At 40.3% G+C, this 142,597-nt stretch overlaps 2 protein-coding genes and 1 long non-coding RNA gene across 3 annotated transcripts; 1 reads left to right on the top strand and 2 right to left on the bottom strand.

The window, feature by feature from the left end:
* Window positions 1-3,261: 3,261 nt before the first annotated feature.
* Window positions 3,262-5,001, bottom strand: LOC143114359 (uncharacterized). Its single transcript, XR_012984904.1, has 6 exons — window positions 4,501-5,001; window positions 4,139-4,181; window positions 3,921-3,966; window positions 3,726-3,764; window positions 3,508-3,553; window positions 3,262-3,347 (listed from the first exon to the last, which is right to left on the bottom strand). It is a non-coding gene; the product is annotated as an uncharacterized LOC143114359 (long non-coding RNA).
* A 24,463-nt stretch (window positions 5,002-29,464) lies between these two features.
* Window positions 29,465-69,087, top strand: ubxn6 (UBX domain protein 6). Its single transcript, XM_076277787.1, has 11 exons — window positions 29,465-29,660; window positions 38,840-38,997; window positions 39,106-39,155; window positions 39,259-39,387; window positions 45,158-45,255; window positions 49,523-49,598; window positions 49,735-49,819; window positions 53,293-53,512; window positions 53,649-53,779; window positions 58,598-58,746; window positions 66,713-69,087. Exons 1-11 carry the CDS (start codon window positions 29,578-29,580, stop codon window positions 66,836-66,838), a joined length of 1,305 nt encoding a protein of 434 aa, XP_076133902.1. The 5' UTR covers window positions 29,465-29,577; the 3' UTR covers window positions 66,839-69,087.
* chaf1a (chromatin assembly factor 1, subunit A (p150)) lies at window positions 68,300-132,534 on the bottom strand. The gene is made up of 16 exons (XM_076277786.1): window positions 132,049-132,534; window positions 127,935-127,982; window positions 113,712-114,313; window positions 113,408-113,458; window positions 111,963-112,207; window positions 111,448-111,508; window positions 107,984-108,052; window positions 107,682-107,899; window positions 105,165-105,324; window positions 95,770-95,850; window positions 95,489-95,584; window positions 92,797-93,046; window positions 72,836-72,977; window positions 72,421-72,730; window positions 69,808-69,889; window positions 68,300-68,421 (listed from the first exon to the last, which is right to left on the bottom strand). Exons 1-16 carry the CDS (start codon window positions 132,119-132,121, stop codon window positions 68,321-68,323), a joined length of 2,589 nt encoding a protein of 862 aa, XP_076133901.1. The 5' UTR covers window positions 132,122-132,534; the 3' UTR covers window positions 68,300-68,320.
* Window positions 132,535-142,597: the final 10,063 nt, after the last annotated feature.

Raw genomic sequence — 142,597 nt, 5'->3', positions numbered from 1 at the left:
ACACATACTGTAGACGTGTATTTTTAAAAAAATAAAAATTGGGATTTTTTTTTATTTTTTTTGATGCGTCTTTGCCTTTTGTTCACACGAAAACTGGAGATTTCCGTTTCAGTGTTTGCATGTGGACAGGGGAAATGGAGTTTTTGGATTGTGACATTTCCCCTTTTCTTTAAAATGTCAGATCTTCAATTGTCCAATATCACCATCTGTTTGATTGACATGTTTTTGACAGCCTTGAACGCTGTTTTTGCGCATCAGTGTGGATGGAATTATTTTGCAAAACGGAGGAAAATCAGTCATCGCCAGAGCAGATCTACTGGAGGGGCATTGGGTCATCGGCAGGGGGGCACTCGCGTTTGAGAAATATTTCAACTCCGTGGTAACATCATAGTCCAACACAGCAGAATGTTGATCATAAACATTAGCCTACTTCTTTAAATTGTAGGAATTACTTTATTCGTTAGTCATTTTGGAAAGTAGTGTTACTCGTTACTTTACTTTTGAGTTGGTCTCATAAGGGACCGTTCGTTATTTATAAACGGGATCACCGGAGGGATTTTGAGTGCCTCGATTAAAAGTTGCATGACCCTCCCCTGCCTGCTATATAATTTTCAACGACCCTCCAGCAGCATTTTCAAAAATGATATGACCCTCCCTGGCCAATTGTGATGTCTACCGCCCACGCTATACGCGCTATGCTATGAAAACACATTAATATATGCTACCGCCCTAAAACCAACCTTTCTGATCTTACACATCACACTTCACCAAGATGGTGGCCATTTCAGTAGATTTACGGCACTAACATTGTTGTGGAAATACAATAAGCATGGAAACTAAATGCACACTTTCTGCAACTGCATTAGCCTACTTGAAAAGTTACTCCTCTAGTAAGTATTCACATGAAATAAAACAATAAAGCATTGAGACCATTCAACAAAGCACACTGGGTAATAACAAATTCAACACATGAACGTGTTGCTATGGACTCGTCTCTAGGCTTCCTCAGTCATTGTAAAGCTGCCGAAGCTGAACATTATCCAAAACTCAATTTCTCAGACGAGCGTCAATTTGGGAGCTTGCTACACTCCTTCCTTCTCAAATGACTTGAAAAGGCCGTTTGCACAATTTCACAAATAATCACAGGGACCGAAAAATACCTAACATGCCAACTTTTTCCGGGTTTATCATTTTAACGTTTCCCCGCTGTCTTGCCGTTTTAATATTTTCCCGTAGAATATCCATATTACTGTAATACCAGAGAATGTCTAATAAGGAGAGAACCTTCACTCTCGGAACTCTTCCGGTGTGGTACTGCATCTAGGGGCGCTCACGGGCGAGTCCAGAATGAATGGAGGTCTATGGAGCTGTACCCCTCAAAATCCACTTTTCTCGGGATATAATTTTTTTTCAAGTAATTTGAATATTGTATTCGAAAGGGGAGGCAAAGACAATACACTTGGTTGAGTATTATATTTTTTAAAGTCACTTAATTGTTCTAAAAAGCCTTTCAAACGTGCCAATGACATCATTCATTAGCATGATCGATCATAGCATAGCATAGCATCAATGCTAGCGTGTTATGGGCAACAACGACCCAACCTGTAAGAAAACGAAAGGACATGACTCCCGGATTATTTCACTTTTGATTGAAAATCCATATCCATTTTGCGAAAAATAAAATAAAATCTGAGGGTTTCAGTTGTTAAATAGGTGAAAACAACAAATGTAGCCATGTAGCTCCATAGGACCCCATGTATTTTGGACTCGCCCGCGATCGCCATCTAGGTGAACTGCAGCCAAATTCGGTTTGTATGGGATTAATAGAGTGGGGAGGCTCTCCTTAGAAGGGCTCTGGTAAACTATCATAACATTAGTCCTGCATTCTGGCTGTCTCTGTGTTGTCCTGTTGTTACCCCTTGCCCTTCCAGTGTATTCAAATCATCGTTTTGCTTGCTTGAATGCGAACTCAGAGTGATGTTAACCATAGGCCTATTTAAGTTAACGACTTGGTTGTCGTGAGAACACGATTCATTAGCGCTTGCAGTGTTCGGCCGTAGGCTATGCCTACGTGCGCACCTGCCAGGCTACTCAGCTAGACAAAGAATTCACCCTGTATATTTACTCCAAGTTGGCCTACCATAACTTACCAACTACACTGTAGACCATAAACTGGCTATTTATATGACCAAATGTATTTGTTCAACTTTATGAAGCAGAATTACGCACTACTTGGAACACATTTTTGTTGGCAGGAGAGAGAATGACAGCGATTAACAAATTGCACTTGTTGCTGGTTACCAATAAATACTATATAGGCCTATTTTTTTGCAAACAACAAAAACAGAAAGGATGGAGACAGCAAAGCTAGAGATGGGCAGGAACAAGGCCAATTGGTAGAAATGCTTGTCAAAACGTTAGGAGCTGGATGTGTGGATGAATGAAGCACAAGTATTTATGCTAAGCATGCACACTGTTTAAAGTTAGGCTACTCGGTAAACTACAAGTAAACCAAAGTTAAATTTAGCTTTTTTAGGGATGGATAAAGTTGACCAAATGGATATAGGCTGCGTGAATAAAGTAGGCTACTTTGTTGCTCCAACCCTTCCAACGTTAATGGGGACGAATGTTGACATTTTCCGTATTTTGCGTGAGAAACCCGGGAAATCTCCCTAGGCCTATTTTCATTGTTCAATGCTGACAGAGCTATGGAACAAAAGAGAACGTTATTTGGCGACAGAAATCAACAATCAAACAAGCCACTTTGATTTTTTGCTGTTTTCATTAATACAAAAGATCCCAGATAGCACATTAATTTTGGCCCAAATTTGGCCCAAAACTGGCTTGGCATTTTGGCAGAGTTTTGGAGGGATGTACGGCCCATATATGGCCCAAATTAGGCAAGCCAGAATCAAAACAAAAGGAGGCCAAAACTCACCCAAAACCAATTGTGCCATTCCAAAATATGGCCATAACCATCCCAAAGAGAGCCCAAAATCCCCAAAATCCAGCCAAAAAGTAGCCAAAACTGACCCAAATTGAGGCCATAAGTATGCCAAATGATTGCATCTACATTGAAACTCCACTTGAAAATCTTTAAATTTATTTAATTTTGCATTTTGCAATATGTCTACATTAGTTTTATACATTAATTGCTATGTCCTAGTGCACAAGGCTCATACTGTTAAATTAGCCTATATGTCAAAAGATATTTTTACAACAAAAAAAAACCCACAAAGATTAAATGCATTTCATTGGGATTTGTATTTATTAAGTCATATCAGCATACTTATTACTGTAAACGGGTCGACTGTTGGCAGAGCAAACAGAATTTCTTCTCACAGCATCTGAAATTGACAACATACACACAAAGACAAAAGAAACACAATTACTAAATCTACTCTTTAAATAGCCTTGGAAATTGTTTAGTGAAGTTTAATTCAGATGCAGTCATTGAGTGTAGGGTAAAAATGAGGTTGTATTAGGCCTACAGTGATTGAAACTTACCCATTACTTATGCCTTAAGGTGCAGCTCCACTGAATGCCTTATGCACTGAAAACAGAAGAGAAGAAAGGGAAATAAGTGGATGTGTCCATTGATATAAGTCTGTCTGTGTTTTAAAAAAGTTGGCCACCTGCAGAGCATATAGGTTAACATGTTAACTAGCTACTTAGCTAGCTATATTAGGGCAAAATTAGGCTTTATTGCCATGATAAAAACTTACCCATTTATACTGCTTGCTGCAGATTTTCTCTCACAGCATCTGAAATTGACAACATAAACACAAAGACAAAAGAAACACAATTACTAAATCTACTCTTTAAATAGCCTTGGGAATTGTTTGTGAAGTTTAATTCAGATGTGGTCATTGAGTGTAGGGTAAAAATGAGGCTCTAGGCCTACAGTGATTGAAACTTACCCATTACTATTGCCTTAAGGTGCAGCTCCACTGAATGCCTTATGCACTGAAAACAGAAGAGAAAAAAGGGAAATAAGTGGATGTGTTCATTGATATAAGTCTGTCTGTGTTTTAAAAAAGTTTACCACCTGCAGAGCATTTAGGTTAACATGTTAACTAGCTACTAAGCTAGCTATATTAGGGCAAAATGAGGCTTTATTGTCATGATAAAAACTTACCCATTTATACTGCTTGCTGCAGCTCCACTGAATGTCTTATGCACTGAAAACAGAACAGAAAAAAGGGAAATAATTGGATGTGCAATATTGGATGTGTTCAGTGATTTAAGTTTGCCTGTGTTTCACAAGTTTGCCTTTAGATTAACAAGCTAACGTTAAATAGCTACTTAGCCAGTAGGCTACGTTACAAATACTGTAATAAAAAGACGTGTTGTCGATAAATAACGTTTGCATAGTGGGCTGTTACAAAGCTATTCACCAAAACGAAGCTAGTAGTCATATATGTTATAGAGCTATGTAAAACCACGACTATATTTGTATACAATTCAGACGTTTATTTAAAGACAGGAAAATGTTCTTACCGTCTGTGATAGTGCTGGAGTTAGTGAAGTACTAGACGTCTCTTCTAGAGAAAATTCCCGGTCTTTGATCAGTCTTCTGGCAAACCACAAGGACGCCAAAACGCACCTGCATACGTCAGTAAACCGTCCCGCTATTTGCCCATTCATCTGGTTAACCCATAGACAGTAAAAGAAATGGACGAACAGACTCCGTCGTTTTCAATGGGAGGGCACTGAGTCAAATAGAACGATTTTTCAGTTGGTCCCCCCAGTACTGCGCAGACTCACACTTAACTTCGTGACGTTAGCCATCAAACTGAATCTTGTAACTCATATGATAGATACACAGAAATTCTTCTCACACTTCCTTCGCCTTCAAAATGTATGTATTATTAATATCATCCTCACCAAGTCGTGTTAATGTTGAAGCTACCACACATGATCATCTTCAAAAACAGTCATGCTAAAACAAAACAAAAAAGTTATAGCCTTGAAGCTAATCTTCTTTCCACTTTTCCGACCTACGGTCAATCCATCTAAAACCTCTGAAATGATTAGTGCCGTTTAAAAAAAAAATAGGTTTACTTTTTTATTATTATTAGGTTGCCTCTGTGTAATGCTTTACCTTACATACGGTCGTGTATGCTAGGTTTTGTTTATGAGTTACCGTCATAGACAGTAAGGTGGACTGAGCTTCTTATCCAAACAATACGGTTATCTCCCTACGGCGCGAAAGAGAGATTACGTCAAAGCTAGCTTCCCTCCAACCGAACAAGCTAACCATTCTTCTTACGGGTAACCAACGTTACGGACGAGGTAGTGGAGTCTGTTTTGCCTTTGTAGTGTTTATGTAGATTACACAGAAGCTACAATATCGGCACAGGATATATGTTATATGAAGTTATGGTATTTCAAAAAAATCATAGAATGAATGTACTTCTATGGGAGTTAGCAGAGAGGTGGTCCCTCCAGCCTACGTCGATTCTTCTACTTCCGGGAATTCGCCTGCCCCCTTGGGTTAACCAGACATATGCCATAACTAGTTATCTACCGCTGGCGCCTTTTTATCTATTATGGTAAACCACAATCTTGCCACAGTTCAGCCGAAAGCATTTACTTTGCCGCTTCTATGCCAAAACAAACCCAAAAATACCAAACATATGCCAGACTTCAGCCAAAACGTGTGCTATCTGGGATGGGTGACCCTCCCTCCTAGACAAAAAAAAGTTAGGTGACCCTCCCCTCATCAAAGAATAAAAAGACATGACCCTCCCCTATTTTCCTCCGGTGGCCCGTTTATAAATAACGAACGGTCCCTAACCAGGGTGCAACATTCAAAGAGTTAGGTTAGTATGGCAAGCGATTTTATCATTTACCCGCTAAGTTTGACTATCTGGAATTAACATTGTCAGGGCTGCCAACTTTTCAAAAAACCTTGGAGTGAGATTTGGTGGGGCCAACCAAAATTTTGCTGCATACATTTTTGTTTGGCTCATTCAGCATTATACCGTACAGTAAAAAAAACGTACATCAGTGGTTCTCAGGTGTAGGGACCAGGCATGGACGGATTATGTGCTATCGGGCCCCTGGGCCCAGATGTATTAAGGGCTCCCCACTAATTGTCGCATATGTGGAAGGGGGGTTTGGGGGTACTCCCCCAGAAATTTTTGAATTTGTTTAATGTGATTTCCTGTATTCTGGTGCATTTTGGGGATGGGCAATACTAAATTCAATCAGATTCATAGCCTACATCCTGATGTGTTGATATTGAGGCAATGATTCCATGCAAAGGCTTGGGCTTCAGGGCCCCCTGACACCTTGGGCCCCTGGGTCTGGGCCCGGAAGGCCCATGCAGTAATCCATCCCTGGGACCAGGGTCCCACATGAACATTGGTATCAAAGGGATCTAGCCTACTTGAGGCATTGTGAAAGTGGATGGGACATTTCAGCGGGGGGTATGGGGGTCCTCCCCCAGAATTTTTTTTTTGGACTAGATGCAATTTCCTCAATTCTGGTACATTTTAACAGGTTATTTACATACTTCTATATAACAAAATAAAGCCAGCCTACGAAATTAATAAAAAGTAAATCATGCATAATTTAAAAATAACTCAATAGGCTACTTGGCTACGCAATAAGGTTTCCATTACAGCACCGCGGACGTTCAATGAACGCATGAAAGCGGATGGTTTGTTTAAAATCCCGACACTCTTTCAACTACATGGAACGCAACAGTGATCATCAAATACCTTCCCAGATTTCAGTGCCCATCAGTCCCAACATTTAACAATATAATCAAACAGTCCAAAAGTAAATTAAATATCAAACTAAACCGAAAATGTCATGCTTTTGAAGGCCTACCAGTATGCCGCTCCAAGAAATGCATGTCTCAAAATAAAACTTGCATAAGAAATAAAGGGCTGTCTCGAATACAATCCTGCCCCTAAAGGCCTGTACTTTGTCTTAAGACCCCGGCCATAATTTGAGGATTTACAGTATCTAAGTAGACAAACTGGCTTCAGATATCCAACAGAGTGAATAGAGATTGTGCAGTCTTAGCTGTGGTTAGTAACGTGATGCTGTTAATGGGGAGTTTTACATAGCCTAGCGTAAACCTATAGGTTATTATTTATTTGGCGTACCTATAAGGCTTTTTACCTTATCAAAAGTGATCTCTTCAACACTGCGGGGGATTTGGCACTTGTCACTGTGTGTGTGTGTGTGACAGAAGCAGAATGGGAGAATGCGTGTAACAAAAAAAAAAAAAGTTTATGAGCGATTTACGCGCAAATGGGAGAATCCAATGAAAATGACAATGAAGCACTAAACAGATGCTGAAAACAGCACTGGTATTTCGCACGGCAAAAGTGTGTGTGTGTGTGTGGGGGGGGGGGTCCAAACTAACAATTTTAAAAAGCTATTTTGCACTTCAGAATTATAACCATGCACACACAGGTGGAATAGTTATGGTGATATTGCAATAAGTTCACAACATATGCTACATTTCACAGTTCAGAAATGTTCAAAAATGTGTGTACATTTCAGCACTCCATGAAATTATGCAGAAGTGGTCACCTGTGTTATTCAGCTAGTTTATTTAAGATAATATATTGGTCATTGTAATGGCCATAGCCTACATGCTATTCCTTTTTCAGGATGTACCCATATCTGCATGATGTGAATGTTTGCATATGGCTTATGTCAGGCTTTATATCAATATTTGTGTCTCGTTATTTTCTTCATATTTTTGCATTAATGTCACAAGGAAGCATGCCAATATATATTCATTTATCTGTAATGGGATTGGCTGGAACCTGACAATATAAGAACCATGATAGTGGGATAATCTATGGCTGAGCAATTTACAAAAATGTATGTAGGCCTACTGACAAATAGTTTACATTAGAATACATTATAATTTCGCCCCAATGAGGCTATGTAGAAATGTGTTGCAATTTCAAAACCGAATTACTCAGGGACCACTTATTGCACAGAGGCATGCTTTATATCCTCGTATTCGGTAGGTTTGCTGTTTATTGTGAAATAGGGTTTTCCAGGGTTAGTGAAATATTAAACCGAGAGTAATGGGTAAATGCAAATATGATTAGCCTAAATTGCACGTCGGTTCAATGTTAATTCTCTCGCGAACCATTTATCACAGCAACTTGTCGCCAATATCATTGGAAAGCTTAGATTCCGCACGTTCACGTGATGTGTGATATCATGTATAGGTTTAGTTTAGTTGAACCTCATCTGCCAGGTATTTGACCTACCAGGTTGACACTTCAGCGTGAAAAATACTCAATAATACTCAAAGCATACCTGAAGCCGGGGAAATGCGGGGGGGATGCGCCTGGGATGGCTTCTGAAGTAGCATCGCAAATGAGAGAAAATTTAGAAAATTCCACAGACAGGGGGTGCTCTTGAACCCTCTCACCGTCTCTGAAAGCATAACCGTGGCTCAACAGGTAGCCTAGATCTATAGATAGGCTAAACTCATTTTTCAGGCATCTGACCGACCGGGTTGACACTTCAGCTAGCGTGAGAAATCGGGGGTGTGGCGTGTGAGCGTGTGAAACTAATCAAATGCGTGTGTCTCACGGCCAGTGCGTGAGAGTTGGCACCTATGAATCATTGTAGATATCAACAACGTCTTTCTGACTAGTCGCAATTACATTTTGGATAGTTGGAATTGTCATTCAAGATATCTGTAACGTAATTGTGACTAGTCGAAACGTCAGATAGAGATATCTGTAATTTAGTTTTGACTAGGCAAAACTGAATTACAGATATCTGTCATCACCACGTCATTGAAAACAACATTCAACTCGTCACACATCTTAAATGGCAATTGCAGATATCTTTAATTCAGTTTTGACTAGGCAGAATGAAAGGTGAAGATATCTCAAACGTCATTATGACTAGTGCAAATTATTGTGCAAGACGTTGCTCTTTAGTTCCGTAGCAGAGCCCGTCTAGATTTCTAGAGCCCATCTACTTAGACATTCTGTCAGCTAATTTCCCCTCCTCAACATAAACGAAGAAAAAGTGGGCTTATTTCCTTATTTCTATGAATGGAAGAAGAATAAGCATGCTGTAATGTCGTAGCCTACATAAATTAGTAGGCTAGGCTACTAAATGCGCCAGCACCATCTACAGGAAATTCCATTCATAATGGTGTTGCCTGTAATCGAAAAAATCAAAGCAACATTGAATCATCAATTCTTGCTGCCAGCTCCTGTCTTGTATAGGCTGCAGCATTAAAAAGACGATAAAAAACTCCTTCGCCCTCTGGCTGCTCTGACATGGTCCTAATTAGTGCTAATTACAAAGTTAACAGTTAACAGGTGCTATGTGATTTGATGATTTGAACAACAACACTCTCTTCTCGCGCCTAAAGTATGCGGGCCTAATTTGCATAGCAATACAGATATCTCTAACGTCATTTCGCCTAGTCAAAACTCTAATTCAAGATATCTATAATTACATTTTGACTAGGCAGAATGAAAGTTATAGATATCTCCAATTTCAGATATCTCTAATCAAAACTTATTCAAGATATCTATAACTTGATAATAGATATCTACAATCAAATTATGACTATCCCTAACTCCAGTTTGAGATATCTACAACGTCATTTTGACTAGTCAAAATTCCATTTACAGATAGCCTATCTACAATGTCATTTCGCCTAGTCAAAACTTAATTCAAGATATCTGAAAAGGAACATGTGTAGTGAATGTGACCGGCATAATTCACCTTTGTTATTAAGTGTGGTTCTACACACCGTTCATATTAAACACAGCACTTTGTTCTGTCTGTAGTTACTTCATGTAAGTATAACTGTTCAGGGATCGCGGTCCCTTTAAATGTTATGAATGTGTGATGACGTGTAGCCCCATGCCTGTTTTGTTGCTGGACAGCGCCATTTTTGATTTCAGTGTTTTTTCCTATCTAAATAAACGACACACGCATTCGTGTGCTCAACGTGAGAAATTGTCTCTTGCGATTTACTGCAATTTCCACACTGGTGACCCCGACGTTAGTCTGCTGGACGTATCCAGAGACACTACACGACCATGACCGCAAACGCTGTTACCCTCAAACTCCCCGAATTCTGGGAATCGTCGGCGTCGGCATGGTTTGCCCAGACTGAAGCGCAGTTCGCGTTGCGTGAGATCACCGCGGATACAACAAAGTACTACTACGTTGTGTCGGCTCTCGGAAATTCAACAGCATCCAGAGTGGTGAGTCTTCTTAAAAACCCTCCGGAAACTGAGAAGTATATAGCACTCAAAGCCCACCTGTTGAAAACTTTTGAACTGTCAGACGCTGAGAGAGCCAGCAGGCTTTTCTCCCTTCAAGGACTGGGTGACAGCAAACCATCTGAGCTCATGGACCGTATGCTGGATCTCTTGGGTGAGCACAGACGCGATTTTCTTTTTATCCAACTTTTTCTGCGTCAGCTGCCTTCCCAAGTCAGGGCTGCACTAGCCAACACCACAATCACTGACTGTCGGAGGCTGGCTGAAGAGGCTGACAAATTCTTTTTCCCGCACACATCGCTCCTGTGACGCTGGACGACTCCACACTCATCGCTGCAACCACTTCTCGTCGGCAGCAGTCTTCTGGCCCCCAACAGTCTTCAGGCTTGTGTTTTTATCATGCCAAGTTTGGACCCAAGGCTAACAAATGTCGTTCGCCATGCAGTTTCGGCGGGTCGGGAAATGCCAGGGCCGGCGCTCAGTAGTGGCCATGAGCGTCGGCCGCGTAGGCAGGCTGCTTTTCATCCGTGACAGCATCTCCGGACGACGTTTCCTGTGTGACACGGGAGCACAGAGGAGCGTCCTGCCTGCATCCCGTTTGGACATGGTGACTGACAGCCACGGCCCCCCTATGGAAGCTGCCAATGGTAGCCCCATCCGCACGTATGGAACGAGGTACGTTGAATTGTGTTTCGGAGGACAGTGGTTTGGCTGGGACTTTGTTACAGCAAAGGTTGCCGTTCCCCTCCTCGGAGCCGATTTTCTGTGTGCACAGGGACTGTTGGTAGATGTAAAGAACCGCCGTTTGATTGACGCCGTCACATTTTGTTCTTATACGTGCACGCTCAGCGGGACTGACTCCATACGACTGTCTAGCATGCTCTCAGCCTCAGATGACTTCCACCGTCTACTTGCCGAGTTCCCAGCGCTCACTCAGCCCACTTTCTCTGCATCCGCCGTGAAGCATGGTGTGGAGCACCATCTCGCCACTACTGGTCCACCCGTCTACGCCCGCGCTCGGCGCCTCGACCCGACCAAGCTTGCCGTTGCAAAGGCTGAATTTGCAAACATGGAACGCCTGGGTATAGTCCGTCGATCGATCCGACAGCCCGTGGGCATCACCCCTCCACATCGTCCCCAAACCGGGCGGCGGCTGGCGCCCGTGTGGCGACTACCGGCGGCTTAATGAGGCAACGACACCTGACCGATACCCAGTCCCGAACATACAGGATTTTTCAGCTCACCTGGCAGGTAAGGTGATTTTTTCCAAGGTGGACCTCGTCCGGGGATATCATCAGGTGCCGGTGCACCCACTGGACATTCCCAAAACAGCCGTGATCACGCCATTTGGTCTTTTTGAGTTCCTGCGCATGCCATTCGGCCTTAAAAACGCCGCCCAATCTTTTCAACGCCTCATGGACTCTGTTCTACAGGAGCTACCTTTTCTTTTTGTGTACTTGGATGACATCCTCGTAGCGAGCACGTCCAAGTCTCAGCACCTCCGAACCCTTTTTGAGCGACTTAGCCAACACGGGCTAATTGTCAACCCCGCCAAGTGCCAGTTTGGTCTCTCCACCATTGATTTCCTGGGACACAGAGTCACTAAGGACGGTGCAGTCCCTCTCCCATCAAAGGTGGAGGCAGTAACACAGTTCCCACGCCCGCTCACTGTCAAATCCCTGCAGGAGTTCCTCGGCATGGTGAATTTTTACCACTGCTTCATCCCTCGAGCTGCTCAGCTTATGCGGCCCTTGCACGAGGCCTTGAAAGGTAAGCCCAAGCACCTTGTGGACTGGTCAGAGAGCAGGGACAAGGCTTTTGCTGCCACTAAGGTAGCCCTGGCGAATGCCACCATGCTGGCGCATCCTTCTTCAACAGCCTCCATCGCCGTCACCTCGGACGCCTCGGACTACGCTGTCGGTGCTGTCTACGAGCAGTGGGTAGGCGGGGCCTGGCAGCCGCTGGCTTTCTTTAGCCGTCAGCTGCGTCCCAGCGAGCGTAAGTACAGTACTTTCGACCGGGAGCTGCTGGGTCTCTACCTCGCCATCAGACATTTTCGTTCCCTGCTGGAAGGTCGACACTTCACTGCTTTTGTGGACCACAAGCCACTGACTTTTGCCATGGCCAAGGTGGCTGAGCCGTGGTCCGCCCGCCAGCAACGTCATCTGTCCTACATTTCAGAGTTCACTACGGACTTGCAACATGTTGCTGGTAAGAACAACGTGGCGGACTGCCTGTCACGGGCTGTGGCGGGGGCAGTCCATCTTGGCTTTGATTACCACCGCATGTCAGCAGATCAGACCACAGACCCGGACGTGCAACTCCTGAGGACCTCAACTACAGGGCTGCAGATCGAGGACGTGGTTTTTGGAGATGCTGGCACCACGCTCCTGTGTGACGTCTCCACAGGCAGTCCTCGGCCAATAGTTCCCACAGGATGGAGACAACAAGTTTTTGATGCCATCCATGGTCTCTCCCACCCAGGTTCGAAAGCGTCACAGAGACTGGTTGCAGCAAAGTTTGTCTGGCACGGCCTCAAGAAGGACGTTAGGGACTGGACTAACACCTGCGTTGAGTGCCAACGGGCCAAAGTACACCGTCACACTAAAGCCCCGCTAGAGTTGTTCCCGGTTCCAGAGAGACGTTTTGACCATGTGAATGTAGATCTGGTCGGCCCTCTGCCATCTTCTCACGGTTTCACATACCTGTTAACCATGGTTGACAGGACCACCCGCTGGCCTGAGGCTGTGCCACTGACGTCGGTGGCAACTGTTGAGATGACACGGGCCTTTATCGGAACCTGGGTTGCTCTGACCGAGGCGCGCAGTTCACGTCTGAGCTGTGGAATGCTGTCGCACAGAGCCTCGGGGTGAAACTCCACCGCACGACTGCGTATCACCCGCAGGCTAACGGACTCTGTGAACGTTTTCATAGGTCAATGAAGGCTGCCCTGCGTGCCAGCCTCAAAGACAGCAACTGGGTCGACAAACTCCCGTGGGTGATGCTGGGCATCAGGACCGCGCCAAAGGAGGACTTACAGTCCTCATCCGCCGAACTTGTTTATGGACAGCCGCTGCGGGTCCCAGGGGATTTTGTCCCTAGCACCACGGTTCCTTGGTCTGCTACTCTCCAGCGGTCAACTCTATTGGACAATGCGAGGTTGTTCGCACCTGTCCCTACTTCCCGTCACGGCCTCCCTCAGTCGCACATTCCCACTGGGCTTCAGACGGCTGACTATGTTTTCATTCGCCACGATGCCCACAGAGGACCGCTACGCCCGCCCTACGAGGGCCCATTCCGTGTTTTGGAGGCAGGAGACAAACATTGTGTGGTGGACATGGGCGGCAAACCGGAGCGACTCTCCATTGACCGCCTCAAACCGGCTCACTTGGATGTGGCCAGGCCCGTTGACCTGGCTCAGCCCCCACGACGCGGACGGCCTCCAGCTCTGCCCCCACCCCCTACTCCCCTCTCTCCCAAGCCTCCCACACGCCATGCCCCACACCCGTGTCATGACGGGACACCTGCCGCAGTTGGGTCTCATCGACCTCCGGTACAGCACAGCCGTTGTGGACGGTTAATACGCCCACCTCCCCGTTGACTGTTGATTTTACTTCTGATATGGTGAATTCTGGGGGGACGTGTGTAGTGAATGTGACCGGCATAATTCACCTTTGTTATTAAGTGTGGTTCTACACACCGTTCATATTAAACACAGCACTTTGTTCTGTCTGTAGTTACTTCATGTAAGTATAACTGTTCAGGGATCGCGGTCCCTTTAAATGTTATGAATGTGTGATGACGTGTAGCCCCATGCCTGTTTTGTTGCTGGACAGCGCCATTTTTGATTTCAGTGTTTTTTCCTATCTAAATAAACGACACACGCATTCGTGTGCTCAACGTGAGAAATTGTCTCTTGCGATTTACTGCAATTTCCACACATGTAGATATCTTGAATTGAAGTGAATTAAAGATATCTTCAACTGGAGTTATGACTAGTCAGAATCAAATTGTAGATATCTCTAACTGGAATTACAGATATCTACAATTCAATTGCAGATATCCGTAATTCACATAGTGGATATCTGCAACTGAATTGTAGATATCCGTAATGATAAACCCCATAGAAATGAATGGCAAATGTGGCGTCATTTGTCCTAGGAAGAATGTCTTTGTGGATATCTGAAATGACAATTATGGATAGGAAGAATTCAATTGCGGATATCTAAAATGTTCGTTTTGACTAGGCAAAACTGAATTACAGATATCTGTAATACATATCCAGTCTAGCGGGAAAATGTTAAAATCGCTTGCCATAGGTTAGGCTAGCCTACGTTAGTCTCAGTTTCAAGTTCGGCATTGGTCAGCTAAAAGTAGCAGGCCTACTTTCACGTCTATAGTAGGCCTATATATAAATTTTGCCACCTTTGCTAAATGTAACTTTTGTTTAATTTTATTTTACCGTCATATGTGTGTGTGTGCTTTAACATCAGTAAAGCTTTGGGCTTCATTCAGAATTTTGTTCTTCCAAGAACTGACTAGGAAATGACTCCTACATTTGCTGCCTGCATCCTTTCTGTTTTTATTGTTTAGAAAACGTTTTTATGACTAAGGCATTGAAGTCTTGAGTTAATGCATTAGGTAAACGTTGTTTGCTGGTAACCCGCCACAAATAGGCTAGCCTAGATTCTATAATTGTGTGCGTGCATTCTCATTCTCTCTCCAAAATGTGCCTGTTCTGTAGGCCTAGGCTGGCCAAGTGAGTAGTTTTGCTGCATAGTTGAACAAATACATTTGTTTAGCCTACAGAAAAATAGAAATAACCTACTGTCAAGCAGTCAATTGGTTACAGTGCAGTCAAGAGTTGGAAGTAGGCCTATGGTAATACGTATTAATTTACGCACCAGAACGTGGGCCATATAGTTGCCTAAGTCTCTATTGCTTGTATTAAAAACGTCCACTAGATAGGCTAGTTTAAATCGCCAACAACATTGTTTTTTGCAGTAGCCTACCCTAGGCTACAGATTATTTCTTAAAAGTTTTTTCTCCTAGCCTGGGTGTTCCCATGCTACCTTGCGCGCGATTTGATTCACGCTGCTAAGGCAGCCTGGAAACTACCGCCCTAATTTTTGCCTCAGATAGGGGACCAATCTCAGAACAGGGGGGAAAGCAAGACGATGATGAGCTATGCACAGACACATTTAATAGACATCCGTGGCACCCAATAAACAGATCTGGGCATTTTTTTCAAATACGAGAAAATGAACGTTTGGTTCCCAGACCACGTCTCATTGAGAAGTGGTGGCGCTAGCCAGGCTATATTTCTCCACTACGGACTCATTTATCAATCGGGTACTTTCTCTTCGTCCTCCGCAAATTAAGCTACAGGTAGTTTGAGACGTTTGAATAAATTAGCGTTTGCGATTGATAACACAATTGACAACGTTGTGATTAACTTTGCAAAGTTAACTTGAATGCATCAATTTTTAACAAAGTTGTGTAGGCTACACTGCGCCAGTTGTAGTCTGCATGAACAATCCTTGCACAAGCCACTGTTTTGATTTGTGTAGGGGAGGTGCAGGCTGAAGCCAACCTTTTTGAGGGAGAGCGGTGCAGGGAGAGAATGTGTGCTAGGCCTACCCTGCACTGTAAAAATTGGATAGTTCCTTGAAGAACCTCAATGTTACTCCAAGAACCCAGGGGCTCTTCTGAGAGCTCAAACGTGCCTTGATGCTCTTAGAGGTCTCTGCAAGAACCTTAACAATTTTTCAGTATGAAAGGAGGTTCCTCAAAGAACCAAATTTAATCAAGGTTCCTGGAGGATCTCCAGCTGAGAAAGAATAATTTTCTTGAATTTATCTTTTACAGGCCTATATTGCTGTGTAGCCTAGGCCTAACTGATTCAAAACATAACCTAATCAGATAATATGATGGCTAGGCCTGTGATAGGCTATGACAACAAAATAACAGTTTTGAATAGTAATCGCCTATAGTTTGACTAGTGTTTCATTGCGCAAAAGATCTGAAGCATTCAGCTACTTGTGTGGTGTTTTGTTAATTGTGTGTAATTAACTATTTTGAAAAACTAGACGAGCATAGGCTAGGCCTACTGCCTATGCCAAAATAGCAGCAGAACACGGTCGGATAACTCGATGGGCGCACAGGTGTTGCTCGAGGCGATGACGCGCGTGTGGAATCTTCTTTAAAAATGGCAACAGAATTTGACAGTTGAGTCAACGTTACTACAGGAGGTGAGTGCAACATTTTGACAGCCCTATCTCAAGCTTTTTTAATGTTGACGTTTGTCAGAAACTATACCTTAAATGATACATATTCTACATATTAAATGGAAACGAGACGTTTTAACCAGCATACAACTAAAGGTAAGGTCAACGTGTCATCGTTCGTGAACGTTAACCTTAGAGCTAACTTTTTGTTTAACATAACGCAGGGCTGCCAACTTTTCAAAAAACCTTGGAGTGAGATTTGGTGGGGCCAACCAAAATGTTGCTGCGTAAATTTTTGTTTGGCTCATTCAGCATTATACCGTACAGTAAAAAAAACGTACATCAGTGGTTCTCAGGTGTAGGGACCAGGCATGGACGGATTATGAGCTTTCGGGCCCCTGGGCCCAGATGTATTAAGGGCTCCCCACTAATTGTCGCATATGTGGAAGGGGGGTTTGGGGGTACTCCCCCAGATTTTTTTTAATTTGTTTAATGTGATTTCCTATATTCTGGTGCATTTTGGGGATGGGCAATACTAAATTCAATCAGATTCATAGCCTACATCCTTATTCCATGCAAAGGCTTGGGCTTCAGGCCCCCCTGACACCTTGGGCCCCTGGGTCTGGGCCCGGAAGGCCCGTGCAGTAATCCATCCCTGGGACCAGGGTCCCAGAGTTATATGAACATTGGTATCAAAGGGATCTAGCCTACTACTAGGACCATGGGCGTCGGAGGCATTGTGAAAGTGGGTTGGATATTTCAGCGGGGGGTATGGGGGTCCTCCTCCAGAATTTTTTTTTTGGACTAGATGCAATTTCCTGAATTCTGGTACATTTTAACAGGTTATTTAGATACTTCTATATAACAAAATAAAGCCAGCCTACGAAATTAATAAAAAGTAAATCATGCATAATTTAAAAATAACTCAATAGGCTACTTGGCTACGCAATAAGGTTTCCATTACAGCACCGCGGACGTTCAATGAACGCATGAAAGCGGATGGTTTGTTTGAAATCCCGACACTCTTTCAACTACATGGAACGTAATAGTGATCATCAAATACCTCCCCAGATTTCAGTGCCCATCAGTCCCAACATTTAACAATATAATCAAACAGTCCAAAAGTAAATTAAATATCAAACTAAACCGAAAATGTCATGCTTTTGAAGGCCTACCAGTATGCCGCTCCAAGAAACGCATGTCTCAAAATAAAACTCGCATAAGAAATAAAGGGCTGTCTCGAATACAATCCTGCCCCTAAAGGCCTGTACTTTGTCTTAAGACCCCAGCCATAATTTGAGGATTTACTGTATCTAAGTAGACAAACTGGCTTCAGATATCCAACAGAGTGAATAGAGATTGTGCAGTCTTAGCTGTGGTTAGTGACGTGATGCTGTTAATGGGGAGTTTTACATAGCCTAGTGTAAACCTATAGGTTATTATTTATTTGGCGTACCTATAAGGCTTTTTACCTTATCAAAAGTGAGGGGGACGACTGATCTCTTCAACACTGCGGGGGATTTGGCGTTTGTCACTGTGTGTGTGACCGAAGTGGAATGGGAGAATGCGTGTAACAAAAAAAAAAAAAAAAGTTTATGAGCAAATGGGAGAATCCAATGAAAATGACAATGAAGCACTAAACAGATGCTGAAAACAGCACTGGTATTTTGCACGGCAAAAGTGTGTGTGTGTGTGTGTGTGTGTGTGGGGGGGGGGGGGGGTGGGTGGGTGTTTTGTAAGAATTTAAGAAATGTTTGTATATTTTAACTTTTAAATGCATCAATCAGGTGCACTTTCAAAATAAATTCAGAGGTCAGACTTGCTTATTTTTATGGAAATATTTGTGCTGTAGCCTAAGCTATTTTGCACTTCAGAATTATAACCATGCACACACAGGTGGAATAGTTATAGTGATATTGTAATAAGTTCACAACCACAAAAACATATGCTACATTTCACAGTTCAGAAATGTTCAAAAATGTGTGTACATTTCAGAAGTGGTCACCTGTGTTATTCAGCTAGTTTATTTAAGATAATATATTGGTCATTGTAATGGCCATAGCCTATAGCCTACATGCTATTCCTTTTTCAGGATGTACCCATATCTGCATGATGTGAATGTTTGCATATGGCTTATGTCAGGCTTTATATCAATATTTGTGTCTCGTTATTTGATTTTCTTCATATTTTTGTATTAATGTCACTAGGAAGCATGCCAATATAAATATATTAATTTATCTGTAATGGGATTGGCTGGAACCTGACAATATAAGAACCATGATAGTGGGATAATCTATGGCTGAGCAATTTACAAAAATGTATGTAGGCCTACTGACAAATAGTTTACATTAGAATACATTATAATTTCGCCCCAATGAGGCTATGTAGAAATGTGTTGCAATTTCAAAACCGGATTACTCAGGAACCACTTATTGCACAGAGGCATGCTTTATATCCTCGTATTCGGTAGGTTTGCTGTTTATTGTGAAATAGGGTTTTCCACGTGTTGTGTGAAGGGTTAGTGAAATATTAAACCGAGAGTAATGGGTAAATGCAAATATGATTAGCCTAAATTGCACGTCGGTTCAATGTTAATTCTCTCGCGAACCATTTATCACAGCAACTTGGCGCTAATATCATTGGAAAGCTTAGATTCCGCACGTTCACATGATGTGTGATATCATATGTATAGGTTTAGTTTAGTTGAACCTCATCTGCCAGGTATTTGACCTACCAGGTTGACACAGAGTGAAAAATACTCAATAATACTCAAAGCATACCTGAAGCCGGGGAAATGCGGGGGGGATGCGCCTGGGATGGCTTCTGAAGTAGCATCGCAAATGAGAGAACATTTTGAAAATTCCACAGACAGGGGGTGCTCTTGATAGCCTGACGTAGTCATACTCGGGACTAAGTTCGGAATGGCACCCAGGCTATGCTCTTGAACCCTCTCACCGTCTCTGAAAGCATAACCGTGGCTCAACAGGTAGATCTATAGATAGGCTAAACTCATTTTTCAGGCATCTGACCGACCGGGTTGACACTTCAGCGTGAGAAATCGGGGGTGTGGCGTGTGAGCGTGTGAAACTAATCAAATGCGTGTGTCTCACGGCCAATGCGTGAGAGTTGGCACCTATGCATTAATGTTAACGTTAGCGGTCTTCCACTGATATTCATGGCATTAGCTAGCTTTGTGGTTAGCTAGTCTATGATGAGCCATAATTTAGCAATGGATAACGTCATACTGCAAATTGTAAAACATATGCTTTCAAAATAACAGGCCAGGGAGAAATGATACGTCTCACTGCTATAACTGTCACGCTATTAAAGAAATACATCTTCAGTCACATTGTCAAAAGCTAAAAGGACAGACAGTCAACTACACTGTAACAACGTAACGTAATTACTAGCTAATTCCGCTTCACTCTCGGCTTATTTAACAGCAGCAAAACTGGACATTGTTTTCACGAATTTTGTCATGCTTATTTGAGTTAAGAGAACTGATGGGGATGTTCTTTTAATTGTTATTCAAGCAATGTATGTCTCGTGACCAAATCACCATGAACACACTTCACTGATGATCTCACTCGCGGATAACTGGTTCTCTCTGCCCGACTCTGGCTGGATCAGCAGGTTGCAGGATGTGTGGCGCGTTATACACGAGTGTTGCCAGCAGGGACGGTGTAGAGTGCCCTCTGGTGGACAAACTATACAACGCCAACACTCATGACATGGTTGAAGGGTGTTTCATCCGTTTTTATTTTATTTTTAAAATATTCATTTATCGGCCATTATAAATGCCGATACCGATAGTTTGGAAAATGCCTAATATCGGCCCGCCGATAAATCGGTCGGGCTCTAGAACATGTATTAAAAATCCTCTGTTGAATTAAAGTAACTGTACGTTAAATATCCAAACTTTTTCTTGTAACCGTCTTTATGTGGCTCTTCTGAGATAAAAAAAAAAAAAATTGGTAAAAGTGGCTCTCCAGGCAAAAAAGGTTGCCGACCCCTGCAAATAGGGAGGGAAAATAATCTCATCGCCATCTAGTGGTTGCGTTCCTAGAGTTTAGCGGAGTGGATGGGATTTTTTTTTTAGAAAAAATATATCTCGGTGCACATTGGGATATTAATTTAATGCCTTCCATATGTTAGGCACTGGGGTCACCTCTATTGCTTCAAGTGGCCATACCTTATTTTTAGGATCAGTTGAATTGTTTTGAGTTTTTGTCGTAACATGGTGATAATGAACTACAGTTGCATGTGACGTCACAGGTTTTGGCGCTTAATCTCTAACTGATCAATACGGCAATTTGCTTAACTGGCTTAACATATTTTTGTAATAACGGAACGTGATGTAAACCGCGTGGTGATAACCTTTATGTCTGGATAACTGGTGTTGTGCTTCTACTTACATGAAGAGCTGGCAGTAAGTGTTAAGTGTCAATGCTAACCAGGCTAAAAAAATAAACCATGCTACCGTGAGTAACGTCGAAGGGTAAAGTCACGTGACTTCTTTTGTAGTTTGTTTATGAAACAAAATGAGCAATTTCGATTTTTTAAAATAAGGGTCTAACATTTTCATTATTACTGTATAGACACTGAAAAATATTTTTGGTGGATAACATCGCTGATTTGGCTTCACAATATTTTTTTAAAAATAGGTCTATGGGACTTAACATTGGAGCTGCTCTTTGATAGGAACGTAACCACTTGGGGCGCTGGTTTTCACTTTCCCTCCCTATCACGTCTTTGAACTGACGTCATGAGGGCGTGTTTTAGCTCGTGCAGCTCGTAGAAGGCAACTGCAAGATCTGTCTGCAGGCTAATGGTGCATTCAGAGCACCTCGGAATGACATGGACCGCCCCCATGGCTACTTTGTTTTTCCGACAGCAAGTCTTCATGTGCTTTGCCATCGGAATGTGTGACAAACACGGATGCCACAACAAAGGTTGAAACATACACTCACTAATCCTAAACAAACAACTGTATTTGCTTAAAATATAGTGTAATATGCTCGTGAAAGAAAGATATGCAGCTTTCAAGTGACAAAAACGGCAAATTCCCAAGTTCACATTAAAACTGTTGGACATGAAAGGCCACATGGACTACAAACGAACTACAACGTGACGACAAAAGTGATGACGAGCCCCTAACTGGGCAACTCTGTTAGCAAAATCTAGCCCCAGTTTCCGACCTCTGACTCACACATTAAGTGACGTGAATGACACGGAATGATTATGTTTTCATTCGGAGAAAGGTTTTTCCGAAGCCCATGAACGCTAGGTAACGGTACCGATCCATTGTCATGTCGCATTCCACTTTAGTCCTATGGGTGACGTCAAGCGACTTAAACGTGCCCGCAAAGCATTCCGGGAAGGCAGCGCTGCATTTGAAAATATGTCGCGCGTCAAAAAGCTGGGCAAAGCCCATCTTTATGCAAATGAATCCGTTGAACGCGAGGCGACTCTCCAATGAAAGGACGAGGTTGTAGGTCCTTTGTTCTACCACAACGGTGCCTGTGAAACTTTGGTTCCGCTTACAAGACAAATAATGTTTTAACGATCTCTTCCACGACCACCTAGTAGTCCATAAAACAAACGAAACTAGGATTTGGATGAATATATTGACTGTTGGTGTTTCTGGTGAGGATTTGAGATTGCATTGAGTAGTTTAAATAAAACAAGATTTCCAAATGGCTTGCATAGTTTGTTTAGGCTATTAATGTGTTGTATACTGTTAAGTACATGCCTAAAATTATGGTTCATTTGTGGAAAAACACTTATACGTTAAAACGAACTGAGTATGAGCTGGTAACTGACATTTTAAACAAAACGCGCACACACGACTGAACGTGGGGAGGCAGCGCGACATCTATGCGACACGACAAAATGAAGTGTCGTGCAAGTGGATCGGTACCGTCTACATACTCGACGCACCCGACCGGTAGCGCGACAACGTGACGTCAAAATGACGTAGATCTTGCTGGCCGCCAGGATTTAACCCCAGGTAGCGCGAGGTAGCGCACCACTCCCACACTCCATTTCAGAAGGTGGTGGTAATGCAACCAGACGTTGTTTGCCAACCGCCATAAAAACAAGAAGAAGAAGAAGAAGCGCACCACTCATTTTTTTTCAGACGAGCGCGACAAAGCGGAAACAGGAAGATGGACTGGTTCGAGGGCAAGCGAGAGTTGCATTGTTTTGTTACAGTCGTGAATTTTTAATAGTTTGCTGGATAAGTTAACAAAGTTACCAGCGAGAGTTGCAACACATGGAATTAAGAGAAAAGAATAGAAACGATTTATTTTCAAACAAAGGATATCTATTAAGGCCTGAACAAAATCTCTTTCCACTTCAGGAAATAACACAAACTCAGCCAGCTGCTAACTAGCTAGCCAGCTAACTAAACTGTTTAAATTATTAACATTTCCCTCGGGATGACTAAAGTATCTATCTATATATCCATCTATCTATCTACCTGTGCACACACCTTGGAACTAGATGATAATGATGATGGTAGTTGTGAATAGTAGCAACCAAAGTCTGAAGTACCATCACAGAGGCTAGCAACTAGCAGAGCCCGTCTACGGAGAGCCTCCCCACTCTCTATTAATCCCATACAACCTGAATTTGGCTGCAGTTCATCAGAGTTCACCTAGATGGCGATCGTGGGCGAGTCCAAAATACATGGGGTCCTATGGAGCTACATGGCTACATTTATTGTTTTTGCCTATTTAACAACTGAAACCCTCAGATTTTATTTTATTTTTCGCAAAATGGATATGGATTATCAATCAAAAGTGAAATAATCCGGGAGTCATGTTCTTTCGTTTTCTTACTGGTTGGGTCATTGTTGCCCATAACACGCTAGCATTGATGCTATGCTATGCTATGATCATGCTAATGAATGACGTCATTGACACGTTTGAAAGGCTTTTTAGAACAATTAAGTGTCTTTAAAAAATATAATACTCAACCAAGTGTATTGTCTTTGCCTCCCCTTTCGAATACAATATTCAAATTACTTGAAAAAAAATTATATCCCGAGAAAAGTGGATTTTGAGGGGTACAGCTCCATAGACCTCCATTCATTCTGGACTCGCCCACGAGCGCCCCTAGATGCAGTACCACACCGGAAGAGTTCCGAGAGTGAAGGTTCTCCCCTTATTAGACATTCTCTGCTACTAGTGTTTCTTACTGCAGCTTCTTCTGCTGTGTAACGTAGTTAGCGTTAATATTTTCACAACAGCGACACCTCTGTTCAGGATAATATTGCAACTAGTGAGTATAAATGGTTACGGCGCTTCTGTGACGTCACATTGTCGCGCTACAGGTCGGGTGCGTCGAGTATGTGGGACGTTTAAATCTCCCGCGATATTTTAAGGTCATGTGACATGGTGTCACGGTGGTAAGTCCCTCCCCGGCTGACAGAAGTCTGACAGAATTTCTAACCAGCAAGCATTGCGTCCATCCCAGTATGCATTGTGTTCAACCCAGCATGCATCACATCAAGTCAGATCTGCACAGATCTGCCTCAAGTCGAACACGCCTAATGTCTACCAGCCTCAGACGAGTCCAGGAAGTGACGTCAATTCCGGAAATAAGTACATAATTTACTTTACTCTTTATTATCGTTTGTGTCTCATGACGTCACTGTAGCTTTACGCTGCCATCTTTACGACCGATTCGGGCAGCTCAGCCGCCCAGTGGTCACACAACAGGTGACCATCTGACAGCTAACAGCTGATAACCCACCACAAACTGTTCCCATAAAGTCACAATCGCCTCGTTTCCCTTCCCTTCATGCTCTTTCAATGAGTACCGGTATAAACCATGGACTGTATTGAGTGTGTAAGGCCCGTCTTTTGCCCAAACCTTATGCATTTCTAAAGAATACCTTTTTGCATTCAATTTACATGTGTGGATGCCTGTGTTTGATCTGTATTGTCTTAGCTGGCCATGGCCAAAGATCCCCAACACCCGCTCATGCTTAAAGTGACCATTTGCTCCTTGTTCTGGCCCCTCTACTGAGAGATAACTCAGTCCTGGGCCTACTTGATGTCTTGTGGTGAGATAGGCCAACCTCATTATCATACAGTATTGCTCTATAAATAATACATTCATGTTTGGTCTTGAATTAATACTTGTAATGTGGGCAACAGTCTGATTATGGTTTTGGTACAATTGAATGTTTCTGTGCATAGTTGTAGATTAAGAATTAAACTGTAGCATAAAGTTATGATATCCACCTGGGCCACACCCATCCACCTCAGACAACAAAGGCTCTGATGAGTCAGGGGTGGCCCAAGTGAATGATAAAAGTGGAGGCTCTTGTCCTCCTGGGGCTCTTCTGTCTTCTTTCCCATCTTGGGGCTTCTTTTCCCATCTTCTCTTCTTTTCCACCTTGGACCTCTTCTCTGGGTCTCTCTCTTTTCCCCATCTCTCTCTCTTCCTCTCTGTCTCCCTTTGTCTTTCTCTCTCTCTCGCTCTCTCTTTCTCTTTCCCCTTTTCTCTATCTCTGGGTTTGTATTGTTTTATCTGGTGTATCAGTTATCTCTAACTTGTCAAGTTTACCTCTGTGAATTGGTTAAGTTTCCTTTGTTACCATTTGCTACTTTGTTACAGTAGACTATGTGAGTTTACTTGTACATTCAACTGAAGTGATATGGGTTACATTTACCTTTAAGACTTAATGCCTATTAAATTGTTCATTTGCCTACCAATCGGATAACTTCAATTCTTGTAGTGTGCCATGCCATTCTCCTCCATAGCTGAGAGACTAGTTACTTGGTAATTGATTGGTGATACAAATTATTAATCAAATGGAGTCAGATTAACGAGTATGTAATAACATCATTGCCATTTAACTCTTCACTATTTGTCCACACAAGCTCCTTTAAGTGATGATATAGCTCAACATCTATGTTTTCCGAGGATATATATATATATCATTTTATGAGCGTTCTTACAAGTGTCCCAGTGACACCACTTCCGTTTGCCTCCATGGGACCTATCTTTCAAAAAATGTTGAACGCCAGTCTATGGTGAAAAATAAATTATTTTCTGGTCCCGGTTGACTTGTGCCTTGAATTACCCATATGCTTAACACTTTTTGGATGGTTTAGACTTTCGAACCAATTACAGGAAGTTGATAGAAGAAAACAAATAATGGATAAACAGCCTAAAATGAGCCGTGGACACATACAGGGAGAGGAGATCATAGCCTATTAGAATTTGGTCTGCCATTTTGGTCTAAAAGTCAATTAGAAAAAACAATGCATTAAAATACCGACATCTACAACATATTTAGAAACAACAAATTAGAAAAGCTAGAGCAAACTTTTTCCTCAATATTATCAGTGAGGCAAAGGGAAACTCTAAAAAGCTCTGGAGGAGCATTGATAAGATACTTGGAAAGGAAAAATCTGTAAATAGACAGTTACAACTAATGATAGATGGCCATATCCAGGATGACGGGCAGATTGTTGGGAAATGTTTTAATGAATATTTCATAAATTCAGTACGAGAGCTGAGTTTAAGCTTTCGAAAAACTCAACTCCCACAACTATCAACCTGTGATGTCTCCGCTTTCAAGTTTTCCCCAATAAACTCAGAGTAAGTGGAAAAGGTCATTTCACTTTTAACAAATAGCAAAGCTAAAGACATATTATGTTGGGATACAGCTTTTTTAAAACAATGCAAAACATCAATTATGATACCTCTAGCCATGATCATAAATAAATCTTGAGAATATTTTTCCCAGCGTTCTTAAACCTGCTATTATCACCCTGGTGCACAAATCTGGGGATACTCAAGTGGTCTCAAACTACCGACCCATCAGTATTCTCCCAGCTGTGTCTAAGGTTATTTACCCACCTTTAGAATTATTTACCCACCATTTACACACCTTTAGAATCTTAACTTAACTGTCTGTAACTGCCTTAAAGGAATTATCCGGAGTAAAATGCACTTTAGATCGATTTACGGATGATTGGGGGTACATACGTTGAGTTGACATCAAAATCATGTCATTCGGATGTGTTTTGAGAAAGTTCGATTGTACCGTTTTCAGTCACACAACTCGTAGCCTGGAAGTGAGCAGGGCATTTCAGTTTCGCCGCTACAAAATGCTATTTTTATACCTCTTCTACAGTTCCAAACAACATAACACTTACGTGGTAGTGAGTAGAGGGTCCCTAAAGCCAAACCGAAGTATCCCGAGGTCCTTATGTGGTCGAATAGAGAGTCCAGAATGAATTTCATCAAGCCAGTACCTTTCCGGAAATGTTGCCATCTTTGCTGTAGGAGTCTTATTACTGAGTGTGTTGTAACACGCTCTGGAAATTCACAATTTCGTCGCCGTTTAAAAAAAAAAAAAAAACATAGTCCATTCCATACAACCATTTTTTTTTTTTTAAACGGCGACGAAATTGTGAATTTCCAGAGCATGTTACAACACACCCAGCAATAAGACTCCTACAGCAAAGATGGCAACATTTCCGGAAAGGTACTGGCTTGATGAAATTCATTCTGGACTCTCTATTCGACCACATAAAGACCTCGGGATACTTCGGTTTGGCTTTAGGGACCATCTACTCACTACCACGTAAGTGTTATGTTGTTTGGAACTGTAGAAGAGGTATAAAAATAGCGTTTTGTAGTGGCGAAATTGAAATGCCCTGCTCACTTCCAGGCTACGAGTTGTGTGACTGAAAACGGTACAATCGAACTTTCTCAAAACACATCCGAATGACATGATTTTGATGTCAACTCAACGTATGTACCCCCAATCCGTAAATCGATCTAAAGTGCATTTTACTCCGGATAATTCCTTTAAAATCCATGACAAAAAGACACGCCATTATCATCACTGTCATATACTGGCCAAATATAGTTTATTGAGTTTTAGAAATCTAATGAAACACTCAAATGTGTCTTTACTACATAAAATAATATACAGTGCTACTGCTCCCCCTTTGAAAAAGTTTGTAACACTCTGCTCTGAAAATTCTGAGTGAACTACACAACGTGTCACAGGGGGGGAGTGTAGCATCCCTCATCGTAAAACCCAATTTGGGAGTTCCTCTTTCTCATGTGTGGCCATGAGACAGTGGAATGCCCTCCCCACAGAATACATATTATGTACAAATTCTCATACCTTTTCATGCTTGACTAAGAGGTGGATGTTAAGTAGACAAGTTTGCACACATTTCCAAGATGTTGTGTGTGTGTGTGTGTGTGTGTGTGGGGGGGGGGGGGGGGGGGGTGTTGTGTGTGTGTGTCTGTGTGTGTGTGGAGCTGGATAGTACTAAACAGGCTTTAGTTGTATGTGTATGCTGGGGAGGGGGGTAAGAGAGTGTAAGTGGGCTGCTGGCGTCCATGTTTCTATTCTAAGACTGCTTGTTTGTAAAATACTATGGCCATCACATCATCTTTAGTCCTATGGAATTTATTTATGTTACTGTTATTTTATTTTATGTTTTTATACTTGCCCAGGGACTACAGGTGCAAATTAGCAATTGCTGCTACAACCTGGCCTAAGACATTTTCCTGGATCCCAGGATAAATGTTATTTTGTGCATTGTCCCTGATTCAAATAAATAGATTTCCATTCCATTCCATTTTTGAAAGGATGCGAGAGGGAATACAAAAGGACAGCAGAGCAATGCTATCTTGGTTCTGAAGCTGAAAAAAAATCTGCGGCAGCAGTATATTAATGTACGCAAAGTCATAAAAAAAACCTGTGCTTTTAGGTAGGAAAACCTGCCAAATTGACAACTTGTCAATGTCAGACGCACGCCTGTAAACAAACCAATCAAAGGGAGACGTAGCACATGTAGGTGGTAACGACAGGACGCAGGGATGTCATGTAAAGTTCTTTAGCGTGCTAGAAAAATTGCAATGTGAAACCATTAACTAACCGGATCAAATGTATTTAATGTAACTAAACACAAACGTTGGTTCGGACCATGGTCCGGACTTTCAGGTGTGAAAATGCCCATAGCCTGTCTACTAAAAATGTCCCTTTAGGCTTTCCATGTGGAAGCACATCATTATCTGGCCCCTGTACTTTGAAACTCGTTCTAGCGCCTATGCACCACTGTCATTCTCCCGTCTCAATAAATTAAATTATACATGCTTGGTTCATTTGTTAGAATCAACTACAAAGCAGTAACTATTAAGTAAAACCATGTAGAGAAAAGTAAATTGGAAGACATGACACCTCACACACCATCTGTAATCATGGAAGCAGATTTCCTTACAACATTCTAGTTTTTATGTTTTGAAAGCATAACTACTTTTAAACTGAAAGTCTGCTGCCTGACCTTCGAAGGAGAAGTTAAGAGATTTTGGAAAATACACATGCATTTTACCCATGCGTTATATTAGAAAATCTGAATGGTAAACATACCGTAAAGTTAGCCAGAAACTGGTTATCTTATCTCAATAAAGACTTCAACTGGTTATCTTATCTCAATAAAGACTTCAGCTTCAACTTCAACAAAAGTGCATAATGAGGGGTTATATGGAGTTTGGCTATAAAACCTGCCATGAAACTAGACCTCTGACCTCTGGCATTGGACTGAACATGTCTGTGTAAATATGACATAGGCCAAGCCTACGATTCTACTTATTCGATGCATATGTAACAGGCCTATAAAGTTAACGTTAAGTAATTCAATTATTTTATTTCATCATAGCAAAGAGCTCTAGGTCCAACACATATGATGAAATAGACTGTTAAAACTGTCAAAAAAGAGTTGAGGCAGAAATGTGGATGAAACGACCCATGTAAGCCTCCACTGGCATATGCTCCTGCTGCAGTGCAGATGGTCTCCTCATTGGCAATGTAGGGCTACAGCTACAAACAGGCCAAGTCTATTGTAGCCTATGACAAAAAAAGATACGGAAAAAAATCTCAATCCTCTTGGTGGCGGTAATGCGCTACTTCAAGTGGCAAATTCCTAACAGCCAACAGAGGAAGAAGAAGAAGTAGTCGTAGAAGAAGAAAAAGATTATAGTGGGCTAGACCTTGGTCCTTCTTATCCTATCTGACATTCCTGAGATTAAACTAGACGCTGAACTTACAACTGACATTCACCATGAAAAAGTTTTTTGATGATATCAAGAGAGATGTTAAATTTAAATCAGCGGGACCTGGAAAGAAACTCACCGAAGACGCCAGGTAACGTCAGTGGGAAGTGCATTCATAACATTGACCAGTTGGATATTTATTTTCGTTACGCAAAATGGCACTGAAAATGCTGATAACGTCACTATTTTACGGTTCAATAATGTCTCCTCAGAGGTGTGAAGTAGCGTAGAGCCAATGAATCTGCATGTTGCAATTAATTGAGTAAAGTCTACCACCTTAACGTTGAAATAATTAGAAGATGTTAGCTTGCTATGTCGGCTACTCCTCATCACTGTTTACGTTGCTCTTTCGCTGAACGATTATGATTTAACAGGCCATGGTTAACCAACGTTTCCCGTACAACTGCGGAGGTTAGCTTTTCAGTACACCAAATGATTTTCGAGCGATTTCACAGTCGGCGACTACATTTCCAAAGTCGGAATGAAATAATGGGAGTTTGACTGGAGTCGTCGCGACCGGTGTTGTGTGCCTTCTGGTTTTTCCCACCTACTGGTTTCCTTGCGCGTGCTCGCGTTGCTCACCACAGCTGCAGGAGTTGTCAAACATTCGCAGACAAGTTGTTTTCGGCGGATTTGAAGTCGCATTTCATATCTATCCCATTATCATTACACTACAATCACTCGTACAAAATACATGTAAAATAAAGGCTATCATTTTGCACTTTATAGCATTAAAATGGATTCGAACCTGCAATAAATACGCACACCTATGAACCAAACCGACCTATTCAGCGCATTATCTCTTTGAGCCACTCCAATTCGCTGAAAACCGTCATCAATCACCTATTAATTAACCACACAAGCAACATTTTGTCTTGCATTAGGTGACACAAATGGTATTGCCTTGATCTCCTTGTCTGAGCGACTATCAGGCCTATGGTTTTGAAAAGTCAAATGTTCCCTGACAAAGACATTTGTAAGAATGTTTATTGACTTGAAAAATACGCTAATTTTTGCAAACTCCCTTCATTCAACCCTTGAAGACATCGCGGTCTGGTGCGCTAAAATGTAGATCGTTTCTTCTGTCGTACCATTTAATTTCTAAGAATTTAGGTCTACTAGACTACTACTACTACTACTAGACCTACAATAACGTCATCACCAATTTATTTTTATTTGATCAACCACAAAGAGTAGCATACTGTGCACAGTGCACTGACGGCCGTAGCAGCCTAAGGTAACCAGTTGTTTTAGATGAAGGGCAACCACTTGTTTCAGATAGCCTGGACAACATGTTACCTGGGTGTTGCCTACGTTCTTAATTAATGGTAGCCTGCAATAGTTAATTGTATCGCGTAACATCCAGGCATAGGTGCCAACTCTCACGCACTGGCCGTGAGACACACGCATTTGATTAGTTTCACACGCTCACACGCCACACCCCCGATTTCTCACGCTAGCTGAAGTGTCAACCCCGATGCCTGAAAAATGAGTTTAGCCTATCTATAGATCTAGGCTACCTGTTGAGCCACGGTTATGCTTTCAGAGACGGTGAGAGGGTTCAAGAGCACCCCCTGTCTGTGGAATTTTCTAAATTTTCTCTCATTTGCGATGCTACTTCAGAAGCCATCCCAGGCGCATCCCCCCCGCATTTCCCCGGCTTCAGGTATGCTTTGAGTATTATTGAGTATTTTTCACGCTGAAGTGTCAACCTGGTAGGTCAAATACCTGGCAGATGAGGTTCAACTAAACTAAACCTATACATGATATCACACATCACGTGAACGTGCGGAATCTAAGCTTTCCAATGATATTGGCGACAAGTTGCTGTGATAAATGGTTCGCGAGAGAATTAACATTGAACCGACGTGCAATTTAGGCTAATCATATTTGCATTTACCCATTACTCTCGGTTTAATATTTCACTAACCCTGGAAAACCCTATTTCACAATAAACAGCAAACCTACCGAATACGAGGATATAAAGCATGCCTCTGTGCAATAAGTGGTCCCTGAGTAATTCGGTTTTGAAATTGCAACACATTTCTACATAGCCTCATTGGGGCGAAATTATAATGTATTCTAATGTAAACTATTTGTCAGTAGGCCTACATACATTTTTGTAAATTGCTCAGCCATAGATTATCCCACTATCATGGTTCTTATATTGTCAGGTTCCAGCCAATCCCATTACAGATAAATGAATATATATTGGCATGCTTCCTTGTGACATTAATGCAAAAATATGAAGAAAATAACGAGACACAAATATTGATATAAAGCCTGACATAAGCCATATGCAAACATTCACATCATGCAGATATGGGTACATCCTGAAAAAGGAATAGCATGTAGGCTATGGCCATTACAATGACCAATATATTATCTTAAATAAACTAGCTGAATAACACAGGTGACCACTTCTGCATAATTTCATGGAGTGCTGAAATGTACACACATTTTTGAACATTTCTGAACTGTGAAATGTAGCATATGTTGTGAACTTATTGCAATATCACCATAACTATTCCACCTGTGTGTGCATGGTTATAATTCTGAAGTGCAAAATAGCTTTTTAAAATTGTTAGTTTGGACCCCCCCCCCCACACACACACACACACTTTTGCCGTGCGAAATACCAGTGCTGTTTTCAGCATCTGTTTAGTGCTTCATTGTCATTTTCATTGGATTCTCCCATTTGCGCGTAAATCGCTCATAAACTTTTTTTTTTTTTTTGTTACACGCATTCTCCCATTCTGCTTCTGTCACACACACACAGTGACAAGTGCCAAATCCCCCGCAGTGTTGAAGAGATCACTTTTGATAAGGTAAAAAGCCTTATAGGTACGCCAAATAAATAATAACCTATAGGTTTACGCTAGGCTATGTAAAACTCCCCATTAACAGCATCACGTTACTAACCACAGCTAAGACTGCACAATCTCTATTCACTCTGTTGGATATCTGAAGCCAGTTTGTCTACTTAGATACTGTAAATCCTCAAATTATGGCCGGGGTCTTAAGACAAAGTACAGGCCTTTAGGGGCAGGATTGTATTCGAGACAGCCCTTTATTTCTTATGCGAGTTTTATTTTGAGACATGCATTTCTTGGAGCGGCATACTGGTAGGCCTTCAAAAGCATGACATTTTCGGTTTAGTTTGATATTTAATTTACTTTTGGACTGTTTGATTATATTGTTAAATGTTGGGACTGATGGGCACTGAAATCTGGGAAGGTATTTGATGATCACTGTTGCGTTCCATGTAGTTGAAAGAGTGTCGGGATTTTAAACAAACCATCCGCTTTCATGCGTTCATTGAACGTCCGCGGTGCTGTAATGGAAACCTTATTGCGTAGCCAAGTAGCCTATTGAGTTATTTTTAAATTATGCATGATTTACTTTTTATTAATTTCGTAGGCTGGCTTTATTTTGTTATATAGAAGTATGTAAATAACCTGTTAAAATGTACCAGAATTGAGGAAATTGCATCTAGTCCAAAAAAAAAATTCTGGGGGAGGACCCCCATACCCCCCGCTGAAATGTCCCATCCACTTTCACAATGCCTCAAGTAGGCTAGATCCCTTTGATACCAATGTTCATGTGGGACCCTGGTCCCAGGGATGGATTACTGCATGGGCCTTCCGGGCCCAGACCCAGGGGCCCAAGGTGTCAGGGGGCCCTGAAGCCCAAGCCTTTGCATGATATCATTGCCTCAATATCAACACATCAGGATGTAGGCTATGAATCTGATTGAATTTAGTATTGCCCATCCCCAAAATGCACCAGAATACAGGAAATCACATTAAACAAATTCAAAAATGTCTGGGGGAGTACCCCCAAACCCCCCTTCCACATATGCGACAATTAGTGGGGAGCCCTTAATACATCTGGGCCCAGGGGCCCGATAGCACATAATCCGTCCATGCCTGGTCCCTACACCTGAGAACCACTGATGTACGTTTTTTTTACTGTACGGTATAATGCTGAATGAGCCAAACAAAAATGTATGCAGCAAAATTTTGGTTGGCCCCACCAAATCTCACTCCAAGGTTTTTTGAAAAGTTGGCAGCCCTGTCCAGGTATTAGTTGGCTCAAGGAGTAGGGAATCAGGCTGGAGAGAGTCGTGCATGTATTGCTTTTGCGGTATCGAATCCAGTTTAATGCTAGTTTTCAAAACATATATTTTTTTACGTCTTTTGTCCGAGTGGCTGTAATGTAGCCGAGCGCTCATGGCGTATATGAAAAGTGACTTCAAACCACCTAAAAACAACTTGTTTGTGAATGTCTGACAACTGCTGCAGCGCATGCACGCGCAAGGAAACCAGTAGGTGGAGAAACCAGAAGGCACACAACACCGGCACGCTCCCGTCAGCCTTCTAGATTGTTTAGTGTTGCCAATCTTAGCGGTCAGTCCGAGTCGGTCTTTTTCTAGTCTCGACGTAAGACCAATATTAAACATGTTTGATATTAGGCTCATTCGACATGATGCAGATCTGACTTGATGTGATCATAGACTAAAAGTGATGCATGCAGGGTTAAACGCAATGCATACTGCTTAGAAATATACTGTACAACTTCATCCAGTTGTTACCATTGGTGTCACCATGAAATATCGCGGGAGCCTGCACTATCATTAAGTTCATTGCAGTTGTCTTCCAGCGGACTACGCGAGCTAATAGCAAAGATTCTAGAGCGGACCTCAATATCAAGTCCTGCAACTCTAGCCATTATAATGCGAGAGATTCCCGCATACACTTTACTACCTGTCTGATGACGTTAATCTAATGTGTAAATAAGCGGGATAATGTATAGGCCTAGAACGCCGGTCATTATCGAGAAATAGGTCCCTTCAGGTCGGGACTAGACCCCTCCGCTAGTGATGGGCGGAAATGAAGCTTTGGTGAAGCACTGAACCACTGAACAGTTGATTCGAAAATGGGTTAATTACTCGAAGCTTCAGTAACAGCTACCTCTCCTGGTGAAAAGCCAAGACTGCATCTAAATTATCCCGGCTAGATAGTGGACAGGAAGCTTTACTAGTGAAATAAATCTAGTGCAAGCACCTAACCACCCCACCCCCACACATACATAGTGCACATGAATAAGAATGGAATATCATTCTTTTTACAAATAAACATTGATCAGGAGCGATCAGAATAAAGTTTTTCCACGTCTCTCTTACATTGTAATACAAATAAATCAATACGAACAAACTATGCTTGTCACAGTAGAGGCTATGAACCAAACGCAATGTTGTGCATTAGCCTAAAGTGTTTATGCTTTGAGCGCGCTATAATTCAGACTAGAAACGAGGCCCTGCCCGTTGCAGTAGCAGCACGATTGGTTCGCGAGGCAGTGGCACTGCGAACCACTCAGGTGATTCATTCAGAGAATGAAGCAGTTTCTTCGGAGCTTCGGACGTGATATGTCACGTGATTTTTCCGTACCAAATCAACCTTCGGAGCAGTGGTTCAAATGGAATTGTAGTTAATGGTTTGAAGCACGTATCGAAGTTTCAGTGTCAGACTGCCATCACTACCCTCCGCTGCGCGTCGGGGTCCGGTTCGCCCTGTCGGGACCTATTTCCCGATAATGACCGGCGTTCTATATGTTATCCCTTACATATGGGGTCATTCTACGTCAATTCAACCAGGGCCCACGTCTCAAAAAATTCTGAAAAAATTACCAGGTGTACCTATGTTACCCAGGAGACACACATTACTTTTATGTATGATCAATACTTTCCAAGATACAGCCAGTTTTACAGGGGGAGGGGGGTGTCGATTTTGTTCGGCCTCTTTTTTTTGTCAAAGTTCACAAGCCCACAGCGCAAAAACTAAACCATGTAGGAGGCTCAAATTTTGCATGCTGGTACATAAATAGGAATAGTATGTAGCAAAATCGTCACGTTTGGTCTGGATAATCCTACATGGTCATAGCTGTCCCTCAAAGTTGATACAAATTTTATTGGAGTATTTGGCTGGGCTTTGTTTAGGCCTTCAGAAGACATATTTTTACTCAACATAGGCTCTTGATTTATTTTCCTTACTGAGATAAGTAGAAACACTCTCACAAAAAACAGTGAACAGAAAATAAATTCCTTCAGGGTCTGAACAGCAGACACCTTGTGGGAATATGCAAAGAGTTTTTTTTATATTTTTTTCTTTATTCTCCATGATCCTTTCTTTTTAAAAACACCAATTTGACTTGTCTTATGCAAATCTTTCTTTTTCACTTTCCACCCTGAACATTGGCAAAATGCACCATTGAGATCAATATGTTTTGTATAGAGCTACCACAGGTTACTCTATACAACCACAGGTGGCACTGTGGTAACTCTGCATAAGACAAGTCAAATTGGTGTTTTTAAAAAGAAGGGATCATGGAGAATAAAGAAAAACATATTAAAAAAATCTTTGTATATTCCCACAAGCTGTTTGGGTGCTCTGAAAATGATAACCAAAATTATTTTTCAGACTTGTGAGGTCTGCTGTTCAGACCCTGAAGGGATTTATTTTCTGTTCATTGTTTTTTGTGACAGTGTTTCTACTTATCTCAGTAAGGAAAATAAATCAAGAGCCTATATCGAGTGCAAATATGTCTTCTGAAGGCCTAAACAGTAACCTGACTCTCGCCAGATGAATTTCGTTCCGCCTAGCTCCACTCATCCATCTGGGAGCAATCCATTGGAGTGTTGCTTCAGAAGGCTGGGCCTAATCAAAAAATGCTTGCATATGATTGAATAAGCCACTTGTCCGTCATCTATTGACGTGCTACTTCAACCACTCACATCAAAGCCAACCCGTGACGCTGATAACAGTCTCACAGTCGCTTCTACGCTATGTCACATCTATGAAACTCCCGCCCTGCGTCCTGATTGGCTTTACCATAAAATCTGCTGCAGAAATCACTCTCAATGGAAAAGGTCCCAGATGGATGTGAGTGAAGCTAGGCAGAGCTAAGCGAAACGAAAATGCAAAATTTGAGCCTCCTACATGGTTTAGTTCTTGCGCTGTGGGCTTGTGAACTTTGACAAAAAAAAGAGGCCGAACAAAATCGACACCCCTCTCCCCCTGTAAAACTGGCTGTATCTTGGAAAGTATTGATCTTCCATAAGAGTAATTTTACAATGTGTCTACCGGATAACATAGTTACATCTGGTAATTTTTTCAGAATTTTTTGAGACCAAAGTGCGTGGGCCCTGGTTGAATTGACGTGGAATGACCCTATGAAGTATTCAAATTGCTAAATATTATGGTACTAGTAATTATGCAGATTATGAAATACTATACATTATTAACTATATTCACTTTATATGATTTTCAAAATATATGAAATAGAAACATATGACACAAGGCATCATTTTCCGTGTGTGTTTGTGTGTAGAGAGAATCAAGCAGAATCTAGGATGGCCACTGGTGTGAATGATCACACTACAGTATATTCAATATTACTGATGACGATGACATCACTGATGACGATGACATCACTGATGACGCCCCCCTCCCCCTCAAATTGTGTAAATCCCCCGTACATGAAGAACCTAAGGGGGGAATATATAATAAAGGCTAGATGTCTCGTCCGCGCGGCTGGCCAATGGAGGTCGACGTCCACACTTCGCGGCCATCTTGCCACAGTCAGCTCGCTAACTCATAACATTGTGTTTCAATGGTGCATACTTTATAAATAACCATAACTTGCTAAATTTTCTACCGATTTTCAAACGGTTTGGTTTATTATAAATGTCATAGATGTAGTTATGACACTGCATACTTATGAAAAATTATAACTTAAAAATGTTCATGCATCCAGATTATAGCTACGTTAATAACGTTTGTAAGATACCAAACCGTAAATCTGTCAAGATTTCAGCGAGATAGGAGTATTTGTGTTTGTGCAGATCACTCACCTTACATCTGGTACCACAGAGCCCACCAGATAGCTTGCCTGTGACAAGATGGCCGGCGGTGATGCCGTTAGAGACTCCGCCATCTATAAAGACATCTAGCCTTCATTATGGGAATTCCCCCCATTTTGAAAAATACATTTTAAGCCCTGCTCTCTCTTCTAATTTTCTTGTTGAAAAAATACAAAATGTATTTAGAATACTTTTTTGCCAGCAAAGGTGTATCAAAAAAATGTCAATAAAAATATCGGTATCGGCCAAAGTGAAATTTTAAATATCGGTATCGGCCCAGAATTTCAATATCGGTGCATCACTAAAGCAGACTTTTCCTCACTTCTTTCTTGCTTTATTATTGACCAAAACTTCACTCTGGCCTCCTTGACCGGCTGTGACGGATCTTCAGCTAAATGTAGCTTGTTATCACAAAAGAATTGGTGATTTTTGCAGCCTTCCAAAGGGCATCCCTGTAGGACCTCATACAGAACCGAATGATGAAGGCACTTTGTTTAGTGTTGTTCTGTGGTGGCTTCCCGAGGCAATATGCAATGTCAACAGCCTCAACAGGGTAAACCTTTGCCTTCAGGAGGATGATCTGGCGCAGCTTTACAACTTTCTCAACTTAACAACTTTGTTCTGGCTTTCGTGAATGCTGTAGAGCTTCAAATTCCACCTTCTTGAGTAAGACTCCAGATCAGGAACACATTTTAGGAGTTTAGCCACTTTAAAGGAACCATATGTAAGACTGTGGCCAAAACTGGTACTGCAATCACTTTCAAATTACTGTAGAGCGGTGTATCCCCTCCCCCTCCACCTGACTCGAGGTTGCCAACCCGAATGCTGAAACACTACTGACTTCGTGATTAGTAGATAGGTGGAGGGTGGTGCATCAGGGCAAAACACAACATGACATGACAAAACACAACATTAACATCAGTTGAGGGCTGCAACTTCACTTTTTAAATGACAATATCCTTACCGGACTACTGTTGTCAGTAATAAGTATTTGAAATGAACATGATTTCTTAATGTCTAGTGACATATCAGGGCCATTTTATGATTAATTGAAATACATTTCTTACATACGGTTCCTTTAAGTTTTTCCTCTTTAAGACGAGTATCATCATCTTCCATTTTAGTCATGACCGCTACTGTTGATGTATGTTGTGATCATCCTTATCCAGTCCCATCCTTGTCGTCTTTTGTTCTGTTTTTGTATTGTGATATGCTTTTTCCCTTTTATGTCCTGCAGAACAGGAACCTGCTGTAAACCACTTAGGCATGTTTAACTGTAACTCTAATATTATGTTTAATTCCTTCCTGTATAATAAATGAAATCAAATTAAATTAAATCCTCTTGGTAGCACCAAACCTCAAGTGATGCAGAGCAGTGCCAAAAAACAACCACATCATGTCACGCCGACAGAGGGTGCACAGAGAGCTGGTGCTGCAGCACTTGCAAGAATAGAACAACAGCAGCGGCCAAAAGTCCATACATCGCAAGATGCTATCCGAAATCAGGGTAAGATTCCAGGGGCAATTATCATTGCATGCTAATTATAAAACTTCTAAACCTGTGATAACATCTCAATGATATAACATCTTAACTCTCTGCAAACATCTCTTTCAGTCAAACGAGAGTTAGAAGCGGAGGCTGCAGCTACAGCAGCTGCTAATGAGGCAAGCAAAACATTTTAAAAGTATGATATGGTAAAATAAACTTTATATAACCATTCAAAGGTAATATGATGTACAATAATGTATTTGTTTTTTCCCCCACTAGAGTTGCAATGTTCCAGTGAAAGATTCTGGTAGTTTGTCTGTTTCTGGGATTTATTTCATATGCCCTCTCACTGGATCCAAGTTAACCAAGAGTGAAAGAGAACATTGCATTAAAGAAGCTATTCTCATGGTATGTACGAAAGTAATGAAGAAGAACAGCATTACTTAATTTTCATTCTTTACAGTAACATAATTTCTTTTCTGATTTTGGATATCGTTAAGCTTTGCTGTTTTTAATGTGATTCACTGTAGTCATTAGGGATGCAACGGTACACAGCACATTATTTAACCGAACGTCCCCCACGGTTCAATTCACAAGTCCGTACATATGTCATTTATAATTTGCAAAATTGTAATCATTGCGCATAGCCTGGCGGGCCATCCTATATCATTGACATGTATAGTCTGGCATCGAATCATTCACCTCGCTTAATCCAAGGGGCGGCAAAACGGCAAATACATCCTTCTTCGAAAGGAATGACTTAAGTGCATTGTGTTGATCTACTTTCAAAGAAAAGCACAAGTCCAACTCCTCCAAAGTTGACGCCAACGCCGATTCAAACAACCGCTCTTCGTTTGCCATAGCCACCTTCCTTGTTGTTCACCGTCGCAGGATGTCGTTATCCTGTTAAGCCCGCCTTAAGACTCTCTAACGAAATAGAGCGCTGTGATTGGCCGTCATCCACGGTGTTAAGCCAATAGAAATTCCTATGGTTCGATACTAGACGTACAAGCTGAGCAAATTAATTTGCCGCCGCTAGGGTGCGTCTAGATTTCTAGGCTACATTGCGCAGACATTCAAAGAACACCTCCAGAAAACCAGTGGATGGGCCCTGGCACCTCTGCAAGCTATCATTCCCTACTCATGTACCAAAGGGCCAATAGGTTGATGCGCTCTGTATGCAAATGAGTTTGAGAGAGAAAAAAATAATCAGGACAGCTGACTGCCCTACGTGAATGAGCAAGACAAAAAACAAACTTTGAAGAGGCGCTGTCGTGTTTTATATCCACTATGAGGGAACATTTAGGATTTTGTTACAATCTAAAGACGGTAAAGTTTAAACAAACGAAGTAGGCATACAGCCCACTAGCATTACTTTGCTAATGCAGTCAACTGGAGTGGACGCCTCTAACACGATGTTGTTTATTGCTATCGCCCAGCCATATCCATTGCTAGTAGCCTAGTGCACAAAAGCCCACTTCTTAGAGAAAACAAGCCAGTCTCTCACTGTCAACAACAATTTGCTATTAAAATAAAAGTTATAATCTATTAATAATGTTAATGCCTGTTAATAATCTAGCAGCTGCATTTTGTACCATTTGTAATCTGGCAATACACATACGCTTAATATCTCCCAGGTAGTCTAATAATAAAAGCTGGAGGCCCCTATTTTGCACCTTGGCGCATGACGTCAAACTCGTTTTCCACCCGGCGCAAAGTTTTTTGTTTTTTTTGCACGTCTATTTTAAACAATGCGCCCATGGGTGTGGTAATTAACAACCTAGGGAGTGGCCTAGCGCATTGTCTAAAAATTGCTATTGTACACCACCTAAAACGCATTACGCCACTGACCAAGAGAAACCTGGTCAGAAGTTTATCGAGAGTTGTTTATATGTTATTTTAAGAGCGATTGTCAACAGTCATATTGGCGGGTGCACAACGCACCATCCTTCTATCCTCCATGAACTGAAATTAAATTAAATTACACGATTAGGCTACAATGGGAAACATAATTAGAATAAAGAATTAGAAAAAATAAATCTCACAATGCATTTGCAAATTGGTAATGATGGTTAAAAGTGATTAGGCGAGAGCACAGCTGAAGACGCACTATCACGAGATATAAGCAACGTTGTTAAAACGTTGTTTTATTCAGTCATTCGAAAAATATTAGGCTAAGTGTTGCTTTTTCCAGCCTATGTTTTCTATGGTAACCCATTGTCAGTCAATAACTGTACGGTGAAAGTAACTTACTGCGTATAACTGCCTTTGTTGTTAACTGACACCACCATTAAAGGGAATGACAAATGTCATTCTCATTGGTTTAAATGATGTTACGCCCCAAACACACCCATGACTGATTAAGAAACCTAGGAACACCTTGTTGCACCATGCGCTCGACGTTTGATAACGAAAACACTTCCAATAGACAGGTGATATTTTTGAGATATGTGCTTCCTAGAGGCATTTTTTTAGTAAAAGTTGGGAACAGGACTTTTTAACATAATTAAGGTGTGCTGAATCCAACTAGACCTGTTCCCAAGCTGAATTTTGAGTTTATGACCATCTAATTTGCATAAACAAAATGGTTGCCAAAATGGCGATTTTGGGCACTTTCATTGGGCGGATGTCATTATACCATGTAAATTAATTCATATTGTTCACAGAAATCTCCCTTGGCCAATAGATCAAGGATACAGGCTGTGAAAAAAAGAAAACAAATCTAGTATTATGCCTATGTTAATTAACTGAAAAAACCTTTGAAAAATGTAATTGTTAAAATGTTATAACTGAGCAAGCACACGGTATTTGACGAATGAGACTTATGGTTTTTTGAGGGTCAAGAAAGATGTGTAGTGATGAAATGTAAAGTTTAAAATTGTGGCCTACTGGTTAGGTCTTAGGGCTTGAAACCAAAGGGTTGCCGGTTCGATCCCCGACCAGTAGGAAATATGTGGGTGGTGGAAAGGTTGAGCACTAGTCTTCCATGCCCACATCCACGGCTGAAGTGCCCTTGAGCAAGGCACCTAACCCCTCATTGCTCCCCAGGCATCACTGTAGCAAGGCAGCTCACTGCTCCAGGTTAATGAGTGCTTCAATGTGTGACCTGTGTGTTCACTAATTCACGGATGGGATACATGCAGAGACCACATTCCTTGTATACCCAAGTATACTTGGCCATAAAACCTGATTTACATTACATTTTACATAATTGAAGCGAATTAGGTTGGTAATGTATGTAGTCTCAGAGTAAGTTACACAGTCCTTTACCCATTTCGGTAACACTTTACGGTAAGGGTACATGAATTAATTTATGTATTACTTCATTCATTAATATCTAATTAATCATCAGGAATTTACTGAGTTCATAGTTTGTCATTTGTGACCTCATACATGAACACATTACTAAAGTATTAGGTACGATGGGCACATCATTATAAATTATGATGTATTAACCATGATGTATTTTTCTGCCAAAAATGTGGTCATCAGTGCTCAAATTCTGATTTGAACATAACTTTGGAGTTCTCTAAACACATGCTATTATTCACTACTTTAGTTGAGGGGCCACAGACATGATGAATGCATGAGCAATTATCCTAAAATTCCTCTTCACCTACAACTGCATACCTGTACACGGCTCGAACACCATTGTCAAGTTTGCAGACAACACTACGGTGATTGCTCTCATCAGCAACAATAATGAGGCAGCCTGCAGGGAGAAGGTCCAGCACCTAACATCGCGGAGCACCGACAACAACCTGGCTCTCAACACCAAGAGGACGACCTCATTGTGGACTTCAGGAAGTCAAAAGCTAGCACACAAAGCATGTCACCAGTTCATGTTTCTGGGTGCCCACATCTCTGTGGACCTCTCTTGGACCCTCAACACCTCTACCTTGATCAAGAAGGCTCACCAGCATCTCTTCTTCCTGAAGAGACTAAAGAACACAACCTCTCTCCTCAGATCCTGGTGAACTTCTAAACCTCTACCGCTGCACCATTGAGAGCATCCTCACCAACTGTCACAGTATGATATGGCAACTGCTCTGCCTCTGACTGGAAAGGACGGCAGAGGATGGTGAAAACTGCTCAACGCATCACTGGTTCCTCACACCCCCCCACCCACCCCCCCCCCCCCCCCCCCCGGTGCCTCCTTGCCTGTGCCTGTTGAGGTGTTCATGTCGATGGCAACCTTCACAGGGACAACAAGGAGGCGAACATTTTGCCCCTATCCCACACATAGTATTCTATTTATATTTATAAATGTACACACTTTATTACACTTAAACATAGCGATATTCTACTGATAGTTATATTGTTCATACTGCTATACACTTATATATTTTCAGTACTCTGCACAATGATAATGAAGTTGAGTCTAAGATAATCTAATCAATTGAAACATGTGACTGCTGGCCATCTTTCCCATTTGGAATCAAGGATATGATGCTAGCTTGTTAGTTAACGGTTGTTCGTGATTAGTTCAAAGGAACTCCAATGATTTTAAACTCCAAACATGTGTCCACCCACCACGAAGAAGATGTTTACCAATGAAGTCAGGCCACACTCTTTGCCAGAGGACCGTAGGTGATAATAAGGTTAATTAGCATAATACATTTTTTTTTTTTTTATATATATATTTTTCATAGCCTTTACTTTTTATTTATTGCCCACGGGAGATTTCTGAGATGCACAGATGTGAACAATATTAATTTATTTACATGGTATAATGATGCCCATCCGAAGAAAGTGCCCAAAATCGCCATTTTGGCAGCCATTTTGTTTATGCTAATTAGATGGTCAAAAACTCAAAATTCTGCTTGGGAACAGGGTTAGTTGGATTCAGCACATGTTAATTATGATAAAAAGTCCTGTTCCCAACTTTTACTAAGAAATGCCTCTAGACCCATATACAAGGACTTTTTTTTGAAATAGCACTTGTCTACAATGTGGACTGGACATCCTACTAAATTTGAATAAGCTTTTGACTAGTGACGATGCACTTTAGACTGTCATGATGGGGAGAGTCACATTCGGCAGTGTATTTGGTTACTGCCTTAGGATTTAGTCGTGATGGAAAAAAAATTGTGATGTCAGTCAGATATATTCAATAATGTCGGTGATAATGTCCCCTCCACACACTTAAACAGCAACATAACTTTTGTTCTACGAAACATCACAGTGAGAGAAATTTTAAATAAATTGACACCTAAGCTCTCTCCACTGATAGTTGTACAAAAGCAATTGAAAACTACCCTATAGTTAAAAACTAGGCCTAGTCAATCACACTGCCATTTTTTTCTATAGGCAAAATATAGTTAATTGTTTAAATTTGTGGGTTATATTTTTTTTAGGGCTGTCAATCGATTAAAAAAATTAATGTAATTAATTACATACTCTGTGATTAATTAATCTAAATTAATCGCATATATAATTTTTGCTGAGAAAGTATTTTAAATATTCAAATTCAAATGAATCATTGAATAATCAGCATTAGTGACATTAAAGTTCAAAAACTCTTTTATTATTATTTTCACTGTTCAAATAATGGCCATAATAATCTATGATATGACCTAATATGCTGAGGAAATAAATTCAAAAGTGCTTCGGGAAGAAGTTTTTTTCACATATAAGGCATTTCAGGCCACAGATATAACCTAGGGGACACAATGAAAATAAATGAACACTCTCCTCAATGTCAACACTATTTATTTCCATTGATGTGCGACTTTAGCGTTGACAAACTCCGGTGATATGCAAATTCCTTGCTGCAGACATTGCAGAGGACTTTATTTTAATAACACACTTTATTTTTGTCAACACCATCAGGCCGTTTTTTAAAAGTAAATGTTCGAATCAATGATCTAGGCAGCACATTTTCTTCTCTCTCCTTCATTTTACAGTAATGGTTACTAACTAGAACGGCTCGGGGTCAAAGGTTATACGGAATCGATTAATCTGCATTATTTTTTTTAACCAGTTATTTTTTCTCAAATTAATTAATCGAAATTAATCAGTTATTTTAACAGCCCTAATTTTTTTATTAAAATAATTAAACCGCACAGTTATTGTGGCCCAAAAACTGTGATGCATACTGAACTGTGGGCACACTGTACCGTTGCATCCCTAGTAGTCATGCAGATATGTGAAACTGTTGTAAATTCTGTCTCCACAGACATTTGCCGAGGATCCAGTTGAAGCTTCCATCATGATGATTCACACGTTCAACAAAGACCAGGAAAAAGTTAAAGCAGCAGTGGATATCGTGAGCAAGTAAGAACAGACTGAGATAAAGCCTCCAGAGTTTTGTTATATTGAGCATGTCTGGAGCAGTTATATTGTAAGACATGAAATGTAAACCTACCACAGATGGACAATGAACAATTTCAAAGTCTTTATAAAAGATTTAAACTGGAGCTGGAAGAAAATTACCGCACAAGGGTATTTTATACATCCATCCATTAGTGTGTATGTGTCCAGTCACATTGTCTATCTATAAAGCAAGGAACAATTGGCTGTATGTTTGTCTATCTGTTATTTGCATATCTCTTGAATTCATTTGCTTGGATGTGAATGGATGTGAAATGTGAGATACAGGGTTCTCACAGGTCATGGAATTTCTGGAATAACCATATCCACATGCAATAATACAACAACAACGTCTACGATGTCCTATTCATTTGGACAATTTATACAGCCCTATAACTAAAGTTACCTTTAGTTTTGTTCTAGCATACCGTGACGTCTGGCTTTAAACAGCTGTAATGCAGTGTAACGTTCTGACAAGCACACCAATTGCCTAGGCTACCTTGTAGAGCCCGACCGATTTATCGGCGGGCCGATATTAGGCATTTTCCAAACTATCGGTATCGGCATTTATAATGGCCGATAAATTCATATTTTAAAAATAAAATAAAAACGGACTAAACACCCTTCAACCATGTCATGAGTGTCTGCGTTGTATAGTTTGTCCACCAGAGGGCATTCTACACTGTCCCTGCTGGCAACACTCGTGTATAACGTGCCACACATCCTGCAACCTGCTAATACCATAGACAGTAAAAGAAATACAGCCGAGTCGGGCAGAGAGAACCAGATATCCGCGAGTGAGATCATCAGTGAAGTGTGTTCATGGTGATTTGGTCACGAGACATACATTGCTTGAATAACAATTAAAACAACATCCCCATCAGTTCTATTAACTCAAATAAGCATGACAAAATTCGTGAAAACAATGTCCAGTTTTGCTGCTGTTAAATAAGTCGAGAGTGAAGCGGAATTAGCTAGTAATTACGTTACGTTGTTACAGTGTAGTTGACTGTCTGTCCTTTTAACTTTTGACAATGTGACTGAAGATGTATTTCTTTAATAGCGTGACAGTTATAGCAGTGAGACGTATCATTTCTCCCCGGCCTGTTATTTTGAAGGCGCATGTTTTACAATTGACGTTATCCATTGCTAGCTAACCAAAAAGCTAGCTAATGCCATGAATATCGGTGGAAGACCGCTAACGTTAACATGAGCTTGGAAACCACAACGAACTTATTCTGCCTAAATAAAGTAATGATTACTGTATTTATAACTAGTATATCTGTAGTTACAGTCCCTGCATTGTAAAATGTAAGTTAGACGTGCGAGGAGGGAACATTTAGACATAGAGAAAAAGTATCAAACGTAGCTTGTGCAAGACGTAGCTTGTGCATAAAAGTTAGCTTTTCTTTTACACGTGTGTGAAATCCAATGACGCCAAGTGTGCGTTTCAGACTGTCGTTCAGCCGCAGCATTAACAAGTTACATAATGGATTTAGATCACTAAATAGTAGGTTTTAGAAGGCAGGCAGCAACTGATGATTGAAAATGGTTTGATGTAGCTTGATGGAAATAATTTTAAAAGTGCAGGTAAAGGGATAAGCAAACTGACATTGTAATTATAAGGTAGCTTATAAGGCAATAGGGACTAATTATTACACACGCACACTCAAACATTTAGGAGTGACCTTTATCTTGTTTAATGATAATACAAATGGTGATGATAGTAATAATGTCATCATTATTTTTTGTAATTATTAAGTCTTAGTTCAAAGTTATATTTATGAAGCTTACCAAGTCTTTTAATACTGGTAACTTTGATTTGGTTGTTGTTATTGTGTTTTTGTTCAAAAGACTAAGTTTCATATCTTAGTTTAAGTTTCATATCTAAGTTTCAAATCTAAGTTTCATATCTATTTTTATACATTTTATTTATCAGAACTTTAATATATTTCGATGTTCCTCTGTTCCACTGTGACAATATTATTTAAAAATAAACAAGTTTGTTTTTAAAATGCATTATCATATTATTTTGTCAATACTCATAAATAACTACAAATAACTAATGTTAGGGAAATCTGTTAATGTTTTGTTGCGCGTATCTGAAAAAAAAAATATATCGGCCGATATATCGGAATATCGGATTTTTAAATCAACAAATATTTGTATCGTATCGGCCTTCAAAATCCTTTATCGGTCGGGCTCTACTACCTTGTTATTGCCCATCTGGAATAACTCCTCTAGCTTTGCTGCCTCCATCCTTTCTGTTTTCGTTGTTTAAACTTGTGATATCCATGATGAGTAGCCTATTGAGTTCGTGAATTAGCTCAATATTGTGTGCTGAAAACCATATAGCCGAGTAAAAGAAAACAACAAGTAGGCTAGCCTATTGCGTATTCTGTCTCCTGCTCAAACAAAATGTGCGTGCGTTAATTTTGATAATGTGATAGAAATTACATTTGAAATTACGTTGATTACGTGATAGAAAATTGTAAATAGCCTGATGGCTATGCAGGCACGCCTGTTTGAACAATATGCTACGGGATATGCCCTAGACAGGTTAACACACAAAAAAACAGGGACTGATGTGCGGGCCATTTAAAATCATTGTGCATTGTACATGGCCCGCGGGCCGTACGTTTGACACCCCTGGTCTAAAGCAAACTTTTTACTTACATTTTATAAGTATGAAGGTGTCTTCTTTATAATATGAGTTTTTCTAAAATTCGACTTGCAATATATCACCGTTCCGCACATTGAAATATATTGCAATATATAAATATATATTGCAACATATTTATACTGTATGTATCATATCGGCAAATTCATGCCAATACACAGCCCTAGCGTAAAACTCTATTCGGTTGTTAAGTGATGATGATAATAAATCGCTTTCCAGGTCTAACGGCTTTCAAAGCCGCTCATTTTTCTCCATAGACCGTGAAAATAAACATTTTTTTACCTTTAATAAAATTGTCATCCTACAATTCACTTGTTGCCTCAATCTACTAACATCCTATTTTTCGTGGAAGACTGGGCGTTACCCCTTGATTGTATCATCTGGCTGCACAGCTACAGTAATTACTCTGTTAAAGTTAAGTGATTTTGTTTTACTCTCAATAAATGGAGGTGATTGTGACAAAGTTTACAAGTTGTGAAAACTGGCTGGCTGCGCTGGTAAATGTTTTTAGATGAAAAAGCTATTCGACCTATGACTTAATTGGACTTAATTACCGAAATACAGGAGATGCGTAACCAGCGTTTACGTGTGTTTAGCCTCCACTAATGCCCTGATGACCACCACTAGCGTAGCTAGCAACAATATAGCAACCACTGCCATAATGTCAACCTAGCAACCACTTAAGCAACCAACATGATTGCCCTAGCAACCAGCATAGCAACCTCTTTATAGAGCTTAGTAACCATGTTTACCCTAGAAACCACTTCAAGTACCCTACCAATATCCTAGCGACAGCTTTTCAAAGTTAGCGCCCGTTGCGATGCAAGTGTCTGAAAGGAATCCCAATCGTAAGTCACCAGACTCGATTCACTTTGTGAAAGAGCTTGGATTTTCCAGGCTACCCTAGACCCACAGATGTTGGGAAAGTTTAGGGAGGTCACTGTGCACATCCCAGTCTGCACACTTCTCGGATATTTTCCTTTTTTTGTATTATTATTTTGTCATTTGTCATTTGTGCTTGGTTACACAGTCTGCATTCTGAAATTCTGTGCAAGATCAAGGCCAACAGAACCAGTCATCACGCAGCCACTGTGTCAGCAGTGCGAGTAGCACTCACAGTGATGGTCTGTTTTTGATGTCAGATTATTGCACTATACTGTTCTCATATTGCAGCACTTATAGGAAGTAGCATTTATTAATATGCGGGGGTCTACCCAACTGATGTAAATGTAAAGCTGCTAGCTATGTGGAGTTCTGTAGGATTTGAGTTGTCCATTGACATGCATTGTATTTAACACAGCGCCACACATGGTTCAATGCGGCATCACAAGAGAGCAGGGACGACACTAGTTTGCATGCTAACCAGTGGATATCTGGACAAACACAGCTTTTGACATGGCGTCAAAATGGTTGTTTTTCATATTCTGTTGCTATGTCTAGGTCATTGGATGGGTATTTTATACTAAAAACGCCTAAAAATACCAACTTTAACATTTCAAAATATATATATATATATATATATATATATATTTATTTATTTTTTGTGGCCAGGTACATTGACAACATCTGTGCAAATCCTACAGAGGAGAAATACAGGAAGATCAAAGTCAGCAACAAGATCTTTCAGGTAGGTTTAGTGAAGGCAAAGGGTTATGCTCATTGGGAGTTATCCAAAGAATTGTTCAATATGGACATTATTTAATATGGATATTACTTTATTTTGTTCACTTCATAATGCATAATTCATACCATAATTAATGTAGGAGAGAGTGAGCTGTGTGGAAGGTTGTCCAGAGTACCTCCAGGCTTTGGGCTTTGAGAAAACCATGCTACCAATAGATGGACAAGGTGAGCCTGTATTATGTATTAAATTTAGGAATACAGGAAAACATACAAGTGAGTAGAATAAACAACAGTATACATTAGGATATAGAGATCATAATGGTAATGTATGCATAATTGTTGGTAGTTAAAGCTGTATGTTTTGTAGATGTGTACAAATGTGTTGGTACCCGTTATTAATGCACCATGTACCGATACGAGAAAAGTATCACAAAACCTGACCTTTAAAAACGATACGATAACCCATTTTTTTAGGATGATTTTTTTTAATGATTTTAAATAACCCATTTTTTTCAGGATTTGTTTTTTTTTTTTCTCGTCATGTTTTTTTTAACCATAGGGCCTAGGATGGGCAAAATTTGTACGTTGGTCTTAAGGGGCCATGTCAACCTATCTCATATCCACTCATCCATACAGTCTGCATGAAATTTGTTGAGTAGGATCATCAAGTTTCGTGGAATTCTGTTCATGGTGCCGAATCGGCTTGTAGATGGCCGTACACAGTTTTCTGTGAATATCTCAAGAACTGTAGGGCCTAGGATGACCAAATTATTTTGGTATGTTGGTCTACAGAGGCCATGTCAACACATCCCATTACCACTCATTTTAGGTATAGCACCACCTAGTTAAAAATGAAAAGGCAAAAACAAAGCATTGTAATCACAGCTTTTTTTGGCTGACCAGTTCAAAACTGCACGAAATTTGAAGGATAGGATCATTATGACACCATCTGAATGCATGCCAAGTTTCGTGGAATTCCGTTCATGGGGGAGCCGTATCAGCTACACACACACACACACACACACACACACACACACACATGCATGCACACACACCAGGCTTGCGCAAAATTCCGAATTTTAGAATGGATCTCAATTCAATTCACAAATTGGAATTTGAATTGAATTGGCTCCACCCCACAGGAAGTTGAATTTGAATTGGAATTGGAATGACAGGAAGTGGAATTAAATTCATGGCAATTCAAAGCAATTCCACAGTCACACAACAGGAAGAATGTGTCACATGCATTGTTTTGGGAAAGTTACTTTGCACTGTAAAATCGAATAGCTATTCTTACTTAAAATGTTTAGTTAGTATAACACAGTTTTTGTCTTTTGTTGATTATGTTGATTTTGCTTTTTGAGATTACTTGGCTAAAATGAGTAATTTAATGTTGAGGTGGAAAAGTGAACATGATCATTTAAATCAAGTAAACTATACTTGAATTGCTTAAGTTTTGCTACACTGTGAAGTTAGTTAGTTAGTTAACCTTACTTAACCTGTTAGTTAATCTTAGTTTAAAAAAACATGCAAACCGATTGCCTTGAAATTACAGACTAATCTGGAAAAGGAATTCCAAGTTGTGCAAACAAATGCTTACTTTGTGTAGTACACTTACACTAATGAGAATTCCTATTGAACCTAACTTGGTCATTACAAGTAAAGTATATTGTGTGTTTATTAAACACAAGGTGTGCTAACTGATGTTACATTTCCCACAATGCATTTCCAGAATGCCACTGCCCTGGCCCACATATTTGTAAAGATATCACATATTAATCCTTACTGAAATTCAATCTTAAATTACAATAAAGTGACAGTTACACTAACGGTTGTATTTACTGTTGGTGTGTAATTTATGTGGCTGCATCGCACCATCAAGTAGATGACTATCCAAAACACTCTAATGCTGTGGGTAGACCATCAGCAACATGTTACATTTGTATATTGTTTTACTACACTCTGAAAGCACTGCACAATGAAGGGGAGACTTCACTATGTACCACCAATATGTGGCACACACCTGGGTTTGTCCAGCGGTACAGGGAACCCCCTCATCTTTTCACAGTGACTCAGGACTTTGTTTTACCACTGCATTCAAAGGCCTGATTTCTGCAGTTCAGTGCATCCATGATGTTGTGAAGGCATTGGGGTTGATATTAATATCCTGACCAGAGAGGAGAGTGCCATTTAATGGACAGCCACTAACACCACCATTTCTAGCAGCAATTAAGTTTGCAAGGAGATCACCCATAAAAATCCTAATCAAGCTCACATTTAGCCTCAGTAACTTAGCAGAGACAGAATACCGGTTTATAGCTACAGATCAGTGTCTGTCAGCACTAGTTCTACGCACAGGATTAGTCTGTTTTGGATAGTCATTGATGGGGTGATGTATCAATATAAATCACATATAAATTACACAACAACAGTATATATATAGCCTTTAGTGTCACTGTCACTTTGTTATTGTAACTTAAGATTGAATTTCAGTAAAGATTAATATGTGATCCCTTTAACAATATGTAGGCCAGGTCTGTGGCATTCTGGAAAAGCATTTTTGTCATATCAGTTAGCTGAATTGTGACATTAGTTAGCACAACTTTAATACACCTGTTTAATAAACATACAGTATACTTTACTTGTAATTGCAATGACCAAGTTAGTTGAAATAGCAATTCTGTATACTGTAAGTGCACTACACTAAGTGAGCGTTTGTTTGCACAACTTGACATTATAGACAAATCTGGAATGGGAATTGCAAGGACAATCAGTTTGCATGCTTTTAAAAACTAACAGGTTAGGTTATAAACTAATTTTACAGTGTAGCACAAACTTTAGCAATTCAAGTATAGTTTACTTGTTTGTGTACTTTTCTACCTCAAAATGAAGTAACACTCATTTTACGCAAGTAATCTCAACAAAAGACAAAACCTGAATTCTACTTACTAGAACATTTTAAGTAAGTAAAAATATTGTTTTACAGTGTGGACATGTAATTTGTTACTATTTTAAGTTACAAGTTGTGTGTTTTAATGCAATCATATCTGACATATACTGTGAAATTCATTGTTAAACACTACCCTTAAATTGTGTATATAAATTTCTTCGAATTTCATTGAATTTCAATTCTACTTCCTTTAATTCAAATTCGAATTGTAATTCTACATCCTGTTTTTGACCTTAATTCAAATTCAATTCAAATTCAAGAATTGAATTGGAATTTAGGAGTCATTCTCAATTCAATTCTGAATTGTGCACAAGCCTGACACACACACACATAAACACGCCTACATGCACGCACGCATAAAAACACACACGCATGCAGGCAAGCAGGCGCACGCACGCACACACACATACACACACACAGAAGCACACATATACACAAAAACAAACACACACTATGCACACACTCATTTACATACACAAAAGTAGAGGATGGAGTAGGAGATGGAGAGAAATTGACAAGAGTGATTTTATTTTTGTGGAGAGAATGTGCGGCTGGGCGGCGGTTATATTTTGTACGTCTCTGCATTTTTTTACATCTGTGTATTGGCAAAATAGTTCAGAAAATGTAGATTCCTTTTTTGTGGAAGGGTACCAATGAATTTGTTCACGTCTGTCCGCTAAGTGTTTACTACGTACCGTTAAGTTATTGCGGCATTATGATTTAGTAATAAAATGTCCTGCCTCAACAGACACGAGTGAGGAGTTCTGGTTGCTGGCAGAGCAGGATGACGGCTCCCTGGAGCAGATTAAGAAGAGGAGGGACCAGCTAAAGAAAGCAGAGCCAGTCAGGGCACGTCTAGATCGTCAGACACAAGCTTTCAGACCATCTCCTAATGCAACACACTTTGATCTCCCTTCGGATTTTTATAATCTAACAGCAGAGGAGCTTAAAAGGGAGCAACATCTTAAGTAAGCCTTAGTCTGTAGCTGGATGGATAGTTCCTTTCTGAATGGCATGACCACTCATTTCTTCATTTAAAATGATAAATGCACAAATATGAGATCTTGATCTTGATTATGTATGGTTGTAAATGTTTGTGTTTAGGAGCGAAATTGTGGAAAGGAATGCAATGTTGAGAACAAAAGCGATGCGTGAAAAGGAGGAACAGAGAGAAAGAAGGAAATACAACTATGCTCTGTTGAGAGTGAGGCTGCCAGATGGAATTCTCCTACAAGGTAACAATTCCAACTCAGAGGCAGTGGTCTATTGACGCACTACGCTGTATGTCACACACCAAATGTGAACTGTTAATTGGCTTATCTAGTAATTTCTGGTATTTCTTGATTACCTTTAAATATTTCAGACATTTTCACAGATGAGTTCACCACACAAATGTGAGACTGCCCTGTTCAAGTTAGAACACAGGAGGACAAGCAGTAACAAAACTTACAATTATCACAATAAAATGTTTAATTTCATATTATATTGATACTGATTGATAATTTAATGGTTAAAAGGTTGAATTTACCCATTTTATTTAGAATATAACCACCTTACTTTAAAGGTATCTAATGCAGATTAGGGTTATTGCTTTAAAAAGTGATGGGGCAAATACTGTAGCCAAGACCAGCAAGACTACAGAAAATTGTCAAGCTCTAGGAAGAAATGAAATAGCCAGAATAGCTGGAAAAGTTCAAATGCTTAAGATATGATACTGAGCCCTGGAGGTGACATGAAAAAAAAAAAACGAAGGTTAAAAAAAGGTATGTACTGGGGACAAGCACTGACTAGGTTTGCGAGATCTTGAGTTTGTTTTTGCGAGATCTTGACTTTCTTTTGCGAGATATTGAGTTTGTTTTGCGAGATCTCGAGTTTCTTTTGCGAGATATTGACTTTCTTTTGCGAGATCTCGAGTTTCTTTTGCGAGATCTTGAGTTTGTTTTGTGAGATCTCGCAAATCCATCAATGCATTTGAGAACCACTAGAAACGTTCCGTAGAGCTTTAGCCACTGAAATTAGGTTGCAGTTCCTTATTTTGCCAGCATGAGGCGAACAAGAGCAAAAATAACGGGCTGCACGCATAAATGCAGGCCAGGCTGCGATGTCCATTTCGGTGAAATCACTGAAAGAGATCTCAGAATTGATACCGCTTTCGTTACGTTTGTTAGTGATGGATCGACAAATAGCAACTTATTTTGAGATGGGGCTTAAATACAGCCTACATTAGGCTACATGTACATTGAGTTGTTAAGCTACATTATGTTAAATCAAAGATTAAAGTTAAGAGTAGGCCTAGGATATTTTCTTTGGTAGCAGTAGTGTAGCCAGAAATGTTCAAATGGGTGGCCATACAAGCATTAATCATAGGCATGTTATATTTATGACATAAAAGTTGAATTTATTGAACGCATTTGATCACAGCTGACAAATTACGCAGAAACATTTTCAACTGGAGCAAAACAATGCATGAATGTAGCTTTGGCAGGTCACATGAAACACAATTGAGACAATAGATTGACCATATTAGACAACTTCAAAGCCTTATACAAGGATACAAGGAAGTTTATTGTCACATGCATATAGTTACTGGATGTAAGAAATGCAGTGAAATTATGTCTGGTGTCAGCCTATTTGTGCATTTATGGGGGGGGTAAAAAGTGCAGTAGAAGAGTGGTTTAGTAGATTAAGTGGCAAGGGCTGCATAAGAAAGGTGGGGGAGGATTGGGATTGGGGGGGGGGGGGGGGGGGGCACCAACAAGGAGCACCCAAGAGCAACAGGGGCAAGGAAAAACTCCCTTACTAAGGAAGAAACCTTGGGCAGATCCACGGCTCAAGGGACTAACCCAACTGCCAGGGGTCTTGGTGTGTGTGTTGGGGGGATGACAAGGGAGATGGGATATGTGGGGAGAGGGCAGTGTGCAATATGTCATGAGACAAAGTGCTGTGTGTTGGGGGGGTGGGGCAGTGTGCTGTAAGTATGTTGGGGATGTATGTTGGAGAAGCTTTCTGATGAAATAATGTGCTGTGTATGTAGGGGAGAGGGGGGGGGGGGCAGTGTACTGCAAGTATGGTGAAGGGACTTACTATTGCAAGCAGAGTACTGTATGTATGATGTATGTGAGTGATGACAGTGAAGATGTGTGTGTGGGTGGGAGGGGAGTGGAGCAGTGACTGTGTGTGTGTGTGGGTAGGTGGGGGCAGTGTGCTGTAAGTATGTAGAGGATGTGTGTTGGAGAAGATCCTGAAGACAATGTGCTGTGTATGTGTGTGTGTGTGGGGGGGGGGGGGGCAGTGTGCAGCAAGTATGTAGAGGAGGCTTACTGTAGCAAGCAGTGTGCTGTATGTATGTGAGGTGATGACAGTGATGATGTAAGTGTGTGTGTTTTTTGTGTGTGTGTTGGGGATGGGGCTGGGGGGGGGCAGAAAGGCTAGGCAATCAAGGACATGGGTAGATAGATGGAGGAGAAATCAAAAATAATAAATAAAAAGTTATATGGAGATGTGCAAAAGTTGGAGAAAGTCAGCATAGGGAGAGGGATGTAAAAGTCATGTAGGTGTGTGTGTGTGTATGTGGGGGGTCATGAGTGCTGAGGAGTGAATGAGTGCAAAGTCAGTATAGTGTGAGTTCAGGGTTGGGAAATTTTTGAGAGTGCTGAGTAGTGAATGTGTGCAAAGTCAGTATAGTGTGAGTTCAGAGTTCGGATGGCCTGGGGATAAAAACTTCTCCTGAGTCTCTCAGTTCTGGCTTTGTGACTACATACTGTAGGCGTCTTCTTGATTTCAGCGGTAGGAATAATCCATTGTTAGGATGAGAAGAGTCCTTCAGAATCTTTTGGGCTCTTAGGGGTACTCTTCTGAAAAATAGATATCTTGTAGAGCAGGGAGTTGAGTTCTTATACTCATCTGCAAACTTGATGGAGGTATGACTACTGTTGGCTTTGCAGTCATGTGTGTAGATGTTGTACAGCAGTGGACTCAAAACACAGCCTTGGGGAGCACCAGTGCTGATGGTTAATGTGTCAGATGTCAGACCCCCCACTCTAACCACTTGTGAACAGTTGGTGAGAAAGTCAAATATCCAGTGACACAGGGTGGTGTTCAGTCCTAAGGCCTTCATCTTTGTGACCAAGGTGAGAGGTACTATCGTGTTGAATGCTGAACTAAAGTCAATGAACAGCATCCTCACATAATTCCCAGTTATGTTAAGGTGGTGTGCATGAGGTTTGAGATGGCATCCTCTGTAGACCTGTTGGCTCTGTAAGCAAATTGGAGGGGGTCGAAGGAGGCAGGGAGGGATGAGCAGATAATGTTTTTCACAAGCTTATCCTAGGCATGTTACATTCATGACATGAAAAGTGGAACTTATTGAACAAACATTTTAAACTTGCGCAAAACTGCATGAACCCAGCATCGGTGCGTCGCATAAATTAAAACACAAATTGAAGCAACAGCTTGACCATCGGACAATCCTACTGGAAAGCCTTTCCATAAGCATGCAACGTTTATGACATAAAAAGTGGAATACGAACGCATTTAGTCACACCTGACAATTACGGAGCTGCCGGCTGTTCGCAATTTGACTGATTTTTGAGCTCTCAGCGCAGTGTTGACTTTTTTTTAGATGGTGAATGTAAAAGAAGGAAAGCCCTCTAATTGGACGGGCAAAACTGACAAGTAGTCGGGCCTAGGCCCGTCTAGGCCCGGCCGTGGCTACGCGTATGCTTGGTAGGCTAAACTAGTGGAAAAATGTCTAAACAAATTTGGTAGCCAGAAAAAAAGAACATGAACAGAGGAGAGGAGAAAATACAAAAAAGGAGGGAGAGAACGCAAAGAAGGTAGGCCTATGGTTCTTGGCTTGACGTTCGGGCAGCAGACGAGTTCGAGGATACGGTAGGACAATGAGGACATTAATACAGTAGCCCGCTGTGGCATGGCCTCTTGCAATTGTATGGTTGATCTATCTTATTTTAACTAATTGATCTGAATTGGTTGATGTTTCAACCTACTCACAGGTGAACCTGTGCTCACCTGTGCTGCGTGCATATACCTAGGCGATATGGCTGTCGCGGTCGTGGGCGCGCGTGCATGTTGCTCCCCGGCACAGAATAACATAGGACCGGCTCTGTCTAAAATCAAAAGACTATATCACTGTGCGTGTGTAGTAACGTTAACTTCTGGTCTTGACTCACTGCAGAATGCAGCAGCTTGTTCACTGCACTGGAGAATCCAGCTAAACAAGATCTCGCAAAAACAAACTGAAGATCTCGCAAACCTAGTCAGTGTTTGTCCCCAGTACATACCTTTTCTCAGTTTTTTTTTTTTTTTTTTTTTTTACCTTCATTTTTTTTTTATGTCACCTCCCGGGCTCCGTAATATGAAAATGTGGATGGACTTAATTGATTCTTGATTGATTGATCAATTTTTGATGGATTGATTGATTGATTCTCATCGTATGAATCCCGCCCCATACCGGATAGGCTTTTATGATTGGATCTAGTTTGAAGGCTAGAAAATATCAAACTAAACTTTCATATGTTAACTATCAAATATTTTATTGTTCAAATTCTTATTGCTATTGATGAATTGTTTCGTGGTACATATCGCTATTGTTTCAATGCCAAGGTCTAGTTTAGTTTCAATTCAACTTATACTTGGCAATTAATAATCATTAGATCCATCATCTGATGGCATTTTTGTGTTGGTGTGTGTGTTTGACACAAACAGGGAGAGAGACAAAGAGACCTAATGTTATGTTTACAGTAACCAGGGCTTATTCTTGACAGTCTTTTTCAAATACTTTTCATAAATAAAGTAGCTCTTCCCTTGTCCATGTCCTCTTTCAAACAAACATAATCAACTAAACTAGCATCTCATCTTCCTATCAAAGCTATACAATGGACAGTCCCAGGATTTTATTTAAACACATGTTCCTACTATTAGGATTAAGCATTGATGAAAGTGCAGAGAAAATGATCATCATTTTGGAAAAAGTGTAGAAATGGTGTTGTGAATATATACAAGACATTTTGGTAACATTTCTATTATATTTTTAGGTACTTTCTTGGCCCGAGAAAGGGTTTCTGCACTTTACCAGTTTGTGCGGGAGTCGTTGGTTGATGACTGGCAGCCATTTGAGCTGATGGCTCCAGGAGGACGGAAACTTAATGAAGATGAGGACATAGCACTCAATGAGTGTAGTTTGGTAAGAAAACAAAGCATTCATACAACATTGGAACATTGATCAATGCTCATGCTAAGAAGTCATTCAGTGAGGGGGAATTTGTGATGTGCCTCAGTGTTGCCACACTCACTGAGGAAAATAAACATTTGTAGCATCTGCCAAGTGTCCTGCTTTAAATAAAAAAGACAAGAGCTATTTAAACTGTAACACTATGGCCTGTATTTTGGGTCACCAGCGCATGGCGTAAAGTTCGTTTTTCACCCAGGCAAAGTTGAATTCGGTGTTTTGCACGTTTATTTTTTAAGCATTGCGCCCAGGGGTGTGGCAATTAACAACCTAGGGAGGGGCCTAGAGCGTTGTTTAAAAATCGCTATCATACACCACCTAAACCTGGTCAGAAGTCAATGGCGAGTTGTTCATATGCTATTTTAAAGGAACACGCCACCCAATGTCAGTAGTAATATATGTTCTTACCTTAACTTTCACGAGTTGAGTCATACCTCTCCCGTGTCGGTACGTGCACTCCAACGCTCTGGTGCGCGGCTGGACTGTGTTAGCATGTTGCTATGCTAGCGGGCTTTGACGGTAACTAAGCATAGAAGTAGTCAGAAACATCCACGTTTTCCCGACTTAAATATAGTTGCACTAGTAGTTGATAGAAATTCTACGGCCACGCAACATGAAACGTGGCGATTTTCCAAGCGAATAAACCGGAGAACTACAATGTGTGGCGCAATAGCACTTGGGAGTACTTCGACCTAGCGTAGTAGTATTGTTAACACCTAATTGTAGATCCTATCCACCATAGAGTTTATAGAATCCATGCTGGATCGACCCTCAGCCTCTCCCTCCCCTCTGAGCGAGAGAGAGGCACACACACTAGAGATGCGCTGATGGGCTATTATTTCAACCATAACTGCATAGCAAAACTTATCATCCATCAGCACCAAAGTTTTTTGACCAATTTTCAAAACTGCACCCGCCCACCATCCGCTGGTTGTTTTAATGTAGGCTATATGGGTGATGCAGCGCTGCTGACGTGAGGCTAGAAAGCCCTTGCCTGTTCTAGAAAGACTGATCTAATGCAGCAAATATATTAAAAGGCTAAAGTCGTACATTGGCTATGTTGTAGCCTATCCCCAGAATATCAGCAGCAAACTCAGTCTCTGTCTCGCAAAACAGTCTCCAAATAAAACGCACATCGGCCTGTTGCCTATTCTGCCAACTTGTGACAATATATCGTCCAAAATGCTTGATTGCATTGCATTCTCCACATTTTTAGCTACATTTTCATGTACCACATCAGCATTTTTGTTCAGTTCAGCATCTTTTGTAAATTGCTTTACAATTACCGTCGGGCCTATAGGCCTATTGCCTGCTTGCCTCAGCTTCGGTCACGTCCTTTTACAATTTTATCATTGTAATAAAAAACGCAATTTGCCACATAATTTCAACATGCTCCTGGCCTACTAATTAATGCCTATTGTACTTTATTTTTTGCAAAAAGAAAGAAATCCTTGATAAAATAACAAGTCATTCACATTATAGGCTACTTTACACACTGTTATGTCAGGGTGACTGACAAGCCTGTTCTGAAGACTCCCATTCATTTTGACTGCACGAGCGCGTCTTTTTCAGACAGACAGCATTTTATAGCAGGCCATCGGACAAATATGACGCCTCGATATTAAAGAAACTCCAACTCCATTCATTCTGAAAGTCCACCGCACAACGTTGTTCACATTTTTAGTAACAACCGCCAAACTTGCTTGCTTGCCTTACACATCTCAGTTTTCCGACTATTTTTCGTACCTTCTTTTCCGCTGGATGTTATTGAGTTTGTAGAAGTTTTAGCTCTTACGTTCTGAACATCTCGCACTGCCATCGCCCGATGTCATTTCTGAGTCATATCACTCTCTGTTTCTCTTTTAAATGCCTATTCCCTGAATGGTAGGCTACAATTATGTGTTTTATATAGGCCTATAGGCTAATATCGAAACAAAATAACCCAGGCAGTCTCATCTAGGATATAACACAGGTTGAAGTCAACGTCAAGTTGGTTCTATTTAGGGAGGTGAATGTGTGTAAACATCTGTAGATGACTCAGAAATGACATCGGAAGACAAGGAGTGAATAGTGGCAAGAGGCAAGCCGAAGGCTGCTGACAAGGGCCCGACGCTATTGTAAAGCAATTTACAAAAGATTCACTGAACAAAAATGCTGATGTGGTACATGAAAATGTAGCTAAAAATGTGGAGAATGCAATGCAATCAAGCATTTTGGACGATATATTGTCACAAGCTGGCAGAATAGGCAACAGTCATATTGGCAGGTGCACACACCATCCTTCTATCATTCATGAACGCACACCAGCGCACGTCCATGCAAAGCATTACAAATTGCACGATTACAATGGGAAACATAATTAGAACAAAGATATTACGAAATACTGTACATCTCATAATGAGTAGTTATTCACCATCATTTGGTAATGACGGTTAAAAGTGATTAGAGGAGAGGTGAGAGACACGTATGGAGCACAGCTGAAGACGCACTGTCACGAGATATAAGCAACTCCTCTGCCGGATAAATGTTGTTTTATTCAGTCATTTGAGCAATATTAGGGTAAGTGTTGCCTTTTTCCAGCCTATGTTTTCGGTGGTAACCCATTGTCAGTCAATAGTGAAAGGAACTGCATATAACTGTCTTGTCGTTGACTGACTCCTTGGTGAAGTTAGTTTCACTTTGCCAATGAGTTCAAATAGACGAGTGCAAATGCGTGAAGGCTATGCTAGGTTTTAGTAAAGCATGGTTTAAGAATGACTATTCTATACGGTCTTGCAGGCAGCCTCCTTCAAATGCGCCTTTGAATGCCAAAATACCGATGCATTTATTTGACATATCGCGCGTTGCACCGTTAAAGGGAATGACGGATGTCATTCTCATTGGTTTAAATGATGTTACGCCCCAAACACACCCATATGACTGATTAAAAGACCTAGGAACACCTTGTTACGCCATGCGCTCCACTTTTGATAGCGAAACCCCTCCCAATGTGAACTGGACATCCTACTAAATTTGAATAGACTTTTGACGAGTGACGATGCACTTTAGAATGTCATGATAGGGCCCTATGTCTCATTAGGCCTATAGCCTAAGTTGCTGTTGTAGTGTGGGGATGTTTTTAGGGCCCGAGCACAGGAGGTGCAAAAGCTCTATTGTTTCTGTGAAGATTATTCGCCTTATTCACCCGGCGGCCGGAACGAGGCTACAGGGTACACTTGCCATTACACTTTAGTCCAGCAGATGGTGGTAATGCACTCCATTTGCAAACTGCCAAAAAAACTCACTGAAGAAGAAGGTTACTCCAAAGATTGTTAAGGCTTAGCAAGAAAGTTTGTCGTAGTTCATGTCTATGGGCGCGAAATGGGGATCAAGTTCTGTCTGCATAAAGAGGCGTGTCATTGACGTATTGATGAGCGTACGTAGCAACCGGCCAACGGCAGCAGAATAAATAACAGGCGCACACCTGATATAAGATTGATTTTATCCAAACTCAAAAATGAGTAGGTACAGACACCATAGGTCCCAAATAAGTGCCTGATCTCACAAAAAAAAAATCAGGCAAACTTCCCCACCATTTTCAAAAAATTCAAAAGTGAAACTAATTTATCTCCTCCTAGACTGTTAATCCGATTGCTACGAAATTTGGTACACATCGCCATCCGGCCAAGCCTAACAGGCTTTTGATTCATTGCTCCATTTCAAAGTTACGTATCAATCCACTTTTGGGGCGTGGCCTATAATGTTTCTATTGCCAATATCAAGGGTTCACAAACATTTCAGCTCGCGACCCTGAAAATAATGGTGCCAGTGACTTGCGACCCCCACTATCCCTGGAGGTGGTAGAAGTATACAAATGTTGGGTGCAACAGCGTATACACACTAATAGCCCTATCGAAACACATGAATAATACCACAAAAGAACATAACAGCCTAACAACCATATTATTTATAATTTAACAACCATACTGAACCATGATGAAACTCATGCTGTTGCTACTGTCGTTAATCTGTTGTAATCACATCAGGAGTCACTAGGGGCAAAGAAAATCGAAAGGCTTTTAAATTAAATGTTAACTACTATTTTTATGTTTTGTTACAATTATGGCTAAAATATGCTGTTTCTAATAGTTTTTTTTTAAATATTATTTCTGAAAATCATCTTGTGACCCCCACTTTGGGAAACACTGGCCTATATCGTATCTTGTAAAGGTCCAATACTATTCAAACTTAGTACACACAATCAATACGATATTCGTTGGACACACACCGAATTTTGTGAAATCTGTCCATAGGGTGCACTGTCAACATGTCAAAAAGGACCAATCCAAACTTGGTACATACAATCAATACGACATTCTTTGGATGCACACTGAATTTCCTGACATTCCGTCCATAGTGGGCACTACAGTTGCCACAGCAAAACTGCAGCCATAATCGTAATAGGTACAGACACAAAATTTGATGCATGATCTCCCATGATCTCAGTAACGTGCATCATTGCTCATTGCTCATCAATTCCATTGTGCTCTTGCGAGAACTTTGGATTTCCAGGGTACGGATCCATATGGAATTTGACACATTCTTCTTTCCTCGTTTCTTCAGAGCTCCTGCATCCAATGAACCCAGCCACACCAATTTCCGACATGCACATTTTCCTGCCTTTTCAAAAAACTCATAATTCAAATAATTCTAGTCAAAACACATTAGTCTTTTTTTTAATAATTTATTTCTGATTACCATTTCAGTCAAATAGTCTTTCACACATCTTAAATGTTCCCTAATATTTTATGTCCACAGGGCTTCTCTTCAGTTATAATTACTTATTCTGACTTTCTGTCAGTCAGTACATTTACATGCACAGTTAAGTCAAGCTACCGTTATAGCTCGGCTAGGGGATTTGACTGGACCATTGTCATTATCTCCGTTTACATGATGAAAGAAAACCCCTTCTGTAGACCTACGTAAGAATGTTTTACTCTACGCTACGCTAGATGGCAATATGCGCTCAAACGCCACACATTCCCCAAACTTTCACCAGTGTAACTAGTTAAATAGTTGACATTACTTGCCGAACATTTTCGTATGGACATTTTGGGGGCATGAGAGAAGCTGCAACCGCAACGTATGAGTATGTTGCATTGTGGCATGAGACTTAGGTAGTTAGCTTGCTAACTCTGGCAGAAATCTCTGGTGTTCTTGCTCCATGTAGTTTCATGTTGCAGCCACAGGGTTGCAACAACAGCGCATAGCCTAGCCTACATGAAAGCTGCTACACATGAACAGAATATTTTGAAAGCGTAAAAGCTAGATATTCTGTTTTCTCATTTTGTAGACAAAAATGGACAGAGATTTTGTCTTAGTTTTTATTTCATGCAAAACATTTTAGTCTAGTCTTTTTTCGTCAAAAATAATGCATGTTAATATAGTCTTAGTCAGTGTTTCAGGACATTTCTGCAGTCTCGTAATCGTCTTATCTTAAGTCATGGAAAAAAAGGTTGTTGACGAGCATTGACGAGGTTGGTCTGACAAAATTAACACTAGTGCCCCCTTATGTCACGGAGTCTTGTGCTTGGCCTATAGTTTCAGCTACACACACCACATTTGGTAAATGTTTGTAACTCCAAGAGAAACAACTTTTTTATGAACACTGCATTAGCCACGCCCAACAGGAAGTGAGGTGTATAAAATGTTGTGCGTTGACAAATGATCAATTATGGCTCACTTCTAGAGGTCTAGAATGCAGGATTCTGCTAGCAAATCAGAATGGAGGATTCCGCCACCCAATCAAAATGCAGGATTCCAACAGCCAATCAGAATCCAGGATTCCATCAGCCAATCAAAATGCAAGATTCCACCAGCCAATCAGGATCCCATTGACCCTTGACAGGCTTCATTAAATTCCTTGGCTCATACATCAACAACAATTTGAAGTACCAATTTGGCCACTTTGAGGTGCATCATTGCAGCGTTCATCACATATTTTTGGTGTAGTGCCACATACAGTCAGTGTCAAGTGTCACATCCAACAAGAAGTACATAAAACTAGCAAAAAAAAATTGCCGCACATCAGATGTTTGGAACCGTAGGTGCTCAGGCCCGTCATCGCCGCTTGTTGCGCTTTTTTTTTTTTTGCCTCTTCATTCTGGTCTGGCTAGCCACCCCTGGATTCACATGGAATGCTGCCACCAAATTTGTGTTTTTGCCACTCAGTGATAGTAATCAAGATGGCTTATGCTGTGTGCATAGCAAACATTTATATCATATTTACTTGCCATGAAAGTAAATTACACATTCAAAATCAGACATTTGTTGTGGTTTGGCAGTCATCCTTTTTGCAAGCACTTGAATCAGAATAACATGCTAGCTGTCGAAGCCAGTAGGCATAACATTAGCTAACCCTCCAGCTAAACTGCTGACTTCTTCAATTACTTGGCTTCTGAATGTAAACTGAGCAATCAGCAACTTTTCACAATCAGACATTTGTCATTGTTTGTAGGCTCACTCTATGCACATCGATAGCTGGCTAACTCCACCAAGAGCCTACTAGTGGTGGGAGGGTTCAGTGTTCCTACCCACTACAACAACTTGCTTAGTTTAAAGGTGCTCTAAGCGATGCTGGGTAACGTCACTTCTGTTGACATTCAAACAAAACAGAGAGCTAGCTCGCTACTTCCTCCCCGTCTCTCCCATGCAATTGAAACTCCTAAACAAGCATCTCGTCTGTGATTTGGTGGAACAGTTTGTTTTTGGGCAGGTTTGCTCGGGTTGTTTTTGTTGCCGTTTTTGGAGCCTGAGCTGTCCAGAGATAGCGTTTTTTTACAGTGTATTCAGGACACAGGCAGCTAGCGGATGGTGAGGTGATGTTTGCTATGTGACAGGCTGGTGCCGTCTGTTGTTGTCCGTCGGTGCAGCAAAAGTTTAACTTTTGCGCGAGCGAGCGACGGACGACGTAAGCCCGCAACTGTGGGCAACTGTGTGTGGGAGCCGTTAGACACCTTTAAATTACAAACTATGCAACCTGCTCAGAGTGCAGCAGAAGTGTCGTTTACCCTATTAACTTATTGAGTGCCAAAAACGTAATATTAAGTTTTTCCTTCCCATGCGTTGAGTGCCAAAAACGTAATATTACGTTTTTAGCTTTTTTTTTTTTAAACACACCTTATATGTGATTTTGGGAACTCTGTGATGAATGGAAATGAAATATGACGATCGAAAACGGTCGGTTGCTGCTTTGGGTCAAATCAGTGACGCATGCACGTCAGCTCAAAACCAGGCCATTTTCGTGGGTCTATCGCTAGGTGGCAGTGTCGCCAGGTCACTTCCCGGAAACTTTACAGGCAACACTTCATATTTAATGAAAGACGTTATATCTCCATTTCTAGACAAAAAAAACAGCGATTTTGATGAAAACTAGCCACTGTTTAGCTTGCGTTTTCTCAGGAACAGAAGCGTGTAGAAATACACAGTTTGCACCCAATGAGATTTTAAAGTCTCACCTTTTAAACAAGCCATTGTATGTGTTCATAGCTATAACACAGAATATGCTGTGGCTGTACAAAAATCATCAACAATGGTCTAGATTGCTGGCACTCTAGGACAAAGCTTCCGAAAACAGCTTGGCATTAAATAATTAAGAGTTTATGTTCCGTTTATGTTTATTTACCGCTCCATCCGGCATTTTTTGTCTTTTTGTTATCTGTAGTGTTTATGTAATCTCGGCTTCATTGAAAATGAGGGCTTCCCTCAATGACCCTCCGAGAATAAATAAAGGTTGAAAGGTTGAATGAATTAATGAATGAATGTGCCATCAAAAAGTGATTTTGAAAATGTTATTTTAAGGTAAAGGGAAAAAAAAATTCTTTAGAGCTGCTTTAATGTATTGTTCTAAGTAAACATCTGTCATTATTTGTTGCTTTCTCAGGTTCCTGCTGCTGTGGTGACATTTTCATGGGATGAGGCAGTGTTGGCAGACATTGCAGCTGCTGGAAAACAAAAAATGTCTGTGTTAAAGCCAGATCTGCTCGGAACTATTAAGACCCTCAGCTGAATCAATTGTCATCATAAGTCTCCTGTCCTTTTACTCACAACTTACACCCTGAATTGTCCAATCATTAATTTCAGTGCTGTGTGGCTTTGGAAGGATTGCTTATATGACGACAGAAGTCCCAAGTGTCATGCAGTGTTGCACTTCTAATAAAGTTGTTGTCAGCCATAACATGGTTATAAGGAAAGGAGAATGTTTGGGCCAAGACAGTATAGAAAATGAATAGCAGAGATACACAAACTGAAGACAGCCTTTTAACACACAAAATGTAGTGCTTTCAAAAGGTATTACTTCTCAGTCCAACACTGAAATGCTGTTTATGAACACCACAAGGGTAGGGACAATTCCCCTCCCCAAATGAAGTTATGGACAAGAACTTAACTGATGTATGACTTACAGACTACTGAAGGGACACCTTGGGGCAATTGCTCTGTTGCTAACTTGCTAATGTCACATGATTTCTTCTTATTCCCCATTGCGGAAAAATTTCAGAAAAATCAGATCGGTTTTATCCCAGAAATAGACCAATACACAATTGGCAAGCTTTTATTGCCTAGCATTTTTTTGAATGTGTGAATTAAACAGAATGGACACCTGCAGGAACTGCTTTGGAGGCTAAGGTAGACTGTGAAGTATCGGTCATAAGAGACGTAGATTGCAAATATCCCCACTATAGGCTACTGTAGCATCTATCATGCAGATACGTATTTCTGGTTTCCATGCAGTTTAACTAGGAATCAGCTGATCCTGTGTGACTTGAGTATCTGTTATACTGTAAAAAAAGGAAATAAGGAAAGGCAAATAAGGAATGCAAAGGCACAAAATATGTTTAATGAAGGAATTATTGAAAATTGCAAAAGTCCAGAGAACATTAACCCAACTGCAGAATATCAACCTCAGTTGTCCCTTGCTTTTAAATAATGCTTTATTCAAAATCTGCAAGACTTATCTGTAATCATGGACAGTTCTTTAAATACAAGATTTTTTTGTTGTTGGACGGCAATGTAATAGCCCACCTGTAACCATTTGTATTAAAATATACATTATAGGGGTTTGGAAATTGTACACAAATGACCTGGCCTGTGAAATGTTCTGTCAAGGAAAGACAAAATCGCTGATATAAACAAAACTGAGCCAAAGGCGGCAATAATGCGGGGGGAAAACATACAAAAATTACAAAAGGATGATATATTCTCAGTTAAAGTATAGTAGTTATGTTTAATTACACACACTAACATGCATAGACATGTCCATGTTAAAACAAGGCAAACATCTGGTGTTGAAAAGTCTACTGCTTAATATTACAGACCCCACCTGCAAGCTAACATTATGCTTCTCAGACAACAGCTTAAGCCCTGCTGATTGTTTATACTGATGTATTTTCACCATAAACAACTTCATCAATTATACCCAAATTCTTTCAATATTATGAATACCCTACATAGACCTGCACCAGTTTTACTGTGGTCCTACTTGTTTGTAGCCTCATGGGCAAGGTAATAGAACAGCAGTAGAAGTGTTGACTTCCACTTGTTCCAGTTTGTCTGGCTTAGGTGAGCTTGAGCTGCCATTCTGTGTCAGGAATCCTGTGAATAAAATGTACACAATTAAGCACGGTGGGGGGTGGGGGGGGGCAGGTTACATTTATTCCACACAAGATACAAGCAGTCAGACTTGACCATGAAAACCAATTTAATTGGAATTACTATATGAGGAATGTCATCTGTATAATTTGGGGCAAAACTCCACAATATACACATTCTCTTTTTCTCCACAATATACACACTTTTTTACTTTGTAAGCTGCATGATAACGTTTGGAGATGAGGTATCAAGTGATTTATTGAGAAGGTATTTCAAATGCATTGTAAAACATAAAAGGTGTCCTGAATCCGATCCTCTATTTTTAACCTATTTTTATATGTAACAATATAATACAGGCAAAAGGAGTAACAATAACAATGTGATTGCTCTTGATAATATAGGGCAGAACTATGAATGCCAGATCTGCAGAAGATGTTTAGTGTTGAGACTTCTCCCTTAATTTTTTCATCAGTGGCCTGTCTCCCAGAATATCACTGGCTATATGTAGTACAGATTAGCCATCTAAATGAGTAAATACTCCTACGATTTCAGTTAATGTAATTTCTTCATATTGTATTTATCTTGTTGACTGTCTAAAAAACCTTTAAATAACTTTATTTTCTCAGCGGAAAGTATAAACCGCCAATAAATGTAGCCTGTTTTAAAGTATTGGAATTATGGAATTTTCTTCATCATATAATGCAAAGTACTATTGAAAGTAGGGCTGGGACGGTATGGGTGGATTTGCGGTATACCGGTTGCGGTTACCGTCCCAGCCGTAATTGAAAGTAATGCTCAGGCTGTAACGATACAAACCGAATTGTGAGTTTGGTTTATCACGATTTTTGACGATACATACCTTGATTTTTTTTGTGTGTGTAATGTCTAAACAAGTAAATAACCATAATTAATTGTTAAACATTGGTTCTCTGGTTCTCCCCCATCACACCAAAGATGTTCAGTTCATAGAGCAGTAAGTAAACCAGAAAAGAATCAACTTAAAAATGAACCGATAACCAAAATAGTTGCTGATTAATTTAGTGGGGGACAACTAATTGATTAATTGTTGCAGCCCTAGCTCAGACATTTTGATCCTCAAGTCTTTAGGTTCTAAGACCTAAGGGTCGACATGTTAGACGGGAATCACACTGGAAATAACGAAGTGGCCGTGGTAATCGTAACACAACGCTCAGACAAAAATAAGTTCTATCTTGTTCCTAAGTAACACAAATGGTTTGCCTAAATTGGCAATTGAATACGCTCACGTTGCACTTTTAAAGTTGAACCAAGTTCAACGCTCCGCTTGTTCAACCCCATCCTGCACCCAGGATGTGTAAATTGACCTCTTCTTTCACCATCTGCCAACTTGTTTAGACATTATCAACTCACCAGATTCAGTATTGATGTAGACACAGTCTTCCTCCTCATCCTCTGTATCTGCCTGAAAACCATCTGTCTCCATAACTTCTGCCTGAGAGGGAAGATTGATTAAACTATTTGATTGACTTTACATACAATATAGTCCATGAGCCAGCAAAGTCGTCGATGCCACGAAAGGGCACCAAACAAAACCAGTTTTATTTTGTTTGTCTATGCCCCCACATGACAAAAATCTGTGATGGACTCACAGCTAAACTGAATCAGTCATATAAACCATATTTTCTGAAAGCTTAAACCCGCAGGATGTGATCAAACATGACATGAGACATGTCCCACTCATTAGTATGCTGCCCATACATTGGGTATTGGTAAATGGCTGATATCTTTTTGGGCTGTAACGTTAACGGTGGGTTTCCACACACCGAAATTTCGCGTCGCTCTCATTGAGGTTGAATGGAGACGAAATTCGCCCTGGTTGGGCGAAATGAGAGCGAATCGCCGAGGCAGGCAAAACAAAGTTGGCGAAAGTTGAACTTTATTTAAATGAGGACCATTCGAGAACCAATCAGGTCAGTGTCTTTGTGTTTGGAGGCGGGAGTTTCAAAAAAGTCTGACCAAGATGGCAGACACTACCTGAGCTGTAACACGAAAATTTGTATGTGATTAAAATGTTTCTTCACGAACATTGGCACTTGTATCAACACGAATTGTGGTTTATATGCTACACGAACTTAGTCAGAGCACATACACCACTATATATGTTAGTTTAAACACTCAAACTTTTTAGCTAGCTGAAAGGCGAAATGTTAGTATTTTTGGACATTGGATTGCATTGTAAACCTAGCTAGACAGCTAGGCTACATGCTGCAACACAGGTATAAAATATATGTCCTATTGACCTTGTTGTTTCTACGAACATGAATTGTTGTTTATAGGCAACATCAACTTAGTCAAGGCATAAAGACCCCTGGATATCTTCATTAAGTACTTAAACTTTTGAACTAGCTGATTAGCCTAATTAGCTCACTTGCCACCACTGGCTAGACCAGGGGTGGGCAACTAATTTCCCCAAGGGGCCACATGACAAACTGGGACTGTTGAGGAGGGCCGGACCCAAAATACCGAACTCAAGTCTGAACTAAATTCTGTTCATTTCTATTCTGTTCTTGTATAACATTAACTAAATCATATGGTTTTGTTTACTAGTCGTAGGAACAGATGAAAATGTGAGGGAGACAAAGGAAAAACAGCAATATTAGTCTATGTCCAGTATTTAATCCTCATTCTCGACATTGACATTTTTTTCAGTTTTCAAAGACTGATATAAAAAAGTACTACAATATCTATATAATTAGGCTAGGTCATGAAAATGTGAAGGAGTCAGTACAACCGATAGGCCTGTGCCACCATTTCAACACTCAGCAATATTTCATCATTAAATCATTACCATCATTAAATTAACTCTATGCAGAATTAGACTACGAAAATGTGGAGCAGACAATAGTAGGCTGTCATTAGTTAATCAACATGCACAAAGAAAACTATGTTTTTGCTTTAACTTTATGCACATAACTGTGATTGGTCAACTCGCTCTGTGTGTTGAGCCGGCTGCTTCAAGCAACCTGTGGGTAGCATCATAGTTCGCTAACATAAGCTTTGCAAATAAACTCCGATATATTTTGGTTACAATTACGGGGTTATCCGATTGTAAACTGTCTATCTGCCAGTAACGTTTTGAAATGAACACTTCGTATCGCCAACGAGCAGCAGTAGGAGTTCGTTCTAACAACCTTTGCGGTGGTGAGCGACGCAGACATAAGAGACACAAAACTTTGAAAGGTTTACGCCGACGTAAAGGCAACTGCATTGTGTCGACGCAGAAGCATAAATTCTATTCACCAGCACATCAGTGAGGGTGTTTACGTCGTATGCATCCACGCACAAATGTATGGGCATACAAATAGCAGTCGCTTTCAAAATAAAAACAACGATATTGATTTGCATGCATTATCTCTATGCTAGGCTCTTGACTATTGTTCTTTCACGGACCTTACACGGGCCGGTCAGGGAAAGCCAACGGGCCGGATGTGGCCCGCGGGCCGTATGTTGCCCATGTATGGGCTAGACACTGCAGTCAAAAGGTTAGTGGTTTGGTGGTCACGCGCCCACGAGGCGAAATTTTGCTGGCCGAAAATCGTGAGGTGTTTCGCTGAGTGGAAACCCACCGTTAGGGAATATACCCTCAGGAAGCATATACCCTCAGGATGTGATCTAACATAGGTGTTGATATTTTTCACCCTCCCATTTACTTTGCTGCCCGTTAATAATACATAGGGTATGAGTAAATCGAGTATATGGCTGATACCTTTGGGTTTGTGCCATTTAGGGAAAACTGATTCAACCACCTAAACAATATATTTTCTGAAAGCATAGAACCTCAGGATGAGATCTAACATGGGTTTAGAGATTTCCCACCCTCCTTTGGTGTCCTCAGTTGGCACCGATCAGTCCAAAATAAGCGTCTGGCTCATGGACTAATAAACAATGTAGAGAAATAACAATCTGGATACCCTCAATCTGCTTTAAAAAAAAAGGGGGGGGGGGGGGGGGTGGTGTCCTTACTTGTTCCTGGTCTACACACTTCTTCATGAACTTTGTGATCGACATACTGCCAGCAGTTTTCCTCTTGATAGAAAGAGCGGTAGTAGGCTGTGGGGTAGTTGGTGAGTTGCCCTGTGAATTCATTGGTATCAGGGAATCCTCGCGACATTGCTGAACACCAGGTGTGAGGTAGTTCCACTGACAGGGCACAGGTAACGACTCAAGACTGAAACGTGCCAGGATGTCTGCATGGACATACCAACAGCAGCGCCTAAAGCAAGATCGCTTCTCGTACACAGCACTCTCCTTAATCAGACGCTTCAGACCCACTCTGTACAAAAAGAGATACATACTTCAGAAACGCTTTCACAGCAAAAAGTATACACAATGGAACAATTTGTATTGCAGAAAGTTTGTATTCTATGATTTTGGTTACCTGGTAGGAATGCTGTCTGCAAAACCCTGGGGGCTGCTCACAAGAGAAACTGCCTGCTGACGACAAAACTCCTGGAACTCTGAGATGATTACTTTACTGCTGTTCACATTTCCATGTAGCAATGGTAGAAGCTGGTGAAGCACTGCAGGACGAAAAACATTTGTTTCAATAATTTTCATTTCTAGCAACAGTCCTATTCCAAAAACACATAGACATGCGTACAAGTGTTACGCAAGTATACGCATACAGAACAAAATTATTTATACCCCTGGCAAATATTGATTTAATGCTGATTTTCTCTTTATCAGTATGTTTGTTCTGACTGAAAATGACACGGTCACATGCCAAAAGTTTGTAAGACAATGTGGGAGAAACATGGAATTAAAAAAAAGAAGCATTTTCATATTTGTAAAAATTAAGAAAAATGGCAAGTCCAAAATTATTCATACACTTTTTAAATAATCAATGGAAACATCTTTATTTGCATTCACAACTCTCAAAATGGCTCTTCTAATATCTACCAAGCCTCTCCATGTCTTCACAATGATTCTAGACCACACCTTTTTAACAGAAATCCGGGTTTTCAGGCAGGAACAATTATTTGCCATCAATTTGGCCTTGTGCTCACTTTATTGACGGATTCAGGTCTGGACTCTGGCTCTGTCACTCTAAAATCAGTGTTTCCTCTTTGTTTATTTCATCATGGCGGCCCCCCACAGTTTAATTAATATCGCCACGGTATCAGAATCAGGGCAGACGCACATTTGCTTTTTAAATAATCCTGCGACATATCCTCCCCTGCTGGCTGCCGCTTACATTGCAATTTAACAATAAGTAGCCTAAACTAGTCAGAGGTTATTATGGCCCATCCAGTTTCTGTTCATATATATTGTATTGATGTAGCCTATTCAAAGCATTAACTTTCTTCTCAGTGTTTCCTCTTCATTTAGCGGTGCCACTGCTTCAGAATTAGGGGAGACGCAAAATATTGTCCAGAAGCATAGTAGGCTAAATGCCCTCCGCTGGCTGCAGAAAATTGCAGTTTCAGAATAAACAGCAATGCTAATCCGAGGTACCTGTCTAGTTTTATTCCGTAAATATATTGTTTTTATAGACGTTAGTGGCATGTGCTATCAAGAGCTTCCATGTGCTACGCATGTTTGTCAACAACGCAAAAACTTAAATTTTCGCACAACTTGGTGGAAAGGTGTAGCACAGGCCAAGGAAAATCCATTCATTTCTGAAGCTGATCGTATAAAGTATTTCACATATCGTAGTCTATAAGCTCGCTCGCAACAGCAAAAATGAAACTGGATAGAGGATGTCTCCGCGAAGACACCGCTGTTACATTAGATGCGCACTCAATCGCGAATAGACGCAGTAAAAAAGCAATGACTGCTGGTAGTAACAAAGGTAAATTACAAAACATTTTGTATGCACTCACGGTGATGGCCTAGTAATCGCGGACTATAAAGTAAAGGAGATTTGCACCAAATAAAGGCAGTGTTGTGGGTTGTGTTTTTACAACATGTTGGCACAAAACTTCATTTCTCCATTGTCAACGTGAACTATACCGGTATGTTCAAGCGTTCAAGTGACAATGTGGTTTAATGCATGGGTTAACGTGGCGTGAGTCAGACAGAAGATGGGCCTGTCTTAGTTCCTGAATCCTGTCCCTCTCAAGTCACGTTAGGCTAAATGGTGTGATTAGCAACTACAAATAATAAAAACATCCCGGGACACCCGACCGCTGCCACCACTGTTAAAAAAAAAAATCTAGCGGAAACACAGAAAATGATGATATTGTTCTCAGTTAACCATTTCTTGCCTTGTTTGGCTGTATGTTTTGGATTATTGTGTGGTTTAATGGTCCAATGATGCCCATTGATACATGTCTCTCAGCAAATCGCCTGATCTTTTCCACCAAAAATCTCAATGTAGCCCCTTGTTTTAGTGTTACCGGTTACTTTGAGAAATTCACCAGGTTCCATTGTCTGAAAAATACCCAAAACTAATACATATATTGACTATAGCCATTCTCCACATTGTTGATGGTGTTTTGGTGGTTGACATTTTCACTCCATCTCAAAATGGATCACTTGGTCATCTTGGATGCTGATCATGGATCACTCTTCTCCAAACATGCCTAACTTAGCTAAACCTTTATAAGGGCACACACTTGGACAAAGAATTTAGCTTTCGCTGGACTTTTTTTGACCGAGGGACATGGCCTGAGATTGGCATAAATAAAGAAGCATTCAATTCCAATGACACCATTTCAATTGTGGGGGTTAAAAAAGTATTCTTTTGTTTTGTCTTGTCTTGTTTTTCAACTAGGGGGACCTGGTGACCTTCTCAACGTATAAGTAAGTATATATATACTCTTTTGATCCCGTGAGGGAAATTTGGTCTTTGCATTCATCCCAATCCGTGAATTAGTGAAACACACTCAGCACACAGTGAACACACACTAATCCCGGAGCAGTGAGCTGCCTGCAACAACAGCGGCGCTCGGGGAGCAGTGAGGGGTTAGGTGCCTTGCTCAAGGGCACTTCAGCCCTGCCTACTGGTCAGGGTTCGAATCGGCAACCCTCCGGTTACAAGTCCGAAGCGCTAACCAGTAGGCCACGGCTGCCCCCAAAACGTAAACGGTAACATTAAAGCAAGAGGCTACACTGAGATTCTGGAGGAAAAGATCAGGCAGTGTGCCAAGAGACCTGCCCCAATAGGCATAATTGGACCACAGGGTATATACAGAAATTCTTAAGTTGAATTTAATACCTTTTAATACCTTTTTTAATACCTTCACAATATTGTTTAATACAAACACGATTTCGAGCTGCAACTAGCGGCAACCTTTCGAAATTCAGTGTTGGGGGTAACTAATTATAAAGTAACAGATTACTGTCATTTTTGTTACTTAACTTTCTGAGTAAGAAAGTGTAGCAATGCTTACAATTTAAATCAAGTATCAATTATTACAGTTACTGGATATTTTGTTCCTTTTTTGCTTCAATAAAAACACTGGCCTATACACAATTATTTGTTATTTAATCCTAACCCAAGATAAAAAAAGTTATTTCATTGTTATGTGTAGGAAGAGCACACACCACTTCTGCAGCAGTACACTCTTTCTTTCACTATCATTCTATCTCAATCAAGACAAAATGACAAATGAAAATCAGAAAAGGTATACTGGACTTTCTTCTAAAAAGGCCCACGACCATAGGCAGTACACACACACACACACACACACACACCCTTGCTGTCTCATATAATTTGCCAGTCAAGGTATCACATTCAAAAATAGGCTGTCACATTTTACAAAAATACTAATTATTAATTGGGTGCTGCTGGAGAATGTGGGCCCCATGTGATAAAATACTTTTGGGCCTGCATGCTCCCTGTGACAAACATTTTGAAAAATAACCCCTTAAATGGTGACTTCTGGGGAATTTTGTGGAAACTAATACAATACATTACAATACAGCCTATACAAACCTACACAGGTTCTTATATTCAACTAATTTTAAGCAAGTCTATTGGGAATTTGATCTCATCACATACTACATCAAGGGAATAACCCTATAGCTCCTGAGCAAGCTTTGAATAATGTAAAGGTAACACCTGTTAAACTAACCTTAACATGACATTTACTGAGGGTAGAAAATGTTAAATCGTATAGCCTAAACCTTATCTTATAGCCTAAACAAATCAACACTGTCAGGCCTATATTTAACCTCTATTCTGTAGTCAAGGCAGGGGTAGCTCATTGCAAATAACCCCATATAACATGTGCATATGTTTACATGTTATATTCTTGTTTTTTCCCCCTTTCATTTAATTATATATTTGTTTGAATGAAAAGGCCTTTTGCCTTTATGGGTACTTTTAATTTGAAAATGGGTTATTGTGATACTGTGTGTAGGCTAGGCCTAGTTTAGGCTATGTCTGCTGCTCTTACAGCCTGTGTCATTGAAAACGCGATGGCGGAAATTTTTTTTTTTTTGGATGACGACAGCTGGTAGCAGACCTCTCAAGTCTCACGCATTGAGCGTGAGACACACGTATTTTAATGACTTCACACGCCACACATGGCATTTCTCACTCCGAGAAATTATTAACTTGCCCGCACAGAAATTTCTAAGGGCTATATTTTACAAACGTGTCACACAACGTTGCTGTCTGTGCGCTCATTCAGCTCATAGAGCTGCTGTTCAGTTACTAACCTATCGGCCAATCAGAAAATAGGATTTCTCAACCAATCAGGAAATAGTTTTGTTTTGATGTCGGTCCGCAACGTGGAGACTGCTGGTCCGCGGAGTCGTGGAGTGAAATTAGGCCCGGTGCTTCGTCTGATAATTCGCTGCGCAGTTGATCAAGATACCGCGGACCGACAAAAAAAGAAAACAAACGTTTCTGCTATCGATGTCATTAAACATGGAGCCATACAATAAAGTGGTGGTATGAGCGTTCATTCAATGCAGGCGTCTGCGCGAGAGAAACTGAAACTAATCGATAACGTTGGTATCAAAGCTCCGCTTCAACCTGTTGAATGCTATTTAATTGTTTAACCACACTTAATAGAACAACGTTGATTTTTGGAACTTCCATAGAAACAGAGCAGAGACTGTATAATACACTGTATAGCACTGAGTATTGTATAGTCAAATTTGAATATAACATGGCCAAAAGCTATTGTAGCCTTCTTTCTATCTGTTAAAGATCAACAGATCAGTGATTTACGCCTATCTGCTCGCCAAAAAAGCTGGTATTGTGTTTCCTGAATCCTTACATTCAGGCATTCAAATTAAACTTCATTAAAAAAACATGTTTTTTTTCTCCATTTCCTACCAATGTATGATGCTTGCATGAGGGAAACATCCCAAAACAATAGCACCCATATAATTGTTGCTGTTTTGAGAAGTATTTCTTTTCTTATGCAAGCATCATGCAACCATGCAAAAGCAATGAAACTAATTATATCTTACATTAGTAAAGCAGTCCTCTGATGTGCATGTCACAAAACATTTAAGTGAAAGTGCATGTATAACAATATAGGCATAATAATGATTGTGATAATGATAATGACAATTTGATTTGGAGGGAGTGGGGTTGGGTACGTATAGATGAGCCCTATGACCCCAAAGTCTGCCATGACTGGGCCTCAGGTCAAAGAAGTTTGAGAAAGGCTGGTCTACATAACCTGCATCAGATTGAGGTTTGCAGTGATGCGCCTGAAGGCACGAGGAGGACCCAGTCAGTTACGTCACAATATGCACATCTGTTTAAATTCATACCTACGTAATCACCATGACCAAAATTTTACTTTTTTTTTTTACTTTGAATCTTGAAAAAAAAAATATTGACCTACCTACTGACCCATTTTTTTTTTTTTGGCTGTTACTGCAAACAAGAATATTTTTAAGGATGGCCTCATGACTGTGAAAATGGCTGACATTGAACCACAGTGCTTTAAATGGGAGCCCCCAGTATCACACTTACAACCCCACTCAAACACACACACACACACACACACACACACACACACACACACACAGACAGAACCACCACTGTTCAAGAGACCATTTTGGGGCTAAATGTGCTTTTTCTCATTTGGTTGTTTTCTGTTTGTTGAGAGCAGAATGAGCCACTGCTGTTCAAAGGGCCCATTTGGGTGAAATTATTATTAGAATTTATGTTATTATTATTTATTATTATTTACTATAGGGTTCTAGAATAAATAAAACAGTGTGTTTGAAATAATGGAATTTGTGGCACTGTGCCAATCCCACGCCCCCTCCCCCCTGAGAAACAAAGTCTCACTCCTTGCAAACTTCAAAACTTGAGCCCTGGCTGGTAGCGTAGACTGGCTGGTAGCGTAGACATACTGATAGCTTCAATGACGCATATTTATGTGGAGACAGAAGCCCTACGTGGCCGATGAGCCAGGCAGTCTTCCACCTCTGATTACGTCGCCCATTCTTGTTTGCTGGCTAGTAGACTCCAGAGCGGTGGAAAACGGCTCTGGTAGACTCTATGTGACCTGACGGCATTCACTCCCATCCAGAGGCATTTATTGTCTTTTTACAGACGTGGCAATAAGCCTCTTGGCTGTTGCCAACTAGCCTAAGCCAGTCTTTGAATCTCGAGTCCTCTAACCAAATGTCCGAAAAAATAAAATGTCCCATGACATCGTCAATGGTAGCGAACTTTTGGCAACAAGTTTAGGCAGTAAGCCAGCCGTATATCCAGTTTGAGCATAGCCTAGAGTTTGAGGGGGCGCTAAAAGTTTTTATCGCGAACGCACACTGACATATCGCTCAGGTCCTACTCGCACATAGAATTAATATAAAATAAATTAACGCGAATTTTAGGAGATAGGCCTGCACTTACCACAAATGGGAAAACATCATAGTTAGTGGTTCGAAAATATAATACCTAGTCAGATGATGTTTATTACTTTTTAATACTTTTAAATGGCCTTAAATTTGGCTAATTTAATTTACTACCTTTTAATACTTTTTACAACCCCGCGGACACCCTGGACCATTAAACCATACAATGATCTAAAACATACAGCCAACCAAGGCCAGAAATGGTTAACTGAGAACAATGTCAACATTTTTAGAGTGGCCCAGCCAGAGTCCAGACCTCAATCAGTCAAAAAAGTTAGCACAAGGCCAAAGTGATGGCAAATAATTGTTCCTGCCTCAAAACCCAGATTGCTGCTAAAAAGGTGAGGTCTACAATCATTGTGGAGACATGGAGAGGCTTGGTAGGTATTATTTTGAGAGCTTTGATGGCAATTAAAGATGTTTCCACTGATTATTTAAAATGGGTATGAATAATTTTGGACCTGCTGTTTTTCATAAAAATGTTAAAGATAAAAAATGATCCTTTTTTTGATTCCATGTTTCTACCACATTGTCTTACAGCATGTAAGTGTGGCAGTGTCATTTTCAGTCAGAACAAACATATTGGTCAAGAGAAAATCAACATTACATAAATATTTGACAGGGATATGAATAATTTTGTTCTTGACTGTATATACAAGTAAAGAAAAAGGACATGCTATAAAAATGACAGTCTTCCTGGTACTGATGGTGTGTTGTGTGTATGCATGAATTTTGTGTGAAATGGTCAAAAATAGAGCATACATTTCAGCGTAGTGCTGGGCGGTATGACCAAAAATGTATATCACGGTATTTTTCAAAATTCTTACGGTTTCACGGTATATGACGGTATTTCCCCCCCCCCATGCATAATCAGATGTTCACAGCATTTTCTACAGTTTGAGAGAGGAATTGGTGCATTACACTGACTAAGGATGGTCTATTTTACTGTCATGATGTAGAATAGCTCCACACTAGTGGTAATGCAGTTTTGCATGGCCCCAGAAAATGATGCTGTTTACAAAGAGCCACTCATGATTCTAATGAAGAATCTAATCAGAATGCAAAGACAATTGCAGTCAAAATACAGAACTTTTACTGTGCAAATTTCACAAACATCTTGTATCAAATCAATACAAAAAGTAGTGCAACTTGCAATAATTATACTTTTTTGAAAATTATACAATTTAAAATAAAACCTCTCTGCTAATATGCTTACTCTGTCAAATAGGCCTATCAGAAACATGCCTTATTGTTATTGTGTGGTTTACATGATGTTAGTGGTAGGCTAACGTTAACTTCATGTGGATGTGGATGTCTTAGCCTGCCATGAGCTTCGGTTCGGTAGGCAAAACATTAACAACAAAGTTCGTTTTGGTGCACTGACAGTCAGGATCATTTCTAACTAGCCAGCTAGTATTGCTCAGTGCATGTCTATAACATGCTTTACTTGCTACCTGGATAATTTCAGCGAATATTCTTAAGGTGAGATGAATGATAAGAACATTAAACTTCACTGTGTTCGGTGGGTTGCTAACTAACGACATCGCCTACTAGCCAGCTAGTTACAGCTGTTGAACAATCTCAATAGAATTTTCGTGACGGTAAATCCAGAAAGGGTTAAAGCGGAGCTAGTAATCAAGGATCTTTGGTAAATCAACAAAAAAACGTTTTTCCTTAACTAAAGAAACAATTTAAGGTATCCTGTGCAACACCCTTAAATAAACCCCTTACCTAAGGAGAAATTAAGCCTTAAGGGTCATACTTCAGGGGAAAAACGTATGGTGTTTTGTGTTTACCCTCACTATTCCTCGCAGTGGCACCATGCATGCGTGTGAAAAAAGTCCCGTCTGAAACACTGTCGCGCGGCGCAGCGCTCCAAACGTTGTGTAATCAAATACACCGGTATATTAAAAATTCATATCATAACGAAAATATACACCGGTATACAGTGTGAACCGGTATACCGCCCAGCACTATTTCAGCGTGTCATGAAATTATGCCGAAGTCAGACCCGTGTTCAAGTATTGAATTTATCAAATTAAATAGTTAGGCCAACTCAATACCATTTGCACTAAAAGTAGATGTACCGCAAAGCGGTACAAAATACGACCGCCGCTCAGTCCTGCACATTCTCTCCGCAAATATAAATTCATGCTTCCCAATTTCTCTCCATCTCCTACTCCATCCCTTACCCTTGTGTTTGTGTGCATGCCTGTGTGTGTGCATGCGTGTGTGTGTGTATGCGTGAGTCTGTGCGTGCGTGCCTGTGTGTGCATGTGCGTACATATAACTACATGTCTACTTTGTGTGTATGTGTGTGCATGTGTCTTTGTGCATGTGTCTTTGTGTGTGTGTTTATGCGTGTGTACGCGCGCATGTGTGTGCATGTGCGTACATATAACTACATGTCTACTTTGTGTGTGTGTGTGTGTGTGTGTGTGTGTGTGTGCGTGTGTGTATGTGTGCATGTATCTTTATGTGTGTGTTTCAGAGCTAGTTAGCGGAGCGTGAGCGAGGAGCGGATGGAATTTTGTTAGAGTGCTGAGCGCTTTTTAATTTAAAGGCCGGAGCGGTGGCTCTGTTCCGCTCCAATACCGCTCACACCACGAGTCTAAGGCATGCCCAAATCCACCCAGAATTCATTTCTTCCTTATAAAACCAAGACCGTTAAATTTAAAATTGGCCATTGTGCATTGATGGGGATGGAGTTCGCTAAATATTTTAGAAAGGAAATTGATCATGCAAGTCAAGCAAGTGTACTATTCCTACAAAACAACTAGACACTAACAATGTAGAGCAAGAACAACCATATGGTGACACTGTCAGTGAGGAAAGATTCATTTCGGAATCCAAGAAGACACATTTTACAGAAACCTGAGTGTGTGTGATACGGGAACACACAGAGCGAAGAAAAACGTGAGCAATTTGAATATGCTTCATATCAAGTAGAAGGCTAAAGTAAATACAGACTAATAATAAAAATAAATAGTTTTGCCATTCAAAGTAGGCCTAATGCGATTTTTGTAATGTACTTATGTGTATTGACGTTGTTGTTGCACTTTTACGATAAAAGTTCTATGAGTGAAATATATTGCTGTTGCTTAGTTCTTTGGGATTTAAGTTTTCTGTTTAAGGTTAAGCTTACAATTTGGCTTGTAGATTAGTTCTCCCTCTTTTAAATTGGAGCGAGTGTGGAGCGATTTCACTGGAGCGGGAGGATCTTAAGTAGAGCGGGGAGCGACATTGAACAGAGCGACCTGACGCAAATTTGAGCGGAGGAGCAGCCAAGGGAACAGCCACCTGAGCTAGGAGCGGAATATTCGCACCGCTCAGCTCTGCTCACTAGTAGGGATGGCGAAATTTAAAAAAAATCTTAACCGGCCACTGAGCCTCATTAACCGGTTAAAGTCGGTCACTGCCATTTATGATACCAGTGTCCTGTCGCGAGTCTTTCTCTGCCCGTGAAACAAGTTATCCCCCCATTTTAGAATGTTTAGGCTCCCGTAACACAATGTTAGTTCGTGCCCTTTGTATTATACATTTTCCCCAATCATTGTCCACTACTTGTGGAGGAATAAGGGTTTTGTTTTGGGGAGAAAAATAATTGCTTTCCCTGCGCACCCACGCACAGGCACACATTACGCACAACGTCGACCTTCCATGCAACGCGGCACCGAGCTCGGGCTATAAAAAGCTCACGTTACAAAGTCACAAACAGAGAACGCTACATTTGGTGGTGTTACAGGAAAGTATATTAACCAACGTCTTCGTAAAAAAACTTACCGATTGCCAACAGCCTCTGTAGCGTGCTGCACAATAGGGCTGCACGATATTAGGAAAACATGCGATATGCGATAACATTATTGAGTACTGCGATAACGATATAACTTGCGATATTTAAATATTTAATGTTTTTCTCCATTCTACTAACATAGACTGAAGGGTGGGGGGGGGGGGGTAAATGTATAATTACAGAAATAAATGTATAATTTTCTACATAAACAATATAAAATATACTGCTCAAAAATTAAGGGGACACTTCAATCATACACTGGATTGGTGCTGACACTGTTTGATTCTGAGCAGAAGAAAAACTTTTAAGGCGAGTGTTTTATTTTGCAAGAACTGTCAGACATTTTGTGAATGTAGTTTGAGAATGGAGAGAAGGGTGAAAGGTTTCAAAAAATTGGTTTGAACAATTGTGGAAAACTGTAAGTGTTCCTTTAATTTTTTGAGCAGTATATTATGTAGCCTAGGTGGACAGCTAAGATCCCCACTGACTAGGCTATCGAAGTTGTGTGGAAGATGTGCTCCAAGAAAATCCTCGTAAAAGACGGATACACAGCCAATCTGAATACTTGCGCACCAACCAGCGGAATATTCCACATTGCCAGCCTTCGCTGGGCCTAGCAAAAAAGCTACTGTACTTAAGCTATATCGCGGCGGTCACTCATCTAAAATCTTAAGTATCCCAGTCTGTAACCTCATACGCTGCGCATCCCACGTTATTAGGCTACCGGCATGCCGACTACGAGGGCAGCGGAAAGTGAAAGTAAGTGGCTGCGATCACACAGTCCAGGCTAACAAAGTAGGCTAAACAACTTTTACAAATAACGAATCCTGATTACCTCTCTGCTGCTGTCTGGGGCTTTTGCTAAATGCAAATTATGAAATACAAGCCTTACAGTGAAAGACAGATAGACTATCTTCTGATCCTATAACAACAACGAAAGAAATTGTTTATTTGAACACGGTGGAGAACGCATTTGGCGCTGTGTTTGTAATAAGTCGGCCTTCATAAAACCAAAATATTTCCCTATAACAGACATGTTTTTCCTTTTAGTCACCAATTCCTCTTCACCTAAGTGTAGCCTACCTCGCTTGACTCACTATCTTCAGCCATCACGACTTAGCTCCTGCCTCAACACCTAAAACACCACACACCTAAACTGGTGGGGGACGGGCTTCTAGGTAGGCCTGTCACGATAACAAATTTTGCTGGACGATAAATTGTCTCAGAAATTATTGCGATAAGCGATAATATTGTCGTTCTGAGAATTTTCCTCCGGAAGAGGAAGACGGCCCACTTGTGTTTTTTTTTCCCCAACTGGGAAAACTGCAGCGGATGATTGTGTTATAGATGCATATGCATGTTTGTTGTGTTGCCGCTTTTAATTGCGACTGTTTTCCAACAAATGCGACACACCGACTCGCACGCGTTCAGTGGTTCACCGCGGGCATTCGGTTTAAATCCGAAATGCTCCCACACTGCAACTGTCGCGTTTGGCTTAGAAACAATTCCATCTTTTTTGTCTTTATTAGGCGTAGCCTACTGGAACTCGCAACTAGCTTTCTCTCTGCCTAGTGCCTACCGGTATACTTCTCACGCGGCTTTTTAGCTGCACTCTGTGGTAGGATACGCCAGTAGTCCCGCCTCCCCACACACCATGCGACTGACAAGTGACTGACATGAGGGTTCACTCATCGTTACTCTAAGGACCCGAGAGAGGGAGAGAGAGAGACGAGGACAACAAACAAGCAAATGGCATTTATCGCGGCCAGAAAAATTATCGAGCTAATTTTAATTATCATGCGATTAATTGATTTATTGAATATCGCGACAGGCCTACTTCTAGGGCTGCATGACCGCATCGGTTTGGTAAAATATGTTGACATTCAGAATGTGAATACACCATAGACTGTATGGAATGCGTGCGGCACAGAAAATGTATCAAAATGTATCGAAAATTAAGTAATCTTTGCGGTATGTCCATCGCAAGCGTTGATATCGCGATAACGATAGATTTTAGATATATCGTGCAGCCCTACTGCACAAAATCCTTTGCAATAAGTTCCTGTCATCATGCCATTTAAGTACAGATGAATAATAAAACACAACAAGTAGGCATATGCTAAGTTAGTCTTTCGTGTCTTTGTTTGCCATTACATTGTTACAATTATCATCATGCCATAGTCAACACGCAGCCACTAACAAGCAGTGAAGTTTGTCACAATATTGCAGTCAGGATTGCAATAGGCTACACGCAACACTTAGCTTCTCACGTCAAAATGATTGTGAGAATGGGTGAGAATGGTGTAATAACTTCACATAAGCATTATTTAGGTTAATAGTGCGATTTTTTTTTAGCTGCGCAGACAGGACCTGTCATGTAAGGCGTACAAATAGTCACTAACTGGTATAAACTGTTTTCGGAATGGCTACAAGAGCTCTGCTGCGGCAGAGCCATGGCTCTGTGCTGTGGTTGCGCTTAATAAATTCCGCCGTGGGACGGCTCATGCTCACATTTATGATTTTTAGATATTGAGTGATCATATCGCCCCATACAATACAACACCAATAACAAGTGTGTGCGCAGTGTAATAACAGACGCTGGCTGGCTGGCATTCGGGAGCTTTAAAAATAGTGGGTTTTTTGTATTTATTTTTTTACCGGCGGCAGAAAAATTTTAACCGGTCAACGTTGATTCGGTCAACGACCGGTTAAACAGCTACCAGTTAACATCCCTACTCACTAGCTCTGGTGTGTTTGCGTGTGTTCATGAGTGTGTGTGTGTGTGTGTGCATGCGTAGTGTGTGGTCACTAAATGTACACATATGGGGCGTGCCACGACGAAATGAGTCCAGTGTCGCGAAAAAAAATTGTTTATTGGATATTCATAATCCGCATCCCCCGCACCTCCACTTCCAACACTTTTTCTCTGGTGGTGGTGGAGCTGACCGGACATCTAAGGCTTCAGGCGTTACCGATTTACCATCATCCATCGCATCTGGCCTCTTGAAAAAAAGCTTTTCAAGGCTAGTCTACCTAGGGCTGGCCATGTTTGAACTCTCTCACTCATTTGTTCGTTGTTTAACAGACGTTAAGTGTTTTGTTTCCTCTATGTTTTTTTTAGCATGACTGCCCGCCACGGTTTAAATTAATACCGCCACGGTATAAGAATCAGAGTCAAATTATAGCCTAGGTGCTTCTACATCAACCGCTATCGACAGGAAAGGTAAACAAAAATGTAGCGATCAGGAACCGTCAGGAATTTTGCAAACACAGAAGCATGACGGCCTATAACGAGAGAACATGGATGTGTTCTCCATTTGAGGAACGTTATAATCGATTGCGGAAGTAAACAGACAGCTACAGACATGGAGCGCATAGTAGGCCTACTTTCACTTTCTGTGCGTATTCATTATGTGAAAGATGATTAGTAGCAAAACAGCGATCAAATATTACATGGCAGTAAGTTTTGTTTTCAAATGTTTTTAAGACGATCATAAATCCTCAAATTATGTCTGGGGTCTTTTATTTAGGTTGCGCAAAGCACAGCACCTTTATTTGAGCCATGGCTTGTATTCGAGTCAGCTATAGGCCTTTATTTCTTGCGTTTTATTGTGAGACATAGGCCTACTTTTCATTTGGAGCGGCATACCGGTAGGCTATCAAAAGCAGATGTTCAATTCGAGATTAAATTTACGTTTGGACTGTTTGATTATATTGCTAAATATCGGGACTGATGACCACTGAAATCTGTAGGGTATTTAATGGTTCATTATTAAGTTTCATGTATGAAAGAGTGGCGATTTCCATCCGCTTATTGCGAGATAAGGCATCCCAGGGCTCTACACTAAAAAAAAATTTCCAGGAGCACTTGTGCGCCCAAGTTAAAAAAAAATTTAGGAGCACAGACAAAAATTTGGGCGCACAGTCAGTTCTGTACTTAACTTAAACATAATCTAACATTACACTGCAGCTAACACTTAAAGGACAATTCCGGCGCAAAATGAACCTAGGGGTTAATAACACATGTGTACCGAGTTCGACCGTTCGCTGGGATGTATTTTCATGCTAGTCGAATGTGACCAGTTTTATTGCAAACCGCGAATTAGCATTTAACGCTAGCCTTCGGGGCACACGTACAGTAAAAAGAAATCGCTATTTCTATACCACTAACAAGGCTCAAAATAGCACCACACTTACACAGTAGCATGAGGGTCTCTACATGTAAACCGAAGCATTGAGAACTTTGTAAGTGTACAGGCAGTTTATTAAAAAGAAACACATTACCGTTCATGTCTGGTTCACATACAGGCAAGCGCCTTGGTAACAGGACTCTGGGATGTGAAGTGAATCTAGGGTGAAACGTTGCAGAAGGACTGTGCAAAAGAGAAGCACTGAACGCAACAGGAGACATAAGAGATGCCAGGTTATTTAAAACGAATTTGAAGACATCGAGGATGAACCCTTATTGGACGTCCTTATCTTTTCGAGTCGGAATATACCAACGAAGAGCTGCGGGAGCTCCGTGAAAGGGCTATGAGAGAGAGAGCTAGAAGCTACCTGTAGTCAATGCCACACAGGCGGCGGCGATCCATACCAGAGGGACCACATGGACATCCACTAAGTAAGTACACTATACAAGTTGTTACATCGGAGCTATTATTTCTGATAGGACTATATTGAGCAAATTACGTTTGATTTTAGTTCACATCGCCTGCCTGTATATGTGAACCAGACGTGAACGGTAATGTGTTTCTTTTTAATAAACTGCCTGTACACTTACAAAGTTCTCAATGCTTCGGTTTACATGTAGAGACCCTCATTATGCTACTGTGTAAGTGTGGTGCTATTTTGAGCCTTGTTAGTGGTATGGAAATAGCGATTTCTTTCTACTGTACGTGTGCCCCAAAGGCTAGCGTTAAACGCTAATAAGCGGTTTGCTATAAAACTGGTCACATTCGACCAGCATGAAAACAAATCCCAGCGAATGGTCGAACTCGGTACACATGTGTTATTAACCCCTAGGTTCATTTTGCGCCGGAATTGTCCTTTAAACATTTAAACAGTGCACCAATTGCGAATATTAAGAATGACTGACAACATTCAGGCTACAGGAAATATGATTTTAAAGATCAGTGCCTACTTTATTTTCAGTCTGTTCTATTTTCCTTCATTTTGTTAATGTAAAATAGTATAATACATTGCTATATCTGCATTTAGCCTGTATATCAAGTATCCTGCCAAATGTAGGCTAATTTATTTATTTGTGAATCCATCTGTAACTAATCCAAATATGCCCATGGTGACCTATCTGACTGCATACTGCCTAATACTACTACTAAAACAGTCCATTTTCTCTTCCACAAAACCCAACATAGGCTATCAAGGATATATATATATTTTTTATACTTTTACTTTTTATTTGAAATATCTGCATTGATGGGGGCAGTAGGCAAACGTTAGGCCTACTTTCGTTTTGCACTTCAGCTTGTATTCGGTGTAAACAAACAAGTATGCGTGAAAGCCTTGAGTTGTCAGTAGCGTTCTACCTTTGAATAAAATGGGAGTATTACGGGAAGCTACTTTTGTGCCTGTTCGCTACAGCTATATTTTGCATATTGCAGCCAATACGTCAACTGGGCTAAAAGGCATGTTAGGTTACCTTTCCTTCTCTCACTGCATTCTCAGAATCTCATCCTGTTCCTCCGATATCCGATGAATTCGGTGGATAGAAGAACTAATTTCTTCAATCTTTGCATCTTGGCTGGCTAGTCTAACTTTCCACTATTTCTGCGTGCTCTTGGATTTGATAGAAGCGACTACTAGCGAGTCACAACGCGAAACTGCTAACGTTAATGGGAGGTGTAGTTTTTATGCTGCATTCGCGACGTGATTTTATATGGTTTGCACCAGTCATGTTTGTTGATGTTGCGGTGTATTTTGTAGACAAACACTGACATGATTAGAAGTCATTCGCACCAGTGCGCCTAAATATTTTTCTGCACTCGCACGCCATCATTTTTACTCGCATGTGCGAGTGAAATGGGCGCACTGTAGAGCCCTGCATCCGCTTTCATTCATTCATGGACGTGTGCTGTGCTGCAAGGGAAACCTTATTCCGTATAGCCAAAGAGGTCTAAGGTAACTAAATTTAGCCTATTTTTAAATTATGCATGATTTACTTTTTTATAAAAAAACAACAATTGTGTTTAAATATAGGTTACTGCTTCAGCCTCTAGCTCAGAAGGGGGCGGCATGCTACTGGTAGCTTGAGAGCAACGTGTTGGAGACTCATGGTGTAGGACAATGACTTTAATGACTTAATTGGCAACAATATTAAACCAACCAACAATATAAAATATTAAGAAGAGCTCTTTTATGAGTTCAATTAAAACAAAATTATACTGGCTTTTATTTGTCCGAATGTGAGGCCCGGCTATAAATAGAATCCCGGCCATAATTTGAGGATTTAGGTATGCACGTGTGTTTCAGGCAGTTTCCGCTAGAAAAAAATGGTGCCGGTCAAAGTGACCGGCAGAGGTTTCGTTTTCCGGACATTTTGATGATATGCCGGTCAAATATCCTAATATCGCTTCTTAATTAGTCAAATTGAGGAAAACTGGAGACAGGCTCTGTAGCTTAAACAATGACATAATCAGGCTGTATAGAATGCCTAACAAGATCTAGCCAGTATTTTTTCATGGACAGCAAGAATCCGCTTCGTTTGTTGTTTTAAAAAGGCTACGTTGTTTGTTGCTGCTACCCACGTTATCTCCAGTGGTGACTGAACTTACACAGATTCGCACACACAAGAATGAGCGCTCACACCACTACCCCCTAATGCTATGCGTCTTTCTTTGATAACAATAAATTAAGAAATGTTTCCTATTCTGGGAAATGTTTAGTTTCAACCATCCATGTGTTGGCCCTCCTCTCACCCATCTCACCTGAAGTCCCATCCTCGACTGCCCTATTACTGTCTCCCTATCTGGATTCCTGGCCCGTACAGCCTAGCGACCCATCACCTGCCTATGACAATTCTGCCCGGATTCCTGGCCCGTCTGCCGACCCACCACATGCCCCTTGACAACTCCCTTCCCCTGGACAAATCCAACGCTGGACTATTTGAACTTTGTCACTAAATCAGGATTAATGAATTATCAAACCAGATACGTAATCGCCCCACCTCTTGTAAATTTCAGCTCAAGTGCTTTTAACACCATGTCTTATTCTCTACACCTGACTATCATATGCATTTGTCATGTATACAGACCTTACTGTTCTGTATTGACCCTAGGCAGATGGGTCAGGCCCTTGAGTCGTGGATCTGCTCGAGGTTTCTTCCTATATGTATCTCCAATTCTAGGTAGTTTTTCCTCGCCCCTGTTACCCATGGGCCTCTGTCTTTCTTTTCTTCCTTTCTTTCCTTTTTCTCTGATTGCCTACATTCTGTAAAGCGCCATGATACATGTGTAATGTTTTGGCGCTCTATAAGCACAATAAATTTAATTGAATTGAATTTTTCTTTTGGCCGCGGTTCAATGATACCATTTATATGTGCCAAAATTATCTCCTCGTTGAGGAGGCCCTTACCCTGCAGATCATAGACAGAAAACGCATAGGCCTACTGTATGCTTTGGGTAAAGAACACTTTGTCCAGTGTACAGAGAATGACAGTGTCTTGGAGCGGCCGCACCCCCCACCAGGCGCGCCTGCAGGTGTATGTCCGTACGCACTGTGCGTACCATCAGGCTACTCACCAACGAGAGAAAATGTCCCTTGTGTGTGTGTGTGTGTGTGTATTCACACCAAATTGGCCCACCATACCTTCCCAACTACAGTATGCACAGTATCCCATTAGCTGCATGCCATCAGGCTATTTACAATTTTTTATTATGTAAAGTTAGTGAACACGTTATTAAAATTAATAATACGAGAATAAGCACGCAGGCACGCAACTAGGCTACTTGTTGTTTTCTTTTACTTGGCTATCTACAGTATATGGTTATCAGCACACAATGTTGAGCCAATTCACTAACTCAATACTCATCATGGATATCACAAGTTGAAACAACGAAAACAGAAAGGATGGAGGCAGCAAAGCTAGAGGAGTTATTCCAGATGGGCAAGAACAAGGTAGGCAATTGGTGTGCTTGTCAGAACGTTAGACTGCATTACAGCTGTTTAAAGCCAGACGTCACGGTACGCTAGAACAAAACTCAAGGTAACTTTAACCTGTATAGGGCTGTATTGTCCACGCATATTTTTTTTGCAGGGGGGGTGGGGGGGGGGGGGGGGCGTCCCACAGCATTAATTCCTGCAGGCGCCCCTGCCCCCCGCAACTCCACTTCCAATGTCACTGATTCCGACAGATACACACACTTCTGCTTTTTATCTGGTGGTGGTGGAGTTGACCGGACATCTGAGGCTTCAGACGTTACCTCTGGCCTCTGAAAAAACGTTTAGGCTAGTCTGCCTGGGCCTGGCCATGTTTGAACCGCCTCACTCATTTGTTCGTTGTTTAACATGGATATTTTAAGCGTGCGCTTCCTATTTGAAATGCAGCAAAGGCTATGCGTGTTGTTTAATAGCTTACTTTTCAAACGGTAAAAACATAGCCAGAGGACGTATAATATAGGCTTACATATTAAGGCTTATTCTCAAATTCAGATTGCGTTAGGGGGACGGGATTATTAGCCAATTTCAATCGGACAATTTGACCGGAGAGATTTAATTTTGTCGGACATTTCATTTTTTTTCCCGGCCAATGTCCGGTAATTACCGGACAACGGAAACCCTGGTTTCAGGCATAGCGCAAGCATTAATCTCTGGCTGAAAGTGCACCGGACTTTTTGAGAGCGCTCTCTCGCGGCTGTAGACAGTAATGTTTCATGTAGGGTTCATGTCAGTTAATATAAATGAACATTTAAAAACATGTTCAATTATATATTTTTTCATATATAAGTCGCACCTGACTATAAGTCGCAGGACCAGCCAAACTATGAAAAAAAGTGCGACTTAGTCCGGATAATACAGTACTCGCGAAGTAGCCCACTTATCACACAGACATTACATGTATCACATCACATGAAAGCTTTTTTTCTCAGCATTTAAACGATGTTAGCCGCTAGTTGCTGTGATAAACAGTTCGCGAGAAAAGTAACTTCAATTTAATCTAGGGCCATCAATCGATTAAAAGAAATAATCTAATTAATTACATACTCTGTGATTAACTAATCTAAATTAATCACATGCATCCACTTTTGCTATGAACATTAGCCTGATGAGCCAGACTCACATCAAGATGTAGGTTCTGGGAACTTACCATTGGCACTGTTCAATCTGAGGGGCGGGATAAACGGTTGTCTTTCAAATTTCCTCTGCACGCAATAGGATAGCGCTACAACTCATGAGTCCCATGCATTTTCCAACCAGTGGAGCTAGTTGGCTAGTTGATCAAACTTTTGCCAATTAAAAAAAAAGCTTAACTCGAGTCGCGATTCAAAGACCGCTGTTCGCCAGCAGCAGCATCCATCTTCTTTGTTTTCAAGTAGCAGGGAATTCACGTGGAACCGCTGCCGACTCTATACACAATGTGATTGGCCTGATCGAAGTTTCATTTTTACAGCTCGCAAGCCAACGGAGAATTGCTAGACTACCCTGGCTGCAAATTACATTTGCTGCCGCTAGGGTGCGTCTAGATTTCTAGGATATATGAACATATCTTAAAAACAAATTTGGCAGATGAATGAATCAATGACGCCAATACTCACATTCATTACGCTGCTCTCCCGTTGAAGTATCGGGTGAGGTGGGCTCATCTTTGGGGAGGGGCTCCAGAACAGAGATGGCATGGGCCTGCAGCACTTCCAGCTGAGCATGAGAAAATTCAATCTCTCCTTCCCATAAGCAGCCATTAATAACAGCCTCTAGCACCTTCACCCTCTTCTTAGAAAGCAGCTCATCCCACTCACGAGCCTTCAGCTTTTGATGCAACTTCTGCTTCTCAGGGTCACCCCCCTCCTACACAACAAAAAAGAAAAAAATGAAATTCATTAAATCATGTCATCAACACAGACTGTTGAAAAATCACACAATATTCCATAAGACTTTGATAAGACTTAAAGGAACCATATGTAAGATTGTGGCCAAAACTGGTACTGCAATCACTTTCAAATTACTGTAGAGTGGTGTATCCCCTCCCCCCTGACTCAAGGTTGCCAACCTGGATGCCGAAACAGTACTGACTTTGTGATTAGTAGATAGGTAGAGGGTGGCGCATCAGGCCAAAATACAACATGACATAACAAAACACAACATCAACATCAGTTGAGGGCTGCAACTTCACTTTTTAAATGACAATATCCTGGCCGTACTACTGTTGTCAGTGATATAAGTATTTGAAATTAACATGATTTTTTAATGTCTAGTGACATATCAGGGTCAATTTAGGATTAATTGAAATACATTTCTTACATACGGTTCCTTTAAGAGTCAGGAATCATTGCAAGTGGGAATAATCTGCACTTTGTTGATGACTATATTGCTTGAAAACAAAACGACTGGTAAACTGAAGCGAGAAAAGTCCAGAGATAGGCCAAAACTGGTACTGCAATCACTTTCAAATTACTGTAGAGCGTTGTATCCCCTCCCCCCTAACTGGCAGAGCTGGCAAACCGGATGCCGAAACACTACTGACTTCGTGATTAGTAGATATGTGGAGGCCAAAACACAATATCCTGGCTGGACTCATACGGTTCCTTTAAGACTCACAGAATCCTTTATTACAGAATACTCAATTTTTACCTTATTAGTATGAATGCTTACATCTATTAACTAGGCCAATGACAAAAGACTAGTTTATAGATTGACTGACGTTGGCCATCTCACTTGAGTGTAGACTGTGATGCAGTTACAGCTCAGTGTTTCCCAAGTGTTAACCCTATGAGCCCAACTCTATTTTCAGGGCATTCTCACTACCTTTAGTTAAGTTTAATAAGTATTTATCCTGGTCATTGTAAGTGCTGAAAAAAAAACAATATATAGCATGTGTGAATGGCAGAGTCTATGCTACCCAGATCTACCACCATTTAATGTATTAATACTTGCATTAATTTGATTTTGATTTTTAATTAATAAAAAGACAAAAAGCGTATTATTAAATTCTTACATTTTGATACGCATCTCACCACAGCAAGCTACCAGCTGGACATGACTAACATGTATGTGTAGGCTAGGCTGTCCTGAATCTGGCAATATAAGAACCAACCTGGGGCTGAGCAATGTACAGAAATTCGTGGTGTGTGCCTTACAGAAATAAATGCCATTCTTTTTTTTTAGTGATGAAAAAATTTTGTGCTCCACATTTGTGACACGAACTGATATGACCTGACTTGACCTGAGCTTGCATGTAAGCCTGTGTCTGCACTCATGACTATTCTCTACAACAACTTTTTACTGCAATGAACAAAGCAAAGGCAAAAACGTGTTTCTTTGTCAAACAAATGGGGATTCAATGTGAGCCTTGAATTGTATACCATGCAGGAATTTGCTAGGATCTCAAAACCGGATTATGAACATGCTTTGCCATAGAGGACCACATGATGGCGTCAGATTATGAACATGCTTTGCAACAGAGAAACAAGTGGGGTAGGTTGAGCTACAAAGTTATTATTTTGCTGTTACTTCGTCTGTTTTTAATAACATGATCCCTTCCACCAGAAGGATGTGCTTGGTATCAATTGATAGCTTTGTGCCTCCTCTTTCATCTGGCGTGTTCCATATCTATCCGATCACAGGTTCACAAGTAATTCAAAAGGGTGTAATGGGTGCGCACTGCTAGGTTGTCAGGTTGACAAGAAAATTTCAAAATAACTGAGATCATCCTTTTAATGTCTACCTTTCTTTAAAGTGTAGCCAGTTAAGCAACAACCCCAGTAGTCATTAAAACGCAAATTACTGGAAATTTCCCTTCAGTATTGCAGCTGATTTCCTAAATGGATTTGATTCCGACTAATGCAGTGCCTGTTCAAAAATGTGATTCACTATTGAATTAGGTCTACTTTTTTTTTTTTTAACTAGGTGGTCCGTGAGGCTTTTTTTTATTGATTAAGTGGTCCTTGGTCTGAAAAAGTTTGAGAAACACTGCCCTAGCCTATAAGTGACATCACGCTCTGTCTACCACTCGTTGTCTGTAGCTGGTTATGCTTTGCGTCGGTGGCATTCTGAAATGTCCTTAAATTCGGGACCATTATCGCTCGTTTCAATTTGGGGCCTTGCAGTCAGAATTGTCGTTTGTTTATTCAAAGTCTAAAGACAGTCCAGAGTAGCCTGGGCTATTCGAAGTGTCAGTGTATTACACATAATTTTTTACATCATTTTGAATAGATACTGCATACCAAGACACCAGAAAGCTTTAGAGTGCAGAGGAATTTCGGGCATAGCTACTGAAAATATTTTAAGTACCTCCTCCTCCCGTGCCCCTTCCCCATCTGACAGGTATCCATGTGGTACAAAAAAACCATCATCATCGTCGTCATCATCTCCATCCTCATCATCATCCTGCAAAAACAAGTAGGGCGACAACTTACACATAATTAAAATCACAAAAATGAAATTCTGACAAGTCAAGAATATATAAATAAATGTACTATAAATATAGTGCCTGGTTATTTATATACAAGAAGTTGGCCTTCAGAGCTAAAACAATGTTAAACTGTGAATTGAAAATAATGATTTCCACTCACTCCCTCACTGTGTGATAAAGACTCTCCAGGCTCTTCTTCCTCCCACTCCTCATCGCTGTCTACATCATAGTCAAAAAGCTCCTGTAGAATGACAATCAGATCAAAGAATTGATAAGTCAACAATTGGGCTAAAAGATTTCATCCACTACACTTTTAGTACATTCTCATGTTTGTCCACCCCAAGCTCCACCCAAACCAATTCTCCTGCAAGATGACACCTGGAAGATGCCTAAAGATATTGCCCAATCAGAGTGAAGCATATTATGCAGACGAGATAGGACTAAAAATCATAGCATTCAAAGGCTATAGCATGTGTTGTTATAACAGTGGTGTGGCTACTCCATTAAGAACAACATGAGTGGGTGAGTGTGAGTGGCACAGCGAGAGAGAGTGAGCAAGAAGCAGATGAATAGTTAGAAGCTGGATAAAATAAGCTGAGGATCAAAGCAGAGTTTGTGAAGCAGACTTAAATGCATAGTTTGAACTGTTGGTCATTCAGACTGAAGCTGCATCTTGAAGCTGTATCACAACCGGCAGCTGAGGTGAAGGGAGTTAGCCCCGAAATTCCTGTCTAAATGATGAATACAGTCTAGATCTGAAAAAGGAAATGCTAAATTAAATTATGCACGTAGTCCAACTCAGTTGTGTAAAACAGGGTTCCCACTCATTGACAATTGAAAAAAATGTAAAACCTTTCAATGACTTCACATTAAAATGTTTATTCATGTAGGCTATATTGAACATCATCAGAGGCCTAGCTGGTCTGGTAATACTGTGATTTTTGTTTTGCATGCCGATAGACTATGCACAAAATGTACGGATGAGCTATACACTGCATGGTTTGCGCATTTTGAATTTTCCCTGGGGATCAATAAAGTATCTATCTATCTATCTCTTTTGCGTGCTTTGACTTTTGCGAATGACAACATTCCTATTTTTTTTTATTGACAAAAATTCCTTTCTTGTTATTATCTACCGGTAAATACAATTTTGCTGCTAAATACCGGATTCATTAGTTGAACTTGAACTTCACCTAGTAAAAGGGGTCTAGCGAAGCCTTATGCGACAAAATGAAATGTCATGACTTTTCCAAAACTTTCAATGAATTCCATGATTTCTCCAGGCCTGGAAAATTGGATTTTACAATTCCATGTCTTTTCCAGATTTTCAATGACCGTGGGGAACGCTGGTAAAAGTTTCCAATCACTCAAAGCTTCAAAAGTATGGGAGGACTTTACATCACAAGACAAATAGTTAAGTGGTGCACTGTACAAAAAGCTATACTCAAAGACACATGCGGTCAATTTCCCTGAGAGTTCTGTTGAGCAGCCAATGAAAATAGTTTACAGTAACTAGGACCTGTTCCTAGACCTGCCAACCTTGAAGAATTTTCTGAGAAAGCAGAGACAAAAAATATTGCTCACGTCGGCCTTCATGCATGCAGCCAAAAAATTTTACTGTCATGATGTAGAATAACTCCACACAAGTGGTAATGCAGTTTTGCATGGCCCCAGAAAATGATGCTGTTTACAAAGAGCCACTCATGATTCTAATGAAGAATCGAATCAGAATGCAAAGACAATGGCATACAAAATACAGAACTGTACTGTGCAAACATCTTGTAGCCTATAAAACCAATACAAAAAGTTGTGCAACTTTATACTTTTTTGAAAATTATACAATTTAAAATGAAACCTCTCTGCTAATATGCTTACTCTGTCAAATAGGCCTATCAGAAACATGCCTTATTGTTATTGTGTGGTTTACATGACGTTAGTGGTAGGCTAACGTTAACTTCATGTGAATGTGGATGTCATGTTAGCCTGCCATGAGCTTCGGTTCCGTTCGCTAGGCAAAACATTAACAAAAAAGTTTGTTTTGGTGCACTGATGACAGTCAGGATAATTTCTAACTAGCCAGCTTGTATTGCTCAGTGCATGTCTATAACATGCTTTACTTGCTACCTGGATAATTTCAGCGAATATTCTTAAGGTGAGATGAATGATAAGCTCATTAAACTTCACTGTGTTTGGTGGGTTGCTAACTAACGACATCACCTACTAGCCAGCTAGTTGCTGTTGAACAATCTCAATAGAATTTTCGTGACGGTAAATCCCTTTCGCAGTATCCCTTAACGTTTTTCCTTAACTAAAGAAACAATTTAAGGTATTCTGTGCAACACCCTTAAATAAACCCCTTATCTAAGGATAAATTAAGCCTTAAGGGTCATACTTCAGGGGAAAACGTATGGTGTTTTGTGTTTACCCTCACTATGCCTCGCAGTGGCACCATGCGTGCGTGTGAAAAAAGTCCCGTCTGAAACACTGTCGCGCGGCGCAGCGTTCCAAACGTTGTGTAATCAAATACACCGGTATGGCGGTATATAAAAAATTCATATCATAACGAAAATATACACCGGTATACGGTGTGAACCGGTATACCGCCCAGCACTATGTTTTAGAGCCTTATAACCCTGACCCATGAAAAACACTCATGTTGATAGGGACTGATGTGGATATGTTGTCCATTTTCTTTTATGTGGGCCCTATTCAATAATGCCTGGTATTATACCTCTTTTCAATCCATTATTATTAAATATTTATTTTGTAAAGAAATGCATCTATCGCCCATGTTATGCCAACATATCTAATTCACCTGGATGTAGGCTACAGTAAATAGAGGTTTATGGACATCTGCTGTTGTCAGTGTGTAGTCTATCCCTTTACTCACAATAGCCTACATGTTTTGTTTATTTGTAATCAATGTTCAATTATTACCTGCTGACTAATGCAAATTACTGATTGCTTTTAAAGAATTTCACTTGCACGTGCACTCAAGTTTCTTTCAGATTGCAGACTTTCAGTCTGCAAAGATTAGGCCTACATTACCCCAACTACAGTGATAGGTGCGCAATCTCGTCTGGAAGCCTATTATTTGTTCTCGCTTGTTTTCACTCTAATAATCAAGAAGAAGGATCTATATGCTCCAAAGAATAAAAACAAATTGAACACTCATTAATGAGCAGCTCAAAATATTTCGCCTTGGTCCACTTTCAGACTCGTTGTTAATGGCTGCATTTTGCCTTGGAAAGGTCCGCGCTCCATTAGCGCCTTAGTTATAAAAACTTTTACCATCAGGGACACATTGAAAATATGAAAATATAACTGAAACAAATGGTGAACAAGTAATAACTTTCCAAGACATAATCAAACTATTAGGCCTAGGTGAATTTACAATCAGTGGAATATTTTTAGTTTCGCAGCAAAACGGCAGCTAAGGGAATGCGAATTTGCGAGTGAACACTTGTTAAACTCACCTCATCAAGTCTTTCATTTAACCCTTAGAACCCTAAGCTGTTTTTAGGGCATTTTCACTACCTTTATTCATATGGATTTATTCTGGTCATTGTAAGTGCCACACACACATATTATATATTGTTTTTTTCAGCAGTGTCTAGGCTACCCAGATCTGCAATCATGTCATGTATTAGTACTAGCATTGATTTTATTTAGATTTTTTAAAGAATTAAAATATAAAGAGTATCATAAAAAATCTTATATTTCTACATGTATCTCACCACAGCAAGCTCATAGCTCTACATGCATTTCATGTGTGTGTAGGGCAGACTGTCCTGAATCGGGCAATATAATTGCCATGTTGGAGGGATACTCTGGGGCTGAGCAATTTACAGAAATATGTGGTGTGTGATTTACCGAAATAAATGCCATTTTTTATTTAGTGATGAAAAATTACCTTTCTGCGCTCCATATCTGTGACACGAACTGATCTGACCTGACTTGACCCGAGGTTGCGTGTTAGCCTACGTGCCTATGATGTATGCACTCATAATGATTCTCAACTTTTTACTGCATTGCCATGAACAAAGTAAAGGCAAAAAGGTGTTTCTTTGTTGAAAAAATTGGGATGCAATGTGAGGCTTGAATTGGATGCCATGCAGGAATTTGCTAGGATCTCAAAACCGGATTATGAACATGCTTTGCCATAGAGAAACACACAATAGCGTTGGATTATAAACATGCTGCCACAAGAACAGACAAAAACGTGGGGTAAGTCCAGCTATATGAAGTTATTTTGCGGTCACTTCGTCTGTTTTATAACCCAGACGGATCAAATGATCGCTCTGAGTCTCCTCTTTCATCTGACATTCGTGGCATATCTATCCGATCACGGGTCCGCGAGTAATTCAAACGAGAGTAATGGGTGTGCAGTGTTGGTTTGTGTACATGACGTTATTATTTTGCAGTCACGTCTGTTTTTATAAGCCAGAAGGATCGATAAACATGGTACTAATGGATAGCCCTGTGTCCCCTCTTTCATCTGATATGCTTGCCATATCGATGCGATCACGGGTTCGCGAGTAATTCAAACGAGAGTAATGGGTGCGCAGGTGAACGCAGAGAAGTATAGACTGTAAATATGATGCATTTTGATTTAATTTCATTATTTTTTTAAATTTCATACTTGATCGTACAGACAGTGTGTAGTCTCTTTGGAAAGCCCCACTTCTGCTCTGTCATGCAATAAAGGTTTCATCTTGCTGCGATGAACGGTTCCGGAGCAATGTAACAGAGAAGAAAGGGTGTGTTTTTTGACGCACTTTGCGTCAATCGGGTTCTAAGGGTTAACCGACCGTTTGCTGAAGAAAAAAAATAAGAGGCCACAATGCTTTGCCTGTCATTCTCACTTGTCACTTACTCTCTGTATCTCATCCTCGCATGAAATAGATTAGCGGGAGATTCACATGCTCAAGGAGCTTTCCGGAGAAGTTGGATGTCTGCTCGTTTTGCGTAGTTTTAACAGGGTTCGTACACCTATTCCAAGATCAAATTCAAGCACTTTTCAAGCACTTTCAAAGTCAATTTTCAAGCTTTTCCAGCACTTTCCAGCGGTGGCAAATTACATATTATACAAATATACTAACTCAAAATGATTTTTACTTTTTCATCATTTAGAGATGGTTTTGTCAGACAAAATTGTGTTTCTTAATAGCAGGAAAAGAAATTAAAGGAAAACTTAAAAATGTGTCACCTGTCTGGACGAAGACTTTGCTTCCTATCTAACTGGCTGAGTCAATATACCAAATAAAACATTAAATAACTAAATAAAATAAAATAAGAAAATAAGCACTCAACAAATAACTATTCTTTGCTGAATATGTGAACTCAAACTAATGTTAAGGCTCGCTGTTTCATGACAGTCAAGACTGATTATGTGTCTACAAGGGCATGCAGACAGGCCTACATCTGTTATCATGAGCTACCAACCAGTAGGCTAGTAATGCGGAGATGTGACGTTGGGTGACATGAAGATGACCGAGTTGTCATATAATTGGATAAATTTAACTTCTTGCCAAACGACACCATATGCACATATGCAAGGTGTTTTAATGTACTTTCCATTTGTATAATTTATACATTATACAATAAATCACACTTAGAAATACAGCCTATTAGGCATATGGTACATTTATAAAAGAGCAAAGTAGCCTATGAAAGACCTAACCATAGAGGGCTGTAATGTAAAGGCCATCACGATCATTTATAACACGATCATTTATAACAACTTAAACCAACACACCTTTCCACAATATTCTACTTTTTTAGATGCACCTGTATATTTCAAGAGCCCTTTCTCCAATTGGTTTTGAGGATATTTATACTGATCTCTGCTCCATCTTTAATTAAGAATGCTCTGCTTCTCCTCATCAGAGTAGTGAATGTTGCATTTATAAATTGCAGGGTCATAGGCTGCGCTTGTACCTTCTGACAGTCAGAATGTCACATCTTGACTCTCACTTACTTGTGAGGGCCCTTTGCCTATTATTTCCCTCTCTTATCCTAACTCTTTCTCCTCATTTCCACCTTTCTGCCTGATTTCCCTTCTCCTGTCTCCTGTGTAAATAACTGACCAATAATCAATATCATGCTTAGATAATATCCATATAAATATCTACTATTATCTACTATCTAGGCTACTATCTATATTGGTCCAGACTCTGATGTCTAATTTTCAGTGCAGGTTAGCTAGCTGCAACTCCACTGAATTTCAGCATAACATTTTGAGTAGGCCTTGAAGTCAGCCTTTGTTCAGGTCTGACGATTATATATTTTGGACAATGGATTTGTGGGTATTGAAGTTTATTTGAGCTGCGTGAGACACTGTGTTGCGTTTGTTAGTTAGGACATAGCTCCGCGATAGCAGAGTCAACTCTACTTTCGTTTTGACATGTCAGAGGTATCTACAACTAGGCTACTTGTTGCGTGACAGTGCGTTGATGTAGGGATAATGGTCTTGTCGGCAATTTCTAGTTAATAAATAAAACGTAGAGATGTCCGATAATATCGGCCAACCGATATTATCGGCCCGATATTAGCATAAAAATGTAATATCTGTTAATATCGTTATCGGATTTTTTTTGCCTTAAAACCGATAACATAATGCTTGCGTTACACACAAATAGTGCCTATGCGCTCCTGAAGCGTTTACCGGCGCACAGATGATGACCTCATCAATCTGCGTCTTGAAGCATACAAACAAGCGTGGATGGCTGCAGTAACAAACTTGCTCGTGGCCGTAGTAGCCCCTTGAGTTGGCCGTGACGCCCCTTTGAAAATCAGAGGTTTACAGGCCACGGTGGCCTTGGTGCCCCCTTCTTTAAATATTCTGCTTTGCGTCCTACTAATAGCGATATATATTTAGCCTATGGCCTATGGCCAAATTACGCAGTGGAGAAAGTGACAGCGCAAGAAAGAAAGTGCGTCCAAATTAACCCATCCTACTCATCACACAGACATCACAAGTATCACACTAAAGAGCTTTTTCTCAGCTTTTAATCGATGTTAGCCGCTAATTGCTGTGGTGAACGGTTCGCGAGAAAAGTAAATAATATTCAATTTAATCATAAATTCTACCGAAGGTTTTGCGTCCATCTCCCTACCCATTCATCTCGGTGGAATACTTCAGAACCCTTCGTTTAACACATGACAAACCATATATCAGAATAAACAGCAGACCTTACCGAACAGAAAGGTGTAAAGCAGTCCCCTGTACAGTTAGCCGTTCCAGACTAATCCCGTTTTGAATTTGCAGTAAATTTCAACATACATGGATGTCTCCAAATTTGGGATTTAAGTTTTACACTGTGTTTAAATTGTTCCACATTATTTCATAACGGGCCAAATACAAAACAAATATTACAAATGTCGCCTAGATATCGGTAAATCAGAGGACAGCTGACTGTAAGAGTTTGTGAAAGTAGCCTTAATGATCACAAAATGCTAAGCATGCATCTAGGCTATTTGAGTTTCTTAAAGCTGAGCTGTGCTTAAATTGTTCAATACATGATTTCATAACAGGCCAAATATAAAATAAATGTTAAATATAGCCTAGATAACTGAAAATATTAGATGATCAGATGATTTACAGTTATATGTAATATGTCATGTTTTATGTTTTTGTATACAGTGATGCAGGTCTACTGCAGTGAATACAACTTTGATCATTTTTATAGCCTACTACTGTATAGTTAACTTTGGCCTTGGTGCCCTGACATGTGGCCTTTGTGCCCCCCACCAAATATGCCCAACTGAAGGCCAAGTGGCCTTGCCCCTAAAATGGTGAAATTCCAAGCCTGATTGTGGGTATGGCCCGTTATGTACTTCACCTCAAGCCTGAAGTATTTTTTGTAGCTCAAACAAATGTTTTCAAAATTGTGCAGTATAGTTGCTTGCCACATTGTAATTGACTCATATTTGTGCATTCATTCAATTAAGGTGATTGAGTTTTAGTTAAAGAAACAGTTCATGAAGCATCCTACAAATGCAGGCTCATTTAACACAGAAAAAGGGTAGCCTGTCATACACTATGCCTGTTATTTTAGTTGGCTTTACATTCTGCTATGTTGCACATAGTTGTTCAGGTACAATGTTTTATCATTTGTGAAGAAGTCAAATTTGCCCTATTTGTTGTGGGCATTGTCAAGATTATCTCAGGGAGAGTACTGTTGTTTGAGACAATTTAAAAAAATAAACATGGCACTTTTTCCCTAAATTAAGTTAAAGTATTTTTCTTATTTTGCACAGACAAAGTTAACATTTGGAAAGCCTTGTTGCATTCAAGAATGCATCCAGTGGGGCATCACAATAACATTAAGCATGTTGTGTTAATTCCATAACAGGAGATATGTGATGTTACCTAAATTAGTTTTGAGGAAAAATAACCCACATATCGACATCGGTATCGGCTGATATCGGAATCGAAATTTGAGAGTTGGACAATATCGGCATATAGGATATCGGCAAAAAAGCCAATATCGGACATCCCTAATAAAACGTAACTTGAAGAAAGAAAGGTGACCTCATGGTAGAGACGTGACTGGTTCGGTTTTGCATTCACATAGCCTACCATAAAGTTTTGTCTCCCTCTTCAACCTAACTTTCTCATCATCTTCCAATGATTGGAGCCAAGTAGCCTATTCAATATGTTATATATGTTAGCTTTAATGGCGACCTATCTAGCAATGCATATGACCCTACATGATTTCTGTTCAGCAGTCCGAAATAGATGTTTTCTAACCAACGTTCATTAAAACGGCAACCTCACTTCATGTTGGTCATCTCCGACTGTGAGCAGGGGGGCGTTGTCACGCATGAAAACAGACTGGCAGATCCATAGACTGGGCAGATCAGTCACACACGCAGAGGCGCAAGGACCATGGCGGAGAAGTTTTCATTTTAAACTCTCCGACTTTCTGATCTAATAGGCTAAGCTAACTATTCAGTCAGATAGCTATTTGTGTCAAAAAAAAAAAATACACTTACAATTTTAAGCATTTTCAAGCACTTTATCCAAAATGCAAGCACTTTTCAAACCTTGAAAACGCAACATTAAAATTCAAACATTTTCAAGGATTTCGAGCACCTGTACGAACCCTGTTTTAAGTTAAAAAAAAATCGTAGCACCATATTTTGATGTGAAAATGCGTGGTTGCTACGCATAATGCGTACAGATTGCCTGTAAAGTTTCCGGGAAGTGACCCAGCGAGACTGACTAGTGATGAACCCACGAAAATAAATGGCCTAGTTTTGACCCAAAGTGGCAACCATCAAAAGCCGAATTATGATAAAATGTCCAGATTGTGCGTTTTCATGAGTTTTCGATCGTCATCTATTTCAGTTCTATTCATCATAGAGTTCCCAAAATCGCACATAAGGTGTTTTAGAGTAATTAAAAAAAAGAAGCTAAAAACATAATATTGTGATTTTGGCACTCCACGCATGGGAACAAAAAACAGAATATTGTGTTAAAAGAGAAACATGGCCATCTGGTCAAACAGTAACATTATTCTACATGTAAGTGATTGAGTTGAAGCATACCTTGTCTTGCAGTAAGGGGCAGCGTGCAGAAATACATGTGCTCTTTTTACTCCAGGTACCCCAGTAAGCAGGCCTGTAATTCTCATGGAACTGCAGGAGTTTCATCCGACCCCGATGCTGCTGGTTAGGCTGTGGTCCCTTCATCACTACCAGACTGTTGCTGAGATTTGTAAAGAAGCAAAGTTTTAGTAATCAAGGATTTTTTATTTAACCCTTTAGGCACCCCCTAAGGGTTAATTTGTATTTTTCCAGTGACGCTGCAACGACGCTGCAACAACCCAAACAACCGACAGATGTCTCTTGTGAGCAGGGTATCTCGTAAAAAGAAATGGAGCCTGGAAAACCCTACACAGACTTCACTACAGACTTTAGCAGACTGGTTTAGAAATAATTTAATAGCCAGAAATACGCCTGCCCTGCCCTAATAAAGAAATATTTGGTTAACTGCGAGTGAATCCTGTTTGCAGCCGTAGAAGAAACGCAGGGGGAATGAAACACTCCGGTTTTCTCCGAGTGCAACGATGATAGACAGACATCATTTGGACAAAACTGAGCATATTAACCTCCGTTGCTCAGCCAAATGCCTTCCTGTTACGTCCTGTTATCACGGAGTGACAGGCGATAAACGATTTTTGATGGTCACAAGTTTACTTAATTTAATTAGCGGTTTATTTTTTTGATTATTAAAGAGTGTTTTTCATTTAAAGATTTGACTTCATGCTTATTCAGTAGAGCATTTAGTGCTCTCCCCAATCCCAGACGTTCACATTGCATGTTTGTTTGTAATGGATGCAACAGCAAGATAGGTTATGCGCTTTACCATGATGGCAATGAATTGTTAACATGAACCAAGACATATAGCCCAGCAGCAATCTATCTAAAATAACACATACTTGAAGTACCATTCATGATATGTTGTCAAATATTGAAGTTGTGGGAGGTTTACATAATTTAAGCTGTAGGATGTTTCCCCATATTCTCAGATGTGCAAAACTTATTTCGGTAGGTCAGTCACTTGTGCAGCGCAGGCTTTTCCAAACGGACGGTACTTAAAATGCAACACAACCGTGTTTAAAGCTGGATGAGGACAACCTGAGGTTGTGTGTGTGTACAAAATTCAGCAGAGAATTTAAGAGCTTTGAAAATATTTAACGTTGCTTCACATCACATTGAACCCCTCCCAAAAAAAAAACCTCAGATTTGCACGCTTCACACAAGTCACCCAAACTGACGTGAAAAAAAGCGGGAGGCGCCGCAAAGCATGCTGTTTGCATCCCTGCTTCATACATCAAAGCCTTGCTGTCATACGAGTTCACTTCCTGTTTGGCGGCTTTGTCGCCATATTTGATTTGCTTTCAAACTCAAATAAACTTGAAATTGAAATATCTGACAAGTATCATTTGTGCGTCTTGGTCTGAAGATAATCTCCACTAAGTTCCGTGAAAATCGGATGAAATTTGTGACCGCTGAAACTTTTCATAGTTTAGATCAAATCCAGTATGGTGGAGATTGAATATGGCAGAAAATTGACGCGATAGGGGTCAATGGATCCAGTGGTCAATGGTCCAAGGATTCAGACGCTACCTCAATTGTGAAAATCAGACAAAAAGAGTCAAGAATCATACACATAAATGCATGCCCAATATTGAACTTGTGGTGGCGCTAGTGTCCCCAATGTATATGCAGAAAAATTGCTGTGAGTGATTGGGACAGTGTCCTGACTATTGTTATCAAGTTTGGTCACGTTAACTCAAAAGCGTTGCCAAGATGTTAGCCCACTTCCTGTTTGGCGGCTTCGTCACCATATTTGATTGGCTTTCACTGGCAAATGAACTTGAAATTGAAAAATCTGCGAAGTAGTAAATAAGTATCGTTTGTGCGGTCTAAAGATCCTCTCCGCCAAGTTCCGTGAAAATCGGATGAAATTTGTGACCGCTAAAACTTTTTGTAGAGTTTGGACTAAATCCAATATGGCAGAGGTCCATTGGTGGTGCTAGAGTGTTGGGCATAGAGTTTTGTAAATTGGTAAGTGTGATCATGGGATGTCTGAATCAGTGGTTCAATTTTCAAATTTTGAAACCCGTTTGACCCGTTGGTAGTGCAAGACGGCTGGGTTTAGAGGTCCGTAAATGAGTGAGTGGTCGGTAAAATGTCCCAAAACTTTCTGCCAAATTTCAGCACTTTTTACCCATGCGTTCTATGGGCTGCTATAGACGCCAATGGCAGAGGTATAATAATAGGAAAAGTTAGTAACTCAACTAACTATCACTACATTTTTAAAATCATGTTGTGCTTATGCACATTTCCCCTTGAGAAAAACTTTTGGTATAACATTACTGAACCCTTTAAAAGTAAAATGATTAGACTTTTAACTCCTAGATGGCTTTCACAACTTTCTTGCAACAGCAGCAGTTTAATGTTTATTAATTATATATTTTAAGGTCTTGAGGTTTTTTTTTTTACAGACAAAACTTACATGAAAGTGGGAAAGTTGTGATGCTCTAAGCAAAGTCATACCTTTCTGGATCTTGGTGTTTAGGTTCCGTTGGACCACAGCAACGTGGCTTCCGCCACGTCAATTCCTTCAACCAAGTGATGCTCCTGTCTGGCTTAGCCAGGTATTGGTCTAGTTGCTCTAAAACTGCATTCTCGCACGGCACCCGACACACTGGCGCCAAACACATGTTTTCCTTGATCTCGAATGGGGCAAATTTGCCACAAGCGGAGGCAAGCGTCTGAAAGAGAGATGATGTCTGAGATTTGTTCTGTTATTAATACAAAATAAATAAAAACAATGAAACAACTCTATGAAATGTAACCTTTGGGGCAAGCTGAGTCTTGGGCTTCTGCAAGAAGCGTGTGATCTCTGCTTTCTCTGCTTTAATCCTCTGAAAACAAGAGAACATATTTTCAAAATTAAAAAAGGGGGAAAAAAGACTACATGGCATGAAATTGTGTTGTCTGGAAGTCTTGTCCAACCTATGAGGTTGACCAGGGGCCTGTACTACAAAGCGGGGTTACTGGCTTGTCTGGGTAACTTCGAGAGTTACTTGATCACGTAACTTGATCACGTAACTTCCTGATTAACCCGTACTACGAAAGGTGGATAGAATTAAACCGAGGTATGCTGCCATGGCAATTTATGCTGCATCTCAAACCTGCTCCGACCAGGTTATGTTCTTGGTTAACCCGAGGTTTCCGTTAACCACACCCTTTATAAGTATCACCACTCCACTAACAATTTCTCCCGAGACATGTCGGTGTACCTGGATGATCCATATGACATTGGAGCGCAAATCGTGAGGGACTCTCTTCGCAGGGCGAGGGGTTTTAGAGACCGCCAGAAAATATATATAGCCTACCTGGACGATATTCTCTATGAAGATATAGATTGTCAGCCAAGGGAATTCGTTATCTTTGTCAGATGATCTAGGAAGACGTCTCATAGCAATGCCCGTACGTGGACATTCATGTATTCCATCGGTGATGCAAGAATACTGTATGTCCGAAAATAAATTGGACATAGGCCTACAGTATGCTGAACATCTGAGCAAGAATAGCCTAAAATAAATCAGACATAGCCTGACATAATAAGACATCAGGCCTAATAAATAAAAATCACCATTTTAACAAACTTGTTGAATTGAAGGTCATATTACTGTACCCTGCACATAAAGGCTACACATTTCCACAGCACCAGAATCCGACCGAATGCCTCCCTCAACCCCCTCCATAATCGGCCTTCCACTATTATTTGCGATGGCCAACTCTTCTGCTACTGTAAAACACTCTGGTGCCTTTCCTCCTACAGTAGTGTTCAAAGACACCTTTTTCTTGTTAGCTGTAAAACAGAAGCCATGTGAAGGCTATAAGCTAGGCCTACATGTTTTCATAATTAAGAAATATCAATGCAAGCTATAACTATATAAACCTACTATTCTGAATAATGTTTTTGTGTTTCATTTTCTCCTGCTGCCATGTGCGTTTGGCAATGGTGTTGCATCTGAAATGTTCACAGGATTAGGCATACACTAAATCAGTCAATGGGGGCTACTTAAACATTCAATTATCCCTATTACTGTAATCTATATGCCCACTTCTGAATTGGGTTGCATCTGTAGGCCTTTCTATGAACTCAAAATAGGCTATTTAATTATTTCAACTCATTTCAGACATTCCGCAAGCTACTAATCCTCCGTAACATATATTTGAAGAACATAAAACTTTACTTTTAGGCATTTAGGCTACCCGATCTGCAATACGTTGCCAACAGCCTTGCTTTGTTCACTGCCGACATATTTGATTTTTGTCGTAGAGTGGGTTTTAATTCCTCATAACTTGTCATAATAATTGTGCATTCCTCATCCGTAAAATAAGGTGATCGCGTCATCATTGAAAGTGGTGACTTGCGCTGCAACCCGCCCCTTTTATGTGAACTCGCATAAACTCCAATTAGGTTAACCCCGGCTCAACAAATCAACTTCATAATCAGCGTCGTAGTACCGATTAACACCACTTAAGATAACTAGGTTTTGTCAACCCCGGTTTAACAAAGTAACCCTGGGTTACATCTGGGTAGGTTAAGCTCCCTTCGTAGTACAGGCCCCAGGTATGAACTCGGGTATAAAAAGGGAAAAAGGATAAACAGTTTGAGAATGTCTGCCTCCATTGTCCATAGGGGACGTCACAACAAAAAAAAAAAAATAGTATTCAACCTGCAGTGTTATGTAGGCTATAACGACATCAAATTAGATCACGTAGAATGAGCAGGTGAAGTGTTTAGATCCGTAGAAGCATTTTCGGGCAGGTCATTGAGTTGTTCTGTCACCTGGAATAACCTACAGCTGTAACCACTTTGTCCCTTCCTGTTTGGTGCTGAAGAGAGCTCACTATGGTTTTGATATATTGCCCACGCCACTACTTGCATGAGACAAGACTAAAAGACTTTTTGAAACATGTTTGATATTGTCGTCACATCAAGACTGGAAAGACTGACTAGGACTTAAAACTGATAGGATTGCCTTACATAGTCAATGCAATCTAGGTGTCCCACACAGTAAAACTCTCATAATTTCATTCCGACTTTGGACATTTAGTTGCCCACTGTTAAATGGCTTGAAAAACGTATATTCTAAGGAAAGCATTATCACACGGGATACAGTTTGAAAAGGTTTCTACGATGGTGGTTTTGGCAGGTGTTTGTGCCGCCGCGGTCATTTTGTAGAGCAGCAGCTCTCATTTGACTGCATATTTCTGTTTGAGGTGCTGCAATAAATTTGTCATGCTGCTACCTTTGTTAGCAACAGCCTTTAAACACATTTTGCAGTGGGGCTTTGTAAGTTCTGGATCCGACGCCGCAAAACCGAACTAATTTCAAACAACTGATGACACTGTGCCTCTCCTGGGAACAAGCTCTTCCCTGTTTGCTGCCATGTTGTTGTGGGTACTGGGATTGGAAGCGGTGGGAGGGCTGAGCTCACTCTGAATTACAGGAGCCCAAGGGGAGCGCATCAGTGGTGGAAATGAAAGAGAAAAACAATTTTCATTCAAATAAATCGACCAATGTCAAATTCGAATTAATCGATTAAATTGATTTATCATCCAGCCTCACATAGGATCTCATTTCCAAGTTAGCAAGTGTGATATTTATCAGTGGAGACCGTTTAACACGTTTCTTCCAGTCCTTCTAGTTGCAGAGTGTGCAGGTGCTAGGCTAGCGCAAGTCAACAGTTTATGTTAGCCTGCCACTAAAAACAGTCTTACCCACTCCACAGTACACCGAGGCAAATAAATTATAACGCCAGACAATGGATGTAACCCTGATCATCCCTGACCATTATCCATCTATAAATTGCAGGAACGTCTGACTATCTGTGTGTGTGTGTGTGTTATTCGCATCTCTCGAGATGTTCTTGTTTGTATAAGAAATGGGAAATATATCAGTAAATATATCGGTAAAATAGGCCCACATTGGCTTTTGCCGCTCTAGGTATAGGATCAATCTGGTGCAGTTTGAAAAGAAATTCAGAGGTTAGACTTGCTTATTTTTTATCTATGGATGAAAATATTTCAGCTGTAGCCTAAACTATTTTGCACTTATCATTTTAACCATCCACACACAGGTGGAATAGTTCTGATGATACTGCAATAAGTTCACAACCACAAAGCATATTTGTTTCACAGTTCAGAAATAGTCAAACACGACTGCCCCAATTAAATAAAATATTACTGATTTTTCAATCCCACTCCAGACTATTTTTCGCTGGATCTGAACTCAACGCACATCCTTTTCCTCCTTCATCCGTTTCTCCTCCACCTTCTTTCTTTTTTCTTCTTCTTTTGCCCTGAGGTATAATAAAACAAAAATATTATAGGTTAAGACTAAGCTTTTTATTACAGGTTATTATTATTCAAGCTAATAAACATTTAGTACATGGGTCCTTGAACCAGCTCTTCCTCAGTCCCCCTGAACTGAGAACTGATATTCCATCACTTCTACAAGCATAACTCTGTGACAAGTAATTATGATTGGTGTGTAAATCTAACAAGACAACCACAGATGAGCTCAATCACTATTTTATATTCTCTGCTATTCTCTGTAGCTTAAATGTTATTCTACTGCTGAAACTGTAGCTTTGTAGCTTAAATGTTAAAATGCTTAAAGGTTAATAGCTTAAATGTTATTCTATTGCTCTAAGTCGCTTTGAATAAACATGTCTGTCAAATGAATAAATTTAATGTAATCAGGTATGCAGAACAGAGAAACATTAAAAAAAAAAAATGAAAAAAGGTACCCACTCTTGCTTAGACTTGCGTTGTTCTTCCTTTGCTCTTAACTTTTCTGCCTTTTCCTTCTCATCTTTTTCCTTTTTTTCTCGCTTTTCCCTCTCTTCTTTTTCTTTCCTCTCCCTCCTCTCTCTCTCCTTCTCTTCCTTCAGTCTACGAGCCTCTAGCTTCTTTTTCTCATTTGCAGCTTTGGCTTCCATCCGCTGTTTCTCTCTCTCAGCACGCTGTAGTTCCCGTTCCTCCCTCTGCTTTAGGTTCTGTAAGAGAGCATATTAACAACACATCAGTAGGGTAAAACTAACCTTTCACAACGGTCTAATCGTAGCTCACGTTCCGTATTAAAGGGACACAATGAAAGATTTTCACCTTAATATAACCTTTACGAAGCCAATTTGATGGTAAACTAACTTGTAATAGGTGAATCGTTCACTAACATAGCTATACAGCATAGACTTAGCGAGTCACTACAGAGAAAACCAGCCATGCAACTTCAAGAACGGCGGCCCGACAAATTTCGCAAGAATCGTGAAACATTACTTTGTCAGTAGATATAGCTGTTTGGAGATAGTTTTTGCCTGTTAATCCTTCACCTCCACAACAAAAGCATGTTCATTGTGTACAGGGGGGATAAGTCACGAGAAGTTATTTGCTACTTACTTATGAGTTAAATATAAATACATATCACGACTCTAGAGGGAGCTCTACAATCTGCTTCACAATGATAGGAGGAGCTGACATCAAAGGATCAAATCATTTATGTACAAGGGCCAAGCCTACAAATTTGGGGATCCTCACACTTAATGTATGTGCCAAATCTGTAGTCCTGTTAATCTGCATTGCAGTAATGTAAAAATCAGGTGAGTTTTCACATAGAGCTCCGTTTCTCGAGGTCACCGAGTACTGTTAGTACAAAAAAACGCTGCACTCTCTGGGCATGTAAATGGAAGCACACGGACATGCCCCCAAAGTGTAGTGCTGTAGCTGCCTGGCTGCTGTAGCTGCCTGGCTGCGTTAGCTGCTGGTTGTAGCAACTCGAGCTAGGTAAAACCGTTCTGTGTGAAAACTCGCCGGATTTATCCTTTAAAACAACACAATGCAGTTCTTTGACCTTAACATAAAGGCTTCAAACTCATTTTGATGCTACAATGACTTATAATTTAGAGAACAAAGTTTCTGACATTGGCAATGCTTGCCCCAAATGCTTAATATTGCACTATCCGTTGTTCATCAGGTAGATCATGACACATTTAATAATTTTGACAAATTGTGTACCAACTTGAATTTCCCCTGGGGATCAATAAAGTATCTATCTATCTATCTATCCATCTATCTATGTGCTAAATAGTGTTGAATATTGGTTACAAAGGGTATAAATATCAATTCGATCAATGGCGTCGCTTTAAGCAGATTTTAGCCGATGAAATGAAGGGCACATGAGTTTACTTTGACCACCTTACCTTAGGAGAGCTTCTTTTCACCTTTTTCATCTCTGAATCCCCATCAGGTTCCTTTATTTCAGAAGAGATGACACCAAATTTGTATTCATATAAGCCTAGCACCCAAAATAATTCAGAGCTTTGGAATTGAAAATTCCATTGAACCCACAAATGTAAAATTCTACACATTAAAATTGAACCTACTGGCAGTGACAGGTCATCATTTAGAAAGTATAATGCAAAGTAAAGAGTTGAGGCATTTCATTTTACCACCTGATTTTTTTGCCAGATTAGTTGCACCTTGGCCTAACTGACATCTACTTACTGTGATCGAAGATGATGGCAGGCAATGACCAGTCTTGTGAGAATCTGGTGAGCTCTCCACAGTTGATAGAGAGCTAGAAGAGGCAGCTGATAACCGCAAACCATTCTCATGTCTCAATTCATTTTCAAAATCTCCTTGCATATTCTCCTCCATTTCAGTATTCTTCATGTGGTCATTTTCTTCTACTTGGCCATCACCCTGTTCTTCCGTGACAGGCACAGAAGTGTTGGAATTGATGGTATGTAAAGAATTCTGATGACTTAAAAATATGCAGTCATCTGTGGGAGCAGAAGAGGGTGCTGGTACAGCCTCTGATTTCTGCTTGACAGTGTCAGAGGAATTGGAATCTTCTGTTAAGTCAACTACTGCCACAGGTACACAGGGAGAAAAAAGCGGTTGCCTTTTTTTAATTACAAACCCATCTAATGGCCCACGTCCATTAACGATGGCTGGTCGAAGACACTGTGGAGGAGAAGTGTCATTTGCATCATTCTCTCCATCAGAAACTCCACTTCCAAGGTATGAGGTGGGGGGACCTTTTGCTCTCTTTGTTCCCAAGTTTCCTTTCAGTTCAGGATTGAGCCGTTTGAAAGGAAGACGGGCTAAAGGAAATAAGCATACCTACAATTAATCAGTCTGCTTACACTGATACAACTTTTCCCAGGAGAACGTCAGGATATAAAATTAACTTTTTGATCTATCTGCCAATAGTGGGTAAACAGAAATGTATTAAAAATATTTTTCAACTGGCCATAGTACTATGATGTCATTAAAAAAAACAGTCTAATCTAAATCATCCCTGTTGCTGTCCTGTCTGTGATCTGTTCAGGCCCTCGACTGATCTTTCGAGTCCCTTTGTTTCTCTGATTTAGTGCAATAATGTTTCTTCCTGCTATAAGAAACAGGCTTGGACAGATTAACACTATCAGATGGCTCAAATGTCCAAACGTGAACATAGTGAAATGAAACACCACAGAATGAAGATTTGATTGTTTCAGCACACTCCGAGAGAGACCCAAGGTTAGTGTTCATAGAATATGCACTTTAAAGTATTTTTGGACTGTAACTAAATCATCTTTTCACTTGCTAAGTTCAGTAAGTTAGTGTTAATTGACATGAATGAACGACCAAATTCTTACACACCGGTGATTTCAGAGTAGCAAGAGGGGCTTCAAATTTGGTCAGTTGATTTTTTTTCCTTTAACTAGCTGCAGCCTAAAGTTAGAGTGTTAACGCCGCAGCGTACATGTTTTTGCGTCTTGGCATACATGCTGGACGTGACATTTGGGCTACATCGTCAATTCTACTTTTGAGTTCGAAGTTCAAGATTGAGGTGCAATTTCGATTGATTTAGACTTAAAATCCAAATCGTGACAACTCTATATAAAACGGTGTTACAATTCACTAATTTTCACTATTTATTCATGCACAGCAAAAATTATGCAGATATTACTGTAACTATTACATTAGACCTCCTACACGCTGTGTAGTATGATGTGTGCCTATGTCTCTATGCTTGCTGATGCCGATTGGAATGAGACCCGTTTTCTTGAAAATTTCTCTTTTGTCATCTCCCCTAATTTTACATTGTTTGCTGTCCATCTCCGCTGTTGCCTCTGCACGAACTGCTCTCCAACAGCATGTTAGTTGTGGTCCTCCTCTACAACAGCTCTACTTTTCTGGCTCTTGCTGCTTCAGCTGTCAGCAGAATTGGTTGAAACCAGGAAATATTGGAATTAAAGTAGTCTAATTGGGTAGCTTATCATGACCTACTGGTTAAACTGTTCTGTTTCCCCATGCGTGTTTAAGTTTCAAACTAATATTATTTCTCTATGGAATAAGCTCTTTTGAATCTTGGAAGAGACTTTTCCATATACATTGGGTTTGAGCAAAAAATCAGATTCAGAGTCAATAACATTAATAGCCTATTAGTTATACTTGCCCTGCACGAGTAGTCGCTGTTGGCAAGCAGCTGTAACATTATAGGGTGCTAACCTCGACAACCCAACAGATTAATCAGATTTAATCATCTTCAATGCCAACAACAATCCTTTCACAATTTTTAAAGCAGCACTATGCAGGTTTTTAACTTTAAAGGAAAAACCCCAACATATTGGGAAATTAGCCTATTCACTGTCTCCACCAGAGTTAGAGAAGATGATACATACCCTTCTCATCTCTGTGCATGCAGTAACTCAGTGTTAACCCAATGAGTCTTTAGCATAGTTTATTGAGGTGGGCAATTCCAACTAGCCTATAGCACCCAAAAGTGACAAAAGAATTCTAACATTTTCCCATTTACAGTACCCTCCAGAATTATTGGCACCTCATGCTAAAGTTGACTAAAACCTGATTTATTGTAATATCACAATGAAAACAAATAGGACAAATTCAACCTTGAAGGGAAGCAAATTTTCCTTTTTCTCAAAACAAATATCATAAAGAAATAAATATTTAACAAAAACACATTGCTCACAAATATTGGCACCCCTGCTTATAATACCTTAAGGCTCCCTTTGCCAATAAAACAGCTTGTAATATTCACCTATGACACCCCATAGAGTTGGAGAATACAAAGCAAGAGATGAGACTTTGAGACAAAATCTTCCCAGATCGTCCAGATTCCTACTGTAGGTCCACTTGTACATTCTCCTCTTTGACTCACCCCACTATTTTTCTATGGAGTTTAAATCAGGGGACTGAGACGGCAATGGCCGAAGCTTGATTTTGCGTTCTGTAAACCATATTTGTCTTGATTTGGACGTTTGTCGTGGTTCATTGACCTGATGAATGATCCAATCATGAACGTTTAGAATGTTGGCAGAGATTGACAGATTTCATTTGAAAACGTTCAGGTTTTTCTTGTTGTTTGTGATACCATGCACCGATTCCCAAGGCATTTGGGAATAAAAACAGCACCACAATAATTCTCATTAGGTATGGGGTTCTTTTCATTATAGTCATTCTTCAATGTACGCCAAACACACCTAAAGTGTTCCTAGTCAAAGAGCTCAATTTTCATTTCATCTGACAATAGACAACACTTTCAGACAAAGTCACTGTACCACTCAGTAACTCCTGCCGTTTACATTGGTAATTAAATGACTGGACAGGCATTTAACTAGCATGCCCTCTAAATAAGCTATTAGCAGTAAGGTCACTTTTGAAGATTGTTTGGGGGACTTGGTGACCCCAAGATGACACCTTTGTCTGTAACTTTTTAATTACAGACTAAAACGTTAACGTCTGTAACGTTAGATTAAATTAGATAGGGAAATGCTTTTGTTTGTTTTGGTTTTGTATGTTAAGATTTTCTAGGGGTGCCAATAATTGTGAGCAGCGTGTTTTCATTAAAAATATTTACTTCTTTATGAGATTTCTTCCCTTCAAGGGTGGATTTGTCCTTGTTGTTTTCATTGTGAGAGTACAATGAATCATCAAAAGATTATTTTTTTTATACCCGTTTTTAGTCAACATTACCAAAGGTGCCAATAATTCTGGAGGGTACTGTACATGTTGTGACATATAATTACCACATATAGGCTACAATTAGGGGTGTCACAATATCAACATTTCAGAATACGATTATCATAACGAAATATATCACGATAAAGATATCACAATATCAATAGCAATCATTATAAAAAGAAAGCAATCACTTAAAGTACTATATATTCATTTTATTCTAAAATGTTTCTCTCTTCAAAAACATACCATTCAGGCTTACAACTCCCACTTTCTCTCATAAAACAAAATGCCCAAACCAGGTCAACAACATTAAATTGCTATTTTTGACTGATAAGACAAATTTGAACATGAAATTGAACTAACCCTATTTCACTGTATTTATGAATACCTATAGTTTCATTGTTATTAGGCATAATTCTAATTGCAGGTAGGCTATCTGAAATTGCATTTTCAGGAGACTTGCCATAACTTATGATGTTAGCTATTGCATGTTAAAATGGCCGTCATGGTTGCACACACAACCAGTTTATGGACAAACTCAAGTAGCCTACGTTACCTCCTGTCGTACTACCTGTCAGAGCAGCTTAACCCATTTACTCCTAAAATGCCTGCTAAAAAATGCCTATAGAATCCTATGGCAATTTAGACTAAATAACCTTATTTCCTTAGAGTTTTCTGAAAAAATACTAAAAATTGTCAACGTCTACCAAAATTTAATATCAACCACCAAGTCGATGTAAAATACCTACGTATCATATTTGAAAGTTGCCGTTTATACTATAATCCGATCAGTCATTATCATTTCACATTCACACAATATTTGCTGATTCCCACTTTGTTCTGATGAACCATCCGAAAGATTCCACATGAAGCACCTGAGAACTTGACGACAGATTGGAAGACAAGACCCAGTGATAATCGAGTCATCCTGAACAAGGCCACCGCCCAAACCAAATATCCGACGATTGTCTTGTAAAAAGGGTACATTTTGAAGACTGTGGATTGGCATTACTAATACACTCTCCACTAAAAGCCATGTTGCAAGAAAGTTCATGTAATCCTGTGTGATACAACTACTACTCTACACTAAACAAAACATTCCCACGCATGTAGCCTATATCTGATTTGGAATTATGAGATTTTTATAACACCATAGCAACAGTTAAAATAAAAGATTAAAGACAAGTGTTAGAATACACATTAAGGTGTTTTTCATCAAATAACATATTATTCAAAATAGAAAAAAAATGTTTTTCTGAGAAAAAGAAAAATCACCAAAATATGTATGACAACATAAAGAAACTCAATGTTTATCCAGTGAGCTGTGTGCTTTATGCCCTTAATACAGTTATTATTCAAATAACTACTGGCTAACAAATTGATAATAGTGAAATAATGTGAAATATACCCCCATAGTCCCCCATATTGCAAGGTGATTTCCTGAATTTGCCAACAATTTCGACCATTCATAAAGGTTAATGGTGGGCCACCTAAATATTATCCAATTTACTTCAAAATTTACCAGGAATGTTTTTTTTGCTTATTGGAACATAATAAGCATAGGGAAAGATTAATTTGCATATGTCAAGGCAGATGATGCACCCCTACGCAGCAACCAGCGGGAGATTCAATGTTGCGCTACGCAGCAACCGGCGGGAGATAGAATGTTGCGTCGTGCAGCATCTGGCACGAAGGGGTTAATTAGCGATAACATGTGTCGTGATGCTTCTGTTGCCTCTTTGACAGCTCAGAAATATCACTATGCAGAGGTATGTTTTTAAGCCTACTTATTTTTTTACAAGCAAACTTTTAGCATGATCTTCAAATTCATTGTTATGCTACAGGCCAGTGTTTCTCAAACTTTTTCAGACCAAGGACCACTTAACCAATAAAACGGACCACCTAGCAGGAAACCACCTTGTACTTTCGTTTTGCACTTCAGCTTGTATTTGGTGTAAAACAAGCATGCATGGAGTTGTCAGTAGTGTTCTACCTTTGAAGAAAACGGGAGTATGACGGGAGGCTACTTTTGTGCCTGTTCGCTACAGCCATATTTTGCATATTGCAGCCAATACGTCAACTGGGCTAAGGCATGTTACCTTTCCTTCTCTCACTGCATTCTTAGAATGTCATCCTGTTCCTCCTATATCCAATGAATTCAGTGGATTGAAGAAATTAGTTATTTTGCATCTTGGCTGGCTAGTCTAACTTTCCGGTTTTACTGCGCGCTCTTGAATTTGATAGAAGCGATAGTAGCCTATTAGCTTGCTCGCAACAGCAGCAAAAATTAAACATGGAGAGTGGATGTCTCCGCGGAGACACCGCTGGTACATTAGATGCGCACTCAATCGCGATTCGACGTAGGAAAAAAGCAACGACTGGTAGTAACGAAGGTAAATTGGATTAAAGCAAAACTTGGCCAAAAACATTTTGTATGGTGATTGCCTAGTAAGGAGAATCGCGGACTATAGCCTATCCAAAGAAAGATTTGCACCAAAACAGTGCAAAACCAAGGCAGTGTTGTGAGTTGCGTTTCTACAACATGTTGGCACAAAACTTAATTTCTGTCATAAACGAAGTAAACTAAGTGTTTTCTCCATTGTCAACGTGAACTACCGGTATGTTCAAGCAGTGACATGTGGTTGAAGATGCAGTTTGACCTGGTCCCAGCCACAGCAGAGGATGAGCCACCAGCCAAAAAGCAAAGCACAGACTGATTCGCAGACTGGAAAGACGATGCATCCGTTGCTTCAGTGCCAAAGCCGATCGATGATGAAATGGCTGAATATCTCAGCTCCCGGCTCTCCGATTACCCAGACAGCGTGCTTCAATGGTGGAAGTTCAACAAAGAGTGCTTCCCAGCGATATCAAAGCTGGCACGTTTCATCTTTAGTATCCCCGCATCCAGTCCGCCTTCAGAGCGTGCCTTTAGTGTCTATGGGCGCATCTTGGAAGAGACGCACGGGATTGGGACCACAGTCGGTCAGCAACATTCTCTTCCTCCACAGCAATATTGCAAAGTGAAGTGAAATTCATCCATTAACGCTGATTTTTTTATATTATTTATTAGTGTTGTTTTTGAGCCACTCACAGCCTCTTTCTGCACATCCTATGACAAAATACTTGAATAGCCAAAATCAAAGTACTTGAAGTCTAAAAAAACAAGCAGATTAAGACGATAGCCTAAGCGTATTAGAATGTCCCCGATAGCCTAGCGTCAGAATACTCTTTATTAATAGCAATAAAAACATGTGTTTTTTCCTGTGGGATAAAATCAATGCATCTCTATTATGTGAGTAGTAGTGGGAGTAGGCTATCACGCAAACACAGGGGAGGAGATGTGCTAATAGCGATTAGGTGCTCCACCATATGAAAACAGCGCACGTCTGTTTTGCGGTAAAAAAAAAAAAAAACTTAAATCCAAATTCAGGGTTTCCCGCATCAGTGTTGCAGTCTTTTAAAATAAATGTTCTGAGTGAAATATATTGCCGTTGCTCTTAGTTCTTTGGGACCGGGGAGCTAAACTGACCCGACGCGATTTTGACCGGAGAAGCAGCCGAGTAAACAACCTGCTCTCAGCACAGTGTTGACTTGCGCGTCTAGACTGACAATAGACGGGCCTAGGCCCGTCCGTGCCTACACGTATGCTTTCTAAATTATTTAGCTAACTCCATCCCCATCAACGAACTTAGGCTATATGGCCAATATCTTTGAAATTTAACGGTCTTGGTTTTATTAGTGGGCATGCCTCAGACTCGTGGTGTGAGCGGTAGGGCTGTAACGATATACGATTCGAAACCGAAATCGCGACATTCATATCCACGATACTGTGTCGCGGTGTGAAAAGGCAGAATCGCGACACACCCTTTCTAGTGTTTCACGCAGTGCTTTGCAGCTTACGCGGCCGCAAAAGCAACCACATCTCCCGCTTTACTTATCGGTAGCCTACGTTGTCCAAAAACAAATAAATAAATAAATAATAATTTCATACCTCTCCTTGCTTTCATTGTAGACTATGTGTGCAACTTTACCAAACAGTATAGAAGTAAACCCCCTCTCTTTGCCCCGCTCTCTCTCGCGCTCCCTCCCTCTCCTGCTCAATGAACACGCGCGACTTAAATAAAACATTCACAATCGTGAAAGCAAGGACGCATAGAAGACGACTAGCTAAATTACTATTAAATCCGCTTAGCATCATCAGCGTGCTGCACATATTTTTTTTAAACTCTTGCATTGAAGTTGACTGATCATCTCAATACCAACGTTTCCCAAAAGGGCCTGTCCCAAGGAGAACAAGTATTACCTTGAAACTTAAACACACATGGGGAAACTGAACAGTCCAATCAGTAGACTATGATAGCATAGTTGGCTAGCTTAGCCTACTTTGTTTACAATATTTCCAGGCTTCAACCAGACAGCTGAATTAAAGAGTTGTAATAAAAAATAGTAGGCCTAGGCTATAGGCTAATCTGCATAAAGTGTGCTGTCATAAATATCAGTCATTCAGAAAAATATTTTTAGATCAGGATATAAAATAATAGATATATTATATTGTAATCGTCTGGTGTTCTAAGGAAGGCTATTAAAATGTTATTTAATAACAAAAAAAACATAATCAATATGAGGGGCAGGGGGGGATAAATGTTGTCCCCCCGACGATAAAAATAATTTAGCAGAGGTAGGGATAGGAAAACCAGAGGGGGGGAAATCCTCACCATCCCCCCCTACAAATCGCACCCTGGCCCTAGTGAGCGGTATGGGAGCGGAACAGAGCGGCCACTCCGGCCTCTAAATTAAAAAGCGCTCCGCGCTCAAATTCCATCCATATTACACAAAACTATAAAATGATCTAAACTTCATTCACTCTCGGTGTATAGATCAGGACAGACTTGCGGAACAGGCTGCAGGTCAACAGTCTGAGCCTGCATGAAGATAAGCATTAATGGTCCAATAGTAAAACAGTGCAATTACCAAAGGGCCCTTGAAATGATCTTTTTAAAGCCAAGGAGGATGGCTTGTAACAATGCTAGTTGTCAGCTCTGCCATAAGTAGGGACTGATCACATTTGCACATTTTGTTGTTTTGCACTTTCTTTTGCACTTGTTCTATAGTTTGTAATAGTCTTTGTTAAAATTGCACAAATTACACAAATATTTTGAAATATTTGTATACTGTTGAATAGTTTGTTTGGTGTTGTTACTTTGTTCTTTGTTTAATATACAGAGTCTGTAGTGTATCGCACAAACAAGACGCCAACACCCACACCCCCCCACCGACGGCAACCGATACAAGAACCCCCCATCCATCCCCCCCCCCCCTCCGCCGGGACCTACGACCTACCACCTTGACTAACACATTTCCTGCGGGAAACCCTGAAATTCCAGTTAAATACATCAATTAGGCTATAGAAACTTTCAGAGACAGTTGATTCAGTATTCAGAGCATCAGTTTTCTTCATTGTAGGCTATAATGTCAAAAGCAACTTTAACTTTTGTTTGCCTTTCTTAGGCTATCATTTGTTCACTTTCACGACATCCACTTCTCAATCTGCTAGGCATAGCCCTAGTCTACATGCAGTGTTCTAGTATTTTTTTTTAAGTGGAGTAGAACTACTAGGGCTACTGTATGTCGCTGCTTGTTGACATCTTATTATCATGTAGCCTATGATCGCTAAACTTTGATTCTTTTTAATGTCGCAATCGGTTATCTCTGTTCAGCTGCGCTTGTGGTTCAGCTGTGGGAACGCAATTAGCGGTAGGGATGGGCGGTGATGAGCGATGTTTACTTAGCCTATGAAGTGATGCTTAGTAAATTCCACGCAATATGGCAAAGCACAGCGATCGCTGCATAGAAAAATTTAATAGCCTTAGCACTTTCTGTGTAGCCCTACGTCCAGCCCTGAGTGTTGGCCTGGTTGCTAGCTTCTTCAAACTTTTCCAAACTCAGCTGGGTGCAGCAGGCGAATGCATTTGACCGGCATAAAATCGGCATGTCTCAGATGTCTCAGCATGTCATGGCCGGTCACGTGAAAATCGGCCAATTCCGGTCACCAGCCGATCTATCGGTGCATCTCTAATTCAAAGTCAAGCATTGAATTTAAACAAAGTTGAACTAACCACATCAACTCAAACAAGCAGTAACACTAATAACCTGATATAGGGCTTCCAAGATATTCCAGAAATTCCATGACCTGTTGGAACCCTGTCCCAAACACAGTTCAAATTAGGGCTGGGCGATATGGCTGAAAACTGTATCACGATATAAGTATATCAGTCGATATCGATAATTATTGATTTTTTTTTTTTTTAAATCTATTTCAGATAAGGACCAGAAGGGGAAAAAAGTTAAATTTAAACACTTTTAAACTTAACCTTCCTCTGATTTGAATCACCTCAGTTATCAATCAAAGCAAACAGGGAAAAGAAATAGCAACACAATCATGAGGCAAACACTCAAATAAATAAATGTGCACATAAGTCTGAATGAGCAGCACTGGTTGAAGCCTGGAAATATTGTAAACAAAGTAGCTTAATTTGCTAGTTTATCATAGTCTACTGGTTAGACTGTTCAGTTTCCCCACGTGTGTTATGACTTCGATACAATACCTGCCATAAATATCACGATGCTCGATACTAAAACAATACTACGGCGAAATCCAAAGATATCTGGAGAAGAAAGGACTCATACCTCCTCCAAGTGTATGGAGTCATTTGTGTTGAATTCGGTGCACTTTTGTAGTGGGCAGGTCAATTCTGGGTTCTAAACTTCTAAACTTCCTACATAATTTTTTTTTTTTTATAGTCAGTAAAATAGTAGGCCTACTTTGTGTGTTCAAGTCCTTTATTGTTTGTTATAGTTAATTTACATGGTGTTGTGTTTTGGCAATAAAGTAGCTTTAAATAGCCAAACTAGGTTAGATCAAGGTCAGTGTTAAAATTACTGCATGCAAATCACTGAATGCTATTCTTTAGGCCAGTGTTTCCCAAACTTTTTTTCTGGTGACCCACTTTTTAAAAATGACAGACCATCGCGACCCATTTCACTTCAAATCTACCCTGCAACCACCAACACTGTTTTAGGCCACAGGTTCTCCAACTTTTCTATGCCTCCCCCAACCATACATTGCCATAGGATCTAGATAGATAGATCCTGCTTTGAACACGGTAGTGTTGCATTTTGAGCACCATCAGCGTGAAAAGTTGGAAATGACTACTGAAAAGATACGTTTTAATGCGCATCCGAGAGTTTGGGGAAATTCTCGCATGTTGCGCATTCGTCAGCACAGTAAAGCTGTTTCTGTATTTCTAAAAAAAATGTTGTAGGCTACGTTGCGTTGCAGACAAATGGTCCTTAACACTGTGGACGTCAATTCCGATGTAAACAGCAAATAACTCAAGTCGTTATATTGTATTGTTGTATTATATTATATAGTCGTTATATCAGAACAAGAGGCTTTTGGGCAATAGCCGGTAGAATGCGCCTTTACTTTAGAGTTCGCAAGGTAGAAAACGAGAGAAATAGTGTTTAAAATGTCTATTTAAATTGTAGCCTAATATAATGCAAAATAAGAATGTGAGGATGTTGCTATTAACTTTAAAGATTGCATCTACAATCGAAACTATCTACATGCAAATTGAATATCCTTATCCGGTCTACGGATGTCTGCTTTAGTTGACAGCACGGTCACTAGATTTTAATCGATAAAGTTGAGGAACTGGTATCTGTTAATGTTGGTGCAAATAGGCGGATTCATGTCCCTTGCAGTTTGCAACTGCGAGGTACAGGTCATGGCAGGCGCCCCACAGAACGGTTTCATTTTGAGAGGTAGATATCCATGCTCTGGCTCCCCCTCTGCGATGCGTTCGTCCCCCAGTTTCATGAGCTTTTATGACAAAACCGTAACTGTTAACAAACTACATCCTAATAGAAAACTGTTAACTTTCCTGGTATGAAATGACAAATGGTATCAGTTAGACCTATAACACAGCATAAATTGTGCTGGGCTGGCGACCCAAATAAATTCTCCTGCGACCCACCCGTGGGTCGCGACCCAGACTTTGGGAAACACTGCTATAGAAAACACGACTACGTGGTTAGTGCCAAGTTCTTCTCTTATGTTTTAGTCTAGCCTAAGTGAAACGAGTATGGTTCTCTGGGATAAAGCGAACCTTCCTTCATCAATGAATTTTGACGAGACATAACGAGCTGTAATCATTTTGACGAGACATAATGAGCTGTAATCATAGGGTGCTAACGTGATGAAAGCGCAATGTTCACGCCAGAATAACATTACCATAACTTGAAAACGATCTATTTCATGTTCGGTCAGTACTACTGGTAATATTTGTCATGGCATGTAGACCGCTAATTAAAGCCCACAGCATATCACCAAAGCGTGTTGAGTCCTAATAATAATAGCGGCTTATTGTTACAGTACGTGGTAGCAAATCATGTTATCAAAGAAATAGACGTAATGTAGGAATGCACACAGATATATTGCAACAGGTAATGGTGTAGGCCTATCTGACGAAGACCTAAGTGGTTGGAACGTCGTACTTGTACACTGGGCACAAATAAGACTATCCTCACATTTTCCCCTTTGCAACTGTCAAAGAAATCCCATGAACACGGGAAGGCCTAGGGTAGCCTATACTGTACATCAGATGGCCTAAAGCAGTGTTTCCCAAAGTCTGGGTCGCGACCCACGGGTGGGTCGCAGGAGAATTTATTTGGGTCGCCAGCCCAGCACAATTTATGCTGTGTTATAGGTCTAACTGATACCATTTGTCATTTCATACCAGGAAAGTTAACAGTTTTCTATTAGGATGTAGTTTGTTAACAGTTACGGTTTTGTCATAAAAGCTCATGAAACTGGGGGACGAACGCATCGCAGAGGGGGAGCCAGAGCATGGATATCTACCTCTCAAAATGAAACCGTTCTGTGGGGCGCCTGCCATGACCTGTACCTCGCAGTTGCAAACTGCAAGGGACATGAATCCGCCTATTTGCACCAACATTAACAGATACCAGTTCCTCAACTTTATCGATTAAAATCTAGTGACCGTGCTGTCAACTAAAGCAGACATCCGTAGACCGGATAAGGATATTCAATTTGCATGTAGATAGTTTCGATTGTAGATGCAATCTTTAAAGTTAATAGCAACATCATCACATTCTTATTTTGCATTATATTAGGCTACAATTTAAATAGACATTTTAAACACTATTTCTCTCGTTTTCTACCTTGCGAACTCTAAAGTAAAGGCGCATTCTACCGGCTATTGCCCAAAAGCCTCTTGTTCTGATATAACGACTATATAATATAATACAACAATACAATATAACGACTTGAGTTATTTGCTGTTTACATCGGAATTGACGTCCACAGTGTTAAGGACCATTTGTCTGCAACGCAACGTAGCCTACAACATTTTTTTTAGAAATACAGAAACTGTGCTGTACTGTGCTGACGAATGCGCAACATGCGAGAATTTCCCCAAACTCTCGGATGCGCATTAAAACGTATCTTTTCAGTAGTCATTTCCAACTTTTCACGCTGATGGTGCTCAAAATGCAACACTACCGTGTTCAAAGCAGGATCTATCTATCTAGATCCTATGGCAATGTATGGTTGGGGGAGGCATAGAAAAGTTGGAGAACCTGTGGCCTAAAACAGTGTTGGTGGTTGCAGGGTAGATTTGAAGTGAAATGGGTCGCCAGAAAAAAAGTTTGGGAAACACTGTTCTATAGCATATTTGTTAACCTGTCGTTCTTTGAACTCTTTAAAAATGTTGGGATATGTCTGCAAGGTGTTTAGCCAAGTTCCATGCGTAGCCTACTGCTTTTAAATGACTTTGAAACATATTTTACAAACGGGCCTCTGTGTACCTGATGGCTTGCATTCACTATTCGCGATGTATCCAAAATAGTTGCAGATTTCACTGCACCCTTTTATTTTATCCACAAGGCCTAGAACTGTCGGCAATGAACTATGTTGACGTTGGCTGTGCACTCACTCACTCAGAGTTGCCTGCTTGACACGCCCACTTGCCTAGATGCGTGCAAGGAGCAGTGAGAGCAGCAGTTCACACAGACACAGAACTTTATTATTTTAATAAAGTATCGATTCTAAAAATCATTAGCTTGATACCTTTTTAGTATCGATACACCGTGCAACACTAGTTTCAAATGAATACTTTTTCTCCTTGGGACAGGCCCGTGTGAGTCTTTGAAAATACTTTTCCATTTGCATCGGGATTGAGATGATTAGAATTTAGCAGTCAATTTGAATGCAACAGTTTTGAACAAATTTGTGCAGCATGCTAATGATGCTATCCGGATTTAATAGCAATTTAGCCAGTCGTCTTGCACAATTGTGAATGTTTGGATTACATGTGCATGCTGAGGAGGGATGCGCCTGTTGAGAGGGGGAGAGAGAGAGTGCACGGGGCAAGGACTCATTGAGAGTCTAAGTTGTGGTATGCCTACTTCTATCGTCTATTCTGGTAGAGTTGCACATACTAGCTACAATGCAAGATATATTTAGCCTATTTATTTATGGACAACTTAAGGCGGGAGGTGCGTGTTGCTTTTAATTATTGAATGTATTGGATTTTTATTGATATCGATTACATGTCTATTGCGATACATATCGCTATCGTTTTATCGCCCAGCCCTAGTTCAAATGCAATTAAAGCTACCTTTGCATGAAGCTGGGTGTTGGAGGATTTTGTGGTGTACGATGACTTAACCTACCTTGGATAAGTCTCTTGGCAGAATTACTTTTGTCACCACAATCCATACCTGAAAAGAAAATTGTGAAAGAATACAACTATTGTTAGACTTTCGTCTGGAATATCTTTACCTTGTGCTGTTGCCGCACACAATGCCTCACAAAATAGGATTCCATTCCTTTTCCTTTAAGTTGGAATAATAGAACATTTCGCCATCGTATATTTTCAAAGGAACTGTTAAAAACCTTAGTATAATGTTATTCCTGGGCTGTACAGTGCAACATATAGACAGGTTTCATGTTTCCAAATGTTACTGGGTATGCATGTGTAACGGAGGCAGAATGAGCTAGTGAACTAGTTGCCCGTGTAAATCCTCACAGCCCTAACCTTAAGAACGCTTCTAACCGCTGAGTTGGAAGCCTGGGCTTTTAGCTCAGTGGTTGGAGCGTTCGTCTCTCATGCCGGTGTGTGTGTCAAGGTGGCGGGTTCGAGGCTCGTGAGCGGTGAACGAACCGACCTTGTGACATTGGTGCCGTGACATGGATGGGAGTGAGGATTTAGGGAGGTGAGCGTAACGGAGGCAGACTGAGCTAGCGTGCTAGTTGCCCGTGTAAATCCTCACAGCCCTAACCTTAAGAACGCTTCTAACCACTGAGTGTTACAGTCTATGCAATGGTTGATATACCAGTATAGCACGGTATGATACAGCTTTGCATAGGACAATGCGATACATGCGTGTGAGGAAAATAAAACCAATGTTCAATTCATTGCATTTTCATGCTAGCCTGTTTTTGTGGTAGAAATATCAGTATCGGTACTTGGTATTGGCCAGTTGGCTACAAAAATGTATACTCATACTCGGTTAGAAAACAAATAGTACCGGTGCATCCTTATTTCAAAATGCAGAAAACTATGGTGTCAGTCAGCTACCTTAAAGGAACCGTATGTAAGAAATGTAATTCAATTAATCATAAAACGGCCCTGATGTCACTAGACATTAGGAAATCATGCTAATTTCAAATACTTATATCACTGACAACAGTAGTCCGGCCAGGATATCGTCATTTAAAAAAGTGAAGTTGCAGCCCTCAACTGATGTTGATGTTTACATATTTGTGTTTTAGCCTGATCCGCCACCCTCCACCTATCTAGTAATCACAAAGTCAGTAGTGTTTCGGCATCTGGGTTGCCAGCTCTGCTCTAGTTACCACATCTGCGGTGTACACCGCTCTACAGTATTTTGAAAGTGATTGTAGTACCAGTTTTGGCCAAAATCCTACACACGGTTCCTTTAATTGACCGATCCCAAGCCCCGTCCCCTTTTACTACGTCACAATGGACTTCGGAGGACCTCGGTCAACCTCGGTCAATTTTGTATTTTCTAGTGTCCATTCTGTATGACAATACACCGGTTATGGGAATGCTATAATGCTTCTTTTGCGAGTAGCCTAAGTAACTAAATAACTAAAGAGCTCAAAAAGGTTCAAATATATGCCTGGGGTACTTGTAAAAGTGACATCCGATATCCTGACCGTGTAAATCATTAACACACAGGCCTAACTTTGCATAACTTTTGATAGGCTGCTACTTTTCAGTAAAGAAATCGGAGTGTGTACAAAAATGTTCCCTTTATGTGTGTTCATAATTACACACAAAAACATAACTAAACCATGTTTCCACTGTTGAAACGACAACATAAGCCTACGCAAAAAATTACACTTTCCTTGCAGGAACTGAACTCACACACGATTGGAAGACGCGCTAACAAATAGGCTACACCAGGCTACATCTTCATCTTCGATCACGTATCGCCTTAGAATACTTTCAGCTTTTAGGCACAGGCTAGCTTGCCATGTTTAACTTGGGATAGAAGACTGTTCACAGAAAGAAGCTAACGATAATTTTTCCAAACGCAATGCATTATCTTGATGGCTGAACGAGAGATAGCCTAATGCCTTCTAAAGATCAAATCATGTGCCGAAAAAAACTATGCCTTGCTGTATAGGCTATGCATTCTCGAAATCACCAATATTAGGCCTATTACACTGATGAAGTCTAGAGCAAGTCGGTGTTGGGATGATGCTGGCCAATCGTGAAACGTGGAGACGCACAAGACCGCCTAAAGGATAATTCCGTTATTTCGCACTTTGAGTCCCTTTTCTGGTTTGTTTTGGATGAACTAGAGTGGTGGACACCGAAATTTTGACCATGGGCCCTGTCTCAACTTTGACTCGTTTTGAACCGCCTTTGACTACTTCAGAGTGGCTGTCTATGGGCATGCACAAACATGTCCTTAAAACAAAGTTTAAAGTTCTCAAAACTGTAACTGACCGAGTGGTTAGTGGTGTTCGTTGATGTTGCAAAACAAGTAGCGTAGCGAAATACAGTTTCTGTCGTGTTTTATTTGGCATTTTGTAAAATCCCATTGATTTCTGTTGGAAGACTCATTGCACGTTGATATTACTGCACCACCGGAAACGGGGGCTGTTTACATTTAGTTGTAGTCTTTCGGCGAGACCTTCTTTTACTGTCTATGCTTCAGGCTCAAATATTGAGCGGAAGTCTATACGTGGTTGTGAGGCATCTTAAAAAAATAGTTCCACAATAGCAAATAACACGGCTGGAAATCATACATTGCGCCAATATATTTGTTTTTAATAATCAACGAACACCACTAACCACTTGGTACATTGACGTGATCAACTAGATCATTATTTCTGAGTAGGCAGAAGTGCCAAACAAACACCTGATTGTAGGATCAGAATTTAGTGTGAAACCCAAGGGACCCTGCCATCTTTTCTGACAGCTTAAAGGCATATCTGCTGACATGGATATAAAATGATTGACATGAGCTTAAACTGTCATCAATTACGAATGATTACACAACATGCAAAAAGGGTAGGTATTTTAGTGGAAGAATTGTTCCCTCGAAAATGGGACATTTTCTCTTCTTATAGAAATAGTTATTGACAATTATTCAGACTACTGCAATCCTCAAAAACGTTCATGTGCAAGTTGGCAATATGCAGTAGCCTTCAGAATCAAAAGAGAATGAAATGTCTATATTCTATTTATTCCTTAACACCTTCATGAAAAGCAAACTGGAGTAAAGATGCATTTACATTTGTTTGCGTTCGTGAACTTTATTTCAAACTTCAGCTTGTGCGACTATTAATGCATTAACACAAGCTGACATGCAGTTGTCCATTTATGCGAATTGGGCAAACCCGTGTCAGCAGCAGTATTACCTGGCCTGTAATAGTTGCCCCTCCCGCCAAAGAGCGATAAAGGTTTAACGTTAATTCACCTTCATTACCGTCAACCTAGGGTAGGTCGGTCTGTATGGCAAGGTTAACAAATAAAGTAAACTCTGGATAGGCGACCAGGTTACTCTTTAAGCTAACTTACTTAGTTTTTAATACCTGATCTAACCAAATCGAGTAAGACTGTCTTCATGTTGCCCTTTTAACGTCACGTAAGATATTTGACGTCAAAGATAACCTCATGTAGCCGCAACAACTGTATAACAGTTAAACTTAACATGTCTCACCAATCACCCCAGGGTGTTTACCATAATAGCTAACTAGCAAGCCAATAAATAAGCTAGCCTACTAGCTAGCCAAAACCAACCAAGGATTGCTGTTAACGTTAGTGAATAACGTTAATTATCAACATTTGTCTTAACGTTAGATAGCATTGACGCTAACAAGCAAGCCATCAACGAGCCATGTAACGTTAACGCTAACGATAAATTCGTAATATTCACGTTGTTACAAAAAAAATAATAAAAGAGGAACGGCAGTGAGGTTTTCAAACCTTCTAGGTTAACTTTGGCTGGAAATAAACTAACGTTAACGTTCAACACCACAGCAACTTCTTATGCGATAACAATCAGTAACGTTAACTTAACGTTAGACCTCTAATACAGGTCGTGTTAAAGTGAGTGTTAGAGTAGTAGCACTAATGTTAACATTACATTAATGAGTAGGAAGCAATGTTGCTAACTTTGAGTGAAAAAATCGTTCTTCACCGCGGTTCTGCTTTGCACAAAAATTGGTCAACAATAATTTTACATGTGTAAATTATGTGGAGACTATAACCTACTAACTTGTTGAATGTTACTCTTGTTAACTTACCGCTACTTTTTTCGGGAGTAGAGGCCAAAGGCCCGTCCGCAGATGGGTCTTCTGCCGCCAGCATCACAACCATCCAAAACGTACCTTGCTGGAAGGGTGTTAGCCAATGTAAGCTAACTAATCGAGTTCTGTGAAGGATTTGACTGTATACTAGTCAAAATTGTTCCTCACTCCCGTAAATTTTGTTCTCTAACGTAACCATATATTGCTGATGGCAATAATGACGTAAACATTAGTTACCTATGTTTACACGTCGAAATACGTTTTACAGTGTAAAATGCAGAATGTATTGCAACTCTTCACAAGTCCCTTTCTACTGTTTCTACTCGGCGCTTCTTGTCAGTCAGAATTGGCGGGAGTACCGCAAAGGCTCAACATGCCTCCGCTGATTGGACAAGTAATACGTTGACGTCTTCAGAAAGTCACGTGTGTCCGGTTACGTAGGAAGACGAGTTCCGTTGACAAGTGTGGGAAACACCAGAGCCCTGGAGACACCTATGGGAAACACACTGGAAACACAGCAAGGCAGAGGTTAAAAGCATGATCCTGATGGCAGTACACCTGGGAGAATGGAACGTCTGGGAGGCATCTTTATTACCTCCAACCTAACGTGAGGAAATACAAAAGCATAAGCGCTAACAGATCCAGACATGAGGAAGTGTGGTGCTGACTAGGCTGAGGCTTGGTCACACCAACTTAAATAACACCATGTTTCTATGGACAAACATGTTGATGGTAAAATTGTGAGCAGTGCACAAGGCGCAGTGTAGTGGAAGACTAGTCTCACTACAAGTGGAACATGTACCATGTAGAGAGGCAAGGCAATTTATTACAGGTAGAGGCCAATGAAGTTGTTTTTGTATTGAGAAATACAGGAAATATTTGTTTTATTTTTGTTTTCCTTTTTAAGGGATACAGGGATTTAAAAAGAATCTAATTTAAAGGTAGGCCTAATCTGCAACTCCTGTTCTATAGTCCAGTCCAGCGGTGGCAGTAAGACACCAAGTAGTTGTCAACTGCCAATTAAAAAATAACTTTTTTTTATTATTAAACTTTAGACAAACAACCAAGGTACTGTATAACTTGACAAGACACAACAAAATAAAAACAAAATAAAGTTAAGACAGGGGCTCAATCAACAACTAAATTGAAGACAGACAAAAGAGGCTGTAGGGCTTTTACATCTTTCACAAACATTAAGGATCTATACAAGGAGACTCATTTCTCCAGTGGGCTTTAAAGAAACAACATTTATTGATTAAAAAAAACTTTACAACTAAAATCAAAACATTCAAAACAAAAGATACCTTCTACTCATCACATATACCAAATCGGATTACTTTCCAAGTTAATGAAGAAAACTAGGCTTGTTCGACTTGAACAAGACAGAAGTTGGACAGGATTTCTAACCCGTATGCATTGCGTCCATCCCAGTATGCATTGTGTTCAACCCAGCATGCATCACAGGGCCTAAATTTTACTGCGGGATTGCGGGTATTGCGCATAATTTGTTCAAGTCCCGCAACTCTAGCCATCATAATGCGAGAAATTCCCGCATACACTTTTACAGCCTGTCTGATGACGTTAATATAATCATGAAGTGGCGTGAATTGCGGTGCTATTGACCGGACGGATCAACTACCGAGTTGAATTGAACATAGCCTCATGCAGACGCAGAAACACACACACGCGGAGAGAGAGAGAGAGAGAACCACTTTGCGCTTATGCAAATAGGCTACGCAACCATGGCAAACTTTTACATCTGGAAAGAGCTCCTTGGTAACTATCCTGCTAGCTCAGGTCACGTCAACACTTGATCCCAGAAAGATTGTCTTCGACTTGTTAGTTTTTTGAACATTTAATGTATCTAATGACATAGAAAACATAATGATTTGCATCCACATATCCTTATGCACTATGCACAACTTTTATTCACTAACGACTAGCCTAAAACCGTCAGGCTGAAGGGAGGCTAATTACTCTCACGTATTTTTTTAAAGTGACAGGCACTCAATTACACCTACTCATCACCATCGTGCACTCAATTAGACCTACACACCACATTAAAGATATGCCTAAGTGTTATTAGGTTAAACGTCAAAATAAAGCATTCAAATTACTAAATATGTTTAGCTACTAGTAATTACTAGTAAAATGCTATACATTAAAAAATACATTATTAACTAAATACACTCTATATGAATTTAAAAATATATGAAATAGAAACATATCACATAAGCCATCATTTTCAGTGTGTGTTTGTGTGTGTGGAGAGAGTCAAGCAGAATCTAGGATGTCCACTGGTGTGAATGATCCCACTAGTATATATTACTGATGACGTCAGGGTGGTGGGGGCACCAAAATCAAACACTTTTTCAAAAAAGTATCGAAGAAGTATCAAAATCGCAATTCTTGACTTGGTATCAGAATCGACCCCTCCCCCCCAAATTGTGTAAATCCCCCCTACTTGAATAACCTAAGGGGGGAATTCCCCCCCATTTTGAAAAATTAATTTTAAGCCCTGCATCACATCAAGTCAGATCTGAGCAGATCTGCATCAAGTCGAACAAGCCTAATGTCTAATAAGGGGAGAACTTCCACTCTCGGAAAACTTCCGGTTTCTGAACTGGTTGCAGTTCCTTCTGTGATTCCACATGAGGACGCTCGTCCACGAGTGCAGAATGAATGGAGGTCTATGAAGCTGTACCCCTCAAAATCCACTTTTCTCGGGATATCATTTTTTGTCAAGTAATTTGAATATTCCCAGGAAGCAAAATCAGATTGGCAAATAGTGGACCACTATGCCCCCGATGTATCGACAGTGGTTCGCCAGCCTCTTTCTATCTGGGATTGTATTCGAAAGGAGAGGCAAAGAAAATACACTTGGTTGAGTATTATATTTTTTAAAGTCACTTAATTATTCTAAAAAGCCTTACAAACGTGTCAATGATGTCATTCATTAGCACAATGCTAGCGTGTCATGGGCAACAACGACCCAACCTGTAAGAAATCAAAAGGGCATAAGTACTCGTTCATTCAACTTTCGATCTATAACCCATGTTGATGTTTTGATCTACAATCAAATCTGAGATTTCTTAACGACAATCAGGGGAAAGAGACAAATTTAGCCATCTAGCTCCATTGACTCCCATTCATTTTGCACTCATGGCAATCGCCCCCAGTGGAACTCTGAAGGAACTGCAACCAAAATTCAGTACAATGAGACTCCACCATTTGGGGAAATACACTTATTTTCCACCTCCCCTCAAATTAAACAATTGACCTGTCGCTAAGCCCCGCCCCCCATTGTTACCGTGTGAAAACTCGGACAAACAAACCAGACTTGATTAGAAATACATTGTGGACAATGGCAGCTGACAGTATATGAAAGCAGGCTTTGAGGACGCATTGGTCGAAAAAGGATTTACTTTCCTCCAGAAGCTATCAAAAGGGACTTAATTATGCTATGGAGGGGTGTATTCAAAACTTTAGAATACATGCAAGGTGACAAGCAGTTGTGGCGAGTAGCCGTGCAAATCACCGTGCACCATGGTATTAAGATCGTCTTGGTAGTGTATAGGTCTAATTGAGTGCCTGTCACTTTAAGACGTTCGTGATTAACACTGTTAAAAAAGGCTGCTGATGTGTGGATGCAATTCATAACGTTTTCTACATAGTCAAAATAAAGGTTCGTACTTCTCCTTGGGACAAGCACTTTTTAATTTTGGAAAACACTTTTCCATTTACATCGGGATTTTGCAAACATTCAGTGTCAGAGTCAATAAAAAAAGCCCTTCAACAAAATTGACAAGCAGCTGTAAATAGGCTAATCATGCTAAATTCGACATCCAAACAGTATTCTAATGTTAGCTTTGAGATACTGCTTGATTGCATAACTTAACTTAGTTTAGTCTCTTCAATGTAGCCTACTATGTTGTGATAAGACCTTAGCAGAGTTAACTTCAATGCAGCAGTTTTGAACAAATTTGCGCAGCATGGTCACGATGCTAAGCGGATTTAATAGCAATTTATGAGCTTAGAATTATAAGGTTCTATCTCCACTTTTGGTTGAAATTGAGCTTTTGACATAATCTGATCCATTAGGTGTTTATTAATGCCTGTGTGATGTTATTTTTGTAAAATATTTTTTAGTTGGTTATTAATAAAATAAAAAATCCATCTCACAAAACATTAACCGAGTTGGGATTATAAGGTTCTATCTCCAGTAGATTCAATATCCAATCAAAACCCTGAATGAACACAGACGGACCAATCAAATCCCACCTCTTAGCTCTGTAGCCTGGACATTAAACGTCCCACATACTCGACGCACCCGACCTGTAGCGAGAGGGAGTTAAGTCATTTTCCGACGAATGACCGTCGCAGGAAGTTGCGTCATAACAAAGGGACGCCAGACCCTCTTGTAACAGCTGTACTCGGTGATACTGCAGACTCGTAAAAGTAGTTAGAAAATAAGGCAGAAAAACGACAAGTTTCCTCATGCTGCTTCCTTATGTTGGAATATGCAAAAATGTACAAACAATCAAGAGGATGCTTTCTTGTATGTGATTTCTGCAACAGTACTGCAAACGTGTTGATAGCCTATTGTTGAGCCTATTTTTATGCTGTAGCCTAGTGTAAAGCATGTCACACTAGCCTAGCCTACAGAAAACTAATTGATGTGATAATGATAACTTGTATGCCTACAATGGTTTATTAAACATCGTAGTCATTTATTTAATCAGTCATCATGTTCATGTTAATGAATAGGAAGGACATCTAAACGATACCAACATTTAAATAAACCAACATTTCACGCAATATCTGCCGTGAGTCCCTATGCGTGAGTCACGAGTTCCTCCCAGCTGACTGGCAGATCACGTGGACAGTCAGTCGCGATCGATTATTTAATAAATACATGTGAATTACGAATAATAATAAAAAGATTCTACCTAATGTGACTATTTTTTCCATGAACTGTAAAAGAAAACACGTTTTTTTCCCCACTATATTCTCCATAAAGAGTAAAGTAAATTATGTACTTATTTCTGGAATTGACGTCACTTCCTGGACTCGTCTGAGGCTGGTCTAATAGACCTCTCCAGAATATATCCCGCCTCCTAACTTCCGTATCCATCCAACTTCGGGGCGTGGATTGTCTATGGGAAATAACATGGCGTTTTGAAAGATCGTACCTGTCAAACTCTGTAGGTGACAAAGTAGAAAAAGCTGCTGGGCAGATTGGCCTACACACTTCTGCGATCTAGTTTCCACTGGATTTTTTGATTTTCGGTGCCGTTTAAGTAGTATAGTCTATAGTATACTACTTAAACGGCACCGACAATCAAAAAATCCAGTGGAAACTATATGGCAGAAGTGTGTAGGCCAATCTGCCCACCAGCTTTTTCAACTTCGCTACCTACAGATGTTTTACCGGTATGATATTTCGAAACGCCATGTTATTTCTCATAGACAATCCACGCCCGGAAGTTGGATGGATACGGAAGTTACGGAGGCGGGACTTATTCTGGAGAGGTCAATGGGTCATTCGTCTCTATAAGACTTAACTCCTACTGCCTGTAGCGCGACAATGTGACGTCACAGAAGCGCCGTAACCATTTATACTCGCGCGTGGTGGTCGCGACACTACTTGCAATATTCTCCTGAACATTATATATTCTCGATGTTGTGAAAAGACTAACGTTAACTACTTACACAGCAGAAGAAGCTGTAGTAAGAAACACCAGTAGCTAGCCTCTGTGATGGTACTTCAGACTTTGGTTGCTACTATTCACAACTACCATCATCATCATCATGTAGTTTCCAAGGTGTGTGCACAGGTAGATAGATAGATAGATAGATAGATGGATATATAGATAGGTACTTTATCATCCCGAGGGAAATTTTAATAATTTAAACAGTTTAGTTAGCTGGCTAGCTAGCTAGCAGCTGGCTGAGTTTGTGTAATTTCCTGAAGTGGAAAGAGATTTTGTTCAGGCCTTAATAGATATCCTTTGTTTGAAAATAAATAGTTTCTATTATTTCCTCTTAATTCCATGTGTTGCAACTCTCACTGGTAACTTTGTTAACTTATTCAGCAAACTATTAAAAATTCACGACTGTAACAAAACACTGCAACTCGCTTGCCCTCGAACTAGTCCATCTTCCTGTTTCCGCCTTGTCGCGCTCGTCTGAAAAAAAATGTGTGCTACACGGCCAAAACCCTGGCGCGCCAGAGAGATCTACGTCATTTTGACGTCACATTGTCGCGCTACCAGTCGGGTGCGTCAGGTATGTAGAAGCCATTAGCCTGCCCTGGACATCTGAAGCCGGCGATGGCGACCAAAAGACTTAAATGTTAAGACTGTTAGACCTAAAAACCACTAGAAGAGATCGGTAAGTTGAAGCACATAGAGCTGGTATATAATACTTAATTTACAAATCATTAGCTAGCTAACCAGCTTGTTTGCCAAGGTAGCTAGCTAGCTAGCTTAGCATTAGCGAACATTAACATTAGCGAACATTAGCTTGCTAGCAAACGTTAGAATTAGCTTGATAGCTCACCAACAGCTCACTTACAGTTTTGCACCTGTGAATCTCTGTATGTGACAAATAAACATCCTTGTATCCTTGTAGATGGGCAACTGCAGCTTAGCTAACATAACGCCAATTTCTAACTTTACTCCCCTTCCATAAATGCAAGCTAGCTAGCTGCTAGCTTTTTAAACTAGCTAGATTATTGGTGTCTTATCACCCAGAGAGAAGAAATACTCTTTTCTGATTGGCTGGCGGGTGGCCTTTAATTCTGAATAACAGGACACCGTTCCATATCAATGCTTATGAATGGTAACTATAACAACCATAATAGGACGACGGTTGCAGCGCTCTAGAATCTTTTGGTTGAAGGCTTCCAAACAATGGAATCAACTGTAAACAAGCTAACTGTCCATGCTAAAGTTGTACAACAAGCTGAACTAGTGAGCTTCTTTTTAAACAGAACCGCGTGTTTCCAGTATTTACAGTGGCAACCGGGTGATAAGCGGGATAACGGCCTTCGAGGTGTGTCCAGTTATACGGAATTAATGGACTTGGGCGGAGGCAACTCCGCTGCGCGTCGGGGAGTTTTTGCCCCTCGCCCTCGTCCATTAATTTCGTATAACAGGACACCTCGGCGGCCGTTATCCCTTACTTAATGACTGCAGCCTAACATAATGCCAATTTCTAACTTACTCCCCTTCCATAAATGCAAGTTAACTAGCTTTTGAAGATTGCTAGATTATTGGATATTGATAAAAGTTTATCAATTTATATCAGGATGATAATTAAATTGTTTTTTGTTACAGAAATGATGATAATGGGTTTTTTGTTACAGAAATGATGATAATGGTGGAAGTCCTCCAAAGGAAGTGGGAGCGGCAAAGATGACAGTATCTAGTGGTGGGTACTTCTATAGATGGGTGGAATTTCTGTTGTATTTACCGTGCCTTTGTTTGTAAAATACCCAAACTACGTTATCAGTGTCATAAAACAAAATAATAAACTGACACATTATTATAATATTGGATCATGTAATAATAAAGAATCTTTAGCTTCTCTTGGCTACTGCTGGGGTTATGTTTTTGCAGGTTTGATGGGCAGTGATGCTCGAGTTGCACAGATGTTTTCAGACACTACTATGTAGGCAAACATGCCACTGTCAGTGTGTACACTAAGAAGTACTTTAGACTGCATTTCCGGCGGGAACTGCGAAAGTGTGCTTGCCCTGGTCCGGTCACCAACGTGAGCAGACAGTGACATACGCTATGCTGAACCTGGCTTGATCCAAGCATTCTAACAGTGGCTTTCAGTGTTGGAGCAGTGGCAATACCTCAAAAGCTCTATTCAACTATTGCCTTGTGGGGTGAATGCGGTTCGTTGGCTTTTACCTGTGGCCTGCCTTTGAATTTAGCTTCTATGACTAAAATCAAATCAATAAAATAAAACAACAGCAGTGATTGGCTGCAAAAATAAATAATGTCACGCGTCTTGCACCTCTCAAACTGGGCTATCAGGTAACCTAGAGAAAATTTTGAAATTATGATATGACTAAGGCATTAAAATGCTGCTTGTTTGTCAGGATACTTTTTCACTGATTTATTTTAGAAATATGAGCTATGAGTGTGAATGTTATATATTCCATTCCCTAATTCTGTTTTACTGGTTTATTTGACAAATAATCTATATGGATTTGCTCTATAAAGACCTTATGTCTGTTTGGGATTGTTTTGAGAGCCTATTGATGTATCTCAGAATAAAGGAATGTCCACAACATTAGTGATGGGTTTTTTTTTGTGTGTGAATGTATTTTACTTAACTCATTGAATGTAGCTGGATACTCATGAACGCATGTCTCTAATAACCACAATAGGAGTAATTTTAGCAACACTGTATTTTGTGTGGCCCATAACGACCCAGTGGATCATGAAAATGTGCCAAAATTCACATTCCTTGCTTGTTGTTGGTACATTAATCCCATTCAGATTGCCACTGAGATGTAAGAGTTCAGTATAGGTTTAAGGTCTGGGGCAGGGATTTGACATTCTGTGACTTCTTCATTGAGGGCTTGCTTAGCAGCACTGTCCGCTTTCTCATTTCCCCTCAGACCAACATGGCCTGGGACCCAGCAAAAAACTACACTCAAGTTCTGGTTCTTTAGACGTTCTAGTTGATCAAGCTCAGCTTTGGTTGTACTTTTTGCGTGACATTAAAGCCTACTGGAAAGATTTTTAAATGCAATTTAATTGAATGCAATTTACTTTTACGATTAAATAAAATTAATTTATCACTCTCACCCATAGTTTTCTATTTATTTACAAATGTACATAGGCCTACTGTAATTACATTTATACATAGTTATTCTACTGATCTTTATACTATTCATCCTGCACATAGACTTATTCTTACTACTCTTATAATGTTGTTTCTGCACTACAATGACACTGTTTCCACACTGCACATAGCTGTATGTTATGTACATATCTGTTAAATATTTGTCATATTGAATATCCATATTTATTCTGTTTTATTATATTCTGTTAATACACTGCATATATCTGTAGAGCGTAGAGTAAAAGGAAGAGAATTCTGAATTTATTTTTGATGGGTCGGTAGTCAGGGTATGAGATGAGTCGGAGATTTGTGGTATAAAGCGGGAGGCGCATTGATGTCTCAGTTGTGAAGCTAAAAGGCGACCAGCCTTATCCCCATGCTCATAGTAAGTTGCTCTTGTACGTCTTAGTAGGTATTCTGCCTTCCCTGTTGACAGTAAATCAAAATCAGTTTGTAACTGCAGACGTTTGGTTGTTAAATCTGGATTAACTGTTGAAGCCTGTTGTCTGTCTATATCCAGTATTGCGTCCAATAGTTCCTGCTGTTTTAATCTCCTGTTTTTAGTTAAATGTGAAGATATGATACCCCCACGGATAAATGATTTTAGCGTTTCCCATAAGAGCGATGGGGATACCTGATCAGATCTGTTTGTTTCTAAGAAAAAATCTATATTTGTGGACACAAAGTCGCAAAAATCTGTGTTAGTTAGTGTAGAAAAGGCTTGGACTGTTACGTGCATTTGCCGCGATATATCATTTGTCGCGATATTTTCTTTGTTAGATTTATGTATTTCCTGTTTTAGTTTTCTCTCTGCCAGTGCCTGCAGTAATGAGCAGACGTGCAAGTTTGGTGCTCCAAGAAAGTATAGTTACTTACCTTTTATTACTGTAGTTATCCTGAGTAATCCAGTCGTTAATATTCAGAGTGTCGAGTCATTGACGAAAAGTAAGTTCGTATGAAGTTAATATCGAGTGAATCCATACTGGTATGCAAGAAGTTGCTAACGTAGTTAAACTTGCTCTTGCTGTAGTTTCCTTGAAGTAATATAGTGTAACTGTTCTAGGAGATTGTAATATTTCATGTGTTGCCACCTGGTGTTTAGACTGCTGTAAGAACGTAGCATATGAATAGTCTGGACCAAACATTGAAAAAAGGCCTCAGAAAAGAGGCAGTAGGCATTTTTGAGGAAAAGTTGTTATACAGCATTTTTAGATAGTTCAAAGGGTCCTAAATACAAATCCACCATATAACATTTTTTTTAGGTCCCAAGTTTCTCAGAATTTTCCTTCAAAAATGGATGCCTTGCTCTCAGGCGAGAAAATACTGGTAGATAGGGTAAAAATTTAAACCTTTATGGATCACCACAAAACTTTCCCAGTTTGTCACGTACATTAGGACAAGTATTTTTTGTATTACAAGTTTTCTGAAATGTAATGTTTAAATATGCAAATGAGGCTTAATCTACTGAAATATGCGCTAATATGCACACATTTCCAAACTTGACACGTACACATATTGGATGAAGCATCAATTGCATTTTTGAGGATAAATTGCTATACAGCATTTTTAGACAGTTCAAAGGGTCTTAAATACAAATCCACCATATAAAATTTTTTTTAGGTCACAAGTTTCTCAGAATTTTCCTTCAAAAATCGATGCCTTGCTCTCAGGCGAGAAAATA

The sequence above is a fragment of the Alosa pseudoharengus genome, unplaced genomic scaffold, assembly GCF_046254945.1.
Source record: "Alosa pseudoharengus isolate Yale_2024_CS ecotype anadromous, Long Island Sound unplaced genomic scaffold, YU_APseudo_1.1 YU_APseudo_1.1_scf_11, whole genome shotgun sequence".
In the NCBI taxonomy this organism is placed as follows: domain Eukaryota; kingdom Metazoa; phylum Chordata; class Actinopteri; order Clupeiformes; family Clupeidae; genus Alosa; species Alosa pseudoharengus.
The sequence above is the reverse complement of the archived record's forward strand: the minus strand, read 5'-3'. Positions and strand labels throughout refer to the sequence as shown.

What these genes read in the sequence shown, in the direction of transcription:
- chaf1a (XM_076277786.1), bottom strand. Translation starts at nt 132,121, where the DNA reads ATGGTTGTGATGCTGGCGGCAGAAGACCCATCTGCGGACGGGCCTTTG. An exon ending in AGACTCAGCTTGCCCCAAAG is followed by an intron (nt 107,900 to 107,983) that starts GTTACATTTCAT and finishes TCTCTCTTTCAG; the next exon opens with ACGCTTGCCTCCGCTTGTGG. An exon ending in AAACACCAAGATCCAGAAAG is followed by an intron (nt 105,325 to 107,681) that starts GTATGACTTTGC and finishes TACAAATCTCAG; the next exon opens with CAACAGTCTGGTAGTGATGA.
- ubxn6 (XM_076277787.1), top strand. Translation starts at nt 29,578, where the DNA reads ATGAAAAAGTTTTTTGATGATATCAAGAGAGATGTTAAATTTAAATCA. An exon ending in TCAGCAACAAGATCTTTCAG is followed by an intron (nt 49,599 to 49,734) that starts GTAGGTTTAGTG and finishes TAATTAATGTAG; the next exon opens with GAGAGAGTGAGCTGTGTGGA. An exon ending in AGATGGAATTCTCCTACAAG is followed by an intron (nt 53,780 to 58,597) that starts GTAACAATTCCA and finishes TTATATTTTTAG; the next exon opens with GTACTTTCTTGGCCCGAGAA.